This window comes from Paralichthys olivaceus, chromosome 23, assembly GCF_024713975.1.
Source record: "Paralichthys olivaceus isolate ysfri-2021 chromosome 23, ASM2471397v2, whole genome shotgun sequence".
NCBI lineage: Eukaryota > Metazoa > Chordata > Actinopteri > Pleuronectiformes > Paralichthyidae > Paralichthys > Paralichthys olivaceus.
Genome location: NC_091115.1, coordinates 5,280,678 through 5,422,178, shown reverse-complemented (window position 1 = coordinate 5,422,178; position 141,501 = coordinate 5,280,678). Strand labels below are relative to the sequence as shown.

Sequence of the window (141,501 nt, the reverse complement as noted above, 5' to 3'; positions counted from 1 at the left end):
AGAAAAACCTTTTGAGTGATACAAGTGCACTTTGGATGGAGATGGGTTCTGATATGGGGCTGAAATCCTCGTGTGGAAAGAAATTCTAATTTCATTAGATAAATTTGTCATTTAAACCCTTTCAAACTAAAACATGGCAACAATATGTATTTATTGTTTTTGATGTTGCACACATTTCCTTAACACGTTCATACGTTTGCTTACTGAGGAAAACTGTATTTCGCATCTGTGTACGATAAAGTGACATTCATCTTGATTGTTACTTTTTGAATTCTTATTCCTGCAAAACCATCAATCATGCATAGACACAGTAAAGATTTTGTTGGGCACCATTGTCAGCTTTTGTCTGAGCTTTTTCAGCTGTCTTCATAAAATCTATAAGCTTTTAGTACAGAATACAAGATTAAATATTGGGGATTTATTTATTGTGTTTTGCCTTTTTGGAAGCGGATCTTCTAATACTCAAACCTGATTGGTTTCACATAAGAGGTATTGGAATGGGTGATGTTCTGAGCAGCTGGTTCCTTGTTTGTCTTCAATTCCTTCATCTTGTAGACCCAAAACAGGTCAACAGTGTTTTGTTTGAAGAACAAAAAAATTAATTTCTCCAAAACAGCATTTCTCAACTTGTCTCTTTCAGCAAAAACACAATCCTGCAGGACTCAAAGCTGATGGCAGAGCGTAGTTTAACAGTGATGTTTGCACCCGCCCAATGCGATATACTGCCTGTGCAGAATTTTATGCTGATGTCTTTGACATTCAACCTATTTTCAGCCCGTTTTCATCATGCCATGATTCCTCTGGCTGTGGGGAGGTGCTGAAGTTCACAAATAGATCAGGAGAGGGAATTTAAATACTTTCTATACATAATCACAGAGCAGATTGGTGTGTGTTCACACTCCTTACCGGTTTGCTCTTTTCACACTGTGACAATGCCCCGGCAAGTAAGCAAAACACAAATCCTTTTAGCTTAGCGAAAATTAAATTCAGTGAGAGGAAGTAGAAAAGGCAGATAATGGAATATCATAAATACAGAGTGATTCTGTATTTCCTCTTAATAATAGATGCTGCTGAGGGGGGCAACTTTCCTTTTGGGTTGTCCCGTTGATTTCTGTTGTGGGGGTGGGTCAGTTTCTGTGCATGTGTGTTCATGAGTACACGCCTTGTGACCTTGTCTATCTGCTGGCATGCCTGTGTCCGCACCATACAGCCTTCACCGCCTATAGAGATATAAATCTTTCACGAGCACATCACCTCCGTTCACTGCACATCCCACCACAAGCTGCACACATGAACCGTAACATATTCACTTAATGGCACTTAGGATTAATGATGAGTGCATCCTTTAATTATTCTGCCCTCCTATAATTACTCTGTCAGTGGTTACAGTTATCAATCTCGTTTATCTCAAAGCATGTTTTCCATAATGTGAGGCGGCGGTGGAACAGAGGGAATACTCTCCAATTGGCATATGCGATTGGGAAAAAAGGGAGAAGAAGAAGCACTTGGCGTCGTGCACTAATTTACTGGAACTGCAGTCAAACATGTCTTGTGGGGTTAAACTGTAAAGCCAAACACAAAGTGCAAAAATATCATATTCCTTAATTCATTCTTGCCTCAACTTTTATATCACGATAAATTAGAATCCCCAAATGTGCATGTTTGAATATTTACACTTACGCAACAGAGACTCTATAAAAAGATGTGTCTCAACCTTCTGCCAGTGTACTGAGTTAAAGTTCAAATTAACATTACGGATACTGTTATCTTGCGCATTCGGAGCCGGTGATCGTGGTGCGCAGCCACAAGGTCTTGCAGATACATGTTCTTGACTCTGCTGTAAATCATGATATCACACCTCTACAAACATATGTTATAAAAACTACCAACAATGACAGAAACCAACATTGAGTTTACTTGAAGTACCTGCAGGTCATCCCCCTCTCACTAAGTTGTACAAGTCACGTGGACTTCTTTCTCAAAACATGTATTATCAGGCCTCACTACTTCTCATTGTGCTGTGAGAAAAGAAAACCCTTTTTCTTTCAGTGTATTCAAACCAGCCACTGCCCAGCAGGAGGAAACACGCTGTTAGAAACAATGCAATCCCTTATGGGTGTCACATGCTTCTCAACCATGCATTCATCTGATACCTGAATCGCCTCTGGAGTCTTGAATCCTGCGGTGTTAGCACATGAAAACCCCACCTGAGAGGGTGTGTCTCCTCTCTTTTTGTTCCATTGCTGTACCTTCAAAAGCGGCTTTTAGCCCAGAGCGCTCATCCTCTTCTGTTAAAGTGAACCACCAGGCCCTCCACCCACCATACAACTCCTTCTTAATAGTCGCATCTCCTCATACATGAGAACATGGTCATCTCAGGGTGAGGACAATTACATAATCACAGGCTGAGGGACAAAGACGAAGAGAGGGGGCGGGGGGGTAAAGGAGTGAAGGACGCAGGGAGAATACACAGAAACATGTTCTTTTTTTAAAGTGTTTGTCTTTTGTTGTGGGAGGATGAGACATGCTCCATACACTGAAAAACCAATTACGTGTGATGTCAGAAGACGTGGGGACTTTGTGTCCACGTGTGCTCGATGTGTTACGGTCACATAAGTGCAGACGCCACTGCAGTGATTGCAAGTTTGTGCGATAGCCATCTCAGGTCGTTTGCTGCAATCGTGACATAAGAACCCATGGAAGAACACACTGCCACCCACAAAGCACAGGTTTGAGCAGGAGTGAGTCAGTGGAAGAACAGCAGGAGAGCTGTTTACATAAGTCCGTCCAATGGTTGCCTCCTTTATAGTCTGAAATTACATAATGCTGAACACCCGCCTCAAACTGTAAACAACAGCGAAGCATCACGCAGAGAAAGACAAAAGGAAGGAAACACAGAAAAACTGAGCAGATTTACAGCAGCAATGTTTTCCTCGTCCAGTCTATAAAAACATCAACAAAACGTATATTATTCATCAGTACTCTTAATTAACAGTGAATGAAATGACTTGGACTTTTTTGCAAACTAGGTCTCGCTATTTTATGTTTTGTGTTTGATTCCAAAACTGTCATTTGATAAAAAAAAAACATCTTTATTCAAAGTTTTACATTTACAAAATTCACAAACAGCATCCATCTCTTGACCTGCTGCTGCGTTATGTCAGCAGCCATTTTGTAGATGAAGCTGCTGTTTGTCTGGTCACACGGGCCACAGATTACTGCCCCTGCTACAGACACACACACACACACACACACACACACACCGTCCTATACTGTAAACCCACGGCCTCTGATTAGTTCTGGTTCCTCCATAGAACTGAGCCCCACTGGATATCTTTAACTACCTAAAGTGTGAATCTGACAGTGCTGTGATTACAGCACATTGCATCACTCTGCTGTTTATGTCCCGCTCTACATTCATAGACATCCCCACTCTCTCTCTTGTCACCCTGATACTGAATCGCTTCACATTTTCCCCGACGCTCTCAGCCTGTCAGATGACATCCACTGTTAAGAGGCCTCTTCAGACTAAGAGAATAACGTACTGTATATGTTTAGTGGAAAAGCACCCTGGGGAATCAAAAGGGATTCAAACATATGTACATATATTCATCTTAAAGAGACGTCGAGTTTAAGTGAAGCAAAATGAAACAAAGAGATCCATCATTTGCATAGAACATAGCGACAGAAGAGTCATTATTCTGGACCATTTTATCTCCCTTTTATCAAATGTCTGGTGAAAGCAGAGTGACAGAACATTATTTTATATCAGGCATTTATTTAACATTGATTTACTATTTTATTTATACATTCCATTCGTTTTTATAAATGTAAGAGTGTGATAAGCTAATTTCAAGCTCCGAAACAATCAATCAAATAATCGTTTGCCCAAATATTCAGCTATCATGTCATATGCACAATTATATTTTGTGCATATGACATGATACAAATTTATCAAGATATATACAAATATTTTGTGGTGATATCAAAGCTGCTTTTAGATATGCACTGAATTTGAACGTGAGTTCCACAGTGGAATTTATGCATCATGTCCTGACGTCTCTTTGGTCTACCCACATATCACCTATCGCCTGGATGTTAAGAACATTTATCCTGTTGTTGTGATTGCGTCTGACCCGCACAAGCTCCTGCAACTTGCGACTGTACTCTGAACAATTTCCGGACCCAATGCTCACAACTTTTTCCACAATTCTTGTGTGAAAACAGCTAAAAAAATCAGCCTTCAGCAAGAAACTGAAAAAGTCTATACTGCTGATGATTAGCCTAACTGCTCGCTATGTTCTGAATTAATGACTTTAGCTGGGAGCCACCACAGTCGGAGGCTGAAACAGCTCTAATAGATAATATAATTGCGAGGCATTATAGTTCATGAAAGTATCTTAAAAACCAGAATATCCCTTTAAGCGTGGGCGAGCTTTGTATTGTCTACGCCTTCATTTTGTCCCGTACCCTGAAGTGGTGAGCAGACAGACGGAGAAAACTGAGTGAGAATGATCATTGCATTATTCATGCTGAATGCAATGGCCTCAAGCTCAGTCCGTATGGCGAGCTGGGCCACGCAGCGCTGTGATAGGTTAAGGTGGCCATCATCAGGAGGCAAGCAATGAGCACTCAACTCAAACGTTGAGTCTGAGATGAGCATCTTTACCCGTCTGCTCGCTGTGTTTTACGTGGCACATGCAGCCACTGACGCCTACCTGCACAAACAAGCAGACACAGAAAATGATATGCACTCTCCACTTTCACTGCCAGCCACGATTCGGCAACCTTTTCTTTCTTACATCACCGCATCCCGCTCATGTCCTCCCTCCTCCCCCTGTTTTTCCCTCCTTCAGTCCACCGAGCTTTTGAAGCACTTTCCCTTTTCATCCCTCCTTTTCTCCTCCTCCTCCTCGTCCAGCCCTGAAATGTTGATCTGTGACTGAGCTTGTTGCGTCTTTTATCGGCGTCTCGCAGCGGCCCGTGGACAAAGGGCAGCCGAAATGCCACAATGTCTTTATATTCCGCGCAGATGCAGAGCCGTGAAAAGAGAGTGGTGTTCAATCATCTGCACTCGGAAGGCTGAAATACAGTAGGGGATTGATGGAGGCAGACAAAGAGGAGGAGCGCGGAAGGATCGGAGGGGTGGGGGCTCATTTTGTAATTGATTATGCTAAATCCCAACCCAGGAGCTAAATGAGAGGCTAGACAGCGGATAACGAGGCAAAGAGTCTTTATTTATCATCCATTAGTTTTTTTTCTCATCGCCTCTCCGTCCACATGCAGAAAAAAAGCCTCATTTGAAATGTTAAGCTTCTTCCAGTAGATAACTTTATTCTTACCTTTAAGAGCTTCCAGTCTCAGCTTAAAGGGCAAAGGTCAGCTAGCCGCCACCTTTTAAATCCACTGTATGTATGAACTTGAGTAGGTGTATGTGACATTGTGTGTTAATCCTGTATCAGTATCTATTTAATCTGTCTCTGTCTGTCTGATCCCTGACTCCCCGCACATCTAATCTCCAAACCCTTCTGCCCTCACGACCCTCTGTATGTCTGTGTTGTGTGTTTATGGATTAAAATATCCAAATATTGTTCAGAGCAATCTGTGCTGCACTTAAATCTGTGCGTGTCAGCCAGTCGCCGTCAAAAGGAACTTCTGTTATTACCCCTCCGAGCACCACTGTCCCCTTCACAGGGTTGAACTAGGATCATTTCAAAGCACAAATCAATGCACCAATAAGCCTCTGAGGACACGTCTCCTTACTGTACCTCGCCATAACCGCCAACTCCTATCTCTTTGGGAAATGTTTTACTACACAATGTTTTATGCCAGGATGAAGGACACTAGAAATCGATAAACTTGTGCTGTCTCGACTCAAGGAAATCCTGACTTTGCAAGTAGTTTTTGTGAAACCTCACAAAGGGAGAGATTCTTGCTGCATGCATTAACAGCAGTATGCTAACGTGGTCACAATGGAGACGTGCAATGTGCTGCGATGGTGTAATGTTTACAACTTGAGTTGGGCCATAGACTGTATATAAACAAAATGACAGCTCGCCAAAAGTGAAGCCCAATCACGTGCTATTAAAGTGCTGGAAAAACAGATGAATATTTGGTCTTTCAGTGTTCCTTTGGGTTTCATTCTGAGAATTATGATTTGAAAACAAATCACTGTACACGTGTGAATGTTTCACCACCAGCTCAATTCATTTTCAATGCATATTTTAGTTATAATGAAAGCCATCGCCATGCTCGCTGCTATGGAAACTGAAGGGCATCTGAAGGTTGCCTCACTTCAAGAAAGCACTAATAGCATGCATGCAGTGGGCTGCAGTCGGCCCACCTGGAAATGAAAGGGGGCGAGCAGGGGAGGAGATAGAGATGGGGGGGATTGGAATGATGGGGCAGATGGATACAGTATGCACACTCGCACAATATCCCAAGAGGCTCACAGCTTTCCAGACAGTGTTGTTATGGATTCAGTGAGTGTGTCCTGAAAGACAATCCCATCTTTAGCCTGACTGCGCCCACACCTCCGCTCATCCTCCGTCTGGAGGAAAAGAAGATTTGAATATTCTAAACTTGGCATGCTGGGATTTTGTTTCTTAATCCCGCTCCTCTCTTGAGAAGCCAGAGACCCTGGATGAGCCTGTTTAGCACAATGAAATGCAAGTCTGCTCCAAGAATAGGATCATAGCAGAAAACTATTCAAAAAAATATGGGAGTATAATTATTAATTAAAGAAAGAGAAGAGGGAAACCCTGATGAAGACCACGGGAGTTCATACCCCCACCAAGGCTAACTAACATCCTTAACTAACAAAGTTATGTCCCGTCTTTCCACCAAGTTCTGTGCGTTTGCGTTATCCTGCTGACAAACAAAGAGACAGGGGTGGAATCATAAATGACATGCAGGTAATCAGGTGGAAACCCAGAGTCCATGTGAAATGTTTTGCCTCTAAAACACTTGATATATTGTGTGTGTGTGTGTGTGTGTGCGCGCGCTGTTTAACCCTTTTACCCCTTTCTATCTCCATCCCCATGAATATTGAACAGGGAGAGAGGCACTTTGCCCATTCAATACACTCCAGGAATTTACAGTGGCATGTTCACTTTATGAAGATGTATTGGTCGCCCTCAGTGCTCGTGTGCTCGTGTGTGTGCTTGTTTGTGTGTGTTTGTGTGTGTGTGTGTCTGTGTGTGTCTGTGAGTGTGTGTCTGTGTGTGTGTGTGTGTCTGTGTGTGCTGTTACGAGGCTCATAGGTGCTGTACATTTGCTGTTGTTTATGCATGTGTTGGAGCATCGAATCAATCCATCTGCGTTGTGTCGTGTGTAAATGTGAAGTAAAATGAAAATGGATCTGACCCTGAGGTCTATTGTCCCAGCACTGCCTTTACACGCCCTTGACTGAAATGGCTCAGTAAATCCCGAGCACAGACACGATAATGCACCCAGACAGCGAACGAGAGAGGAAGAGGGGAGGTAAACTTTAACTGTGTCTCCATACAACTGTCAAGCAGGTGTGAACATTTAGAGTAAAAAAAACAATTTTTGCCATATTTTTATCATGAGCCAGTTTCTTGAATGCATTTTTAAAAGCGCAGTATTTCAAATTTGATGTTACAAAGTCAAATGTTATCATCTCACCACACAATCGCAGTTGAGCCTTCTGCGTCCACAACTGCTTGTTCATTCACTAATTCCTACACAATAAACACAATTATTTAACTCTATAGTAAGCATAAAATGTAATCATATATATGGAGGAATTATTGTCATTGTTTTTATTATATTTTGATGAGACTGTTGTGGACCTGCTCTCAAGACTTTTGATTTATTTTTGTTGGTATTTTGATTTTCAGTTGTGTTGGTTTTATATCTGTTGTTTTGCTCTTGCTGTTTTACTTTGAAGCTTCTTCCCTTGTGTCTCTTTCTTAACTTCCTGTCTTTGTCTGGTTTCCCTCCTTCGAAATTGTCTGCACCTGTGTCCAGAGTTTCATTATCTCTCTCTTCTTCTGTATATAGTCTCTGTGCTCATCTCCTCTGTCAGTTCCTTGGTTAACATCCCTGGATTTTACAGTTTTTCAGTTTTACTGGTTTGTCCCTGTTGCTTCCTGTAGTTTCTTGAGTTTGGACTTTTGCTTGTTTGCCTGCTTTATAAAGTATTCTCTCTGCCTGCGCTTCACTTGACAAACTAATGTTAATGTGAGGTCGTGGCGTTTTAGAAAGTCAACAATCACAGGACAGAACTGTTTGATGAAGACAAGTCGTCCTCTTCACCCGCTATGTGCCTGTTCTCTCACAACACCCACAAGACCTATACATTTCTGTCATTGTCTTTAATTACTAAATAGTTTGTCTTTCCGTCTTATGTCTCAGGACACCTCTCCTCATCCTCCTGTCTCTGCCTCACCAGACAAGGACGGGCGAGGACGATGCGATTCTGCGGTCCGCACAGGGATTTCATTATGGCTTCCATCCAGAGGAACAAAACAGCAGTAAACAAGGTCTTGCACAAGGACAAACATACCAACGGGCCACGCTGGAGTTTTTCACGCTGCATTTTCTCGAGGTGAGAGCATCACACGTGCTGCTGTTCCTTGGTGGGGGTGCATGCTGTGCGCTGTGAAATAGCTTTTTGGAGCACAGTGTTTGTGCCATTATGTTGAAGATGTGGAACTCCATGCAGACCTAGCTCCATCACTAATGTATGTCTGTCTGCAGCCTCCCCCACCTCAGATACATACTTTCACACACGCGCACCGAAATGAGGTCAGATGGTGTCATGAATGTCTCGGCTGTGCGTCCTCCAGCTGTTCTTGCCGTACTGTGCGCGTGTGTGAGTCTGTGGACAGTCGTGATAAAATAATTGCCACCCATGGAAATAGTTTTGTTGTTTGTTGTTCTTTTTCACCGCCATCATAACACCAGTTTCTTTCCTTTTTTAATTTTTATGTCGACCATGAATAACATCCAATGGCTGCCACAGTTTTGAATAATCGTCCAGTCCTTGACGTCTTCATGCTGAAACAGCCCGTCGATGCAAAATTCCTCCTATTGCAAGATGTTTGAGGTTTTCTTTTGTACACTTGGTATCATTGACATGACATTCTCTTGACAGAATGTCTGGTGTGTGCCAATAACATCTCTACTGTTCCTATGGCCAAACTCTGTTTTTGATTTGTCTGCACATTATTCTAAAAGACCTGGTCTTTCCCTATATATATATTCATTTGCAAACTGTAGTCTGTCATTCCTTTTTAACAGTGAAGGCTTTTTCCTGGCACACACTCCCATACAGAAACCCTGCCTACAGATAAAAGTGATAAACTTGAACAAATAAGACATAAAATCCACATCCACAAACAGTATTGTGGATGTCAGAGTCTGGCAAGGAATTAAAAAAGATCTGTTTTATTTGAAATGAGTCCTTCCACTGTACATGTGCCCGGGACAGAACTGCAATCCAAAATTTCATCACAGAATCAGCAGGTAACTCTTGCAACTGTTTGGTGTCAAAGTGCATGCGTCTGCAATCTTAGAGAGATTGCACAAATTTGACCTGCATGGGAGCGTGCCAGGAAAAAGCTTTTGCCTTCCAAAAGGAACATCAGAGCGAGAGAACAGTTTGCCAATGACTATATAGGCAAACACCAGGCCTTTTGGAATGAAGTGCAGACAAAGCAAAAGTGGCAAAACCCCTCAAATATCATGCAACTGGAAGAATTTAGCACGGGCTAAATTTGCACATGGTTTGGTCGTGTGTGTGTGTGTAGGTGTTGGTGAGGTTACTGTCGGGGCATGGGTGGTCACCGTAGCGTGTTGTCTGATTGGCTGACTGGGGGGGGTTGTTTACATTGTATCTCTGTGCCCAGTGAAGAGGAACAGACCCCCTGCAGACTGTAGCCAGTGCACCAGACAATCATCGCGTGCGCACACACACACACACACACACACACACACACACACACACACACACACACACACACACACACAAAGAGCATTATTCCCCATGATTTGGCAGGTCTTGTTACTATGCAGACACACTCCTACTATCCTACTTTGGCAGCCTCACATCCTGGAGAGAAGTGTGGTGTTTTTAGCAGGTTGACAGATGTAGGGCAGAACTCTGGCGACTGACTAAACAGGCTGGAATTTCATTTTAATACTTTAACTGAGGTTTGACATCACTCTGATAAATCTAAAGGATGTCGGTGACCTGTATTTTTCCATTGATTACCTCTTGTTCAAGCTTCTCCACGCAACTTTTTCTTTCTATGTTCATTCATATCCATGAAAAACATGTTTAGTTCCTTTATTATTCACATGTGCATTTACAATTTCAACGCTACATGTGCACTGTGTCATCCAGAAACACTCAAAATGTGGTAGAAGGCAAATGTGAGCACAAGGGGCCATCTGACAAAACCACTCTTTAGCCTTTCAGGGAAACAAAAGGAAGACAGCGAACGAAAGATCCATGAAAAAGAAGGATGTGTGAATAATCTTGTTTGAGGACCAAAGTAGCATCATCGTAATTATACAGTATCTGGGCAGAATAGTATGTGTGTGATTGTGTAAACAATGGAGCATAGTGTGTATGTACGCATGTAGATAAGAGTTAGAGTGCCCTTGTGCATACAAGAGGAGGCTGCTGCGTGTGCACAAGTGTCACACCATGATGCTGATTGTATAATCATGCATGCATAACCTATATCTCTTGCTATGCATCACAGGATGTGGTCTTGGTGGAACATGTGAATAGCCTCGTGTTCTCAGTATGTGGTAATGAAGTGTGTCTGTATGTGTCATGTCTGAGGGTGAGTGTTGCCTCCCTCTGTGGCCAGGCTGATGTGATGATTACTGCTTTGTCTATGTGATGTGTATAGATGTGTTTAAAGGCACACAAGTAAATAAGTTACCAGGTGTGTCCCCAGGCAACAGTGCAAATTGCTACTTCACCTCTTTTGCCCAATAAATTGAAGAAAGTAACGGCCTCTTAGTGACATTTCCGCAAATTTGCATCTAGAGCTTCTCTCATTCGAGAGAAAATGTGTTTCAGGCTTTCCAGATCTGGAGTCTACATCCATCTTTATATACAGTCTATGGTTTCCAATTCATTTAAGTCTGAAATGAAAATGAGTCAGACTTTAGTTTGTGCTGGAGGCAAATATGACTTAATCTCTTACTTTCCTTTCATACAAAGTTCAGTGCAAACTGTACATACTGGTGTACACAGCAAGTAAGCAAATGAAATATAAAGCAGTAGCCTTCGCCCTTTGCTGCACATCACCCTCCACCCCCCCCCACCCCCTCACCCAAAAAAAATAAAGCAGAAAACTATTTGAAAGCTCATTTTTTACTGAAGTGTCATGAACACTGCCCTGAGCCATACATCGAGAAACCTTCTCCACCCACGAATACATGGAAACCTCTCGTTCCAACTTCATTCAGCTGGAGAGACAGAGACAATAAAACACTCATGAGGAGAAACTGTTAACGGTTGGAATGAAAGTTGAGGTGGAAGATAGATTCATAACATTGAAGACATTCCAGAAATGTTGGCCAGGTCAGCCCGTCCGGCTTCCTGTTTCCTCTCACCTCCGTAACCACTTTGCAGCTTTGACAGCGGCACTGAGAGCGTAAGCGCACGGAATCTTCAATTTCTGTCTCCAAGACTCGGAGAGTGGTCGCCGTGGTAACACCACCTAAAGTCTGCTGTTGCTATCTTGATTCAGCCCAGTGTGACGCAGGTGTCACAGTTGTCAACCACGTAACATGACAGAATAAATGTACTGAAGCGACTGAGAGACGGTTACAGGGATGAGAGGGAGCGCAACCACAGATTTAAGAGGTTTGGTTTTATGGAAGACTAATCTTTTATAAACAATGGCGTTCCTCGGTTTAAATATTTATATCACTTATCACGTCTTTGTTTCCTACCATTTACTTACTGGTACTGTTTCTCTCTCTTTCTGCAAGTCACTCTCTTGCTTAGACTCTCAGGGAAGCATGAACATACACACATTGAACATTTAAACAATTAAGCCTTGAGGGCCTTCAGAGAAACAGATTGTTTTCCAGTTCAAACAGGATATCCTTATTTGATCTCGCTGAGTCAGGCATTGACGTAAGAGCCATTCCAGCCCAAACAATTTAATGTTTCTATATTGACCCTCACCTTGGGCGAATGTTCCCCCCGATTTCAAATGTGATATAACAGCCTCAATTGTCCAATTGCTTCACCTTGTTGAAACGGCTTGCCATTTGGCAATCAGTCACTGGAACATTATTTAAGCTTCTTTCCTGGAGCTGCGGGCAAAGGGCCGTAAGATTTACTGCCCACAGGTTTTAGTCTTCTCAGTCGTAAACAGCTGTTCTGGAGTTGGATATGGAACATCAACAAGTGATTAGTCAAGAGCTACAGTAACGTCCATGAACCCTTTTCATACTTTGTATACTAATATGCAGTTATTGGTGATGACATGGTGTCCTTAGGAAGATAAACAAGCACATTTTCATTTCATTCATTATTAACCAAGGCTGCCATGGCTTATCTAGCAGCTTGTGTAAAAAGTGATCTTTTGTGGAATATACTAAGTAGCAGACTCTGCTTTTCTCTGCTGGGTCTTTGCAACTGTTGCTAATTGACTTTGTTAATAGTTTTAAACAAGAATCTACAGCCGCATACACTGAAAGCGCTGCAAGGTTGTCCTCAGGAACTGTGAAAATAGTAATGTTGGAATGCTAGATATAATATTTATCATGCTCACCATGTTAACATTTTCTAATTGGTACCCTCTGAAGTGTTTGTTGCAATTGATGAAACATTATAAATCAGCCAAACTATTAATTTAATCTCAAGGATTAAATGGTGTGTGCAACAAATTAAGTCAAACAAAACATTTTGTTGGGACTAAATGGAAAGTCAGGGGATCATCAGAGTCACTAAGTTCACCCTTTTATTATAACATAAGTTCAGATTTTTCAGGACAGGCCAACATTGCCATCCATAGAGCTGTCACTAAAATATTAATATGGAAAATGTAATGGTGCTGATGTATAGGGGGGAAATAGAAAATGACATAAATTGAGCCAGTGAAGGCTTGGGTGGTCCTAAGAGAAGAAGTTGTTAAGCCTATAAATACCTTAACCCTACACCACCACCACTACACTCCCAGCACTGCTAAAAGTGATTTCATTCTCTGGCCGGGGTGACGGAGCCATAACTGTAATGATTCACTTCTATTCATGGTGATGTACAAGCATCGGTGCCAACACAGTAACCACAAAATGCACTATATGGTTTCATGTCCATCAGCATGAAATCATATAGTTGGAGGTGGAGGTGGTACCTCAACATGGCTCCAACACTGTTACCATAGTAGCACTGTTCTCCCAAGGTGAACGCTCTGACCCACGAAATGGTTCAGTGGAGCCTGCTGCAAAGGTGCAAATGAACTTTAGGACCTCGCCAGTGTGAGTTTGTTCCTGGTACCACAGGAGAGAGAGGATCTGGGTAGAGAAAGAGGAGGATGAGAGGGAGAACACGAAAGGGGACGCGGGGCAGGGGATTGAAGGCACCACAGGGAGAGAGGAACAGAGGAAGAAGATAATGAGCGAGGAGGCAGGGGAAAAAGTTGAAGGCAGTGAGTGACATGCAAAATGAGGATAAACGGGCGCTAGCAATCTAACGGTTAGAAATAAAGGCGGACGGGAAATTGGTGAGCAGGAGCCAGTGAACAGATTAATGGAAGGAAGGTCACGGGTGACCACTGTGTGAGAACATAAATATCAAATGTGAAATGGAAAAAAAATCAGACGAGAGGAAATATTGGTGCAGCACGATGGACAAGGGAGATTGGGAAAGGAGTTTAGAGCAGTGGGAAGGTTAGGGAGGAAAGCAAATCCGAAGGATTAGTTCCACACGTTCTCGGCTGCCACAGTCACAGCAGCACCTGAGGCTGGTGCGAGGATGACATTTGCATTCACTGATTAGGTCTGACTCCTCCTGTCATGTTTCAGAACTTGGTATGTTTTGCTTCTCGCATGCCGTCCTCTTGTCTCGTTTCCTCAAGTAAAAGGGGATTACATTACGAAGGCCTGTGCAAAAGTGCTTTTCGTGACGGGATGAGTTTCTAAAATGAAACGTCTGATGGAAAAAAAGTGACTTGAGAAAACTGTGTAGTTTCTTATTATCAACTAGTGTCTCCATTCTGGGGGTTAGCTTGACATTGACATTGTTTTTGTATGCCAACCCGACCCAAGCCTGATGTTTTCCCAGATTACAAACGCGTGTACTGTGAAAAAATAACAAGTAGGTAGCTCAGGCAGCGTGGCCAAATCAAACCCCAGGGTCGGCCGGGTTTGTCATGCATCTGGGATCCACACTATAGTGTATGGGTTATGAGTAGTAAATAATTATTTTGGTAAATGGCCCAGCAGAAAAAAAATGGTGTTTGACACAGTGAAACTTCCAATTCCGTTGCAATGCCTTTACACAGGTCCAGGGAAAGATGCCTTGCTAATTACTGTGGAGCCACAGACAAGGCAATCAGAAGAATAGCTTAGATACGACTGTCAGTTTTTAAATATGCTGCCTGCAATTTTTGCTACGTAATTGTAGTGTCTCATTGAAAAGAGGGAATGATTGAACAGTAACCTCCCTGAATCTCTCTCCTGCATGCTGCAAGATTTCCCATCACCTCGGTGCTGCATGTTTAAAAATCTAGTCCTAGGTTCATATGCAGGACATGACAAGTTTGGTGACTTGACTTAGCTTGGCTTAATTTGTTGTTCAGATTTTGCTGATTATACCCCAAGCTAAAGCTTCCTGGTGCAACCAGCTCGACGGATAAGCGCTGTGCCAAGTTTGCCGACAGCAGCAGATTGTGTTTGGTTTGTTGAACAATCGACCAGTACCACAAGAACAAACCATGTATTTCTCATCAGACCTTCAGGACACAATGTTTACTTTGTGGGGAGTCAAAATATTGTTGACACTTCTTCTTAAAACCAACTAAACATTCATTTTTAACTGAGGAACGCCTCAATGAAATATAAATAGGGCACTGTTTTGTTTGAGAGTGCAGAACTAATGACAAAGAAATCACGTCAGAGGAGAAAACTGAGGGGGAACAAAGAGGTCAGCGAGGCTACGTCTTCACTAATCCTCCATCCATACAATATAAGATCACAAGATATGATCTCCCTCCGTATTAACACACCTGGAAACACATGTCGCATGATCATTCACAGATTGTTTACATGGCATGTGGTTGCTTAGTTGTAGAAAGTACCAGGAACAAGTGACAGCAATGGTGAAAAAGAGGGATTTGTTTTGGTCTTGGTGATTAGCAATGCTTGCAAATCATATTGCATTCACTGCTGGGAGTTAAGTCGTGTAAAGACCCAATCGGGAAGCAAATGTGGGTTCTGTTTTTGAACGTCCAAACCAAAAAGCTTCTCTGGAGTTTTTAAACTAAAAACACTCCACCATTGCCAGTGAACTGACCAGCCTGCATAGCAGAGTCACGCGGCTGGAAACTGAGGCAGGTCAGTGCCTCCTAAAGGTGACGGCTCTGCACAGATTGCCATGGCAACCACCTGATAGTGGTTGCATAACAGCTGATTAGACCCATAACATCACACTGAGCGTTATGCAATGTTGCCAATAACGGGTGTGGCACTGTTGTTGATTTTTCTGTGGAATTGTTCACAGGACTGTGGGCTGCGTTAACTCTGCTTTCCTGCTTTTCGTCTTTTACCCAAGTATTTTTAACCAGAATGCAGTTTTTCTCTTTGTACCCAGCTCTGTGAAAAACAAATGCATCATTGAGTATTTTATATAGGTCCTGTTCTTAGTATGGACTTTATAGAGCTCCAGTGGGACAGTGTGTGTGTTTAAAAATCCATGAAGTGGTGTCTCCACTCATTACACACCCTTCAGCATGAGATGTCTGCGTGCCTGGCTGCCAGATTAATAAAATATACGGTAGAACACAGATTACATTAAAATCTGTTGAAATGCTTGGGATGTTGTGTGTCATATCTGACCTGACTGAACATGAAAGCACCTGAAGTCGGCACATTTGCTTTTTTCCCTTTACTTAAAATATTATTTCTACCTCCAACATGTAGAGTTACATCAGCTCAGCTTCAATTCTTTCTTTTTTTCATTCTCACTTTAAGCTATAGCTCAGTTCCTCAGTTTTATATTCTGTTTCAAGGCACTGAAATATGTTTATGCAACTCTTTCCTCATCACAACTTTCCCATACCCCCACACATATGAAATATTCACTGACAGAATCCCAGAGATTTGTCAGGAGACATCTGAAAACTCCTTCAATGACAGACTGGGAATTAGTTTTGACTCAAACTTGCACTGAGAGGCCAGTCAGTCTGTCATCGGCTGCAGTGTGGATGAAATCAGATTGGCTTCCTGAGAGCAAGCTGTGTTGTAATGACCTCTAATCACTCAGTATGTTTTCATGAAGCCGCCACCGCGTTTATCATTCCTCCTTTTATCTAAGTAGATAAAAGTGCTCATGTGCCTGCATGTTTATTGTGTTGGCTTATGTATGTGTATGTGTGTCAACAGCACCCCCACCCCCACCCCATTTTGCACCGAGCACACCAGAATTTCTTTTGTGGATTCCAGATGTCATGGCAACAGCATGACAGTAGCCTCGAGCTGCGGCGGCAGTCGTCACTGATGAGGTGAATAAACTATGCTGCGCTAAGAGGTGACAACACACGCCATGCTCTTATAACACCACAGAAATATGTCATTCTCCTGATGGTAATGAATCGTTGACATGCAGAAGAGAGGATTGGGTGACAGGAAATGGTGCAAAAGCTGCACTCTGTCCATTTGGTCTGTGCAGAGGCAGGTGACACCAGTTGCCTTGACAGAAGTGGAGAGAAAACAGGCGAGCCTCACATATTCACCCATGCATTATTTAAAGTATTAAAACCTTCCGCTTGTGAAACATCAGGAATCAGCTTGCAGAGCTGCTCAGTTCATCACCTGAAGTGTGATCATAATGACGAGAGCGCTGGAACACATAATGTATTAAACAATCGGTAACAGAAAACGTTAAAGCAGTGAGCTCAGACAGACAGATAAGAGACAGCTGGTGAGATTTGCGAGGCGTCCTGAAGAGTAGCTCTCTGCCTGTGAGGCCGCGTCTCTGGTTGAATTCACAGCAAACCGCCGGGTCCCTGTAGACGCTCACATCCACAGTCACATATTGATGAACCCACAGTGGCAAAAGGTCATAAATTTGAAAATCAAATGTCACTTGTCAGCATGCAAAAAAACTTTGCCTGGATGGAATCCAGTTTGAGTTGTTTGGATTGGCGCACACACACACACACACACACACACAGAGAGAGAGAGACACACACATTGACACATGCACACTGAGGCACAGACAGCTGGTGTTAAGCTGTGCCTGTGGAACATGGTAACCTACTGCAGGGCTGGTTGTATAATCTGTGAATCTGGCAAAGGCCCAGGAGGGTGGAGCGGTTGTTTGTGCCTGCGGGTGTATGCATATGTATGTCAGAGAAGTTAAACGGGTCGATGATCAAGTATGCTCATTTATAAATACTGAGAAAGAATAAGACTTGAGGCTATAATCAATTTTATTTTAAAAATGTGATTGTTTTTTAGAGCACCAGATCTGCATGAAGACACTGGTCACAGGGATTTAAGCACCAAGAGAGCTCAGAATAGATATTTGAATCCAGCCATAACACGCAATTTCACTAAATTATCCCGATGTTTGAGTAAATGTGTAAAATAAACAGTTCTTGCATCGCAAATACATTTTACAGTCAAATTTTCATTCACTTTCTGTATTTACAATAAACAAACAAGACGTTTCTAGATTTTTTTAATTAAATAAATCTACACATTAAAATAATTCTCTGTAATGTTTTTATCTCGAGGTCAGTTTTTCTCTTGTCCAACCACTCACAGTGCACCTGGGAATATATTTAATGCCTTGTAGGGAGCATCAGACCTGTAGCTCCATCTGTATTCAGCTGTGTGGGAAGTCAGCAGCTATATACAAGATGAATGCTGTTACGAAATCGCAGCTGAGTGGGTTATGCAAACACATACGTGGACGTGCACACGACTGGGACAGTGTGAAGTGAGGAGAACTGACGTAGGTTTGTCCCCACAGTGATCGCACTGTCGGGCTCAGTGAGTCTGAACAAAACTGGTACATAGATAAGCTTTCCATTAGAGTCAGAGTTTCTCTGTGTGGTGTTACTCACTTATTACTGGTGTTTCTAACAGCCACCTGACTGCAGCATAGTTCATTCAGGTCAGTACAATCAGTCTCTGCCAACACAGATTATTTATGACCGTGAAGTATGAGGGAAGAGAGATGGATGCATGGGTTGTGCGTGACAACACACACACTCTTGTACTTTTCTCTTTGTGATGACATTTACATGGGATAATGCATTCCCTAACCCCTAACCTTAACCGTCACAACTAAATTGCTAACCCTAGCGTGTGTGTTTACATAAGTAAAAGTACATTCACACACACACACACACGCAGTCAGATCTATAATCAAGCACAAATAAATAACTGATCACTGCCTCCATTTGCACTGACTAAAACGCACATGATCAGCAACACATGCAGTAAATATGGCTTATAGAACAATCACACACACACACACACACACAGTTAACACAGATGTTTAGTTTATACACACGGCTGTATCGTGCCACATACACGTCACATGTGTTACAGAAAAACTTTATATGCAATGATATTATTTATGATTAATTAACCACTGTAGCACCTGAGCGATACAGCTTTGTGTGTCTGCTTGTGTTTGAAATAAGCCGCGTGTGTGATTTGGGTGTTTGTGTACTTACTTGTTCGAGACGTGAATTAATGACGCATTGCTATTCTACTTGATTTGTTAAGGGTTTATTTTTGTCTTTGCCTAGAATGCATCATTGACTTGTCACGTATCTGTTTAAATTCAACTACACCTGTGATTGTAGTCAGAGATCCTGACAGATGTTTACTTTGTGTAGCACCAGTGCTGTCTGCTAAAACATACAGCCCTGCTAAGAGCATTTACACAAACACACACACACACACACACACACACCTATAACACAAGCCTGTCTTTTTGTATCAGTGTAGTTGGACTCACTGCTAGCACGAGTTTTCACATGATCCTGGAAAATTCTTAAGATGGTCAATCACTCCCACATTTACTGCTGAAGAAGAGGCCACCTGTGTGTAATATGTTACGTGTGCACTTATCATCTTTGCATGCAAGGTCCGCTCTTCCTGTTGAACACTCGGACGTTACATGGGATATGAGACCCTTTAATAATAAAAGCCACAGCTCCGTATAATATTATCTATTATCCAGAGTGCAGTTCTGTTTGCTGTTTATGCAGCAGCCGAACGCTAATGTTCCAGCATTTAGTCAGTGAAGCCTGCCAGTGTTCATTTATCACTTCGCTCTTTGTTTTCCATTCATCACAAGATATGTGATTGCACTGATGCGAACACACACACACACACACAGGACTATGAGGACAGGATGTCCTGGCTCCCTCTGTATATAATACATGTTTTAATGAAGTGCTTCTGAGGCTGTACACACTGTGAAAGCCACAATCAGAGAAAACTAATTTGTTTTCTTTATTTATTTCGGTTTTTTTTTTTTTAGATGATTCAAGCATGTACGAGTCTGTGAATTGGGGTCAGACGCACCTGTTGAAGCCAGACGTAGTAAATTAATCATAAGAACAACAACAGTGTCCAAAGTTTACGAAAGGTAGACACACAGTATCGATAACAAAGATCAGATAATAAAGGAACCTCAAATGTGTGAGCTTGATCTACATGTAAATTGCAATAGATTTGACGAAGGTGACCAAAAGTTGTAGGAGTAAGTGAAGTTTAAATTAGTTCAGTGTCATATCTTTTTGCATCTTTTTGTTATTTTTTAGTTACAGTTGATTCACTGAAGTTCTATTTCTCACTTCTCTCATTTATTCTTCAAACAGGACAATTTTTAATTAGAAAGTAATTTGAGTTCCTCCATCTTTGTGTGTTCTACAAAACAAACACAAAGTCACACTCGAGCGATTCACTGCGAAACTTCATGCATCGGAAGTTGTGGCGAACTCACACTGTTATCTCCACACAGAGTCAGCTGAGTGTGGCCCCGCTGATGCACTCAGCTCCTCAGTATCCTGTGATCCATGTCAGTCCCGTTCACCTCCCCCAGTACCCTGAGATTGTTTATTCCCCTATCTCTGTACTTTGCATATGCAAATTGTCCCTAAAGGAGGCAGTCACCAATTTCCACAAATTACAAATCTCTCCCTCCATATGTTCAGATAATTCCACTTTAAGAGGATTTCCACAATTTGTCAACATATTTCTTCTCTTTATATATTTGCCACACATTTCCACTTGGTGTGTTACTGCATCAAATAATCCTTTGTTGGAAATTAATCCTCACCAAAGATTATTTTATTGTATTTCTGGTGGCATGATGTGATAGAAAGGGAATCATCTCCATGGTAAAGGTAACAAGGTACAGTTTGTACAGGGGTGGATAAACTTTTCCCTATCGAAGGGCAGTTAAAATTTGTATAAATCCTGATATCTGTATCAGAACATGTCAATTACAACAATAGAATGAGAATGAAATCCGAATATTTGAATGGACATAATGGAAAATAATGTAGAATAAATGTTTATAATCATCTGAGATGAACAGAACATTAACTTTTTCTGATGACTTTCATGAAGCTGGGTCAGACTGTACACGTACACACCGAGGTAAAGGGAAAACACTCACAGGTTATTGCTTTGTAATTCCAGGAAGCAGAGTGAGTTTGCTGCTCTCTGGATGCACCTGTGTGGCGTATGTGTACATCAATAACGTACAGTGCTCTGCTTTATTTGCCAGTGTTGCAGAGATCATACCAACATACCTTAATACCTTCTGTCAATATGTTTTCAGGATTGTACAGGGCTCAACCTAAATACCACTGTCCCGCTGGATCACTCAGGATTTGATGAGTCAAAACAAAGCATGTTTTCCTCGTATGTCCGAGGATTATGTTTCAAAAAAATATTGTTAATACTAAACTAGACTGAAAGCTGCTTAGTCTTCTGTCTGGAGCATATTTTATATTTTAAGACACAGCTGAATATCTGTAACAGAAACTTTGTGTCTGCTGTAAGCAACCAACACCTGCACTGAACCATAGAAACTTAGGCTACGTCCACACTACAACGTTTTTTATTTTAAAACTCATCAGCTGTGACACGGACACGCCTGACGTCCACACTACTGCAGCGTACTGCCACTACTCTGCTTCAAAGATCCAATACAACACTTTAATCTTTTTGAAGAAGCATCCATGTATGAACCTTGATCACAGCCAATTACACAAATCACACAAGATTTCTGTTTTGCACACCAGTTTTACCTCCGACAGTAATTGGGTGAGATTTACTTTAAAGCTACTCGGTACCCAAGAGCCCCTTCTCTGAGGATGAGGAGTCTGCTGCTCACCGGCTGAACATTTAAAACTGTACAAGCACTGCAACTGCAAAACATTCATTTTGAATTTCTGTTCATTAGGATCAGCATTGGCTCCCATCAAAGTGACCATTCGTCCTGCTGCAGCTCAAATACACAAGAGGATTGGGGGAATCCTAATTTACATACGTTCACATTTCCACACAAACTCCCCATTATTTTCAATGTGCCATAGCACTGTCTACTTATAGAAAGATGTTGTCCTTAAATGTATTGCCTGCAGTGGTTTGCAGGATCCTGCAGACAAAAGCGGAAACACATGATCTTCAAAACATTTTAGTCAGGCACCTTTCACACCTACTGGCAATCCAATCATGTATATTTTCCCTCCTACTTCTATTTGTCAAGGTTGTCGATGGTCAAACTCTCAGGGCGGTGGATGTTGTTTTTGCATTTTTTTAACAGCTTGGTCTAAAAACAGCTCAGAAAGTAAATATTCATGTTCATGTGCAACTTCAATAAGCGGTTTTCTCACATTGTTCAGTTCAGGTGCGTTCACAACTCCAGGAAAATGTCGGAGTACTCTGGCGAGCGTCGGTGCCACAGTTGGCATGTAGGAGGGAGGACATGATCTATAAATTCTGCTGTGTAAATTACTTGGCATCACACCAGCACTAGTTTTTATCAGCAAAAGCTCGTAAATCTTGTTCTCTTTCCCATTTGGACAACACTGGATAATTGGCCTCATGTATGCTCGCATGCTGCACGTGTCTCAAGTGTCACGTTTTGAACAGCAGCACCACCTGCATCTTCATTTCTTTAAGAAAGAAACCCACCCATCCATTCCCCTTTCTTCATTTCAAAGTCTGCGTGAGTTCATCCACAAGGTTTTCTATCAGCCACGAATGGGAAAAGAGTGGGTGGAAAATGAGAGATGCTCATGGAGGGAAACCACATCAGTGATTTAACGTGTTTTTGCAAAGTAGAGGAAAAAAAATAAGGTCATCGGAGAGATCACATGGCTAATGAGAGTTCTGCTGCAGAAACAGTCACTGAACCGTCTGCTAATGTGGCTTTCATCTACAGAAAAATCAGCCCATTCAGATCCATTAACAAATGAAAATACACACATCTACAGGGTCTTGTCTTCAGCTGTGGATGTATCCCTCTAATAATTCCAGATATCTGTCTTTCTTTTTGTATGTGGCTCACAAACCTCGAGAACTGTTCATCCTAGTACATCTTATTTACAATTGGCATGTGTATTGTTAAGGGCTCAATGAGGGGCAGTGTCGAATTTGGTGTGATTTGGAGCTGCATGATGTTCTGTAACAGCGGCTTGGACTCAACAACCTAAGTGAAGTTTTAAAACAAGACAACGCGTGTTCACATAAACAGCAACGACAACTGATTCTACAGATTGAGGTTCTGAAAATCCCTAATTTTCCTCCCTGCTTCTTATACATGAAGTTGATTTGGAAGTACTATTAAATTATCACTGTAAAATAAATATTTTACGTTACGTAAACATTTACATTTAGTTATTCCCACCATTACATTAATGCTACAGTTGCAGCATCTAACGGTGTGTTAGCGAAGTGTTTGTGGTCCTGTCATCCCTCAAGGACACACTCCACAGTTGTCGTCTATCTTGATGAGCGATCGTACTGTGAAATGACAGCCAATGTAGCCTGAGGTTGTAACAGGTTCTGTTAAGTCGCCACAGCTGCTGAAGAGCGAGACGAGCGCAGGCAAATGCCATGAAATAGTAGTAGTACAGGGGTTTAATCCGCTGTATGGTTAGCGTTGCTGTTTTGTCTTTGTCCTAATGTCTTGTGATGTTCCTGCACCATGTGGCACCTGAATTTACTGGGGCTCTTCTTTTTAGAACAAATCAATGACAGTTCTTCTGTGCACCTTTGGGGTTCTTTAAAGAACCTATTGCAGAAATAGTTCATGAAAGAACCTCATGCCAAAATGCTTGTTTTCTATTTACAGCACATTTGACTATTTTGTAGTATTCGGTGTATTTGCAGTGTTTTTAATTTAATGTTTGCTGATATTGCTTGTGTTTTGTCTCCGTGTGTGCTTGTGTGTGTGTGAGTTATTTAACTGCAGTATGTTGAGCTCTCAAAGCCACTGGATTTTTCTCTATTTATCTGGAATCATTCATTGATACCAGATTAAATGAGTAGTTGTCATATTTGAAGAGATATCACAGTTGCACTTTATGCTCGCCAGGTGTGAATATCTCCTCATGAGATGTTTTTTCATTGTTTTTATCTGTTTTCCATCATCCACAGGGAATCAACCCAAAATCACCTTCATTGTGTAATGTTGCACAAACCTCTGAGGGGCGTTGACCCAAACTGACCAATTGCTGTTCAAATAGGTACTGAGCCCATCTCTCTCCAGGACTACATGTGTGTGAAAACAGCTTCAATCTGCTCCCACCGTGTTTCCCAGACAATCCCAGCCTAATCCATAGAGTCCAGTTCTGGATTACCACGTCTGCTCCACCCACCATCTCCGCATTATGGACAGGATTATTTGAACGCTAAAAAAAAAGAAAAATACCACACACACACACAAGGACACACACTCCCAACTTAAAGCCTGTGCAGAACTCGCCAGACATCTTTCTGTTTTTCTGAAAATAGTGATTACACCTGTCATTCCTCAGTTCGCGTGGAGTAGATTTGAGAAGATCACCTCCTCTCCACACAAACAAAGCATTTAGGCAGATTTCCTCTCTTCTGGGTAGAGTGGGCAGAGAATATTGCTGCTACCTAAAGTAGATTTGTTTTGTTTGCTGCATGCGAACATGTTGCCATAGTGACCGTGATACCTATTTCTTGTCAGATGTGTTTCTGCTCCAGCAGATGGTTTCAATTCAGTGTCTTGGGAAGTGGGTGTTCTTGAATGGTTGAGTGCAAGTAAGTGAACAAACAGAGGAATGAGTTTTCTTTGTTGTCATGATCGAAAACGTCACTGTTGTGTTGAGGCTGCTTGTCGTCTGTTTATTCAAGGTTTATCGATATTGAAAGTATCAAATGTCCAAAATGCTAAAACTTTGAACTTGCATTAAGATATTTTATCCACATACAGAGATTTCTGGAATTATTGAATCATCAGACCTGATTAATTACACAAACACTGCTTCTGTTGTATAATTAAGTCGACTTATCAAATGTTCTGAATTTAATTTTTGGTGTGTGTGTTATATAAAGTCACACCATAAAATCTGGGTCGCTTGCAAAATATTTAACAGACCGTTATGAGATCTGTGTACACATGAGCCGTGAGAATCATGTCAGCTATATCATCAGCCTGTGAAGCTGCTGGCAGTTCATCACTGACTCAGTCACCCACCATTAGGCCATGTCAGCATATCACATTGTTTGTCTATGGTTGTGTATTTTAGGTTGTGACTTTTGCTGCATGCCAACCTTGTCAACATTTAAGTGCATGTGTGCCTGCACGTTTCTGCTCAGTGGATGTGTCTCTGCACGTGTGTGTGTCTGTAATTACACAACTTTAAAGCCTTCGTCTTTACCGCATCACAAATGACACCTCGCTCCTTCCTCGTGTGTGAGCTTCTTCACGTCGTCTCATCTTTTCCAAGTGAAACTGCGATTGCAATTTTGTAGGAAGTGTGACCTCCGGGGGAGAATAGAACTATGTGTCGTGTTCTACTATTCTCAGATAGATCTGATTGGTAATTACAGGATGTATCTAAGCACCGTGCCTATCTAATTTTCCACACACACACACACACACACACACACACATATATACACACACACAAACACACACACACACAGGCACACACTTGTTTATCACCCACAACAGTCCCAAACACTTTTCCCGTCTGCCGACCTCACATCTAGCAACCGCATGCGTCACAGCTACTGTAAAACAAACACCTATTATCCCCAAGAGATGTGACTCAAATCCCCCCAGTAAGCCCACTCAAAGCCCTGGAAACGCAGGTTCTGCACTGGCATGTCTCAGCCTGCCAAACACAAAGCCTGCAACACCAACGGACGAATCACCACTTTTCTTTTTGTCACACAAAAACAGGTCCAAGTCGACTCAAAGAATCCAGAGAAATCTGCACGTTTGGGTCCGATACACAACCTCATCCAGGGGTTAGAGCCGGTTTGTTGCAACTTGTCATGTCCTGCATCTCATTTTTCCTACTTGCTTATTTTCAAGTGAGATTTTCGTCAATCTTCATAAATAAAAGGTGTTATCAGAAATGTTTGATTGTAATATAAAGGGAAAGACGGGAAAAAGTTCAGAAAGTTGGGGCACGGATTTTTCCTCCATTGTGTTTTGAAAAAACTTAAAGAATTAATTCTGGAATAAACAGAAAACAGGATTTATTAATCATTATGAGTTTCCCATAAATCTGTTTGAAAAGAGATTGAAACTTTATCCCTTCTAATTACAATCAGTTCCTACGCTCAAATTCTGCTTTCTCAATCTTTTCTTTTTTTTTCCATGTCAAACTTTCTCTCAGTCATTTCTGTTCTCTTGCTCTCTGTTGTGTTTTTCTCCCCCATTCACTTCCTCATTGCATGGCCTGTGTGATTGGTCAGAGAGACATGGAAAGTTGGCCAATGGGAGGGCAGTTGCCAGGCAGCCCGTGCCGTCTTTGGAGGCGGCTGGAGACTCACACAGCTGTTCTATTGAAAAGCAGCAGAACATAATAACAGGGGCCCCTCGTCGTGCACGCACACAGAGAGACACACACACACACACACACACACACATTAACCCACACAAAGAGGGTAGGCTGATTTGGATTTATGGTAATAATAAAGTTATGTGAGCTAGTTTTGTTTGATTAATGTCAGGAAAGGGATTTAGGCGAGACGACTTTAAGTATCACTGGAATTTTGTGAAGGACTTTTTTTCAGCTTTTTAATTTTATTGTTAGAAAAGTCTATAGAACAAGTTATTGAATTCATTAGAAATCAGATATACTTAATTGATCCTGGGGGAAATTAGGTATGAAGTAATACTAAAAAATATACTATGATCATGCTGATAAAAGATTTCAAAACATAGCAACAGGGTTTTGAAAGAAAAGTGTTGTCATTTTGTTATACCAAGCTTTTCCTTCAAACTGGTCGGTGCTTGTTTCTTTATTTTGTGTGATTAAGAGCTTTCTCCAACTTTAACAGATTGTTTTGGCCCTTGAGGAGCAATGCACCCAGGCTGTAAACACATCAGGGAAGACTTTTTTCACTTAAGTTAATGTGGTGAACTGTTTGGTAAACAGCTTCTTATTACAGAACAACGTAAGCATTAAGTTGCAGTTGTGTTCCTGCACAGCTGGTCAATATAAAGCTGATATTCACTATACTTTTATGTCTGTTCTTTTGACTTTACACCAACTGCTGAGGGAGATATCGGCTCTTTAGCTGCTAAATTCTTGTAAAGTTGATGGGTTTGTCTTTAGTTACTAGTCAGGTTGCATTCAGTGGGTTTTTTGAGCATTTCTGCAGAAAACAACACTGGAACAACACCAGCAAATCAAAACAGTTAATAAAAAGACGCTTGGACAGTCTGTGATGCTGTGTGGATGTTTGTATTTCTCTATTGCCATCTGGTGGCTGGTTGGAGTAAAGGTCCCAAACTCGGCTTCCTCCATGTTAGTGGATGGGATATGAGCCAAATTAAAAAAAACTAATTTCATTTAAGGTAGTTTTTATCACGTTGTTCACGTCGTTGTATCAAGTGTTCATTTTAACAGTAAGTTTGGTTTTAATTAGTGCTATAAAAATGAGATGAAGCGTCATGATTGACAACTAAGACTGTCTCACAATCGTTTGAGCAAATCGGCAGGACCTTGTTACCTCAACTACATCCCCCCTATCGCTACCAAACAGACTCCAAATGCCCGAGATGGCGGTGTTCGTATCTGGGATATTTTGGCTTCATTTTTTTTTATAGTGGGACATGTTGTCAGTCTTAATTCACAGTCTATTGTTTGTTTGTTATGCAAGAACTACGCGATTGGGTGGATGAAATGTACAAAGTTAAGTTTTATGACAAATCATTTGAAGTATCAGACCACTTTTTTCTTTTATATGTTTACGATAAGAACTAAGTGATCATGTGTATAATTGTTCGGCCTTGGCAGAGGTTCAGCTGATTACACATTACACTTCTTTATAGGTTTGATCCAGGAAATCATCCACAAAACACTTATGTTTATGGTCTATTGTTAATTAAGATATTGACTATAGCAAATCGCTGGCAATAATACATGAGTGCTCAGCAGTGGATTTCTAATGTACTGACAGAGGAAATCACAAGTGAGAGAAAATAATATGAATCCGTGACCTTGCCTGTAGGTCCTTAGCCTTGTTTTGGACTGTGACAGATTGCCTTATAGCTTTGGAGAATTGTTAACCAGGCCCAATGACCCACATCATCCAGCAAAACACTGTTTGTCCATCTGTCCCTGTGTCCTGCTGAAACAATACAACCCCTATATACATCCTGTACATTCTTCCACCCTCTTACTTCACACTTGTTGCTTCTGCAGCGTTTTCAAATCCTGTTCAAAGTGCATCCGCGCTGCTGTGGGTCAAAAACAAGAAAACATGCAAGTGACATGTGTAACACCGTCGATCACTTAACTGACTGAAATATGTCGTGCTGACACATGCGTCATGTAGCATATGGTGGGCTTTTCTTGGCTGATGGAATCAATAATCGGTTAAGCATGCACATAGACACACACACACACACACTGTGTGATCATCATTAGGCTAAATGGAGATTTCAGCAACATATGAGTCAGTCTGGAGGAACAATGGTGTAATTTACAGGACAATAGGAGCCGCTCTGTCACTGTGCCTCAGTTTTTCTACTTCGACGTATTATGTGACGGCCAAATGTCAAAGCTGTGTCGCATTGATGCTTCTAGGCTTCTCCACTCCACATAGAGAGAAAAATAAATAAATGGATCCGCGATCTCTCAGAGGCTTGTACATTTGAATACTTAAGGCTCTATTATAATGATATAGGTGCATGATCTGAAGTGCATTTAGGGTGCGTCCAAATGTAATGTGTCCCTCATGCTGTGAGATATATTAATGGTAATTCTTTTTCTTTTTCAGGCTATGTGGTGTACCTATCCAACCAGCCATTCCATATCTGACCTTGTTATGATCAGCCTGACCTGACCCTGGATGCGATGTTTGAGGAGCTGACTGACCTGCAGGTTAGATAAGCTTCATTAATACCAGAGAGATAGGTTCTATCCAGTTTGTGTCTTTGATTCAAAGGAACAGTGCCCGAGTCCAACAAGAGCCTGAGTGCTGTTTTATTTCTGCCTGAAATTCCCATTTCTCCTCCTTTTCAAACCCCCCCTCCCTCCCTCACCCATCTTTTTTTCTTTCTTGTAATATTGTACTTACTGACACAAGAACTCCACTCTTAAACAAAAACACAAGTTTAATTTGGTAGAGCTATTCTAGGCAGGGTTAAGACAACAGCGTCCAAGCGGAGCCTCTGTTTATGATGACTCCCCCTCTCTCTGGGGGGAGGGAAAAAAAGCAGGAAAAATATTTGGACGCCCTTAGAATGAAAGGTATGAAAGAAAGAACATTTGAGGTGTTTATTAATCTCGGAAAATGCAATCATTCTGCAGCCAAAGGACTTTTGAACTGGGATGGTCAATGTTTGTTAATGTTTATTATTTATTTATCTTCACATCTGATACCGCAATCATTTATATATGTCGTCGAAACTATTAATGAAATTAACTTAGAAACTGAAGTGTCACAAAAAGTACATTTAACTCATCCTCAATAGGCACAAAACAGCTATAGCATATATGATATCATATTAGAATATAAGCCACTTTTTTAAAGTGTTATAGAAAATACTCACACACACAGTCTTATTTGATTCAACTGTGATTTATTTATTTGCGATGTTTCAGTGCTAGACCTTTGTCAGATCTAGCAAATGATACAAATAAATGTATCACTGCAAGACAGTGTTTTTAATAGTTTGGTCCACTTACTTTTCTCCAACGCACCTGCTCTGTTTTCAAAACCTTTAATTAACCAGGTGAGTTCTATTGAAGTAACTAGTTCTGAAGAATGGGCAGGAGTCCTGGCAGAGAAAGCAGGAGTACGACATTCAGGACAACAAAAAACAGACAGCATGTGATTAGGCTGATATTATAATGAGGGAAATTAGACTGAACATAAGATGATGATGCATCAAAGCATTTATTCCAGTCTTGACCCAGTTATTCAGAATATCGGGGCACTGGTTTTGTCCACGGTGTAAAAACTGTACAGAACCAAAAGTGTGGTAGATATGTTCAGTTCAGGACACGTGAACATGAGGAATCTGTTCTGACAGAAACACACAAGGATTTAAGTTCATTTCCATTTTGAGCTGCTGGGCCAGTAAGTCAAGCACATTTGTGTGTCCGACGCTATTAGCCAACAAATTGATCACAGTCTGTGACCTTTGCCCTTCGCCCTTGTTAACCCATCTCCCCACCGCCGCCACTACTGCCAGCACACAGGCTCTGAGCAGATGGGATAGTTTGGAGGGGGAGGGTTTATTTTTTTACACAGCCATGTGGTCACTCATGCTTTTTGTTTTCCTTCTCCTGCCTGTATTTAATTTGACAAATTTTTTTTCCTCTTTGTCACCCTCCTCCATGGATTTATGCCCTCTAGATACACAATATTGATGTTTGGTCTGTTTACTGTAAATTAGATTGTGTGTTCCTCCACAAAACCCCAGGGCAAGCGGTGTTAATGTTGTCATCAGTTATCTGTCCAATTACCATAACCTACATCAAGATACACCAGAAGCTCTGCAGTGCCCCTGCATGCACACACAACTTAAATCATACACCTTCACTCACATTACACACCAACAGACACACACATGTACTCATTCAGACACATGGAAATTCCTCACTGAGCTGCGAGGCCTCTTATGCATGATGCACGCTTGTTTTTATGTTTCTGCTCCACCACTGAGGTCAGTGTTTGTGCTGTGAGGTCAGGGCACACCTACAAATGGGTTTCTTTCTTCTGACCAAGCCACAATAACAGAGAAATATCAGAGTTTCATTTTAAAACAAAAATACTAAAATGTAACTTTCTCAAAAATATAACTTTTGCCTGAGAGACAGATAAAGCGGCATAAAAACGGGCTTATATAAGATGTGGGATATTTCTACAGCTGTGAAAATGACAGAAAATTGGGTATGGACAATCATAACGCAGCAGGAGATTGTCTGGTTCTGACACATTCACAACAACAGGAAAATGTCCAGTATATTCAGGCGAGGGATGACGCCACATTAATGGACATTATTCTCACTTGGACATTATAAAGACATTTGAAGCCTGGCAGGAAAAGTTCTGGGGAAAATTCTAAGCAACTGACCCAGTCATTTGTGTTCTTTCATACAGCTCCTCCGGATAATTTAAGGAAAATGTCCGCAGTTCAGTGCATGTCTGAAAGCATCAGGAGATGTGTGTCATTATTTGAGGTTAGAGAGGAGAAAATTTCACTTTAAATCCAAAATGACGACATCCAGCAGCCGTTGAAAGACACTGTTATTTTTTACTTAAAATAACAGTGTCTTTCAGGTGCAGGTGTAATAAGAAACCACCCCCACCTCTCAGCTTCTTCCATTATTGCTGCCTTTCACACCTCCTCTCCTACACATGACGTCACCTTCGACAGAAAATGAGATGCCTCGGCTCATGTTGTTCGAAAAGACCCCTCTAGTTCTTCTTACAGGCTTTGGCTTCAATCAGCCTCCTTTTCCTGTCGCTCACTATTCATGTGCATTTGCTTTCTTTGTCATGGTCCAGACGGACGGAGAATCGATTTGGCCACAGACACAAACACAACATGGAAACCTCCGCTGTGTGTTTCCCATGCAATGTGCAAAACAAGACAATCAGGGCAACTCAAAGGCAATATGTATGTGGGTATATGCTGCCTCTCTGTGGCTTTTTGAGGGTACTACTCCAACAAATAACCCACTGAGAACCACCTCAACTTTGACAACACAATAAATGTCAATACCTCAGGGAAGAAAATGGAAAATTGCTCCGAAAGAGTGCAAGCCCTTGTCTATATCCACAGCAGTTTTTTTTGTAAATATATATGTAAATACACTTTAAGCACTTGCCTTGGCCTCCATGAAACTAGGATGGACAGTTGACTAAATATTTTATCCTAAAAAAAGCATATTTTAAATCATCACTTTGAACCCTGTCTGTACTAGTTCCTGTAGACCTTCTGCAAGTATCCTCACATTTTAACTTTAGAAAAAGAATCCACATCATCGGGAGCCCCCAGACTTCCTGAAGTACAGCAGGTTATTAGCAAAGGGTCAAAGGCCATGTTTCCAGAAGCTACTTGTCACCCCCATATAACCACTGGGATGCTAATGTCTCCACCGAGCGGAGCAAACAGCAACCACTCTAAAAATCAGCCGTCACCTCTGACCCCTCTTCCTAAAGATGCCCCTCTTTCCCGCTATTGATCATTCAGATTCCTCTGACGTCGAGGGTAGGTGTGAGAATTCTCTTCCAGATAAAGGCATTCGAGGAGTGTTAACTATGGCTCATCCAGAGTGTGTGTGTGAAAATTCACCAATGCAGAGAGGGCCGCTGAGAATGATCATTAAAGACGTCTGTTGCTGGCGGTGCTCGGTGCGTGCGGTTCAGAGGTTGGCCCCGTTACTTCTGGACCCTCTCAGTCTACACAGAGAGGCAGGTGTAGGGTCAAGAGGATAACTGACTGACAAATGCAAGAACCCTGCTTTGACACATAAGGAGGCCAAGCTCATGGGAGGTAAGCATCACTCATCGGTCAAACTCAATGAATGAAGCTGTTTTATTAACCAGGAAGTCTCTCAGATCTTTAGGCTGTGTTATCATAATGTATTTTAATTATTATTATTCTTAAAGGTCTAAGACGTACAGTCGTACATGTAGATATTTTTATCTAATTTCAATTTATTTTAAAGTTTGTAACCCTATTTGTAGAAAACTATTGGAACAGTAACCCCTAACTTTAAGGTAAAGTTACTTAATCAAGGAAGGATATATTTTGTGATTGAGTTTGATCCATATGTGACAGATATATTTTCCTTTTGTTTCCAGAATAGCCCATTCTTCTAAAATAAGTAAAAAATCATCAAGGTGATTGTCAGATTATTCAGCAGGAACCAGGATTTCCATAAAGGCAAAAATGTCAGTGTTAAAACCATTAAAACATTTCTATCTTGAAAGTGCTGCTCTTCATGAGTTTATTTTTTCTCTCTTCTGATGCCTTTTCCCGTTTTTTCCTCAGATAAAATGGAAGCAATTTTGCTGCTGCTCATGTGCTTCACATTACCTGGATATTCATACGTATTGCAGCCAAGTAAGTCCCACATCAGGGCTTTTTATTCTGGTAATATTTCAAATTTAGGGACTTTAATTGCCCCAATAATGACAATCCTACAATAAACAGGCCATAAACGCCTCCATGCTAATTATTTCATGGGCCTTTCAAAGAGAATGCTGATCTAGATGCTAAGATGACAGTCCCTGTTTTATTTGTTTGCGATATGTTTTATAATTTTGGATTAAATTGCATCTTCTAAGGAATGTTTTTGTTTTATTGGTTTGTAGAATCAGCCATGACACAGACCACTGGGGTGGACAGAGACCACCAGTCTGAGTTGAGGGGTATTTTTATATCGGCAGTGGAGAGGGGAAAGAGGGAAGAGAGGAGTGAAGGAGTGAGTCTAGAGACGAGCCCCGTGAGGACGCCTGTCAGGAGGGAAATGACTGTGGTGGAGAGAGGTGGAGATGGGCTGAAAACGGACAGAAATCAAGGATATGAGAACGGAATCAACGAGAGGCAGACTGCCTCAAACACAGAAAACTGGTTAAAAGTCAAAAGTCATTACACGGGGACACAAGAAGAAGAAAAATCTGATGAAACAGATGTGAAATTTAAGCAAATGGAGAAGCTGAGACAAGAAATAGTGGAAGAGGAGAGAGCAAGCAAGCTGGTTGCAGGAATAAGTGTTTATGATGTGGCAAGAGGAGACGCTCGTAAGGATGAAAAGATAATTACAGCAGAGACAAGAGGAAACAAGGAAAGAGAGGAACAGGGGAAGGACGTTAAAAATGCAAAGAATAATGAATTGAAGGAAAGAAAAAGGGAAGATTACATACTAGTTCCTCTGTTAAGAACAGCCCCTGCACAAGTGGAATCAGTGTTTGCAGCAATTAACACTATGACTCAAATTCCTCCTCATCGTAATCATCATAATCTCTCTCCACTAATTCCAGTTATACAAGCTCCTCCACTCTCTTCTCTTCCTCCCACCCCTTACGCAAAAGTTAGTCCTCCTGTAGACTTTATTCACAACCCTTCAGTCCCAACAGTGTTTCCTGGTGAGGTGAGGTCTGTCTCGCCGGTGGAAGAGCTGAGAACTCCTGGATATCATCTTAAGCAGAATCTTGAAGTGAAGGCTGGTCCAGATGTAGAGGATGAAACGGACCGGTGGCTGGAACCTGCACAGAAGGAAGCACAAGAAATAAACACTGTGGTTCAACCAGAGAGTGAAATTACCCCCAGTGTGCAAGAAGCAACACTGAAACCGAAAGAAGCAGAGTTTATAACCAAAGATTTAAGCACAAAAGAACAGAATCATCCACCAAATTCACATGAAAACATATCCACAGCTAAACTGGTCAATTTTACACACAGACCAAACATGACACAGCCCACAGGCAAACCAGGATCAGATAAACTGATGGAAAATGACACCAAACTTGCAGTGAAGCAAAATAAATCGTCTCTTTCCAGACCGCGAGTGACCGAACCTTCTGCCAGACCACGGCTGGCAACGGCCAAGACACCTTCAACGAGGCCAACGAAAATCAACAGAAGCAGCAAAAATAAAACGAGTAGAAAGTCCAAGGACAAGAAAAGAAAAAAGGACAATAAAACCAATAAAAAACCATCTGAGAGGAAGAAGGAGGTCACAGCACCAACACACTTTCCTTACTTTTTAGATAACTACTGTCCTCCTGAGTGTGCCTGCTATGGAAGGTAAGATGATAAGGATTCTGAAGGATATCATTTACACCTAATAATACTTGATCAGACTATTAATCAAACTAAGTTTCTGACATTTAATGAATGAAGCAAACTATGAAATTATGATTTATTAAAAGGAATAAAAGTTGGACATTTTAGGAAATATTATTGTTTACATTCTTGCAAGACTACCACTCATGTCTGTACGGTTGATATGAAGCCACAGCCAACAACAGGCTATGTTAGCTTAGCACAAGTTTTAGACTGTATTTAGAGATGGATGACATAACGCTTCCCCAAAGGTTAAGCCAAATCATGCAACCTGGTGGTTGGTGAGTCCATACAAATGTCATATTGTTATCACATACAGACATATGAAATTAATTGTCTTGTCTGTGTCTCATATTGTTGTTCCAGAGTGGTTCAGTGCTCAGACAAAGGTGTGGACAAAGTTCCTTATGGCATTCCCTATAATGCCCGCTACATCCTCCTCATGAATAACCACATCGACAGCATCCAGTTGGACCTGCTCAACGAATACGTCTCGATGGAGTTTCTTGTGTTGAGCAACAATCGGCTCACGGATGGCTCCATAGAAGGAGCCTTCGAGGGTATCCCAGCTCTGAAACGCCTCTATCTGGATAGGAACCTCCTAGAAAGCGTTCCAACTGACCTTCCATTTTCTCTTGAGGAGCTCCGTCTGGACAATAACCATATTGGTGTGATGTCTGAGGCCGCCTGGGCCCGGTGCCCTGGCCTCTTGGTTCTGAGCCTCAGCAACAACAGCCTGGGGAATGGATCTGAATCTCTTCCTAATGCAGTGCTCTCTCCTCTGTGCAACCTGCGCACTCTCAACCTGAATCACAACCAGCTAACATTAGTCCCACTGGGTTTACCGCTGTCCATCAAGGAGCTGCATCTCAAAGGGAATCTCATTGCGCAGTTTCGCAGAGGTGCCTTCGATGGAATATCAGAGCTGGTGGTGTTAGATCTGAGTGCAAACAGATTGACAAACAAAGGTTTTCTCAGGGAGTCCCTCCTAAACACAACTCACTTGGAAAGCCTCAACCTGGAAGGGAACAGACTCAAGCAAGTGCCACGACATCTTCCCCGCTCACTAAAAACTCTCAACCTGGAGGGAAACCTCATATCTTCCATAAAGAAAGCAGCTTTCAGCACCGTGAGAAACTTGGAACACCTTGGCTTGGCTCGGAACAAGATCTTCAAAGTCGCATTAGGTGCTTTCAGGATGTTAGCTGTCCTGCACCAGTTAGACCTGTGCCACAACACCTTGCGCCAAGTGCCCAGACAGCTGCCGCAAGGTTTGCACTCAGTCTCACTGACACACAACAAGATTCAGTCTGTGCCCCGTGACGCTTTCTGCTGGGGTAATACAAGTCTCAGTCTCAGCAGGCTTGTTCAAGTGCAGTTGGAACACAATTTAATGGACATGGGCAAGTTGGATGCACAGGCTTTTAGATGTTTACGGGGATTCCAGGTGGTGCACTTCTACTGAGCAGCTGACAGATATAAGATACAAGAGGGGATTATTAAAAAACTTTGATTGACAATAGCCTTTTTGGTTTCCATTTGTTGCATTCATTAAAAAAATACTTGAAACTTAAATTAAATGGTTAGTAATAAACACACTTAAATTTGACAGTCCGCATAAACATTCATGTCTAAACAAGCTTTGTTAGTTGATGCTTTCTAAAGCTGAAAAATAAAGACACCTCTCTGAGTGAAATTTTCTGTGTTTAAGCTTTTATCCTGAAAACAAAATGATTTTGAGAATGAGCCTCCAAAAAAATGGCCGTTTATTTACAATTTATTGTCAGTAAAGTGCACCTGGCCTGTGAATTGAAGTGTTTCAAAGCTCCTGTTTCAGGATCAAGAGAGGCTTCTGGTGTGGGAACCTCGGATTTCACTGGGCCTCAAGCTGGAATTATATGTTTTAATATTCCCCCATATAATGTCTGATTTCTGTGAAAAGTTTCTGAGTTATATATATTATGAATATAGCACAGGTTATACTCATCAGTGAGCAATCAGCATGAGAGATGATAGAATCCTTTTGTGTTCATATGTTTACAATGTAGGAACTATATCAAATACAGGCGTAAAATAGAAAAACAGATGGATGCATACTGTTGATTAGTTTGTTTGAAATTCATCCCAGTCCCATATATTCTTGAGTTTTTATGCTCTAAAACATTTAAGATAGATTTAAACGTTCATCACAAGATAATCTGTGAGCAAAAGATGCAGAATGTGAATGTGTTGTTAACAAAAGTATCCACTAGATGGCAGTAATGTATAGGGACATAATCATGAGACCTTTGTAAAATGAGAACTTGAGTTTGACTCATTTCCAGTCAGCAAATATAAAGTTCTATCAAATAAAATACATATGCTTCAGGAAGTTTCTCTTGTGTATAAAGGTATATTTCAGGCTCACGCCAGCACCACACACTCATTGATGCATACTGGCAGAAGTCAGAGAGTTCCACAAATGGGGTGTTTGTGGAGCTCCCTTCCATAAAATGTGACTGTATTTGATTTGTAAGCAAGGAATCAAATACATCAGAGACAATGAGTGAAGGTTTTTCCAATGAGAGAAAAGAAGGAATAAAAGAGGAGAGAAAGCTTTAGCCCACGTGGAGGTGCTTAGCACTTTTCTCTTTTTCCCTCTTTCCTTCAGTCTAATAAGTTCACTCAGCGACGTGGCACTGCACCCATATGGCCTGGGAAAGAAGAGCAGGAGGAGGGGGACGAGAGGGAGTGCCAGGAGGAGGGAAGGAGGGGGGAGAGAGAGGAGGGAGGGAAGGGGTGTGAAAAGAAGAAGGGAGAGTGAAGGAGAGGAGGGAGGGAGGGCTTGAAGGATGGATCCAGGCTTCACTGGCTCGGTGCGTGTCCAGAAGGGAAGAGCTTCGGCTGGGCAAGCAAGCTCACCAGCACCTCCCTACGGTCCAGCAGGACCCTGACCCCATATCACAACACCACATGTCTACCTGGATCCCCCCCGAACCACTCCTCCCTTCTTTTTTGTCTCCTTTTTCTTCCTCTCCCTCTTTCTTCTCTTGGACTTTTTCTTTCTTGCACTCTATCATCTTAAAGTTGGATCGTTGCATACCTACAGTATGCACGTACCTGTGTGCACACTTGTCTCCACAGTAGTCTGGTGCCTGTGTGCGTGGGACTCGCATACATAATGATCATGTGAACTGCTCCCTAGATAGAACCTGAACTCATGTGCTCATTTAAGCCGTCGGGCAGATGGTTGAATTTATTTGTGCTCCTCTGTATCCTGTGCTGGATACAGTCTGATACTGAGGCTTATCATAGCAAGATTAGTTGTAGTAGTTCTTGTTTACTTGCCTGTTTTTGTGTTTATATCACTAGTCTGCTGTTTGAATAAGTTGACTTTTAACCTATAGGCCTTATATTTCCTGCCTAAAATAGGAAACCTTTGTCTTTTACTACTTATTTTCACTCAGACATAACTTTGAATCCAGTGTAAACAGATACTGTCTTTCCAGTCGTTTATCTTCGATTACAGTGTCTTGACAAAGAGCCTTTCAGTCTTCTCATACTTTCCAAACTAACATTTCAAAGTGGCATTTTATTTTGGAATTCCTTCGAAAATTTACTCAAACTCGTAGAGGTGTAGCTGAAAATATAAAAATCAGATTCTTGTGATTCACGTCTCTTACTGGAATCTGACCACACAAAAAGAGAAACTAGGAAGAGACGAAAAAACGAAAAAGAACAGGATATTAAACCACACCCTGCATGTGAGCCAGCCAGACGAACAGACACACATCAGAGTTGTGGTACTATTCAGCTGTCGTTCCAATCCTCATATTTATGAATCTTGCAGGCTTCTTTCCAGTGATGCATCTGGAGCTGGAAAATATCAGGGGGAACGTCTAAAAATCTCTATAAAGCTGCTGACCTGTATTGGCAGCTTGTAAACTCAAATGCCACAATTTCGAGCAAATTTTAAGTTGAATATTAAAAGTTTCATGAGCTGAAGCAAGAATTTTATAGATAGCATTTAGATTGTGTTTCAGCCATGGTTGTAAATGACAGCGTATAATTTGTGGTTGTTATTTTTCACATTGATAACTAAATGCAGCTGCAAGAAACACACACAGATGTAGTTTTGCTCTCTTTCTCTCTAACACACACACACACACAATCGGTTTCTCTCACTGTACTGAACCATGAAAACCTCCCATTTACTGCATTCATCCCCTAAATCCATCCCAAACCCCAAACCCACCCATCTCAGCGAACTTAACCTTTAAACCTCAAACCAAAGCAAGCGCGATTTTAACAGTAACCTTAGGCCCAAAGTCATAAGTTAGGATTGACCACAATGACCTCACTCGCCTGTGTAACTCTAAGTTAATCTCACAGGGATATAAAAGTACGTGCAAAGGGTTAAATGGCCCCGGGAGAGGAGCAGAGTGCTATTGCATGCGCGAGAGGGAGGTGGCGCTTGAGTTGAGCCGAGAGACGGGGGTGACACTGCGGAGGGAGGGGAGAATGAGGGAGGAGGGGATAGAGAGAGAAAACCATGGGAGCCAGAGGGACCTCTAGACACACACACACTCTCACACACATGCATACAGTCCATCATCTGCTGCTGGTCTGGACACACATACACAGGAGCATACAAATCTGTCTTTTGCACCAGGGTCATGCACATGTGCAGAAAGAAAAGCTGTGCATTGTCAAATTGTCATGTTTTTCATATACAACTCTTCTCACTCACTTTTAAAGAGGACTTCTGGTGCAGCCTGTCCCCTGATAACACACACATTCACACTGCACAGATATCCACTCTGTTATACCGAGGCTCCACAAGGGGGCCGGTGAGTGATCTACTTATGCACAGATATGGCAAAACAGAGAAGCAGAGTATCTTAAGCTTTTAGTTACAGTCTTGAATACACTTCAATCAGTTATATAAAGATACAACATCTACTTAAGATAACAGTTGGTACTGTTAGAAAGAGATTTGCAGTATGGTCAGCAGTATGGAGCAAAGGAGATTCTACAGATGTCTCATTTTAACTAATTTCAGATATGCACTGATCTCCGGACATTCTCCTGAAACTAACAGGAGGGGCTATATGTGAGAATGCAAAATCAGAGTTTTTCCTGCTAGCCCCCTAGAAAAATGGCCAGCAAATGTCTGAGTGAGCCCATGTGAGAATACAACAGGTAAATGTGCGAAGAAAAAGAAAACACAAATCTCAGAATGAAAATGAGCAGCAATACGTGCAAGCATTTGGAAAGAATGGCCAATGCCAGTGTTGATGCTGTAAACATATCTTCCACCCCCCGCCTGGATGTTTTGGACATTTTCTCATTGTAGTTTCTGACCAAAACAACTGCTGCATTCTTCAAATGTAGAAGGCAAACTTTGGAAAATGTAATAAATGGACACAATTTTCTGGACATTATTCTACTTGCCAGAACTGTAAGGATTGAATTAAATTGTCTTTGCTGTTAAAATAGGTTGGATTAATTTAAATATTAGAGTGCCTGCCTGAACTTTGTATATTCAATCAAAAAGACCCTAATGTTGGATTATAAGTTTTTGGGAGTAATTAATTACATAATTGTGATATTAACTTTAAACCTGTTTGCATTTAGGGTCTTAAATATACAACATTTAAATCAGCCAAGTGAGGAATACTAGTTGGACGTCTCCCAGGTTCCACCTCAACGTGGCTAAACCTCGCGAGCCAGTCCCATTTACATAAAATAAAGCTGCCAACTCTCAGCTGCCAAGTATAAAATGTGATGGTTGTTTACCATTAAGCCAATATCTGTTTAGTTTTCAACATACTTTCCTGCCGCTGGCCATTTGTTTCAGACTGTTTGCACAGGGGCTCCTGCAAATAGCAATTACTGTAGGTGCCTGGAGCCAACCTCAGGTCTTTGTTCTCTAGTCAGGGGAGAGGATCTTACATGAATATTGCTCTATTCTAAAACATTACAGATTTACATGATTTGATTAATGGTTTAGACAAAAAGAAACATTGTGTCTCCAGATCTGTGTCTTTTGCCAAAGGATAATTCTTTGCCTCCTTTCAGACGGACTGTTTGTAGAGTCATTTATTAGACAGACTTATTGTCCAAAGGTTAAACAAACCTATCAAATGGCTGCTGCTCAGGTTAGTGCCACAGGAATGCATTTTAGTCCCTGTGGTGTTTAGCATTTGTAGTATATAAATGGTCTTTCCCATGCATGATTTATGGATAATATTTCACTTTAAATAAAATCCATCTGAATTTATTTGGACTAAATTCCACTCAGCTTCCATTACAGTAATTTATTCATGCATGTAATTTACACACATATTTGCTGCTGCTTCGTTAAAACCACGTCACAGCTGATTCAGGGTGGGACTGCTTTTTTTCTGATGGAATAAGAAACGCTTATAAATCTGTATAACCTCAGTGAGGTCTAACTTACCTGCCAGTATACATGCTGTAAGTGTTACATTATTCATTGTTCTGTTCAAGATAAGTGGAGAAAGTAAAGTTGCAGTATTAACATAAGGGAATATAACTAATAGAAAACAATATATACCATGTAAACAAAATTCAATTTGACAAAATTGCACAGTTATGAATCTGAAATTCCACATATTGAAAATGATTATTGGACAGCTAGATAAAGAGCAATAACAGCAATCTGCATTTTTATAATGTGTTGTATTTATAATTACAACTTTTAGGATGGTACGACTTTAAAAGAGTATTTTTCTAAATAAGATAGATTACCTAGGTATTTAGGATCTATTTGTTACTTATTGTTAACCATTCCCAATCCCCTGTATTTCAGAGTTTTTGTTAAGATTTAAAGAAAAACTTTTAATTTGTCCATCCATTTAAAAATCCACATGAATACACTTCCATCATCTCCTACTTTGATTCGATAATTTCATCTCGTCTGAAAGTCAAAGGTTAGTCTTTCCTGTTGACGTCCTGAAAATTCCTGGCTCTATACTGGGCAGGCCAGTGAAAGTTAAAACAAAAACCCTTAGGCCTTCAGGTGTCCCCCCGAACATAATTGAAAACAAACAAGTCAAAACCACAGATGGCCTTTAATTGCATTCCACTCAACGCTTGTAACACATTTTACAGGTTTCATTAATGGATCAACTTTTTAGTAACTCCTTTTGAGAAGAGTTTGTGTTTTTAATCATTTAATACAATATCGGGATCTCAGCTAGTTTGTTCCTTTTTGAAAAGAATCAGGTGGTTTGTCCTCAACCATCTGTCTGCCCCAGGCACAGGACACTCACACTATAAACCACCGTAGGATGCACTTCCTCTGTTTTTCTCCGCTTCCTGTGTTGGCTATTACCATGGTACCATACTTAATCAAAGTCTAGACAGGTTAGCATGAGGCAAAGTGGGTCACTAATAACAAGACACTGTTCAAAGGGCCTAAAATAGTGGAGACTAAAGAGACAGACAGTGAAAGTAACACGCTGAGCAATTAAAATAAATAATTAAGGTTTTTGGTTTTGCATTTCCCCAAGGATGACAACTGGAACACTGGGTTTTCCATGCTAAGCAGCAGACATTACCTAAGCAATCATTTCCCCCGCTGCCTTTTTTACTGATGTCTGTTCTGAATGTCAATGAGCAGACAAAACCAGCTGAGTCATGTAAGGGGATGTAAGGAAAGAACTAACTTTTTCTGGACCTGACCTGCAGCAGCAACACATAACATGACCCAAATTTATTAAAAATGCAGTTGTCAACTAGAATGGCACTCGGTAGAGTGCATACAACAACCAACTCACTAACTGGCCAACCAACAAACATACCAACTAAACAGCCAACCAACCAAGATACCAATCAACCAACTAACTTACCACATTAGTATTGATGGTGGTAACAAATTATCTGATACCAAACATTATTTTCTGTCATCACCTAGCACTCAAACATCTGACACAGGGTTTGGCTCCACTTCCTGTTCCTCCTTTAATTTGACAGCCATAAAACAAATTAGTAGCACTGGCCATAAGATGGCAAATTAGAGGTAGTTTCTGTCTCTGATCGCAGAAGGTATTTCAGAGCTTAAATGTGAGCTGTACTAGGGAGTTGACAAAGGAGGGAAATCAAAAGGGAAAGTTGAGAAGCTATGGCACAGGTGACTGGGTGCTTTGCTAAAAGGCAGGCAAGTCTAAACACAAGAAGATACCGTAGAACTGTGGAAAGAAGTGCACTCTGGGAGTTTGTCCAAAAGATTATCAAGGCTAATTTTATTTCCTTCAACAACTTGAGAATGACACATTCCTCTCTGTAAAAAAAAAAACAACTGATGAACTAGATAATCTGGATGTTAATGTAACAGTAAGATTATTCGGTTGGCTAATGATAATAATACGTTTATCAATCATGAAAGATATTAAAGTAAAAACAGTGAAAATGATGCAAATCTGTCTCTTATCTGTAAGAGAAGTTCAAGGTTACTTCACCAGTGCTGTTTATGTTATTCGATGTAGCCTCTCTTGCTGTGTTTATCTTGTTTTGTTTGTTTTAACCCTGTTTCATGGTTTACAATTACACTGACTGCTCATCCTCACACAGTATCATGGCGATTTGAACACATTTCAAAGGTTCACAGCTCTTGCTGAATCAGCAGAGTGTTAAGCAACACTTGGCAACCACTTAATACACTTAACTCTTAGAGGGGAAATGCTTCCAGAAAGGAGGAGTTGGGATACAGAAAACAGATGTGTCAAAGTTGTGATCGCAAACTATCATAGACGCCAAGCCAGAGCACTAAGTGATCCCACACTGAAGTGGGTTTCCATGTAGAGAAGTCATCTTTAACTTGATTGCAATTATTTTCGTCAAAAAGCAAACATTCAGTTTGGTTTCATGAGTTTTAAAACAATTAAATGTGTTATCCTTAATAATAAATGTTTCATGCCCTAATATCAGTCTCTTCTAAAGGTATAGAAACTCCTTTAATCCATCATCATATTTGTATATTAATTCACAGTGGTTATTAGAGCTGAGATACATAGTTATTATAGAACAGGGAGCAGTCAATGCTTTGATTCAACTTTGGGAACACAGAATATAAAAACCAACTTACCATAAAACTTGTACTTGTTAGTCTGCATTTTCAAAAAGGATTTATGGACAGGCCTTAAGTTTTTGCCCAGTATTATGAAACTGTGACCTGGCACCAAACACTGCAGTTGCAGTCAGTGTTATTTAACTCAGATATTTAATCCACTTTTTACTTCCTTTGTCTTATCAAAGTCTAAAAACACAAAGGAATGTAGAAGGATGATGGGAAATCACCTCATTGAGGGACCTGGAAGTTTTCCATCCCGCTCAGTGGATCATTGAGATTTCTGGACTGTGACTCAGGTCCCAACATTTACTGGTAATTGAGAATGTTTTTCTCTCTTCACATCTGTACAAACAGATGTCCCCTGGTTGTCTCCTCCATTAGAGACTTTTATACTGTTTCCATCAGCTCAGTCGAACCTCCAGTGAAACATTTATTAATATTCATTTGTGTATTTTACACAACTGTGGTGAAGGGGTTCTGATCATTTAGCGTCCCAGACTAAGAGTAAGTGAGTTTATTTTACTCTCAATGCTCCCACCATCACAGCATCTGAATCTAGTTTTGATCAAACCTCTTATCGCACCTTTTCTAATTTCCTTGAATTTTAATCAAAACCGGTGGATCTCAGCTCAGCTCTACTGCCATCCATTACCTCATTTATACCCAATTTCAAAATGGTAGAATGAGAGAAACATTTGATCTGTTATCAAATACTTTTGCATAAGCGGATTTATTTTATTGCAGACAAGTGTTTCACAGCCGAGTAGAGAAAGTCTTAACACCTGCATCTTGCACCTGATGTTCCTCCTCTCCAGGTCACTGATACAGACATCTTTTAAGGTGGAAACATTTTGACCACAGCTCTGTTTTCGTGTGGTCATCTTTCCCATCTCTTGCAAACATTAGACAGCACCGACCGTGCAAAGCCACGTAAACTTGGATGTGAAAATGTGAAGTATGTGGAAAGAATGGGGGCAGACTCAAGAGTAAACGCAGACTGATCCAAGAGCAACTAAATGATCCTCTTGCCTGCTGGTCTTTTTAGAACTAAAATATCATGCAGACGTCTCTGGATGAGAAACACTGGACCCAATAAGTAAAGTCTTAGAGTTAGTCATTGGCTTCTGACTCTCTGATTTCCTGCCATATGCTGGCTGCTACGCCACCAGTGAGTTGGTCAGAGATGGCCAGTACAAAAATATTTAATTTCATCTTACACTGGAATACACATGGACTGTTTAAAGCTTTGGAGCGTTCCAGGCGTTTTGGAAAGCGCCATGAGAACACTGGAGAAAAGTCTGACCACATCTCATCCGTTCCATGCAATGCTGGTCTGCCATTGACCACAGATAAATTAGAAAGAGTCGGGGAGAGAACAGATGTGGCCAACACCTAATTGGCTCCACCAACACTTTCTGTCTACTGATTCGTTCCCTCTCTTGTTCTGCCTTGTCCTGCTACTCCCTTCCTCCAAAATATGCCTCAATTTCTCCTTTGCACCAGAAAATTGGTGCAGCATCCATCACTGTTTTGAAACTGGCCTTAACATGCGTCTTGCACATTACAAGCACTCGAAAGCACTTTCCATCGTCTGGTGAGTGCTCCCTTGTGTCGCTGTGCAAACTAGTCCTGCCACCTGAAATGCAATCGCATGGAATATCCAGCATTCCCACTAATCCCATTTCTACCTCCTGTGAGTTGTGGAATTTGTGGAGGCATGTATAGCAGTAAATAAGATATGGCCTCATACTTGCGCTATGATGTCACTGAGGAATTGGGAGTGAAGCGTTAGCGTGCCCTTTAGAATAAAAACAGGGAAAATGAAGAATGCTTGCTGCTCAACCAAAATACTTGCATCAATTCATTCTGTAATTTGCACTCTGAAGAAGAAACCATAGAATATTTATTTTATTCATTCAAGTAGCAAAAAACAAAGGAAGTCCTTCCCCAAGTCACATAATGTTCTGTAACAAACCTGCAAGTTCCTACCACACATTCTGAAGAAATAAACTTAAAAGCTAAAAGGGGAAGTTGGCCTGCTTCTCCTCTGGCACGTAAAATGATAAATGAGGATGGAACAGGAGAATACTTCTTGGGAAACAAATAGTGCCTCCTGTCTGTCTCCTGTCTCCTGGCTGGAAAACAGGCCTCCTACATATACAAAGGAAGTGTTTTGTCTGGTGAGGAGGGTTATCTGGCACTCTCTGTTCAATTAGGATCAATGCCGACTCTTAAGTTTCATTTCTTCCCAACTTAGTGGTGACGAGAGACGGTTGACCTATTAAACCAAAAGTCCTGACACATGCATCTCCTGCCAGCACAGGCTGTAGACAGGACACTTTGGTGGCTTAAGGATGATGTAGGCCGGATTCCACATAGAAGTAGTTTTTTGTTTTATGGGTATGTCTGAACAAGAGTAATAATTCAAAAAGCAGGAGTCAAACATTATGCCTGATGAATAGGTTAAGACAGCGTCCATGTTGTTGTGTAATGGTTCAAGTTGTTTGGTGAGAATTTTCCAAGAGATCTGCTGAAATTTTAGCCAAAAACTAAGTCAGCAATAAAAACTAATTGGAGTGTAGTGGTCTGCTTTCAATAACCATGCAAGAACACTCAGAAACCCAAAGTCAAGTATCCCACTGAAACTGAAAGGCTAAGGCCAAATAAACTGAAGGCATGAATAACACTTTAAACTGCGTCCCTGATTCTGAACCTACCTGGAGCAAGAACAGGACGGAAAAAAACAAGGATCCAAAACTTGATTAAAGAGTTAATGTGAACAAGCTAAAAGCAATTGCGGTTGACTAATTTCCGCCATGGCTCTCTAACTTTGTCATAAAACCTATTCACTGTGAAGGAGGTAAAACCAATGAAGGGAACTGTTCGAGCAGAATTTTATAAGAGCAGTTGGACATACATTTTGTAAAGCAAATACAAAGCTAGCCAGCAGCTAGTTAGCTTAGTCAGATTTAGAGGCAAGGGGAAACAGTTTTTGTTGGTTTTACCCAGAACACTGTAGCAGAATCTACCAGGAGTTAGAGCCAATCCCAGTTAACGTTGAGGGAGAAGCAGGGAACCTTGGACAACTTAGAGTTTACAACCCCAATGGAGAAAGCTGCAGTACCGGGATGAAGCCCCTGCTGACACAGGGAACATATGTAAACTGTACACAGAAGGACCCCCAGCCGAAACATAGCTCAAACCAATTTTTGCCGTGAGGAAACTGCACCAATGTGCCGCCAAACTCCGTCAGTACTATATGCAAATACAATTTTTTTATATCTTCAAACATCAGTGACTTAAAATGGATGTTATGACAAGGGCAAATCAAGATTGTTGACTTGAGGGAAATAATGTGTTATTTTCCATTTATATTATAATCATATAATGATATTTATATTCCACTTCTCTGTTTACAGCCATTAATTTGTTTCTACAAACAATATGTTTTCCTCCAGCAGCCTCCTGCTGCGTTTGGATTGTACAAAGATGGCAGCTACACTGCTGTCATCATGTTTGCAGCTTGTCTATAATCTATCCGTTGCTCTCCAGCCAGGTGCTGCTGGGCATATACATATATATATATGTGTATTTTTAAGTAATGCTGTGTTTGTGCTTTGCTGAAAAAAAACATCTGCCCCTTTATCAGAACATCTGCCCCAACCAGACAGGACATTATCTCCTCTGGAATGATGTGTTAAACGTTGCCTAATACTGTGTATTAGTGTGATGACAACATCTGTTTATCCAGTTATTTGGCAGTTGTGTGCCAAAGTGAAAGAGCGTCCTTGCTAGAATCCAAATGGTATCCTCATGATATTTTATTGTGATTTCATATTCAGTGTTATTAGCAGAGGGATGTTAAAAAAATCCTGAGTGACTTTATTAACTCTCTCTTCCCATTGACCAGTCTAAAATACTCTCTGTCTCTCTTTCCTTATTATCATCACCACATTAGTGTCCATAAACACTCTCTTTGACTTACTCAGACAGACGTGGTAATCAGACACAATCCAGCCCTTGTTAGGGATGATTGTCTCCGACACGCTGAGCTGACGATGCCATGGCAGCGGTTGGCTCGTAATGTCTTTCCCATTCAGTCGCTTTCTGCTTTTCTGGCGAGTCAAATGGCGCCCGAGAGCTTTAGATCACCTGGTGAAGACATCACCCATTTTACAGCTCCTGTGAATGCTTCCACTAAAGCGCTGTTAAATTCTCACCATATTCAAGGTTAAAAGCGCAGTGAAGTGAAAATGAATACTGTATTCACACAAAATACGTTTATTATACACATTATACAATACTTAATAAATCATATTTAATTCATCTGCAAAGTCACATGTCAGATTTTCTTTCTTTTGATAACCCTGACCCAAGCCAAGCTTTGCCTAATAAATGCCATTTAAAAATTTACAGCATCAACAGTCCTTTGACTCGCATTATTTCTTTGCACAGCTCTCACACGATCGACCTGGTACTGAAAACTTGCCTGTTTATAAAAATATTGCAGGTGGTGCAGAGGGTCTGGATGCTTTATTTTTAATTGATTAATTATTAAATTCAAACAAGATTTTTAGGGAAAGCTCTTTATTTACAGAGAAGTTTTAAAAGTTCACAGGTTGAAAGAATTCACATGATTTAGTCTCATCATAAATCTTATATTATAAAATGTATTATTGACAATCATCCCCCAATTCTTCTAATCACCGCTGATAATACATGAATTCCTTTTGGCAGGACGCTTCAACACTAAAATCTCACTACACCTATTTGGTGGCTCGTTTTAAAGCCTTCACACTCCACATCCCATAGGGGATGTTTTTCCCCCAATGTTTCAGCGAGTCCAAAAGCATTGACGTCTTTATTTGTCATCAATCGTGAGTGTTTGTGATTTTCCATCCTTGCAAAATGCTGACGTGTTGCTTTCTTTGTTTGCCGCAAACGATCCGCGAAGATGCAATAATGTGATCTTCTGCTGAAATTCCATTGTTTGTTTCAGAGATTTTTGAGGATTCTCTGACACTTTGCTGCCATGGTGAACAATTACAATTTAACAAGTTGAAGAAATCAATGCACACTTCAGTCCTACCTCTATTACAGCCTTTAATAATAGAGTGCTTTAATGTCAGAGATAAAGGAACGGGAAACCACCTCCTTATTTGTAATATTTTATGGAGAGAAACAGCCTTGATATTAGACACTTTGATGGTTTGTAATCTCAACAGCGTCACAGAAAGCACAGCTTCAAAACATGCATGTCATGTTAGGTCATAGAAGAGGAGCACAAATCAAACTTTATCCCAGCCTGCTTGATATCAAATGATGCTGTTTCCCTTCAGCCTCCTCACAAACCATAAATATTACTTGACCCATGTTTGAAGTTGTTGGACTTACTTTTGTCAGCGAGTTTCCACCACAAAGATCTTTATCCCCTGAGTTGTTTTCCCTCATGAATATCCAACGTAAAACTTTTCCAAAGGCTTGAAGCCTATAGATTTTCCACTCTTGAGTGATATAAAAAATGATGCATCAGTAAAGCTTTCTGTAGTGACAGAGTGTACTATTTGGCAGAGTAAAGAGTTTTGGCATCATCAGCATCTGTATATGCATCACAGTGTTAATACTACAATTTGTTTCCATGACACACAGTTATAAGATGGAGGGAAAATGTAGATATATAGATCTCAAAGCTCTTTTCATTGAAAAGCTTGGAAGCTAACATATCATACTTTTCTGTTTAAACGCAAACAGCTCTGGGAGGGTCGGCCTCGCTTTGTTGGCAGACGAGAGAACTGCTTGGCTGCTCACCTCAGCCCAGTAAAACAGAAACAGACCGGAGTGGAAAGAAAGAAGTGCCCACCAAAAAACATGTCCAAACCAATGCAGGAGAATAATGAAGTCAATCAAAAGGCCCAGTTTGTACGTGCAGCAACTTCTGGCCCAGGACGATGAACTCTGCACTGCAGATATGTGAACATGAGTAATAGGGAAAAAAACTGCACCCCTCCAGTGTGAAAGGATTATTGGATTTAAGGATTATTTGGAGAAAACAGATTTTCTCCAAATATTTACAGGTTAATCACATGAAAAGAAAATCTGGAAGTTAAGATCATGAGGGAAATAAAATAGTTTTGGTTGAGATTACAGTTAGTTAGTGAAGTCCAACCACACTGGTTAAAATAAAGTTAACCACGTGATTAAATAAGAAAAATAAGTTTAGCTTCCATACCAGCACTTTCACAATATCTGAAGCTGCTTTCAGACATGCAATGATGTCCAGACATTTGCCCGAAATTTTCCAGAGGGGCTATGTGTGAAAAGGCAAATGTCTGAGTCAGTTGCTCAGACGTTTTCTGGAACTTTTCTTGCCTAATAGTCTCCTGTAGTTTAAAGTTCAATGTGCTTCTTTTGATTTTTTGTGGATGTTGTTCCACAGCTGTGTATTTCCTTCTAATATTCTTATATTTTGTTGAATCGCAGCTGCAATCGTGCATTTAAACTTCTGCATTTCTTCACAGTAACAGGGCTGCAAGCTGAGCTCCCTCCTTAAGTGACTTTTGACATTTTCCAACATATCCTGCAAATGTTAGATGCCATGTGTACTCACGTTCATCACAGCTATTCGGGCAGAGCTGACCTCCATTTCCAGTAACTGTCAACAGACAAAGCTGCATATTCAAAACGGTTTCCAAAAATCCAGAAAATAAAAAAACCTGAAAAAAACTTGCACTTGAAGTGAAAAATTGCCTTCACTACTGTGCACTTACTGAACTGTAGAAAATGCAGACTGGATTATTCCAGGTCCACGTTTTTACAGGAAGGTTGCCTGTAAAAAAAAGAAGAAGTTGTGATTACAAAAGCTCTTTGTTTCAAAACACCCCAGTATATCTATAGTATTTACAGTCATTCTGATGAAAAGATCAAAAATTAATCAAGAATTTTTTTTTTCCAAAAAGAGTCAAATCCTATCACATAAAACTTAAATAAACATTTACAAGGTTTTTACCATTAATGGACATCGTCCAGCTATTGAGTCCCTATATCAAATGAATAAGATGTGATTAGGTTAATTACTTGATGCAAAAGAGGAATGCATTCCATTCTGGTTGTGAGGAGAAGACTGGGTGTGTGAATCAGAGTTTAAGCCCAGCCCTGCAGCACATTCGACAGTATGAACTGTACACCCACTAACTCCCGAAGACTCAAATTCTAAAGGCAAAGTTTTGAAAGTGGTACAAAAGCAGATCAACTGAGTGCTGAGGTAGTTAAAATACAAAATACTCTTATAAGTGATCCACTTTGTACAATCAAATATAACACTTCACATTGTAAACTGCTCTTGTTCTTCATAACCCTAATCCCACTTCCGCACTTTAAAACCATGCAATCACATTAAATCAGCTCTCTAATGCCATAATATTCAGGTGCCAGGCAGCTGTGTTTGACTAGGTATTTACAATGAGACTCCGTGAATGATTCCATTATGTGAGGTTCTGTATGGAAGACACCACCGCCTTAGGACCGGGCATTAACACACATTTTTCATTGTTGTTAACTCGTTGTGCCACAGATGGAGTTTTTAAATGCTCGATCTCAAATCACACAGATCCTTCCCTTCTTCTTAAAACCATCCGATCACAATTAATCAATGTTTTAATGCTGCAGCTCACCCACCAGGCAGCTGTGTTTGCAGACTTCACCGTATCCCTCTTGCTTATTACAGGGTGCGATGTAAACTTGGCCTGTTGTGAAGTGTTCCCTCTTTTTACTTTGCTTTCCGCCGAGCAGGAGTCTGTCGCCATGGAGACAAAAACTCCCGCTGGCCTTGAATGGCCACATTTAAACCAAAACACTGCTTGAGCGTTTCTGTCACCCCCTTTATTTTTCTCCCGACAGCCATGTGTGGCCGAGGCAGAATAGTGAATGAGTCGCCTCCCTAAAAAGGCCTTCGTGACACTTCAGTGTTCTCATCATCCTCTTTCTCTCACATTCACTAGAGGTGATTTGGTGTAAAATTGTAAATGTGGCATCGGATCATCATTAAAGCAGCAGATTCACCGAATTATTATTTTTACTACGGCGTCTGTTTATCCACTGTGTTCAGCCTCCGCAGTGTCCGTTTTACTGCACAATCTGATACTCAAGGTCAAGTTTTGGATGATAAGTGGTTGTAAATGGGAACAACATGGCCTTCAGTGCATTGAGTCTCTAGTTAAAAATTTCACTAGGCCACTAATGGCAGAGTTACTGGTTTTTATTTCGCTATAATGGTCTATCAGAGTGGCAGTATGGTGCTCATCTCACCCCAAACATGAAAAATACCATTAAAGCTGGCCAAGCTTTGTGTGTGTGTGTGTGTGTGTGTGGGTGTGGGGCCTCTCGTAACTTCAAGCAGTGTGTAAACAGTGAACCAAACTGACAGGATTCCTCCAGAGCCATTATCATATGAATACGTATCAACACAGTCTCACATTGATTGGTCCAAACAAGGTCATTTCCCACAGTACCACTGGCCCAGAACCTGATTGTCGGCCTGTCACTGCCATCTCTGGTCCCTTTGCTCTGCGCTTGTGTGTGTCTGTGTGTTTGTGTGTGTCTGCGTGTCTTTGTGTAGAGGGTCTGTTTTGTCCATCACGGCTGAGATACCCCAGTCACAGACGGGAATGACAGAGCTCCTCCGCCTCTCTGCTGCCAAATCACTTTAGAGTCTGGGATTGAGATCTGTGTGGACGGTCCTGCTGTCAGGCTTCCGTTGGTTTGTCACTGGGACTGTCGAGCACACGAGAGACAAACAAAAATCTCTCTGTAGAGGAATGTGGATGTTTACTATAAAGATTTATTATGTGAGATATTTAAGAATGGGAACAATTAATAAAACATGCTGAATGCTAATTTGTGACATTATTTAGAAAATGGAAACTGGATGAGTGGGGTCTCCATCATGTGCCATCTGGCTTCACAGCTTTACATCACATCCCCCTCCGCTGGTAACTCAGCCCACATCAAGGCTTCTCTTGCTCTGACTGTAAATGAAACATCATTTTTAGCTCGTTATGGCGAAGCAGAGTTAGCTGTGTCGCTGACCACAAACAATTCTCGGCACATGAGAACATGACAAGGAATTTTCTCTGCGGGGTTGGTAACTCCGTGGTTTGCATGTTGCAGTGCAGCTTGTTTTTCTTTTCTTTTTTGATGTGAACACCACTTCACAAGCAGCTGATATGATCTAAGAGCAACACATGTAAGACTAACCTTCCTTTCACCCAGCAGCTGCCATCAAAGTGCTCGTGAGCAAGGCATTGAGGTTGCACACAGGCCAGCACTTTGGATGTATTGCATTCTTTGAATTGAATGTTCAAGAGTCAACTCCTCTCAAAAGCCACTGCAGTCGGATTATACTCGATAAACTTTAATCAAAATGGAATTAGAACTGCTGTCAGATTTGTTCTATATTGGGAAGATGACACGTGCAAAAATGAAAAACTAGAAAAAAAGGCCAAGGTGTTTCATCAAGTCGTTCATCTAGACATCCCCAGAGGGTACATCTCTTATCGGAGCCACGCCCGCCATCTTGCTTCAATCTGTCAAACCTGCCCAGACTTAAGGATGTTACCCACAATATCCTTTTTAACTTGTTTGCTTGGAAACATTCAGATAAATCATTTCACTTTAGGGCATCATTAACTGATTTAATGAGCTTAAAAGGTTTTTCGCCCCAAATCCTTTGCATTACAGCAGAGATAGTGTGTGTGTGTGTGTGTGTGTGTGTGTGTGTGTGTGTGTGTGTGTGTGTGTGTGTGTGTGAGCGTAGTAGTACGAGGTGTTTGGAATGGCCCTGAAGTGAAGTTTCGTTCTGGAAAATGTGAGATTTAATAGAGAGCCATAGAGGGAAAATATTCTTAACAGACTTTCCAGAGAAAATGGTAGGCACAGTGCCAAGTAATAGGAGCGACCAAAGATTTGAAACAGAATGTACAGAACATATATTCTACAGCTGTCTCCAGAAAGCTGTGAGTTTACATGTGGAGCGATGGGGCAATGAGGTGCAGGTTAGTCCTGCTACTGAACATGTCCACACAGGCAAACCCACCTACAGGAGTACCAATATGTATAAGTAAAGAAGTACTTGTTTTGTTTTTATAAATACCTGTAAAACTACATTTCAACTATAATCCTTCTTTATGTGGAGTGCACACACTGAGGCATTAGCTTCCTCAAGGCAAGTTTAAAGATTAAGAACCTTTTACTGCACCAAGATACACAACTGTCGACAGCTCCATCACTGAATTGCTCTTTTTTTTCTCCGCTTTGGGCAAATCCTCGGTAGTTTGCGGCAATAAGAGAAGTCGCTGGGGTCACAACTTGATATCAAACCTTTGACTGCTCTTTGAGACAACAAGGTACAGGTAATCATTCCTGCAAACGTCTGCTCATCCTTCCCCAATTTGTCATCCGCTCTCTTGGAAACACATATAAAACTTAAAGCTACCTGAAATCCAAATTTCTCTTGTTCTCTTTTGTATTGTCTCTGCAGTGGGGTGTGAACACCTGAGCACCAAGGTGGCAGGGTATAGTTTTGATTGATATGTTTCTAACGTGGCACTTTTTGATCCACCAGAAACATATTCTGCTTTGTTTTGCCTGAGGGAGGTCAGACAACAATTCCAGCTCCAGGATTTATGTGTTCTCTTAGCCTCTTCTGCTGCGGCCACCCAGTAACCAGAAGTTCAGAGGTTAAATCCCCACAGTTCGTCCACATCTCCACAACAGCCATGTGTCTGCTCCCTCCCTCTAATATCAAGGGCCCACTTTCCATCATCTGTCACAGATTGAAGGACGCACACAGGATTTTCTACACTCTTGAGACCCTTATTGACAAATTTTCCTGGTATGATCTCAGCATTTGCATTGGACACCTGGCTTTATGCAATACTACACGTCATGCTATAATCCTCTTGGCCTTTGACCTTTTTCCATGCTGGTCTTTTCCTCTTTCTCTTCCTTCTGTGGACTCAATTTGAGCTTCTTTGGGTCTGCTGAGGATTACAGCTTGGACCTCAGGCAACAAAATTCATGGCAGCTTAGGTCATTATTTTCTACAAAATGACTTCTACTAAAAAGCCGTCTTCTTGAGACTAAGATGCACTACTTCATCTGGGGTCTATTCAACTTTGGTCTGCCCTTTGCCTCCTGCAGAGAAAGACAGTGGAGTTGAGAGAGACTAGGCCAGACAGGATGAGACCTGCTCTTCTGCTATCTGATCCTTTTTAGCCTTGAAGATAAAGAGCAAAAGAGGAAGCAAAGATAGAGGCAGAGAACAGTGTGAGGTAGACAGTATTCTTTCTGAGACATAAATAATAGATTTGAGTGTAAATTATCTAAGAGGAAACGAGATCTTCAGCAACTACAGGTGTGACAGGTGTCTTTGTTTAATCTCCCGTCGCTTGCGCACTTAAAAAGAACTCTGAACTACATCAAACAAAAAGTATCACGCACACAAAACTTTCTCTAACAGGTTTTCTGTCAGCAGGTTTTTCAAAGAGATGTGTTTGATTGCATATGATTCCAAAAGATGTCAACTAAATGCATAATTTTAACTTTAGAGCGCAAGTCTGAATTTTCACTGGAATAGTGTTCACTAAGTTAAAGTCTTTATTCATGGATCGTCATTTCCAGTCAAGGGTCATTAGCTGGTTTTATGAACCAGAGTAAATTACATCAATGGAGCAGGTAGAGGCAGAGAGCCTTGGTCGCTGGTGGAGACATTAACTAAAGCACAAGTTAAACTTCAAACATTCGTGCACCAGCATGACACAGTAGCCCCCTGACGCCATCCAGTCACGATGATAAAGTGAGGTCTGGTTCACTCGGGGTTAAAAAACAGTCCGCTGCACCCCCACTCCCCCACTGCTGACCTGATTAGATCCAGCTTTGGCAGGATCAGTTCAACATGCACAAGGTCAAGATTTACGTCCAATGACAATACAGGAAGTTGTGCCTTAATCGCTTTGGGGATCGTATGACATTCCCTGTAGCACCACCATACGAAATGTCACAGATAGGGAAGTCAAGATTAGTGAGTATGAATTTTCAGAACAACAGAGATGCAATTTCATAACGCTTTGGAGATGTTGCAAGGGCCTAATATTTCTTTTTGTTGCATAAAATGGATCTAAGTGTCACTGTAATGCTGTGGTTATTTTAACTGAATGGCAAATGCACCTCATGCATCAGCTACAAAATCATATTGAAAAATAAAGTAAATCTTAAAAGGATCTTAATGTAGCAGGTCATGTATCTTGAACTCTAGTTGGATGATGTAAAATAAGTTTTCCTCGGCCACAGCATGGTGTGTGTGCACCTAAGTCCCCACTCACTTTGTGGGGACTTGTCTTCCTCATGAGGACCTTAAGACATGAAGACATGGTTCAGGGAAGGGAAGGTGTCCATCAGGATGAGAGTAAGTGTATGGGATGATGGGGAACTGATTGTTATAGTGTTCCTGTGAGGATAGTGGAACTAGTGGGTGTGTGTTTGTGGTGCTTTGTGTAGTGTCTGAAAGAGGATGAATGGCACAGTGAGTGTGAAAGAGGGAGAAAGGGTTTGTGTGCAGAGTTCTCAGCAAAGCTCCACACAGGACCTATCATTACCAGATGTCACAGTGAGCGTGGCTGCCAGTCCAATCACTGCTTTCTGCTTTAAACTCCAACTCTCTGCCTCTCTTCTCTCTCCTTGTTTCTTCTCTCTCTCTCTCTTTGCTCCCTCTCCCTGTCTTCCTTTTTCTGCACTCTCACTCACTCTCTCTCTCTCACTCTTTTTTTCTTCCACCCTTCTCCATTTCCAGCTGTTTTCGGAGCACGCAGCGAGAACGGGGGAAGTCCTCCACCAATTGTTTCGGTCCTGAGAGGAGCTCGACGGCTGGACCCCTCCCTCCTTCTGTCTCTCTCCTCTCTCTCCCCTCTGTCTCCCTTCCTCACTCGCCCACTCTCTCTCCTCCCCTAGTTGTGACAGAGCACACCTGCTTGATCTTGGCTGCACGCGCTCCGAGTCCAATTACCCCATAGGCCCTCGCAGCCACTTCACAGTCTCATCCCCCCACTCGACTGGATTTTTGGGAGTCAGGCTCATCTCGCCCACTTCTGCTCTCTTTGCCTCACTTTTACTGAGAACAGGTAGGTGAATCCTTTAGCTCCGCCAGAGCAAAAGTCGTGGTGTTAATGAGGTTCAAAATCAGGACTTAGGTTTCACTTTGGACTAATTTTAAAAGAGGGAGAGAAACATTTGCTAATTTTTTTTCTTTCTGCATAAATGCAAACATGACAGGATCTATTATTCATCATTTAAAAGTCACATTGCTTGCAGATGATTTATTTTATTTCTTATATATAAGATGCATTTGAGGATGTTTGATTCTTCATACATTATGTTGCTTTTACCTCTGTGCTAAGCTTTTCCTGTGTGCAATTGTTTGTGTGTCTCTGTGTGTGTTTGTTGTGTTGTGAATATTCCAAATATGTTGCCAGGTCTTGTTCCCACAACGCTCTTGGCTTTGTGATGAGAGACCTTAATCATTTCCAGTCCAATCTGCATGCAGCTCAGTGAAAAGACCAGCGGCTAGCGAAGGGGGTGTGGTGGGGCTGTTGATGCTGGTACCTCACCCCTCTGCCAAAAAAAACCTTATTCTTCTGGCCTAGAGGCAAAGTATCTCTAAAGTGTCCACCACTGAGTGCCATGTGATATTTTCAGTTTACAGTTTGCAGCTTTTTAATTTGTTGCTTTTTGTGGCAATTGACCAAATGAAGTGTTTGGACAATTGTTTGTTGATTGTTTGGATGTAACCCATATGGAGCTGCCTTCCTCAAGTGTGTTAGTTTTGTGCATGCACAAGTGAATTTGAATTGTTTTGCTTTCATAATGACAAGTGGTTGACACCCTGCCAGGCTGAAAAGTTAGATTTTCTATCTGCAAATCTTGCTTGCTTCCACGTTTATCTTTTCTTTTTGTTTTGCCCCTTTTCTCTTTTCTTTCTTACCCTGTGGCATTTGGATAGTCTCACAGAAATGAGGGGAAAGAAAAGCTGAAACAACCATGAGGATTTCTTTGTGTTGGTTCAACCCATTACTGCGTGACAAGACTTCTACTGGAGTAGCTGTTAGTTCTAGTGCCCCTGACACTTTCCACCTCAGTAGTTCATTTTAGATTGCATCCAGACCATTCTAACCCCAATCTCTTATCTGTCTGTTCTGGAGCTCTGTTCGTCTCAATATGAACCCTCTCTGCCCACTGTGGCGGTTGCTGCTGTGTTTTCACAGGAGCAGAACAGGACCCAAATTGCTAGGGGCAACTTAAAGTGTGGGTCTTTGAAGAGGAGATGAAAAAAAGCTGTACCTGGCAACACACAGTGCCATTAATCCCTTAATGGTACAGCTTCTTCTATCAAAGAGAGGTCTGAAGACTTCCCGGCAAAGCCACCACACAACTCTCAGCTAACTCATTACATCCTTACTGCCAGCAGGGAGAAAAACCTAATAAGGCTCAGCTGCAGCGAATTGCTCTGAGTGAAACTGAACAAGGGAAAAACTTGAGACAAACAAAATAGATTGAACTCAGAATAGAATAAAGGCTAAAAGGAGCAAAAACACTGTACAAACTTATACTCAAAGCAATGAAAGTACCTCACTGGTTCATATTTTTGAGTCAAGCTGAGCAGATGTTTAGCATTTGAACCAGGAATGAGTGAACGGAAGCATTGGACGAGACAAGGCCCAGATTTGCACTCAGGGGCTGCATTTTTTCCATCTGGACATCAACTCTTTGGGTCAAAAAGAGCAATAGAACAATGGAATTGAATGGACATCAGCCATGAAGGCTTTTTTTCTCCTCCTTTTAGCTCACTGGAATACAGGAAAGTTCCACATGTCAGTCTTTCTAGCCAACGTTTTAAGGGTCAGACAGTGAAAGAGAAATACCATAAGCTATGGGAGGGAAGGAAAGAGCTTTAATTGGGAGGAGGAGATGGAAAGAGAAGAAAGGGAGAGAGGGTTGGGCAGTTTGTCCACGTCTGTGCAGCGCAGACTGTTGATAATGGGACTGAGGTTGATGGCATGCCGACAGCTCTCCTCATGGAACGGCTAAACTGTGGCTTAACCACTTGCTCGCTTTCTCATGCTATGGCTCCAAACAACAGACGTGTTTTAATATTTTCTGATAAAGAAAAGATATTGATCAAAGGGAGTGTCTTTAGCATTCTTGAAGTCAGAAAATCCCATGCAGGCATTAATAAGAGCATGGATAGCTCTTTTCCAGCCACAACTGTGTCGGCCTCACCCCTATAACAAGAATGTTTTGGCTCTGAAATTGTTTGTTGGCCACGTCTTTGCATATTTTCAGATGCACATTCTCACTTACAAAATCCCCCAATATATCAGACATTTGCTGAGAATAATGACCACTGGCTCCTCAGACCACGGCCAAAGAGAAAACTCATAAAACCACGTTTCCTAAGAAAAACTTCAGCATTGTTATCAATCAGCCGTATGTGTCTGAGCATGTGTTTATGCAACCATGTGGGAGGGGAGCTCACATTCATTTGCTGATGGGTTAAAAGGGCCACACGTGTTTTAAATGTCCTGTGGCCTTGTAAATACCTTTCAGTGATTCATGGCTGACAGACGTGCAGCAGAGGTAGATGGAGGCTTGTGGATGGGTGGGGAGTGGGATGATAGCTGGTGTCTGCTTTATTTTTTCATCACAACATGGTTTCTTTCACTAAAACCAAAACCTGGTGCATAATCTGCAGATATTTGTAAAGTTTCACTAACGTGGTGGTCGTTCCAGCGTCTCGTTGATTTTCTAAGCTCGGTGATTTCAGTGAAAGGCCGTGACAAAGAGGAGAGAGTGACAAAGCAAAGGAGGGAAAATTACTTTACTCCCTCATGCGAGCTCTGCTTCCTGTCTGGGAATCATTAGTAATGCTGGGGCCAGACTTTGGGGGGAGGAAAGCGGAGGAAGGGAAGAGGGAGAGAGATGAGACAAAAGGAGACCAGAGAGTTGACAAGGATGCCGCCGTCGCCGCAGGAAATGTCACCCTCCGCCCCTTTTTTTCTCTGTCAGACACGGGATGATAAGTCGCAGGTTTCGGAGACCCGAGAGATGAAATACAAACCATTTACCACGTACATTTTTCTGGGATATGGTAGACTGCAAATCTTTTGGGAATTCAGACAAAAATTTATAACATCTGTGCTTATTGCTTTTTGATGAAATGTTCAATACCTCCCATCGTCCTATGTGCAGAACTTTCTGTACTTTCCTTTCACTTTCTTTAGAATGCTTTGAAACCAGCATTCACCTCAACATTCACCTCAACATTCACCTCAACATTCACCTCAACATTCACCTCAACATTCACAGTGCAGTTGAAGATGCTAAGTGAATCTTTTCACCAGTGATTGAAGTTCAGAGGAACATGGCACATTGCATTTCCAAGTAAATCCTGTTTCACAAAACATTACTTTTTCAGAATCAGGTCCAAAATAAAATGACCAAATTCATTGGATGCATCCTCCTCCAACAGTTACTGCTGCTCAAGCAGATTTTCCAATTTGTGCATGTTTGAGGGTTTTTACTGTGACATTTGTCCATTAGTAGGAAACTTGAACCAGTTATTGCCACATTTGCACTGATTAGTGTCAGTCTACTTCTTGTGAATAAAGCCTGTCCCATTTTCATCTTGTAAACTGGCTCAGAGCTGTGTTATGATGTGAAACTGGACGAATGAAGCAACACTGAGCTGACGCATTATGAAAAAAAACTTTATTTCAAAATAAACAGGTCAATGCAATTACTCTTGACATTGTAAATAAAACTGCTGTTTGATTTGTGCATATGTTTGATAATTGATACATTACAGTTGGTAAACCCATTTTAAAAAAAATAATATATATCAAAATCAAGTAATTACCATTACTTGATTATTAATTATTTCAAGAAATAACTCAAAAAATAACTTTCATCTGAGATGTGCACGAGTTTGAATAAAAGATCAGTTGTCAGCTCATTTTTTTTGAGCTACAGGATTTAAAACTGAAACCTTTTGTAATATTGAGGTTTAATTTTTTTTGATTTGATCACCAGGATTCTTCTGTACACTTCAAAATGATGAAGAAAAGAAGGACTTTTATCTCAGAACAGAGAGTTGAATCTTCTTTGAAATGCTGATACTGGCAAGATGTGGAGCCCACATGTTCAAGTCATGCCCCAGCATGCTGTGTTGACAGCCCTCTGGGTTTAGCATGTACACACACACACACACACACACTATGTTCTGTAGATTCTTCAGGGTGCGTGTGTGTGTGTCTGCATGTGTGCAGCCTTCCTGCAGGGCCTGTTGACACATTAGAGCAGATTGGTACTGAAGAAGTGTTGCCTGGGGCGCAGCAGGTTGTCTCATGCATCGTCTTCACAGGTGCATCCCTGCTGGGAAAACCTTTGGATTTAAATGTTTATTCAAAAGTTGCATTAGAATAAAAATGCTTTTTATGTATTTTGAATGTAGAGTAGCCTTTATCCTTGCATGTTACATTACTTCGCAACTTTAATGATTATAAAATGCCATTAAAGCCCTCCAGCCCCATACAAAACCCACAGACGCAATAATATTTATGCCACAGTTTATTCTGCAGCTGCATTTAAACATAGTTAATTAATGTCCCAAATAATAATCCCTGAAAATCTCTCCCATTCCTTTCTCCTGGTTTTGTTTCAAAATGTTGTTTATTGTCATGATCAACAACTCCTGCATCTAATGACAAAGTAATAACTCTTCTATTTGGATTAATGATGCAGCCATTAAATGTTCCCAGAGCTTAGTTTGAGACTTCTTCTTCGTGCCTGTCTGGCTGACATTAAAAGCTGCTGAATCATTTATAGACAAAGACTGATGGATTGATGGCAGGACACATGGACCCTCTGAGATCCTATATATCAGGGCTCATGTGCTTGTATATCTGTTTATGTGCTCGTGGTCGTGGGTCAGAGCAGGGAGATGCGGTTCAGCAATGAGCAGCGAAACCTTCTGTTATTTTCTGTGCATCGCTGCTTCTTCAAGCAGAGCTGACGCTACACAGGCTTTGTAGATAATCCTGAATGTTTTACCCTGCAACATGTGCCAGATGTGAGGAGTTCACGACACCGGCAACACAATGAAAGCTTGATAAACTGACTCCCAAATACTTTTATTGGCAATGAACATATCGTACTACAAGACGAGCCCAACCCATCTGGCATCTTTTCAGGATAAAATGAACCATCAAAAGCATCTACAAGCACTGATGGACCCAAGAGCGCTTGAAGTCGCTGAATCCAAAAGAACGGCAAAACATTCCTGCCAAGTCTGCAGACAGGGTTTTGGTTGGATTGAGCTTTCAGCTGAGATACGAGAGTCCAACAGAGCCAAGATTACTGAGTGTGTTGAAGGCTGGAACAGTGTGTCCTCTGGATCTACTGTACGTACAGACCAGGGATCTGTCTTTCAGCGCCTCCCACTATAGAACATTCTCCATGTTTCCAAGTGGAAAAACTGCTTCTAGACATTAAACATTGTTGTGACACAATTCTAGGCTCAGAGTTCCGACGCATGAAATCACCCTATTCTGTGTTTTCCAAGTTTTTCTACTTCATAGCAACAGAACAAGAGCAACAAAATAGAAATATTAAAAGGCGAAGATATCCCATCCAACACAGGTCTCCTCTGAGTTGAAGTGATTTCAAGTTCTGTCATACTGTATGCGAGCACTGTAACCACTGGCCTGAAGCTGTACAGTGTGTCAAAGCGGTGGCTGTTTTGTGGACGAGGACTATAATTACAGTTTGTGTTGAGAGAGTCATTCTCAGCCGTGATCCTTGTGACCTGATGTAACCCGAACTTGTATAATTCTACATCAGCACTTCTCCGTCTCTTGCTTTCTCGCTTATTCTCCGAGAAACGGACCACGAAAAACACGTACATTACGTAAACGTAGAAAGAACTATGTACAACCTGCTGTAGACTTAAAACATGAGCTTAATTCTTTATCCCCAGTTCTTAAAATACACAAATAACACACAGTAAATGAAGATGTACATCATATGAAACGGTACAGAATGACTTTTGACTACCATGGTTTTGGGTCAGTTTCATCATCCTAGTCATAATGTTCAGGTTAAGGGCTGCTGCAGACCAACTGCTCCCAAATCATTTGTTAGCAGCCGCGGCTAAAATCCGCCCTTCAATTATTGTGGCACCGAGAGGGAAGCAGCAGCTTTTGGCTTCACGCTTGACAAGCAGATTGCTAGGTCTTTGAGACTTGAGTGTGTATTTGTGTATTTGTGTGTGTGTGTATATGTTAAAAGGTCAGGGAGTTTTGCGTGGATGTACAATCTGGATTTGAATTTGTGTTTGGTTCAAAAGGGTTGTGGTTGGGTTTAGAAATAGATGACTAAATGAAGAAGCAGGATTCTCCCACTCACTCTGGACGCTTGCCTCTTCCTTACTGTATCTTCTGACACACAATGACACCATGGAGTTCTTGGCAAACACATTTTACAGACATTTCACAGATGCAGGCGACACCTTCTTGCTCTTTCGACCTCATTTGGAGCCAGAGTCTGTGCAGTAGCCATCGTGGTGTGGAGCTGCTGTATCAAGGACCCGGCGCTACATGTGCTTGACCAATCACGAGTCGGTCTCAGCTGTCGATCATGAAGTTTAACCTCATTTTTAATAAACGATTAACACACAGTGTGATAAGAAAAGAAAAAAAAAATTCAGCTTTGAGAAAAATGTATACATTATTTTATTTTTTAGCTAAAAATGATTGATGATAAGTTAAGTAAGTTGTGAACCACTTATTGGAGACAAACCAGAAGTACACCAGGAGTGGCATCACTACTTTTGGAAAAGCAGTCTTGAGTTTCTGTTTGTTTTGTCTTATAAAAAAAAAATCCCTAAACTTCTCACAGAGTTCTGTTTTGGCTTCGCACCAACCTCTGCTCTGTCACCTTTGACCTTCTGCTGAAAAACAGCACTGTTAAATAGCTTATTAAGCCGACCTCACTAAATTGTTTCACCCAAGTGTTTATCTCTCCAGCCCCCAACCCTTCACCTTTGACCTTTGCCTCTCTGGACTTCATGTCAGTGTCTCTTGTTCTGTCTTTGAGTCGCTGCCACGCTGAAAATCTATTTTTCCCTCTTTTCTTTTCCTTTGGATTATGACAGTAAATCAGAAACACATAGTTACTCAAAGTAGTTTACAAACTAATCACAGACAGACTGTCTCCACGCAAACCTTTGAACTGTGTCCTCTCGTCCTCAGGCTCCCTGCTAGCAGCACCATGAGGTCGGCCTGTCTCTCTCTGCTCCTCGTCACCGCCTGCTGGGCTCTGCCCTTCCGCCAGTCTGGCTTCCTAGACTTCATGATGGAGGATGAGGCGGGATCGGGTGATATAACTCCAGTTTTGAGCTTCCCTCCCATGCCTGATGGACCCAAGTGCCCCTTCAGATGCCAGTGTCACCTCCGTGTGATCCAGTGCTCTGACCTCGGTAAGAAAAGACAACTGTATGGTCCCATTTATTTCATTTGGTAAACATGCAAATTCCATTTAAGTGTACAATTGTAGATGATTAATATTATTCAAAATTTAATATTCAAAACATTAAATCAAAGATTAAGGAGCTCCAGTCTGTCCTGGAGAAATCATCAGGGTGACATAAAGACAGAACAGATCCCACACACTATGTCATAGACTTTCATTTCATCATTTATACCAATAACTACAATTTTAATGTTCCACATTTTTTAGTGGTTCATTAAAAACACTGAGTCTGCGTCCAATGTGAAAGTCTCTGGCTTTACAAGCCTGCCTGTCTCCGCCACCCACCCTAACTCACGGGGTCATTCCAGGGGTGTATTATGTTTTGCATTAGACTCACGTCCCCCAGAGTACATGACACCAGTGTTGATAAGTTAAATGCTCCCAGATGTGAGTCTTATTCCACTTCCTGTAACAATTACAGTATTTCCTCTCTCTTGGCAAAATGTTTTTCGAAAACAACGATGAAGATTAAAGGTTAGCCCGGAGAGTCTTGAAACAAATCTTCAAATGTTCCAAAACCTGTCTCTGAATGTAACGCTTATCCGCACGTCAGCTTTTTGTTCCAGGAACAGTCACAACAGTTTACTCAGTTGTGATTGTCGAAGTTTGGAGTTGATCAGTTCTGTTTGTTTAACCTGATGTATAGCGAATACAAGAAGAGCTTGAGTCATCCCATAAACTTGGCCACAGAAACGTCCCTGACCTCATTTATTCTTGTAGGTTACGTACAGCCACTTCTCAACACAGTAGGGTTTGGCAGTTTTTTTGCTCAGCCTTTGTTTGCAAAGGGAGGGGCACAAGCTGCGAGGAGACAGATGAAGATGAGGGGGCTGACACAGATGGACAAACTGGGAGGATAAGATAAAAAGAGAAGACATGCACCAAACTTTTCTCTGAAAGTCTGTATGTGGGATCGCAAATGACTGAGTCAGTTGTTCTAGAAATTTCCTGGAACTTTTCCTGCCAACATCATCATAAAATGTCAGAGTGAGCCCATGTAAGAATACAAAGTGGGTGTTGATGTTTCTGACACGCGATCTCAGGAGAAAGATGCTACAGATTCAGGACACAGATGAGGCGAGGATCATAGAGGATGTAGACAGACAGGTGGCGGAGGAGTCAGAGCGACAGACAGTTGGAGTTAGTGATGTGCAGGAAAAGATTGGTTCCATTACATCAGCGCTGCTGCCGGGGCCCCAGCCATCAGCAGCAGCAGCAGCAGCAGCTCTCCCCCAGAGATGCAGCTCATTGGCCAGATTCTCAACTTCTGCATAGGCGATGTCGGCCCCACTCCTCCATCTGTTCCCCAGACCTGCTGGCATCCACGCAAACACACACTCGAGACACACACAGGAACAAACATGTGCATTTATTTGGACACACACACCCAGACCTGTGCAAGGCAGAGTCTGCTCACCATCACACACGGATACGTGTAGCTCGGTTTTTCCCAGTGCATCTGCTTCTGGCAGGATGATTGAAGAGAAAACTTAGCCCAAGTTCAAATGAGTTGTGATTACATTTCCTGTTGCGTGACTCAAACAACAGCTTTTTGTTCTTTCTTAGAAATGTAAAGTTTACTCATGTGCCATTAGACGGATTGAAAAATCCCGATTTTATGTGATTGTGTAAGATGTGCAGTCACATCCACCCACACTTCTGGATGACCCACCAAAAACTCCAAACTCACTCTAACCTATGAGGCAATCAGGCCTTAACGTGACGTCTTCACTGGGCCAGAGCACCGGACCAGAGCAGGATGTTACATAAACACAGAAAGAGCTGAAATCAGTCCTGTCTAGTCCAAAGCAATCATTCGCCCTCTATCCCAATTACTCTCTTTTAGAATAGAACCAATCAGGGTAATATTTAAGTAAAATCCATTCACCAAAAGCATTTACATATCTTTAATTTCACTGATTCCACACACACGTTTTTACAGACCCATTTAAAAGCTGCACAATGGCAAGAATACATCTGCAGAAAATAATTCTAGCTAATTGGTTTAACTGAGACAAAATGGAGAACAGATTATACAAGAATATTCAAAAGTGCAAAGGCTGAGAGAGTCTGACCGAGAGAACAATGAGAAATGTCAGTGATAGCATAGAGGTACGTAGTGCGGTGCTGTAATGATGGTGGTGACCACAAACAGCTGTGATGGTTTATGGGTCATCCACTGCCGAGTTGGACGAGCTGACAGAAAAACAAACCTTGCTGAAAGCAATGTTTGGGTGAGCTTTAACAGAAGTCCTCACGAGCTCTTTGGACAAAACGTTAAACAGTTTATTCTATCCTCTTCCTCTGAAATGTAAACTGCACATCATGAATCTCAGTGTATTTTTTTTGTGTTACCACGGATGCCTTAAAGCACACACAGTAACTCCCAGCTGCCTTCACTCCGTTTTTAAAAACAGTCCCGTCAGCCAAACAGACTTTCACTACAGATGCTATTTTCTGTGTCACATCAGCCATGACTACCACAATTCAAGTCCAAGCTAAACGAGCGAGTGTTCGCTCAGTGTCCAGGTATGCAGGCGCTTATGCTCACTCTGAAGGAAATTTGTTTTAAGGTCCATTTTGACCATTTCTGCCTCAGAGCACATCAAAATGTTATTAGGTCGCTGAAGGACTTCACCATAAAACCCACCATGCATAAGACCCTGTCATTGAGACTTTGTGTAGCGTGCTACACTGACAAAGCAGACCTTGTTATTTCTGAGTGTTTCTACTGTAAATGCCATTTAACTCAGTTTTCTGATTCTGTCCATATGAGTTTGGGTTCACGAGAGTTTAAAAGAGCTGAAAGTCTCAGAAAACCTTTTTAAAAATCTGAAGTACTTCTCTACAGAATTTATTTTTATGCTTTAATAAACAACATATTTAGTTTAAGTTTAGACTTTACCGCACAAACAGTGGCCCACATTTAACCAAACAATATGCCTCATCACCAGGTCTGAAGGCCGTTCCTGAAGACATACCTTCCGACACCACCCTGCTGGACCTGCAGAACAACAAGATCACTGAGATCAAGGAGAACGACTTCAAGAACCTGAAAGGGCTGCACGTAAGAGACGTTTTACTTTCCGTCTGCAGAGCTGCATGTGTGTTCACTGTGTTACTGCCAAGGAGGATATGGTTTCACCCCTGTCAGTTTGTTTGTGAGCAAGATTTCACGAAAAACAGCTGATCGGATTTCCACGAAACTTGGTGGAAGGATGCAGCACGGCTCAGTGGAGAACTCAGTGAATTTTGGTGCAGATTCTTTAACACTGCTATAGATGGTGCGTCGTTCCCAAAGAATAAATCATGGTTCTTAAAAGAAAATCAGAAACATTCACAGAACAGATTTCTATGCATGTTTGATATTTGGTGCAGCTTGATTGAATTCAAGGAGACTGTTGGCAGAGGTTTGCACTCCACTGAGTGCCATTCTAGTCACTAATGTTATGTAATGTGGTCTTATGTAACCATTACACTCACTGCAGCCTCTCTTCATTATGAAAACCGGATGATCACCATGAGAATAAAACAGATGCAACAAGAGAAACCGAGAAATATACATGTGTGTTTGTGTGTGTGTGTGTGGACAGATTGTAAGCAGCTGAGATAAGTGTGTTGCCTAAACACTGTCAAACAATTCACAGCTCGGAGAGTAAATCCAATCGATAACCATCAATCATCTTCCCCCCGAGTTCTCTCCTCCTCTTCCTGCCCAACACTCCTGTCCTCCCAGCTTTACCAGAAGCATAGAATCCCCCAGTCACCAGGTGCATGGAAACTATTCACCCATACGCCGTACAGTCTCGCAGCCCCACACCTCCAAACTACTGCAGCTTTCGTGCTCGCAATAAATACCTCTGTCTGACAGCTGCGGCTGTTTCCACTGTAATGCAACTGGCCTCTCAAGGGGAATGGACCACATACCTTACGTTGGCTTGCTTACACAAGAGTGGAACAGCAGGATTGGGATTCCTCTGAAAATGCATTAACTTAAAGTAGCCTCAAACCTGGCCGTCCATTTTAACAAAGCAGACACCAGGTTCGGGTATCATTGAGCCGCTGAGCTCCAGATGTTTTGTTTAATCTAATTCGGAAAGTGCATATTTTCTACAGTCTTGTGGTGCTTTTTGCAGCAATGATTGTTTCTGAGGGGAAGAAGTGGTTCAGATTCCATAAAATTGGGTTATAAACGGTGATGTTAACAAAAAACAGACTGGATTTGGAAAAAAATCTGTAAACTAATACCCAGAGTTTTGACTCCGCCACATTAATCCATTAAATGTTTAATGCCGGACTTGAATTTATCTTTTGAGTAGAGATGTTCGGATACGATTGTCCCCCCCCCGAAGTAGGTTCGAATACCTGGATGTTGTGTGTCGGCCGATACCGAGTAACAATCTAAAACTATATGGCATATTGCTAGTGCTTTCATCTCTATCCCTCGCCATTTTACTTGTGGGACTTTAGTTAACGCTATGGTACTGGAGATCACGATCACGTTAAACACCGATATCTCGTCTCTCTTGTATTCCTCTAATATAGGCTCTGATTCTGGTGAACAACAAAATCACAGTCATCCACGCCAAGGCCCTGAGCCCTCTGACCAAGCTGCAGCGTCTGTACCTGTCCAAGAACATGCTGAAGGACGTGCCCGCCAACATGCCCAAGAGCCTGCAGGAACTCCGCATCCACGAGAACGCCATCACCAAGATCAAGAAGGCCTCCTTCCAGGGCATGTCCCATATCATCGTCATGGGTACGGGATTAAAAACACTTCCTGATGTGCTTAAGAATATTTGTTTGGATAGTGGAAAGGGTTGACAGAGAGGGGGATATTTTCCAGTAGTACATCACATCCTCTGAGGAACTGTATGTCCAGGATCTCTGGATGGAAGCTCAGCAGGAATGATACAAATATTTACTCAGGGTGAAACCAGTGTTTTTCTCTGAGGTTGGTTCAGACAAGGACATCTGAATGAATCGTGTGACCTGTTTCCACCACAATAAATTTACTGGGAACGTTTTTTGTTTGTTTTTTTTAACTCTACCTGTGTTTTAACCAGAGGAACCAGGGTCTAGATTTATTTTTAGGGCCTCAGGACAGACGTGTCTGGGGACTGCTCAGATATTTTCAGTCTCTCTCCATCTCAACAAATCGTCTCGGGTCTTCAGATGTGACTAATGGGAATTCATTGTCATAGCTGGTTCTGTCTTTGGGCCTCATATATCCTGGACTCTTTGGTGAAAGGAGTCCTCCGCCGAGTTTACAGATCAGGCTTCACAAAGAACTTGCTGCTCGTCAATGAGGAAATCTTTTACAACACTCCATTATCAGCCTTCGTTCAGTGTTGATCAGAGCTGCTCTACAAAGACAAACTCCCAATCAGGTGTTGAAATAAAGGTTTATCAATGAATATCAATTCTCAATGGTTAATGAGACTCATCCACAAACACAAGTAGAAGAAAGGTTTGATTCTGAGCGTTTCACTGCTGAGGCCAGATTTCCACAGCGTACTGTACCTCTGACTTTTCAAACTTACAGTTCTACAAATTAAAGTGGTAAAGTCAAAACAGCAGGGAGTGAAGAAAGTGTGGATTTGGTCACTTAGAATACAATAATGTGAGAATCATGATCCCACCGTGACAACTCTGGGAATCTGCTCTGGAATCTGTGTTTCAAACACAAGCTTTTCTCTTGCACAAGACTTTGTTTACTCGTGACTCAGCTTCCCGTAACACACCAGGAAGGGAATTAACTCCATAGATGTGATCCATTACTGCTGTTTTCTTCTTTCTTTCTGTGGTCTCAAGCGCTTCTTTTCTTTTTTCAGAGCTCGGGTCCAACCCTCTGAAGAGCGCTGGAATCGAAGCCAGTGCTTTCTCTGACCTGAAAAGAGTCTCTTACATTCGCATCGCAGACACGAACATCTCAGAGATCCCCAAAGGTACGCGGCTGATATCTTTTTCCACAAAGAATTTGGCTTTATCAAGTTAAACTCGGCCAAAAACAACAATCTCCTTTCAAAAGAATGCCCGCATGGATTTCAGTCTGCAGTAAAACAAAGGGCTTAAAGTGGAAAGAAATTGCTGCGTAATGATTCGAAACAATCCCCTCTCACACCACATGTGTTTAATAAAATGATTCATGTAATGAGAAGTATTTTTAAAGTAATTTGATTTGAACTTCAACGTCTCAAAAACAAATTGCGATAACAATAATTTTCTATGTAAACATGCTTCCATCCCTTTTTTTAAGCGACAATGATAAAGAGGAATATTTCCTGAGTCATCTCTCAGTGTTTGACTGTGATCTTTGTCTCGGGGGTTGTCAGGTCTTCCCAGCTCTCTCTCTGAGCTCCACCTGGACGGAAACAAAATCACCAAGGTGACAGCCGACAGCTTCAAGGGCCTGAAGAACCTGGCTAAGTACTGAAACTTATCACCCTCTTCTCAAAACGTTAATCCACGTCAACCTTACGATTTCCTTTTGACTTTGACTTTCAGCGTCTGACCTTCCTGAACTGTGGCAGAATAATTCCACATTAAATTTACCTTTGTTACCGTTAAGTGATGTCTACCGGTCTCGATTGTCATCATGTATTACATTGACTGAAGAATTGTGTGAAAAAGTGTAACTGTCATTACCACTGTGTGCCCTGAATGTTCTTGCACAACGTAACTAGTACAAGCAGATCGAGCCCAGCAGGTGAGAGAGTAATGCTGAAGTGTAGATCAGTTGAAAATAAATTATAAATCATCGAAAACCAGTTTGACTCCAACATTCAACAAGACAACGTCTAAAACATCAAGAATTCAAAATGGAGATTGGTGTTCTGTCACAGCAGTCACTGCTCTGGTTGGGGAAACTGGAAATCATGAGGAAAATGAAGCTGAGCTATATTTCAGTTCAGTGAGTGAGACGACGCCAGTTAATCACTCACTTTGTTTTCTGTCCATTAAAAACCGTTTAAACTGCTCAGACTCGGAGCCAAACAGAGTTAATTACTTGAGGCTGCAGACGCTGCTGTTGTTCAGCAAAGTTTCTGTGGTGTTGCTTTTGATTCCTAATGAAATCTCAAAGGTAATTTTTCATATGTTAGTGTTTTGCATTATGTATTTCTTGTGCTGTTTATATCATCTGACAGTTTTCCACTTTGTGTGAGATGTTTCAGTCTCACTCAGGAGCCGGCTCTGCCATCAGCTTTCGTCTGATTTACTCTACAACAAAACCTAAACAGTAGTTTTTGGATAATCAAAATAACTGGTTTGCTCATTAAACTGGTTTAAGTGTGTTTGTAAGATCATGAACATGAACTACCAGAACAAAGATGTGTCTCTGTTGCAGCTTGAATACGTTGATTTGTCAGAAATTGATGTGACAATCTCGTCTTCTTCTTCTTCTTCGCACACGTCTGATCTTCTGACTTCTCCTGCAGACTGGGTCTGAGCTACAACGAGATCAGCTCTGTGGAAAACAGCACGCTGGCTAACGTCCCCCACCTGCGCGAGCTGCACCTCGACAACAACATTCTGACCAGCGTCCCCCCCGGCCTGCCCGACCACAAGTACATCCAGGTGCGGCGCCCGCTCCTTTGAATACACAACATGATCACAGGACGATTGTTGCAACCATTTCGTTTCTGCAAATCACAGTCATGTTGCTCATTTCATTTCCTGAAGTCTGATCACACACAGCTCATCCTCCCTTTGCTGCTTTTGCTTTGTTTAGCTTCTCACTGCCCGATCACCAGTCATCAAATACGTCAGTAACAAACCTCACCTGGATTGATTTACTTTGTTTACTGAGGAGAGTGTCGGGAGCTTCTCGTACGATGTATCACAGTGTTTGGCAGAAGAGAAAACAAACCTGATTCCAGATCTTTTAACTTAAGCTTCGAGTAAACATTTATTAACTGGTGTACCAGTGTGGACGAGGAAATAGCTCCCAGCAAAGTGTTGGAATATAACAATGGAAACAGAATAAAACAAATCTAAAGCTGATTTAAAAAATAACCTAAAACATCATTTAAACAGTAGAAGGTTGAATCTCCTCTAACCAAGCTGCATATCTTTGTCACGTTGTTGTTTCGGTTAGTTTTTATTTCACGTTGTAATTTATGGAGCGGATTAAAGAGTTCAGTTTGACGAACGTGTCCTGTTGTCTCACCCACGTGGTAGACGGCCGTGCGTTTGATCTTCCTAAGAGACTCCAGCTTCTTATTTTAACTACAAATCTACAAAAGTTTTGAATGTTCATGTGATCTTCTTACACTCTCAGCCTGTTTTGTGTCTTTGGTATTGTTCCATTGGATATGATGCCAAATGTAATTCATTATGACCTTTCTTTGTGTATAATTTTGGATCTGGTGGCGTTGCACTCGACTTTTATTGTCTGTGTCGTTGAGTTTGTGGCGCTTTCCGTCTTTTGTTCTTATTTCTAGGAGCTTTCTCTTCCCCCTCACTGCTGCGTGTTCTCCCTGCTCAGCTGCAGGATGTGTTTCAGACGCTCTCATGTTCATTTACGTTTTTTTAGATGCTCCTGTTTTTTGTACGTGAAGCTTCAACTCTTTGGTATCTCAGAGTCTCCTCACACAGGAAGTCCTTTTTTCTTTTAATCAATGTTTTCAGTGAAACATCCTCCGTCATTATTTATTTCCTGACATATTATTATCTTCTTTATCTGCCATCCAAGTTCTCGTCAGTGATGGAAGATTGTCATTATTTAAATCCTTCCTCTAGGTGGTCTACCTCCATGTCAACAAGATTGCCGCTGTGGGAACAGAGGACTTCTGTCCCCCTGGCTTCAACACCAAGAAGGCCATGTACTCCGGCATCAGCCTGTTCAGCAACCCCGTGCCTTACTGGGAAGTCCAGCCGATCACCTTCCGCTGTGTCTTCGACCGCTCCGCCATCCAGCTCGGCAACTACAGGAAGAAGTAGAGCGTCCCGCGCGACCTCTGCAAGGAAGTGTGTGTTTGTAAATGAGTGTGTGAAAGTTTTGTAAGCGTGCGTGTTTGACCGCAGCCCCACAACACTGACCCCTTACCGACACTGCCTCCCCCACAAAACGATGATGTCAATAACTCACGCACTCGTTTCAAAACTTTAGTGGACATGGACCTCAAACACAACATATCATTTTTATTATTTGCAACAGTAGTACGTACACGGCTTACAGCAAACACCAGCATACGACGGTGACGCTCTCACTCACAGCACGTTCACAGTAGAACCAGTTTAGCAAACGTTAACGAAATATGTTCTCACATTCGCGCCACAGCATATTTATGTGCTTAATATGTTGAAATTCAGAGATGAACCCAAACCAAAAAGATTTGAAATCTGTCTCAGTGGAATATAACATATTGCTGTTGTATGTCCCAGTTTTTTGACTATTCTCCATTCTGACTTGTGAGAGCGCTGACCTGTAGAGCAGGCAGCAGGGGGTCAACTTGTGTTTTACCTTTAACAGCTGGTGTACTAGAATGTACTAGATATCACCTGTGTACTAGGAACAGCATCCAGAGTGTAAGATCACCACGCTGCACTCCAGGAAAGAAACAACTCAACGTTTCTATTTGTATTGTGCTCAATTCAAGTAGAGATAAAAGCAACCGTGACTTCTATCACATTGTGATTTCTTGTGTTTACTTCAGTGTTGATTTAGTTCTGGGTGTCCCCCTCCCCCCCACCTACTACCACCCCCCCCCTTACCCGTTCTTCTCCCTCTGTGTGTCGTTCCATTTAAAAAAAAAATTAAAAAAAGGTGAAAATAGCTTCTATAAATGTAGAATAAACCATGTATGTTTTAAACAGAAGCCATTCCCAAAGATTTATATGCATGCTCTTATTTTTTTTTTCCTTTCAACTTGAACCTGGTGCTTTCTGAAATCTCTTGTTATCGCGTGTATGTACGTCTTAATGTTTTCCTGCCTTTTATTTCTTTTTTTTTTAAGAGTTTGGAGGGTGTACGTGGACTGGCATGCCCACAGCACTCATACTGGTATGAATGTTGTATGTATAGACGCTGTATATAAATGCTGTATAAAAAAAAAAAAAACAACCTCTCATCACTTAAAGGCACAAGCACTTACCATAGCGCAGACTTAATATATCAGCAAATATTTTTTTTCTTTCTCCGGAGCAGGGGCTCCAGCTAAGGTGTCCTGAACAAAATAAAAGTACTAATGGAAAAAGTAGCAGTTTTTGATGGATGGAATGAGCAGACGTTGCATAGTATGGATGATGTGAATGGATATTTGTGCCCGCAGTCACAGGGTGGCGACGCGGGAGCTACAGCACAAATTAGCACAGCGGCCTCCTGGGAAACAAGGTCAAGAGGAGGCACAGGTAAAACGCACACAGGTGAGAAACCGTGACACACAAGAAACACAAAAGAGCTTCATTCAAACAGGGGGCGTATCAGTGAAGGCTGTGGTGATTGGCTGATTTGAACGTGCGTGTGCAGTTTGGTGCTTATCCAAATATAAATCAGGATCTAGAGAATTCACACCCAAACAACAGATATTCACTTTAGATGTTTCACAAAGTCGGAACACCTTTCAGCTGCACGTTGAATTCACGCTGGCAAAAGAAATCTGGCTTTTTATACATATTTCAGCTTCCAGCCGAGCCATCCATCACGTCCTCTCCTGTCAGACGCTTTGAACAAAGCGCTGGGTTCTTGTCATCTGGTAACAATAACGGCACAGATGTTACGACACACCAGCGAGACCGAACTCCTCCATCCGGTCAAAGATACAGCTCCGGTTCTTCTTCTGCGTTCGGCACATTACAGGTGTTCGTTTCACAGGAATCGTGTGTGTGTGTGTGATTAACCTTTTTGAATTTGATCAAAACAGCATTGTAAATGAAATCAGTGACAGCCTCCTGTGACAGAATCCCAAACTAGAATCTGGTGGCTGGTGCTATTCCCAGCATGCATTGGCCAAGAGTCAGGGTCCATCACAGGATGTACTGTATATACATTAACAGGGCTTATATGCGTCTGTGTAAACAAATAGACAGCCGACGCATTCAGTTTAGAGCCTGCAGTCCCTCGTGTCTATGGTTTGTTGGAGGAAACCGGAGCTCCCTGAGGAAACCACACTGACACACAGACAACACACAAACTCAACACACTCCGGCAGGTTCAACAATAGGACTTGTTGCTGCACGGCAACAGTGTCGGTCACTGAGCCGTCCCACCACCACATTAATCAAGACCACTCACTTGAAGGGTTCACTTCTACTTAGCTCTAATTCATATCGATGGGATTTGTGGACCGAAGTGAACAAAAATATTTGCACAAGGAACATTTCTGGCCCGTGAGCCACCAGTGATTTATCGCCCTTCAGTCATTTACGTGACTGTAATGGGAAACGTTTTGGTTAAAGAAAAAAGACGGAGCTCCCCGGAGACGTGTGGTGCTGGAGACTTCTGAAATATGTTGTATAGAAACGATGATCGTAAAAATGTCGATTTTTCTTTATTCTCATACTTCACTGTACGGTACATTTATCTATAATTACTTATTATTATTACTATTATATTCATGTATTTATTTATTAATATGGTTGTCTATATAATAGGAACAACAACAAAAACAAAACAATTGACCAAGAGGGTGTAGGCTAAATCTGAACTTATAATAATGATCAAAAATATAATAATCTTTATAGCACTTCTGAAAACAGCAGCAAAAAGTGCTTCACAAATAAATAAAACACACAAGTACACATGCATAAAAATAACTAATGAATGAAAACTCAGATATAAAAAGATGAAAACACTGAAATACAATAAAATAATAAAAACTAGAATTAGGTCAAATCAGGAAATGCTGCACAATGAAAGCACATTTAAGTTTTGATTTAAAAGAATCGGATTTAAATTGATTTAAAGGAAGGATACACATGACTGCACATAACTTACTTATTAACATCTCCAACACAAATACATAAGAGCCCAGTATCACAGTAAATCCTAAATGATGTATCAGTGATATAATCATTCATCAGCGTTCATATTTATCTACAACTATTTTTAAACAATATTTGAAAACTGAATTTCATTAGATTCTTTAAATTCACACTCAGAACTGTTCATATGACAAGAGATTGGAAATGTTGGAGGAAAACAAATAGATTAATCATATTCATTCTTTTATAAATAGCCCAGGAGGTACATGTGTCACGTATGGCACTCCACACAAAAACTGCCCCCTTCACTTAAAACTATGACTCTGAATCAAATTACAATTAATGCAAAAATAAAAATAGAGCAGCTGGTGTGACTGAGGTCTTTAGACTGAAAAGAAACGAATACATGAAAAAACCTTCTTCATTCTATAACTTACTATATTATTATTATTTTACCTTTAAATCATCACCCTGTAGTGAAACGTGTCACTTGAATGTGAGAATGAATTAAGAAACAATTGAAAATAAAGAGTCTCTTTAGAATCGGGAACATTTGAAAGTCAGACTCTTCAGCCTCTGATGTGACTCAGGTCTTGTGTGTTGTTTTTCAGACTGAAAAGCTTCAGTGTTTAAACTCTGGACCTCATCCCATCTGTTGCCCCCTGGTGGTGTTCATCAGTACTCCTTCTTTATATGCTATCTCTCTCTCTCTCTCTCAATGCAACTTGACCCCCTGGTCTGATCTGCTGCACCATCAGCACTTGGAGTTCTAGCTTTAGGCTCTGTGCCACTGTCTGTGTGTGTTGTGATTTAAGTGTTTAACGTGCCGATGCCGGTGTGTCCCTGCGTTAAGTTGTTGCCTTGTGGCGCTTATGCAACCAACGTAACCTGAGCTGCTTCCCCAAGTCTGAGTGCTGAGATCTCTCTGGAAAGCAAATGTGCAGCAGATTCAGGCAGGAGGTTATTTTCAATCTGTGAATCCTGACATTCACCAAACAGTCTGCGCATTTTATTGCTGTGTATGTAACATTTTATATCCAGTAGACCCGTAATTAGAAACTATATCAAATTAAACTTTATTTATATAGAACCTTTCATGCATGTTAGTGCTGCACATATGATTGACAATGTGATAATAAGACAGACGTGGAAAAAAGAAACAAGCAAGAAAAGAAACAATTCAAAATAACTATTTGAGATTAATGCATGCAGTAAATAAATAAATAAATAAAAATAAATTCAAAAATTTAATGCGTATAATAATAATGGCCAGTAAAAGTGTGGAATAAAAATCTAAAATAGAAAAAATAAAGAAGTTGAGATAAAAGAGATACAGTGAGAATAAATAAAGTAGTTAATGATGAGAAATCAAAATGTGTAAAAGGCTGTTGTTCGTCAGAAGCCAGACTGAAGGGGAAGCTTTGTCGACAGACTCCGCTCCTCTGGCAGATACATGGGAGCCTGTGACTCAGGTGGCAGTGAAGGCTTGAGCTGATCTTCTTGGTGCCGGTCGACTCTTGTGGCACATGGGAGTCAATGCGACCGGGTGAGAGAATCACCCGGCCTGCCGGGGGATGAGAGCTTTAAGCGCTTACCACCCGACCGCATGGTGGGAACAGAAGGTGGTGTCTGGGCAACGTCTGAGATTTTATTAGAAGCTTCTGTGTGTCCGTGCCAGGACGTCTAAGAATATCCCTGTTTGCTAATATGCTTGCCTGGGTCTCCATCTGTGCACCTCTGTCGGAGCGCGTGCATGAGTATCTCAGTTGTAAAGTTTTTTCTCTGTGTGATGTTGACACGGATGATGGTTTGTGCAATTTCCCACGTGCCAGATCGTCTCGTGTGCCAGTTCTTACCTTTCATGTTCTGATTTACAGCGTTTGCAGTGTTGCTACTTGTGCCGTAAATCACACACGGACAGTTCAAGTTATTCACTTGAAGGAAAAAAGATCAGATGTTGTTTTTAAAGAACCTCCACTGTTCAACTGTGACATTTCACCCCCTTTTTATAGTGTCAACAACAGAAACTTGAACATAAATCATTGTGATAAGAACCTCAAATGTCCCATCTGCTAACATGGAGAGAGCTTAACACAAGTCCTGCCTGTCTCGTGTTTCAAAATAAGAGCCTTGAAAAGGGATCGTTTCTAATCTCTTCCAAACATCGGTGTTGAGCGTCGCATCCCTGCACTGGTCCCCTTCGATAATTTTCTTTAAAATAAGATAAATTAAAGCTTCTGTTATGATCCACGACTTTAAAATCCAAACTATACAAATAATAAATGCTCTTACTGTGCGAAAACTTCTAAAAAATGAGTTCAGAGCATTTCCTGCTTTGTTGATCAATCCAGCTTTAAAGTCAAAAGCTTTGAGGACAAAAAAAAAACTACATGGAGCCATTAAAGCCGACTGTCCGAGGCGTTTCCACGTTTCTTCACCAGATACTGATCAAGTGATTTGTGACATTGCATCATGTGGGCATGGAGGGGGGCTGGGGGCCCCTCCCCCTGCAGCAGAGGGTCAATCAGCGCAGGTGAGAGCTGTCAGCTGATTGATCCTGAAGACAGACATGAAGACAGACCCACGGGGACAGTCTGGAAGAGGCTGACACGAGAAGCCTGAAGCGGTTGTGTGGGATAATTTGTGTTTGTTTCATTTATGTTTGCTCACGTGAGTGTTCACAATTAAAATGCTGAAAAGCAACATGTCCGTCTCTGGCTGTGTGTGTGTGTGTGTGTGTGTGGGAGACCCCGGGGGCATCGGACATCACCACACGTTATTATAACCCCTCACAATTAGAGGAGAATCAAACAAACTGCAGTCAAGTTCAAACAAAGTATAAAGAGAGTCCACGTCTACCATCTGGTCGGATGGAAAGGACATAAGAGCATGAGACATCAACACAAAGCACAGTGACTAAGCTAAATGACAGAATGTTTGTTTTCCACAGCCGTCTGGAACAGCTTGAGTCAGGGTTCACGTGAAAACTTTAACAGAGATGGAAACACACCAACTTCAGCAAAATAAATGTTTTGGGCTGTTTGCTGACGAAGGGCTTGTGTCTGGAACAAAGGAGCAGATGCTTCTGAGGGGTTCGTCCATTCTTTACCCGTAGAAAGACGAAGGTAATGCAAGCAAATGATACATTCCCGTCTTTAAATTATATTACAATCAGTAAATCGATGCCTTGAATTAAAACCATGAATCAGTGCAGTCGCAGGCCACATTGGTTGAATGGCACATTGAGGCTTGTCCAGTTCAGGGGCTGCATCCTAAGTAGGCTGCAACCTGAAACTTTCAAAAACCAGATGAACCGCAGGTAAAGATTGTTTCAGTTTCGGCTCAGGGTTGAGTTCCACAAATTCAGTAAAGATGGAGATGATCTGGGCACAGACAGATAATAGATGTTTGAGCTCTGTGACTTGGGTGGAGTGGTTTCTCAGTGAAAAGAGGTGAGATGACCTATCAGATGCTAGAATGGACGTAACAATCCTGCAAAGGGAGTTGAACGTCTCGAATTACTGTTACGATTATCTGGAGTGGGAGACCGAGAAAAATATGCAGAAATCAAGACATTTCCCCTCTGACATTTGTTGGGAAATCAGATATTTTCGAGTAAGAATGTGAAGAATGAAGCTTTTCCACAAGATGGTCTCTTAGTGTGCTTTTCGAGTAGAGTAACAGACCGCGACCAATTAAATCCAGGTGTCAATTCCCAGCATGCTCTGACGGCTTGATGGATGTCCACCAGCAAATGGGAGAAACATTTGGCCATTTTCTCCCCCTACTCGGTTCTTCCTCAACTCCATCTTACAGATAAGTGGAACCCTACCCATGTTAATTCTATGACTACTTGCTCACTGTAGAACTGGAAGATTGCAGGGCTTTTAAGTGCATGGGCAAGAAAATGTGTGGGTGCAACACTGAAGAGAGGAATAATTCATAGTAAAGACACATGGGATCGATTGGATCTGCTTTCACCACCCACCTTTCATGCCCTCGTCAAAAACAGGAGAGATGTTTGCTTCCAGTGTTACGTAAGTCCTCTCTGGCCGTCTCATAACCTTTTTCTGTCAGATTTTCCAAAGCCTCATTCACAGCCCAGGAGGTACGATTGAATTTAGTCTTCTCCATAACCGGCGTCTGGGTTAAATGGCTGCCAGAGATCATTTTCACAATTTTTCCACACATGGCTTCTCCTGCCTTTTAAGACTTTTCCATGCGCCATCTACCCAGCGCCAAGGTGAACTTGCAAACACTTTGTTGGGAGGACAATAAAAAGAGGAGGTTGATTTGTGACGGTGGAGGAGTCATCAGTCTCTACAGATATTAAGCTTTTGAGGTGGAGTCCTGTTGCACCTGCTCCAGGTTAGTTAACAGTCTTTAGATGATGCTCCCCAGACATTTACACTGATGTCATCTTCGATTCATATGACGACTTGACCAACTCCAGGAAGCAGAAACCTCCTCTCCTCCCCCCTCCTCAGATTTTCCCTCTCTGTCTCTCCATCTACCTCTTTCTCTCTCTCTCTCGCTCTCTCTCTCTCTCTCCTCCCCCTCTCTCCCTCTGTGTTTTTCTCCAGAGACCTCCAGTTTTTGAACACCACAGTGTTCTTACCTACTGGCCCTCCACCCCACACACACGAACAGAGAGAAGCGCAGGTAAGCTTACATATGGAGGCAAGGCTTTGTGATTTCCTGTTTGATTATTCCTCTTTATTTCTGTTGTCTGGATGGGATTATCAGATGGGCATGGGCTAGAGCTACAACAGAGGAGGCTAGAATACTAATGCATGGAACAAAAAACAAGTTTTAGAGTTTGTATATTGAATCAAGAACATCGACGATGATGTATTTGCCTAAATCGTTACATGTTTATATGGATCTAAAGGGGCTTTTAATGACTCTTTCATAGATTTGGGAAACTTTAGTCATGGAAAAAAATCTGTTGCACTTGGATCCAGGGTCTGTCTGCATTTTTCATGGATCTGGAATTCATTATTCTGGTTATGCATTGTTTGCATGGTGGATTTTCTACAACAATGACCCTAAACTAGGTCTGGGTTTAGTTCTTCATGCACCAAAACACATCTTTAAGATTTCTAATACATTTATTATGTATGTATTTTGTTTATCATTGAAACATCTGCTTTGCTCCCATTGGTGGTTTATGTAGAAATCACTCAAGATGATAGTGTTGGAGCAGCACAGTTTGGTTTAAGCTACAATGATGTGGCTTGACACAAATAACTGAAGCAAGAAATCAGCTGACATGAACTCTTTATTGATTATATACACTAACACTCAGGAGAGTGGGTGTGGTTTGTGTCAGGGGGTAGGACTGTCATACGTTTTGTCATCTAAGTTTAAAAATGAGTTTTTCTTTCTTTTATTTACTTTATTATGTATATTTCTGATTCATTTTGTGTTTAATCACGACTGATGTGAATCACACCTGCAGGGGTTTCAGTTAATCAACTGCATTTGTCCTTTCTTGTTGAAGATTCAGAGTTTATTGAGTTTTGTTACTCCAACCTCTAACTGTTCCATCTTTTTTCCCTGCCTCCCCTTCCACTCTGTTTGTTGGATCCCCAGGAGCCATGTCTCTTCTACGTGTTCCCCTGTTGGCTGTACTGGTCACTGTGGCCCTGTGCCAGTATTCTGATTACGACTACGAGCCTGTTTCCATGCTGGGACCATCAGGGCCCAACTGTAATCGTGAATGCGAGTGCCCCATCCTCTTCCCCTCTGCCATGTATTGTGACAGCCGCAAGCTCAAGTCTGTTCCCGTAGTCCCAACAGGGATCAAGTACCTGTACCTCCAGAACAACCAGATTGAAGAGATCACTGCAGGAGTGTTTGATAACGTTACTGCTGAACTTCGCTGGCTTGTTCTTGACAACAACCAGATCACCAATGCTAAAATAGCAAAGGGAACAATCGACAAACTCACTGCCCTGGAGAAGCTATTCTTCAGCTACAACAACCTCACAGAGCCAGTCATCCCTCCCTCAAAGTCCCTCGATGAGCTGAAGATAATGGACAACAAGTTGTCCAAGTTCCCCTCTGGACTTCTGAACGACAAAGAAAATTTGACTTCCATCAACCTTCAGCACAATCAGCTCACCTCTGATTCTCTCAGTGGGGCATTCAAAGGGCTGAAGAAGCTGCTGTCCCTGGATGTGAGCCACAACAAGCTGAAGAAGCTGCCGGCCGGTGTCCCCAGTTCACTGGAAATCCTCTATGCTGACTACAACGACATTGACAGTGTTGGAGCCGGATACCTGAACAAGCTGCCCGCGCTGCAGTACCTAAGGATCTCCCACAACAAGCTGGCGGACGGTGGGATCCCTGCTGGAGTTTTCAATGTATCATCACTGGTGGAGCTGGACCTGTCGTTCAACAGGCTGCAGTCCATCCCTGAGATCAACCTGCATCTGGAGCAACTCTACCTTCAGGCCAACGAGATCAACAGTGAGTGGCTATAAACTGCATTTTCAAATATTTCCTCAAAATGTCTTTTCTCGAAGGAGCGTCTTAAGCTTCATCAGTGACAGAAACAGAACAGAATATGTGGGCACACTACCTCTGTGTGTGATTTGGCAAAAAGTGTAAAATGCAGTAATACACATTTTGCTAACGTTACTGAGCTACACATTAGCTCCAGTGTGGTTTTGTCTGATGGTCAGGTTTAGCCTAAATCACATTTGATTGGATAAACTTATATTTGCCCAAGTTCAAGGTAAGTTTACCAAAAAAACAAGGACCCTCTTGTGAAAACATTGCTCTTCATTTCGTTTTTTTCTACCAACTTCCATAACTTTCTCTCCTTTTTTATTCTCTGCAGAGATCGACATGTCAAGTTTCTGCAAGTTCACTGATATAAACACCTTTTCCCATCTGAAGCATCTGCGTCTGGACGCCAACAACATCACACACAGCAACATGCCCCTTGAGTCTGTCATGTGCCTGCGCCAAGCTCAAGATATCATGTTTGAATAAGGACCTCCCTCCAATCTATGGCCTTTCCCTGACCCCTCTGTACGATCATGACAGCTCATCCCCTGTGGATTTAAATGTCATAATATCCCAACTTTTGAATTACGGACGTAGATGTGATTAAAATCCAGGGTATCATATGATATCTTTATCAATTAAATACAAACAAATCTTCAACAAATCTAAAGTTGGGTAAATTGGAAACATTTTGAAAAGGTTTTGGTAACATATCTTGCAAAAAGTCAACTTCAGTCAGCATCAAGCAAGTAAATACAAATGAATATTCATGTTGAAATAAAAATAAATAAAATTACAATAAACAATATAAAAAGTAAATTAAAAAAAGTTCTATAAAAAGAAATCAATGTGTATGCTTTGATATAAAAAAGAACACACACTTTAAACATTCCTAACTTGTGATTGAATACAGATATAACGGAGTAAGCAGCAGCTTAAGTTCTCCAAAGTCTCGTTTCAGATGTTGCGTCACTTTGTTGTCTGTCTTGTATGTTCCAGTGTTTAGCATGTAGAATATAATATGGGTACAATGATGAATCCATTGCTGTGCAAAGGACCAGCTATAATAAGGATTGCATACTCAGTGTTTAATGCCTTTGTGAGAAAAGATGATCAAATTGTAAAATAGTTGCAGTTGAATTTTCAGTATCTTACATGATTTTTTGATTCCAGCGTTAATTCCTTGTCTGTCAATATTTACCCACTTGAAACTCCATACCTATATTCTAATGAGTCCCAGTGATTGACTCCAATGATAATCATTCCTGTAGTGAAATGAAAATGTCCATTGTCTTTAGGGAATCACTTCAAGCCCTAAACTACAGCAGGATTTACATGTTCCTGGTGTTAGGAAATAGAATGAATGACACAAGTAACACTGGTGTTATCCTCAAAAATACTTCCTCTGACTGAATGTCTCTTTGTTTTTCAGAACTCATGAGTCAAATTTTTTCTTTATGTGACTTTAATTCCTCTCTGTCCCCTGTCATGCACATCGCTGCTTTGTATACTACATTTGCATTACTTGCATGCATCCCATGGTACCATTCTTTGATAATAAACTACAGCTTTTGCAGTTAAGGTGTTTTGAAGTTGATAAATGCTTTTTTTAAAGAAGAACAATACAAAGTCAACTTGGCAGCGCGGTCATGTTGATTGAATTCATGTTCTGAGAAAATGACATTTTGTTCAGGTTTGTCTTTTCACCGTGATTTCTCATGTGGCCTTTGACTCGGTTACTGCTCTTGGATTTTCTGTGAGGAAACCAAACACAGTTGAATAAACTATGTTTCCAAAATATTTGTATGATATCGCTTTTTAAATTTCCTGTAGTTAATGTAGAGCATGTATGGAAACAAAATGTTAAAAACATAGATGCTCTGGCTTGATTACATTATATTATATTATAATATATTACATTATATTATATTATATTATATTTTAAGTAGAGAAATGTTTGGGGTCAGATAATAAGCAATGGCTGGTGTAGTAAAACTTTTAATTACACCATAGTGGTAGTGTAGTAAAAGTGTTTAAAACATATAAAATAAAGTGACCATATTTGGTTTGTATAAATGCCCAGATTTGGGCATATATATATATATATATATATATATATATATATATATATACTGTATAATATATATATATATATACTGTATATGGAAGGCCTATGTATATATATGTATATGATTGGTCAACATCAGAAACTCTACTCTTCTAGTTTTAGAAGCAAGTAAACAACAAGTTTAATACAATATTGTTGTGTATTGTATTGTCCACAGAGATAATTCAGTATCAAGCAGATATGTGTAGCAGCAGATATCAGCTGAGTAGTAGAACAGAGCAGGATTGGTTGCAGAAAGCTTCTGTCTTCCTTTCTGTTCTGTATCTTTGTGATGAGGTCGTTGTGTTAGCCATGGTTCACAAAGGGAAAAATAAGCTTTTGAGATGGATGGAAAGTCCTTCCAGGTATTATTCAGAGCCCGTACTTGTCTTTATTCACTGTTAACGTTCATGGCCTAGTTGTTTTTAAATCTCCCTACATTGTGGTTTTAATTTCATCCCCCTGTTTTCACTCTGTGTCGCTGAAGCCGTTCGTTTACATACAATCATCTTTGTTCAGTTTATAGCTGAAGTCAAACAAAGGCTGCTGGTCCTGGAGGGATGCAGGGTTTGCAGGGTTTCACTCTATTCCTGCAGCTTTAAGATATGTTCTGGGTAAATCTACCGTTCACTGTCTCAGACAGAAACCACAAATTATCTACGGCTGCTTGAAAACTATTTTATTTGGTCTGTAAAGCTTCGACACAGAAAGGTTCATATTAGTATCCCTGAGGGAGGACTTTAGCTTTACTGTTTCTAATAAGACACATCATAGTTTGCATATTTGATTGTTTGAAGATCTGCCTGCTGAACCATTTTAGGAACAATGCATGAAGATTAACAAGGCTATATCCTGCAGAGAGAAACAACATTAATTAATCTATTTTCTCTCACAGGTCATTTGAAAACGATACTTAGCAATGAGAATTTTAGGTTTTCTGTTCAGGTTTTTGAAGGTGGAATGTTTTTTTGTCGTGTGGTGATTGGAAACGTGTGAGAAATGTGTGTTGAACGTTGAGCCAAAAGGAACGAAAACCATAAAAACCAGAACATTCCTTTTAGTTTCTGCATCATGTTTCAAAAGCTTCCAAGAATCAATCTTATTTTGTTCTTTTTTCATAAGATTCACCGCTACCCCACATTTCTTACAGTACTCTGGATATTGTGTTTGTGAGCTTCTTATTATCAGGTTAAACTATAGTTCAAAACCAGAAGTTGTGCATGTGTTATTGTATCACTTCCTCATAATAATGGCGAACTGAAACTGGACCAAGAAGATGAGTCTGGATTCAATCAGACCTGGAAAAGTCTGTTTTTCATTTGTGTTTTTTTCAAAAGACACTTTGCTCGATTTGAGATCATTTAATTCTTTGTCTTTTCGGTCTCTCGTCCTTTCCTCCACTGTAGATGGTTAATTATGATAAAGACATTTAAGTGCTGGGAATGACAGAAATATAGGTTCACTTGATACGACATCAAACGACAGCCCCTTGTGATATATGAACGCACTGACACTGTGTGTGATAAATCAGGGGCACAGTGTAACACACACTGTCTCTGGGTGTGTGCTTGACAATCACATGTCACTTTGGTTTTTACAATATCAACGGTGCCTTTGCTGAGACGTGCACTAACAGTAACAGCTCCACTAATCCTGGCTGATGTAGACCACATGTGCTGGATCCGTTTGCTTCTTTTTCTTCTTAGTGCATTAGTCAAGAGTTCCTTATTCAAACAGACGCTACTCAAAGCCAGTAGGTTAGTAGACTAGATTCGTGGCAAATAGTTGTTGTGTAAATAGTTTCCAGATGTCCCATTTGATTCCTGCTAGGTGTCTGTAATGTAATCCAGCTGCTGTACGTACAATTCGACCCACTTATGTAAATGAAAGTCAGTAGTTGTGTGTGCGTCGGACTGTCATGAAGTGATGGGGGGTGATTTCATAAACCCACAGCTTCTCTATGCTGTCAGAACACTGGAATCATCTAAAGGCCTATTTCATCCATTATTGCCTGAGTGAACCTGATACAAGTCTGGGGGTAAAAATATTAGCAATCTTCTCACTGCCACCACTATTACAACATGATACATGTTTATTCTAATCCCTTTTTCACATTTCACATGTTTTTATATGGTCACTCATACCTGTTCCAAATCTGGGACAATTTCCTCCTCTTCCTCCTGAGTGACCCTTATTTAAATCCTGAGCAAAGCTTCTGCTGCCCCAGTCTAGACAATAAAGTCTTTTATAAGGCCTTAAGCTTCACATCCTTCTGCTCGGGACGTTGAGTGAAAGTATAATCAGCTGTTGCGGCCTCGCAGCTCAACTCCAAAGGTCCATCTTTCAGTCCAGACTGTTTCTAATGATTCTTGGACATTTCCTTCCTTCAGGTCATCCTTCCATCTTTTTGTCCTGTTCATTTCCCTTTTCTCAACGTTGTCACCAAATGTTTGGACTTTGGCCTCCAGATGTCCCATATGTGGCCTTTGCAGGAATAGAGCAATGAAATGTGGAGGAGTGACGGAGGGGACACCAGTCTGCAGCAAGTTTCCTTCGTGGTTGCAGAAAGTAAATGTGTTTTGTCACTACATCTTGTGTCACAGCATGACATCAATTTAAACGACTTTTATCTATAACAGTGTAGAACTTTATTGTTCAGCTGCCGTAATGAATTACTTGTGTAGTCCCATGTTCATAAAGTCTACTGGGATTAAAAGGGTCCGCGATAGCTCATGGGTGAGTCACTAGAAAAAGAATACAGTTTGACTTAATTGTGGTCTCAGGCTCCTGTTCCACCACAACAGACAGTGTTGTATTGTGAAGCCGACAATGACCTCAAGTTTAAATCCTCTTAAGTGATGTCAGTGAGTAATTTATCATCACTCACAGACATTAACAACAAAAAGAAGACTTGGGTTGTTAAAAAAGGGGAAGGGGTTGGGGGGGTTCTCCTGTAAATAGTTGGGTGTGAGCGTCTGAGCTCTAACTCCTCTACGCTCCTCTCTGACCTCACCTGACAACCCAGTTAACACACACAAGGCCTATGAACTGAAATGAGCCATAAATATGGGTAAAGAGCGAACACACCCTCAGTTGGAGACCAAATGGTTAAGTTGGGAGGGGTGACAGCACTTTAACCGTCAGGAGGACGACTTCAATCTCTACACTCAAGAGGGGACAGAATGAAAGAAGCAGAAAAAAAGCTGGGCTGGCAGGAGGGTAGGCAACCCAAACTCTGAAAGGACATCCCAACTGACACACCATCGCTCTCCCACCCACAACAACACAGGCTCCGTCCTCTTAGTTCCACCAGTGCATGTCTAACGTGCAGCCCTGGTGGGAATCGGACCAACAACAATACAAGACTAGTCAGGTTAGCTCTGTCTCGACCACATCAGAGCCACCGAAGCTGTGGACAATCATCATCACACCTAATCGCTGGAAGAGCAAGCAATCGTCACCTGGCTGCATGCAGACAACTCAAACCAGCAGGAGCAGGTAAAGATGATCTTATCTTTCTTTTGTCATAAATCAGTTTAAATGAGGAGGAGTTAAACGCTTAAAGAAAATAAACAGCTCATGGTTACGATCACTGTGTTTATCATCACCATTGATGTGAACCTTTTCAGCCTTTCAAAGCCTAGAGGTTGAGACAAAAATGATGTTAGCGTTGTCTTTTTTGTTTCAGTCACCTTTTAGTTTATAACATCAATATCTGGATGCCCACATTTGTAATCAATCAATTCACAATCTTTTCACCCGGCACTATGTAAAAAACAGCTGAGGTTGTTGGACACGCATCTTGGAAAGTCACTGTCACTGCCAGACATGTTTTTTCTTTTCCATACTTTCTCATTACTGGATGCAGTGTAAGCCACGCTAACTCTTCCAAATGATTCAATGTCATGAGGTGGATTTCAGCAAAGCCATCAACTGGAGTCCATCCTGCAAAAGCCCATGCAGCCCAAATTCAACCAGCGGTGTAATTAACATAGCTGGCTCAGACACAAAGCCCCTGGCAGGAAATTAGCATTATCATATTCTTCTGCATGTGTTTCTCTTTAGTCGGTCAGAGTGATTGTACCCGAAATTTGTTTTTCTGTTATGAATGTTCTGTTTTTCAGAGATCTGTAAAGTCTGACTCATCATTTTTAGCAGCTGCAGTATTTAATTGTGAATGCACACATCGTTAATGGCTGTTGTTTTGTAAATAGGATGGAAGGGTGTCCGGTCTGTGTGGGAAACCACAACCAAGTTCAGTTGAATCACACTTCCTTAATTGTATTTTTTTTTTTTTTACTTTATTCACATTTCTGACAAATTGGATAAGTGTTATTCTCACTCTGTAAAAAGACTCTTAAGATTCTTATCACATTGACATTTCCATTGATTCTCAATTTACTCCACACAGCTTTTATGAGGCTGTTGGGCCTGTAGCAGTCATAGCCAGATGGAGTGGAGGTGTATTTTCAGTGTAGAGGTTACAAGCCAGCTGTCCTGTTACTCAACATGGTGCATGCTAAGTAATTGTAAGGTCAAAAGCCTCTGCAGTCTGTCAGCAAACGGTGTCATCCTCAGAGAGCTTATCAATCATATACCTGTACTTCAACAGGAAGAATTCGCCATCTGTAAACAAATAGAGATTTTATCATGATACGATAAATGTGTGGAGAGTGGTACTGTCACTTTAGGCTAACCAGCTACATTTGCTTGGACATCACAGGGACTGATGCAAACATGTCTATTCATCTAAACGGCAATTTGTCTTTGACTTAAAGTTCCTTAAATTGTCCCACGCATTATGTCTGTGTGTGTGAGTTACCATGTGCAGAGGAATGACCACGGTTCACAAATGCCCTTTGGCTAATACAGGAGGAACTCTAATGGGCTTGCATGGCTGATGGCAAGTGTTGCTCCTATCCTCACACAAGTCAGCAAGGATTATCCTGTTGCATTCAAGCCTTTGCCGTCATTGCTAGAAATTAGCGCGATCTCATGCTGGCATGTGTAGAGGTCACCAATCCTGACGCTAGCTATCTTCTGTAAAAACAATTTGCTTGGCCAGCGTGCAGTAAAATCCCTTTAGATTAAGTCTGACCTCCCTCCTACAACACCATTACCTCTCATGTCTGCTGACAATGTTTTGTGCCTAAGAACAGTGCGTCTTATTAGTGCTTTGTGCTTTTCCTGTAGTTCCTTCCCTGGTGTGAACATAAACTCACCACAATCCTAAAAGCTAACCATTAAACAAAGAGTCTAACATTCAATTAAACTAACTGTACTCACTTTATTCACAGATTTCCCTCAAGCACTACTTTGAGAACTCTTCTGCTCTATGCATATCCCTTCATCCTCCAGTTCCGGCAAATCTTTCAGCAGAATATTAATGATGCTCCACCTCGTCCCACTACCCAGTACAATGAAGCCATTGCAGTGTCTTTCAGAGCGGCCTTCCACCTGCTTCAAGGTGACACTGGTGGAAAGGAGGTCAACTGTGGCCATGAAAAGACACACACGCCCTAAAATAATACTTATTATACTGTGTGTGTAGATATATCTATATACATATCCAGTGTCAGCCAAATTATGTTCTCTTTTGTGTTGTACTGCATTATCTATAGGTTCTTATTTGTTCATAATTCCACTTTCTCTACTAGTTTGACATGAGACATGATAGTTAATGTGTGCATTTGGTGATCCCATGCTTACAGTCTTGGCTAGATGGCCTCTTGCTGGATCCACTCGTGTGAGTTGTACATTTGAAGACAATATTGTGCACATTACAATATACTGAACTGTATTTTTGTTTTTCTTCTTCTTTATCCCACGTCCTCTGTTGACTGCATTCACTGTAAGACATTAATTTGCTCAATCAACCAGATTAATTAATCCTGATCACACTGTGGACAGAAACAGCACACATTTAGCGCAAAGGTGCAAAGGCCAGCAAGGACTCAGGGATTTGTGAGTGGAGTTAAAAAGAGATCAAGCAGGCACCCAGGGGAGGAAGGGTTGTACATGTGGAAGTCAGCAAACAAAGAACGGGAAGGCTTGCATCAGCCTGTTTCTAAGTGGGCCAAGTCTCATGCACTGAAAAGGCTTAAGTACGCTATACCATTGGATTATGACCTTTGGTCCGTGCAGCGTCTGATTGGCCGAAAAGAGGCTTTAGTGTTATCATGAGTGACAGGCTGGCACACGTTGAATGAAAAAGCTGGAGGTACAAATACAGGGAAGTAAGAGGGATAGCCTCATCATTTGCGACATCACTTGCTGACTTGCTGAAGGAGGACAGGAAAGAGGGAACTTGCAAAGTTTAAGGTAAGCTTGATATCTGGATGGCGCTGGTAGGCTGTGTGAGTTGGTTTGATAGAAATGCAAGAATGAAACACAGTTTTAGCATTTGTGCACCTCGTACTCCAAAGGTAGTTTGAGAAGCTTTGATCCCTGCACAATGAGATAACAGGGGCACGTCTCTCAGAGCAGATGTGTCGGGTTCACTTTGAAGTGTACCGATCGATGGCCGACCCAAAACAAATTCCAGCGGAATGTGGAGTGCATCAGAAATTTAAACAAGCAACAGATGGCAGCTGAGAGGAATCAGGTTGAGGCTGAAGAGATGGATGGATGGAAGATGGTAGAGCTGCACTTGGATTTTGTTACTTTCTCCTTTCTTTTTTTTTAATTGTACTTGACATTGTCTCAGGCAATAATGTATCTATCCTCAATGTTTGGCTGAAACGTGTGTGTGATTGTCAGCAATTCTCACTAAATCAGCTCTACAAACCAAAGTAATAGAGCTAAGAGTTGCATGGCATGGTTCATACACTTTGCAATCAAAGCATGACTCATGAAGTTCAGTGTGCATCTTGTAACTGCAAAATTCAAAGGTTTTCCAAATGCAATTAAACCTGACCTGGTTCTGCATCCTGTCTTTGGAGCTTTACTTGTCACTCGCAGACAAAGTGATGACCCTGTAAGAGCGGGCTGCCTTGACCTGCTGGCAGCTGCCACTGGAATTTAAAGATAATGATATTAGCGGTAGAGTAAGTGACACACGCTGGGTTTGGCCTATTTTGGGCAACTGTTTGTATTAGTGAATACTCTGTCAGTTGTTTCAATTGCAAATGAATCCAGCCACATGATTGATAGATTGGTGGAGATTGATAGGCCTTGTTAACCAAGAATTACAAAATAGTGTTCTCACGCGCAAATGGTTGCATGGGTCATCACAGTATTGTCCTAATTCCTCAAAGACCCCAATCCTTTCTAAATGATATCATCTTGTCTGATCCCCTTTACCTTGGATATGGTGCATTCACATGTCTCTTTGTCTTAAGGCCTCTGTAAGAATGATCAGCACCTTTCACAGCTGTTTGTCTCTAATATTGCTTTATCTCCCTTTCTATCATAGATTGGATTTTAAAAATGGCACATCTCACGAGCCTTCTCTGCATCTTGTGCCTGGTTGGGTCCGTCATCAACCAGGACATGCCTTACGAGGAATACATGGCCCAGATCCAAGCCTGCCCTAAAGAGTGTCACTGCCCCCCAAACTTTCCGCGCGCTGTCTATTGTGACAATAGGAGCCTGAAGACCCTCCCCACAATCCCTAGAAACACATGGTATCTCTACTTGCAGAACAATCTAATAGAAGTGCTGTCAGCTGATGCCCTGCGTAATGCCACACAACTGCGCTGGCTGAACCTAAACCACAACAAAATCACAAGTGAAGGAGTGGAAGAAGGTGTCCTGAATGCAATGTCTCACCTGGTGCACCTGTACATGGATGACAACCTCTTGTCTTCAGTGCCATCACCCCTGCCAGCCAGTCTGGAGCATCTACGTCTCTCTCGCAACCGCATCTCCAAGATCCCTGCTGGTGCCTTCATTGGTCTGGATAAGCTGAGCCTCCTGGACCTCCAGGGGAATAAGTTAATGGATGATGCTGTGACTGAGGTGAGCCTGAAGGGTCTAAACAACTTGGTACAGATCAACCTAGCCAAGAACCAGCTGACAAGCATGCCTCTCGGCCTACCACCCACCACCACTCAGCTTTTTCTTGATGGCAACAACATTGAGAAGATCCCAGTCGGCTACTTTAAAGGATTGCCCAAAGTGGCATTTCTGAGGCTCAACCACAACAAACTTGGCAGCAGTGGAGTTCCCAAACATGTGTTTAATATCTCCAGCATCTTAGATTTGCAACTGTCCCACAACCAGCTGACTGAGGTGCCCGTCATTTCCTCAGGCCTTGAACACCTTCTCCTCGACCACAACAAGATCAAAAGTAAGTCTATGATTAATTTCAGTTGTAGATTCATAAAGAAGAGTTATTTTTATGCATCTGTTGCATGTAATGGTAAAGGTGGAATAAGTCTTGTAACCTTGATTTTCTTTCTTGTTTTTACAGGTGTAAGCGGATCTAATATCTGCCCTGTCTCTATTGACACTGTTGATGACTCTATCAATGAAAGTGTTCCTCGATTGCGCTACCTCCGACTGGATGGCAATGAGATTAAGCCACCAATTTCGAGGGATGTCATCCTCTGCTTCCGTCTCCTGAGGTCCATTGTCATTTAAGAAAAGGAAACTCATCTTCATGTCATTGACTAATTCTTATTTCCCACAATCAATGACGTGGCAATTTGGGTGCTGGTCTAAAAAAAAATTTACTTGTGAAACCTTGAATCAAAATTGGTGACATGAGTCCAACTATTTTACACTAGTTGGCATCAACCCATATTCATTGTTGTGTATCCAGAAAACATGACGATTTCAATTCAGATAAGTAACAACAACGTCTTGAAGGAACTGATGAGTTAGACGCTGACCTGAGGTTCTGGTGCCTTATGTTGTAAACATCCGCATTTAGAATTATGAACCAACATTTCTTACAACACAGCATGACAGTGATTTAGGGGGAAATATGTACTTATGTATGTGAATATCTTAATGATAGTGATTTACTGTCATTATCATTTTATTTAGGCAGAACTTGAATTAATGCATAAGGAAATATACCTTTGTTTTTTTTTATCTGTTGTTTCAGGAAATCTTTTGCTTTGTATCTGTAGACTTGACACCAAACACATATTCTTGTGTTCTTTAACTCTAGAAAATGATTCTGTTCTACAATTATGCATATATAATGTAGGTAATTTATTTTTATTTAATATTAAGAAGAAAAATTGTCCTTGCAAACATTTTAGAGTCCTGTCTATATCTACGGCCAATATTCCTTAATGTTTTGTATGCAAAAGAATGCCAACACTATTTTTTAATTCTGATCATTATTGAAGAACCAGAATTACATGAGCAAGAGATTCAATTTTAATTATCTTCAGTTTGAATAAAATTTCCAAAAATGAAAATGTGATTTTGTCCTTTTTGTTTTACATCTCCAACACTTTCACTTAACTGTAAATTATTTGGTGGAAATAATATTGCTGATTATTTTAAGATTAAAATTACATAGGTGAACATAGAGTAAATTGTCATCCATACAACATTGCCTATGAATAACTGTACTCCCATTACATAAGTAAAGTATTTTGTGTGTCTTTCTTGACTCACTCACATCTCTTTGGCCTATAAAACAACATTAACATGAAATAACCTGCACAGATCACCTTCACACATTCTACTCCCAGTCATTTCTTCCTCTTCTCAAATATTTGAAGGCTCTAGATAAGGCTGAGTGATAGGGTACATAATGTTTCTAGTGGCACCAACACGGCGTCCCAGCTCTCTGTCAATTATCACATGAGTTCCCAGGCTCTGTACAATGCACTCTGTCTTGTACTGTGGGCATCAGTCACTGGGATAAGACATTTGAGGCCAAATTTCATTTAATTCTTTGCCTTTTTGAGAATGTTTGGCAGATGAAAAGCTCTGAATATAAACCCCAGCTTATGTAGCAGGTGCAGACCAATTTCTGGCAGTCCCACTATGTCCTATTCCCCTCACTCGTCAAAAGGTCTCGGGTTACCATCGGAGTGAGAGGAAGAGGTGGGCAGGTTGAAAGTTGTGGCCAAATAAAGCAGACAGGGTGAAATCTCGCCAGCAGCTTCCTGTGTGTCCATTTTTTTTCTTTTGTCAATCGTCACTAATGACAGACTGACTATATGTACATCTCTTTGAATTCATCTGTACAGAGTTGAAAATGCCTTGCTCTGTCCCCAGATCAGCTCATTCTCCATGAAGTCAAACTGCAGCTACCACAGAACATTTAGCAAGTGACGGCGCAAAGAGAAACCAGCTTCAACCAAAAAGGGAGGGCAGAGGCCTTCCTCCAAGCGGGGACTTCCTCTCAGCTCCATGCTAACACGGGCTCCTGACAGAGATCCCATTGTGTACAAGGGCCCCCCCCCCCATACATGAAAGCAACACATGCCAAAGTTTCACCCCAGGAAAAGTCGGACAAATATTTCAATCTGATTGAGCCGCACTCTTATAAAAATAAAGGAAACTCTTGTAAGGGACAAAAAGGTATTTCGTCACTGGGGGGCCTTCGCTCTCTCTTTCTCTGTACGCCTGGTGTGTGTGTTGTGTGTATGTTTGAGAGGGTCGTGCATGCTGGTGTTCAGTGTGGGGTGGGTGCACTCGGAGTGACCAAAAGCAATCTGCTCTGGTCCAATCAGTCTCAGTGCCTACCTTCACACATAAGCGGCAGGGCACTCAGGTCTGCCAGAGCACACAGACCTACACACCAACACACTCGTCACATTCACACACACACACCTTTCACACACTTTGCACACACACACCCTCCCTCTTCAAGGCACCCTGCGCGACCTCTCACCATTGGCCAAGTCCCGGAGCCCTCAGCATCTCCATCACGGCTGAAGGGACCATTCGGGAAAGCAGGAGACAGAGGTAAGTGTTCTTGGTGCTATCTTCACGCTGGCTCAATGGCTCTGTGGTGCAGGGGATTAGAGGGGCAGGCAGGCTCAACTAGCCCCTTCATAACATGCTGCTAGTCGGGGTCTGCACTGGAGCTTCTGGTCCATTGGTTGGTGATGCAGCTGTTGATTTTCACTCAGGGGTTTGCTTTGGACCCAGGTGTCTGCAATGTGGATGTTTTTCTTATCCTAAAGCAATGATGGTGATTGTGAAATGTTGGCGGGTGGCTTCATCAGCTTCAGTAGATTCAGGTGTCCAACAGGTGGTTTTGGATTTGTGACAACTAACGACTTATTTTTAATTTTTGCTCTTTCTTTGACCAATTTTGCTCAAAATATCTTCGTCCAATTTAGGGAAAAAGTGATTAAAAAGTATTGCTTTGTTGTTAACATTTTTTATAGATCCCCTCTGAAAACAGAATCTATTTTTCTCTAACCACTTTAAATTCTTTGTCACCTGCTTTTTGAAAATAACTTTTAACTTTTTATATAAGACAAATGTACCAGTTTCCTCTGCAACAAGCAGTAAAGGGACGTCTGTCATGTTTGCTTGTGGCTTTTGAGGGAAAAAGGTAGAATCGGTGGATATCAGGAATGCCTAACGTGGAGCCAAACATAACACAGAGGTAGTCCGGACGCTACACTCACTCACACACACACACAGTTTTCCACACACTGCACACTGTGATGGCCTGTATAAAAGCACACCTCTGTCTCCAGCATAGTCCTTCTTTCAGTGTAGACATGCTGGATTTCTCAGGCTCGTGATAGAAAGTCAGTTCACTGGAGATGCTGGACTCGTCTTTTTTCAGTCGGGTGCACAATATTCATGTTAATGTAACAATAAAGAAATTGATTTGCATCGTTTGAGTCCATCGCTCTCATATCCACAAAGATCAGATTGACGACTTAAATAACTCAGGGATGGTGTGTTTTTTTTGTTTTTTTAAAATCTGTCCTCATCCTAAAATAGCAGAGGTTTCTCCCCCTCTGAGAAGATAAGTGTGTATAGATACAGTGTGTGTCTGTGAGGGGATGTGTCTTTCCAAGTGTGTTTGTGAATGTGTACATGTGTGTGTGTGTGTGTTTGACTGCTGAATGAAGCTTTTCCTTGCAGCCGTAATTCACTGCCATCCTGTCCACAAACCTCGGTGGAATTTGGAGTTTGAGTGCTGAGACATGCAGCGAGCGGGCCTCATAAAGCCCCTCTGTAAAGGGCGAGGGGTCGAGTTAGCTTAGAAACCTGTCTCTCTCTCTCTCTCTCTCTCTCTTGCGCTCTCTCCCTCAGTCTTTTTTCCTCACTCTCTCCATCTAACCCTGAGGGCCAGCATCTTGTCCACCTCTCTCTCCATCTTGCTCTTTTCTCCTCTTCCTCCCTTCCCTCGCTCTCCATTTCTCTGCCCAGGCCTGGAGGACTTTCTTGACACTGTTTCAGGCTTGCAGCAATGTGGCTACACCTGCCGTCAGTGTGCTGTGAAATAACCCCCACTCACAGATCATTAATGTCTAATATCTGGGATGCAGCTAATTAAGTGGTAATTAAATATACTAATCCTAATACAGCTTCACAGTTGTTATTCACATTTTTGAAGTTAATCAACCTCGCTAAGATTAGCAGATCTGAGGGAAATGAGTTACTATCTAGGTCAGAGCAGCACGTAGTAGATCTACACTCAGTGAAAGTCATACCGGCTAATTCTATATTCCTGTAGAGAACGAACATCTTGTGTGTGCCCTCACTTGAAATGTATTGGCCTAGAATCTGGATGCATGATTCTGCCAAAGCCTTTTTTAGTATGATTGGAAGAAACGATCGAAGCCTCGGCCAAAGACACAGGAATTCAAACAGAGCTTTGTCAGGGTTTTACTGCAGAAGGAGCGACGCAAAAACTCTGCTCCTCTGAATGCATTTAGTGAAAATCCTAAAAGGCAGACAGTAGATTTTCGGTAGATGTTCAGCTCTGCAGAATCCAGAAAACGTCCCCATGGTTCCTCATCACATCAGCCATGACTTCTGACTTTTGTCATGCCACTGGAAAGCAGCGATTTAAGCCAAGATGGCTGCTCCCTGGAACAGTGATCGTCCGGCTCAGTGAGGCGTGAGGCCCTCGTACTCTGATCTCTTGAGCTGTCTGCACCTCAGTAATGAATTCACCAACCTTAGTGATGTGACACAAAGCCAAGCCCTGATCTGTAGCAATATAGAGATGCTATACTGGTAATGGAGCCAATATGAGTAAGACCCGTCCTGCTGCAGTGCACCGATGTGGAACTAATATCCTCAGCAGCCAAGTTTAAAGCTGATTATCTGAAATTGTTTGTGAAAGTTTGCCACGTTTGTTTTTAATTTTAAATTATTTTGCCAGTAACGTGGGTGAAAGTGATGTTCCCTCCTCGATCTTACCTCTGTCTGTCTGTGTCCAGGTGGACTATGAGGATGCTCGTGCGGCTCGTGTTGGGACTCTTCGTCCTCAAAGCGGTGGTGGCCAGCCCCAGATTTTCCCGACAAGTGGACTTGGACTCATACGATGGTACCAACTACGATGTGGATCTAGACAATTTAAATTTGGTGAACCAGGATATCTATGACTACGAAGATGGGCTGACAATTGATGATCCTCAGGTAAGAAACTGTACAGGTTCAAGACCATTTCAGTGATTCACTCTGGATTTATTTCTGTTTTCCTGGGGTCATGCTATGTTGCCATTTATTCTACTGAGTAGAAAGACAGAAAAACTATATGTGTTACCTTCTCACCACCAAAAGGTCGACCAGGATGTCTATGATTCAGCTGCTTAGGAGACAGATATAATCTTTGAAAGACGGTGGAGACCAACACCGGAGCTAAAAGAGAGGAAATAGTGTGCTAACAGTCACCAGGTGGCTTAAAACATGATTCCAAATGAATGCTAATATGAATGATTTAATTGGCAACTGTTTGCTAACAACTTTGCTTTATCTTACAGGTGATGTAATATGTCAGAGTTATGCTGATAGAAAATTTGACATGTGGGGCTGACGGATCTGTCAGTTTAGTTGTTTGACTTTAAACATAAATATGCTCAATATCTTGAGCTATTTCTGGAAACCGTGGGGTGACAGACAGATACAAGCTGCTCAAATTCCTCCGAAATCCAGATTTTCTTCAGATTTCACAAATCACAGCTGTGTTGGTGGAATAACTTGCTGGTTTTGATCTGAGGTCACCAGGTTCAGGGAGCAGACAGGCACCCTGCTGATACCAACAGGAGCCATTTGGAAAAAGGACAAACCGCTTTACAGCTTTACCCAAAATACTTCACATTCATACTTTGGGCAGGCTCCACTTTAACTTACATTCCCCGGAGTCCATCTGTGTGTGGAGAAGTTTTATTCCTGGAATCAAACAATATTTGTGAACATGTTTTTATCTTCTTTTTGTTAATCTTTTAATCACTTTGCATTCAAACATTTTTGCTTATTCGTTAATTTATTTAGGTGTGATTGACCGGCTGCTACTAGTTTGTCATGTACTGTAAAAAGTATTTCACAGAGTCAACAACCTGCTTCAAACTGAGCAAAACCCAAACACTGCCGTGTTCTCTGCGTCTCATTTCATTCTGTCAGTCTGTTCAGATTGTGCTCCGTGTGGCAGGACGGGTTACTAACAAGAAAAAAAATGGATTCAGGAAGTTCACTCTCTTCAGATCTCATTGAGTGTTATGTGGCACGCCTGCAGGGCATGCTGGGACGGCAAGATGTAATCAAGTTTCATGTTCCCATTTGTATTTTTATGCAACAAGGAAATGTCAAGATGGCACAAGGCAAGTGGCTCCATCCACAAAGCATTTCCATGCTTCCTTTGAGTTTTATGTGATGTGGATTGCACTTACACAACTCCTGTTATCTAAGAGCTATCCCACAATGCATTGCAGATTTAGCAGAGTTGACGAGATGTGGTTCTAAGAACATAAAGCATAAAGCCGTAAATCACAATCTTTCGTCCAGATTGAAATGTTTGACTTCTGGTGTGCAAATCTTTTCGGTTGAGACATGACAGAGCTCAGAGTGGGAGAGTTGTCATGTGTCGTCGGGGGAACGGTTTTGATAATGTCTCTCTGTTTAACACGCCTGGATATGACACAGCACGTTGCATAACATTTTGTGGGAGTCTGTGGGAACAGAGGAGTAGAAACGTTCTCATCTGACTGCGCACAATGAATAAACACACATTTATAATCACAGTTTTGAGCAAAGATCTGTCATTTCGTTTTGCAGACATCGTAGTTAAAGTTGAGGCGACAGAAGGTTGTTCGAGATTGAAACGGTTTCATTCACATGTCAGATGTCAGGGTAGAAACGAAGCGATGATGAGCTCCCTGCCTCTGGAATGCTGAGTCTTTACTTTCCATCTCCAGCTCTTTGTCAGTGCGTCTCCTCTTTCTCCTCGAGGAATGAGGAGTTAAGGCTCATCTGCGATGTTATGTAAGCAAGTGTCCTCAGATCTGTAGCGTTCAAAAGTCTCTGCAATTGCTTTAATCGCCGACTTTAGATTTATTTATTCATCCTCTTCTTTTGACTTTCTGTCTGTCTTTGAAATTTTTCCTTGCGTCAGATAAAACCTTTAGAACTTGGTGGTTTTGTTCATTGCTGCTGGTACCTTGAATTTTGAATTTATGTTGTAATCCTGCAATCGCTAACTTCTGACATTATTTATTTGTAGCTGCTTTTGTATTGAATTTTGTACTTCCTATAGTAAGTAGTTATTTTGTGAGCCTTCTGTGGTTCTTCATTTAAAAAAACACATGATAACTTTATTTATATAGCATCTTTCAAAACAGTCTTTTCACAGCCTTTCAGTCTGAGTTCCTCAGGTAGAGTTTAACCTTATCTGAAAAGTTCATAATCTTTATCACATCTAATCTCGTCCGTCGATGTTGTATTTGTCTTGTTGAGAGACGGATGAGAAAACTGATACCACTGTCATGAATGTGCATTACACATGAAGCTACACCGCCTGCAGCCAGTTAGCTTAGCTTAGCAAAAAGAATAAAAACAGGGGGAAACAGCTAGCCGTGCCATCTCCACTCATAATCTGCCCACCAGCATCTCTAAAGCTCAATGTTCAACTCTCCACATTTACCAGAGGACCAGAATCCTTCATCCAGGCTTATGCTACTTTGAGGTGTCGTCAGTGTTTAATCAAATCCTTCTGTCGTTCAGTCAGTTGTAAAAGATGCAGCTGGTGAAGCAATTGAATTTATCGACTGACTGACATATTACATATTACATAGTACATACTACATATTACATACAACATACACAGCAACAAGGAGTTGATGCATTGGCCTGATGCTCAGATGCAGCGTCTCTCCCTGTGCTCTCTGTGTTTCCATGCTGTGTCCAGATTTTCTGTATTTTTGGTGGCCAGCCTCTCGCCTCTTCTTTTCCCTCGGGTGTAAATGTTTGCTTTTGGGAAAGGGGGAAATGAAGGGGAGCGCTGCAGTGAGCTAACTCTGTGCAGGACATTTCAAAGGCCCACCTTGTTGTATCTCAAACTGTGCCTCTGCCAAGCTTCAACTCTGCTGAATAATCTCTCACTGCAGGATCGAATGTGTCTACGCTGCTTTTTTATTTTTGTAATCACTTCTATTTGTCTGGCTTCATTCATCTGGACGTTAATTTGCTTTGATTTCTCTGGGCTTATTGGCATCTGATCACTTTGGTTTAAAGTGGCTGAAAAGACTCAAATATGGATTCTTGCAGCTACCATGTGTGTCTTGGTTCCACAAGGACCATTCCCTTTTCTGAGGGTTGAGTCAGACTCATTGGACGCGAGTGTCAGGTATTACCTGTGCTGGTGTGTGGGGGTTCAGTGCCCTCGTCTGGGCGACTGTGGAACTGCACGTTTCGTCAAAAACCAAAACATTAGAGACAAAACGACTGTACATGTAATAATAATAGGAGATAATTGTAACTGTAATTCATATACAATGGTTGAGTTGTGTTTTAATTTATTCTCCATCATTAAGTCTATTGGATGAACAATAGTGCCACGCCTTTATTTACAAAGTAATTTGATATTTATGAAATGAAGGAAAAGTTGGCACAGGTTACAGTAAAAGGCACAAAATAATGTCTGATCTATGATGCATACAGAAAAAACTTAAAATAGTAATAATTTTGAGAAGTTATACTGGAATATATCCGTTAAAGAATTGTATTTTTCCCTATGACATGTCAGTTTGATGAGACGTTTGTTCTTATCTCAAATATTTGCAAGTTTGCTTTTCAGTAGTCATTTCTGTCTGTACTATATGTGCTGCAAACACTTTGCTGCCATCCATTAGTGGAGGTTATACTGTTCGTCCTGAAGGGATGGATCGGTGTTGATCTCCTTCCGAAAGATGATTCAATCAGTTAAACTGTGAGAATTTTTACTTTTTCAGTTAAACATATTAAAGGAGCAATAGAAAGGTGAATGTATATACATTGTGAGAGATTTGGATCTTAAACATTAATTTTTTTTGTTTCCTGTTTAATTTTCCTGTTTACTTACTGACTGTCAACGCCATGCACACATAGACACACATACACATACATGATTCATGACATTCAGCTGTCCTGAGCTGAAATTGATCTTTAGGCTTTTGTGGGTTTTATATATTTCAGTGTAAATGTCGTTTAATCTAATTGTATTTCTGTTGAGATGGATATCTACATGAATGATGGAGATTTAGTTTTCTGAATATACTTTTAAAAACAACTGACAGACTCAGTATGTAGGTCCAGTATGTATACTTTGCTTATAAATTGATACTAAATCAGAAACTTTACCAACTTGCCCACCTTCAAAACATTATCATGACCCATCTCTGCAGATAATGTATAATTATCTATGTGTATTTTATATTTCTAGTTATTTGCTTTTATTTGTTTTCTCTGTTTTTAACTTTAAAACTGTTAAATAAATAAAATGATATCATTATTATTATTCATACATTGTAGACCTGTCACTGAACTTTCACTATTTTATTTTGGAATAAAGCTAAATGTCTTCTTCTATATTTCCCCTGTGCGCAATAACAACGTTTATTATTTCTTACTTCTAGGAAAATTAGCGATCCGGATGAATAAATTAGACCGAATATAATTTTTCTGGTGCTCATTTCTGAAATCTTACACTTTTGACTCACTGCTGCCGTCTTTCCCTCAGATAGAGATTGGAACGCTGGCCCCACCTGACTACAACTACCCCGTACCCGAGGCCTCGCTGGAGGAACAGACAGAAGAGGAGGAGGAAGAGTTGCCGCTGACACCCCAGCTCATCCCTCAGGGTTCAGGGGGGTCCGGGGTCCTCATGGGCCCAGACACACAGAAAGGTCTGAAAAAGCACAAGCGTTCAGGTTCTGCACACCCACAAAATCAAGTCTTTTGGTACAAGCGAGTTCGGGAGGTTTGAGAAGACTCGCTCTTCTTCGGGGGTTATATTTGTGAAAGCAGCCCATAATTAACGAAAAATCAAAACACTAATCTGTCCTCACATCTAATATTCTGCATCTTCATCAATCATTCTCTCCATGTGCATGTCTTCCATTTAACTGTCCGTTCACGTTTAAATGTGTTCAATCATTGTGTCTCCTACCACCGAACCTGATTCATGATCCATGTCTGTCTCATGTTTCTGTTTATTAATACCTAATCTTGTCTCTAACAAGAGGTGGAGCTGCGTCTGACGCCCATTGACATCCTTCATGTCCCCGGGGATTTTGGGGGTTCCGTAGGGTCTGGGGCCTCAGGAGCTTCTGGAGCCTCTGGGTCTGGAGGCTCAGGAGATCCACTGGTCTCTGGGGCCTCTGGGGGTTCAGGTGACATTGTCTTAATCTCCGGAGCCTCTGAGGAGCTGCTGAGCTCTGGGGGATCTGGAGAGTTTTTGGTATCTGGGGACATCTTGATATCTGGGGATCTCTCAGGGTCTGGAATGGGATCCGCAACTTCTGGAGCCTCTGGAGACATTGGCTCTGGAGGTTCTGGGATTTCCATTGAACTCCCCCTGGGCTCTGGAGGGTCTGGGGACCAGTCTGGTTCTGGGTTCTCTGGGGATCTCTTGATCTCAGGGGCCTCCGGAAGCTCTGGGGTTTCTGGGGACTCTGGAGTAACTTTATTATCTGGAGGTTAGTACCTTTACAGAGCAGATGTTGATCTGTGTATAAATAATCTGTTTAACTCTGTGATTTATGTTGATTTATTGTCTTAAATTCCATTTAACTGCTTCTTTTTTAAATGTAGTTAAATGTTGATCGTACTTATTTGCTCATATTCAATCTTTCTAACAGTGTGCGTGTGATGGATTGGTTAATTGGTTGATTGATTGTCTATCTTCCTAACTGCGTGTCTCCTAACCCCAACCTTTGGCTCTAACAAGAGGAAGAGCTGCCCCTCATTCCCGACACTATCCCCCAAGAGGCATCGAGTGCTTCTGGGGATTTCTCAGGAGCTTCAGGAATCTCAGGGGCCTCAGGGGATATTGGTGTTTCCGGAGACTTAGGCATCTCCGGAGCCTCTGGGGCCTCTGGTGTCTCTGGCTCTGGAGACGCCGAGGTCCCCGAGGTTGTTCTGCTCCCTGACATTGACAAAGGTCAGTATCTTCTCTAGCTCTATGTGAGAGATGTTAAAGGAAGTGTAGAAAAATCTAAAACTATATCTCACATGTCTGGAAATGGAAAGTCTGAGGAAAGATGTGTTTTCTGAACAGTAGTGCATGTGAACATCATCAAGTAATAACACAAAATAAAATGATCAACCTGAATATAAGTAAATAAAACTCCACAGAGTACCTTTAAAGTACAAGACTCAAGCCGATGTAGCATTTTTGAGTTTTTTGGAAATTACAATTTTTAGAACTAGATTTATTGTAAAAGCTTTATTTGAGCAGTAATCTGTTTTATTAACTTCAAGAACTACTTCCACATCAATGTTTATACCAAGTCCACCGTTTTTATCTACCCACTTATCGAGCCAAATTATACTACAAACAGATTTGGAATAACTTCCCTTCAAAGTGTTGTTTGTTCTTTTCTAACAATCATGTTTTTCACACCCACTCAGCAAATCACATTTTATGTCTTTAACACCGAAAGACAATTTCATTTAACCCCCGTTCATCCACTAAATGCTAAAAACTCAGTATATTAGCAGCGATGACCTGACGATATACTGGATGAAACGTAACCACAGCGGCAAACAGTGAGCTGCTGATTGCCAGACTCCCTGTTCCATGCTCATCTAACCTGTTTCTTTAACACCTGATCTTGTCTCTAACAAGAGGAGGGGCTGCTTCCGACTACACCAGAAACCCCTCAGGAGGGTACTGGCGGTGTAGAAGGGTCAGTGAGCTCTGGATTGCCAGAGCCTGGCGAACCCGACGAGCCCGATGAGCCTGTGGTTGACAGAGAAGGTCAGTACTGAACTAGACCGGGACAGAATTCAGAGAGGAATCAAATGAAATCTCCTCTTAACTCTGTTTGACTTTGGGGATCAGAAGCTCTTTGAGCTTTGAGGGAGGTCAAGTCCCTGAACTATCCTCCACTTTACCTCCCTCACTTCTTTTCTTCTACTCCTTCTTCTCATCCATGCACTCCAGGTATGCCCACTTGCTTGCTGTGCACGTGCCTTGGTGGTTCGGTCTACTGTGATGACTTGAAGCTGGATAGCGTTCCACCTCTGCCCAAAGACACCACTCACTTCTATGCGCGCTACAACAGAATCACCAAGATCAACAAGTCCGACTTCGCCTTCATGAGTATGTTTTCCCGCTTAAATGAAATCATGTGAATGCTAGACCAGGGATCGGCCCTCAGTGAACGCCGAGTGTCATTTCTCACCTTCCTTCAGACAAGCTGAAGAAGATCGACTTAACCGCCAACGAGATAACGAGCATCGACGAGACGGCATTTATGGGTCTGCCCAACCTGGAGGAGCTGGTGATTCGGGAAAATCACATCTCGCAGCTGCCTGGGCTCCCAGAGACCATGACCCTGATCGATGCCAGCCACAACAACATCGGCACCAAGGGTCTGCACAAAGAGGCGTTCAAAGTACGTGCACGTTACTGTCCCACACCCAAGCCATATATCATTTATATTTAATATATCAGCTATCACTCAGACTCCCTCAGACTCATCATAGTAGTGTTTTAGTGCATTTAACACTGGTAACATTGGTATAACGTCAGTGACCGAGCTGTTAAAGAAATAGTAAAGTTACATATGTAGAGAACAAAGTCGTCTGGAGGCAGATCTTACAGCACATTCCTCTGTTTTATATTCTTAACATTACTTTAAAGGTTTCTGTCATAAACGGTGACATCTAAAGATCCGGGATGATAAAGATCTGTGTCTTTGTTTTCCTTGTCTCTAGGATATGACCGGCCTGCTGTACCTGTACCTCACAGACAACCACATCGACTACGTTCCTGTGCCTCTGCCAGACAGCCTGCGATCTCTACACCTACAGGTACAGTATGTCGGCTTTGGCCTCACATTTCATCGCTGTCCGAAAGGTCGACACTGAAGATGAAACGTTCAAAGCATTTAGGGTTAATCCTCTTTCTATTTCCTAATAGATATAAAAATAAATTGTATAAATCGGGAGAATATTGACCTGAAGTCCTAGAAATCAGTTCAGTACTTTTTGCATAGTCCTCTTAACTAAAACAATTTCCTTGGTGGAGGTTTAAAAGAAAGTTACATGATCAGCCGTCGCTCCCTCTGTGCTCCACTCTCATCTATAATCATCAAACTATCACAAATAAAGTTTGAGCTATGAGTTATGTATCACGCTGTGTCCTCCTCTTTAATGCAGCGCAACAATATTCAAATGATGCACGAGGACACGTTCTGCAACCTGAAAGATTTCAACTACATCAGGAATGCGCTGGAGGACATCCGCCTGGATGGCAACCCCATCAACCTCAGCAGGACCCCGCAGGCTTACGTCTGCCTGCCCCGCATACCCATCGGGGATCTCATTTAAACCACACAGACACATACTCTTGCACGAATGCAACAACATGCACACATCCTTTGTACATATTGACACACAAGACCAAACACACACACAAACACACACACAGAAACCATTGTTTGACTCTTCAGATAATAACAAATTAACTTTGTGTTGAGATTTAATTTCATCAGCGACCACAAACACGTAAATTATGAGTCAGACTCTGGTGATCAAGCACATACACACTCTACTGCTCCTTGTTGCTCCTGTTGTTCTGACTTCTATGTCCCGTACAACACACACACACACACACACACACACACTGATTACCATCTGAAAACGTAATTCTAACCAAAATACATGTACACACACACACATACAAATACACACACATTTACAAACAAGAACTTTGTCAAAAGCCAAATTGTTCCGCAACTTGATGAAGTGAAAACATTCAGCGAAATCAGTTTATTAAAAAAAAAAACAACCCTCTACAACATGTACGTTTCTGTTTATTCTCTGTACAAGACTGGCAAAAGAAACAACCAGTAATATTGTTTAAAGATGTTTGTTTTGTAAAAATAAAAATTATATTAATATTAATAACAAATTGAACACTTTTGGAAATGTATACTAGCATAAACTTATTGAAGCTGGAGCTTAACGAAAGGTGAATTGAATATCTAATGCAATAAAAGAAGCATTTAAATAAATCATAATTTGTTGTAAAGTCTGTACTGTAATATAAAAATATATATTCTGAAAAAAACACGATTTTTTACATGAACTGCAATATTTGGTATATTACATTTCAAAAAATGATGTTTCAACCATGCACAATAGCTTCTACCAACGGCTCTAATGTCTAGAGTCAAACAACTAAAGACTATTGTCTGATTTGGGAGGGGGGGTGTTGATTTTGATTGTGGATGGGGTTGAGAATAATGCTAATAGCTTGCTATTGTGTGCTCTGTATGGAATAACCACAAGTGAATAAAGTTGTTTTGAAGACCTCTCTGAACCAGGAGTGGCTCAACGTTTTCATTGAGAAGTTGCAGGTTTAAGAAAAAGTGAGGATTTTAAAGAAACAGCCATTTTCATACATGACCTCTGGACGATGTGCAGACGTTTGGGTCCAGACTTTCAGGAACGGAACGGAACTCTGCATGTTTTTTACAGCACATTGGTTTTTTTATTAAATTGTTGCATCTGTGATGTGTTGAAAAAGTCATCAACGCCCCCCCACCATCCTCCTGCGGTGTTCTCACAGAGGCTCCTCCGAACTTTCTGCCGACTTTATGCTAGGGCACAGGCCAGAAAAAGTCAGCAGAAAGTCTGGAGGCCCTCGCTCGGACATTTGCGCTCACACATGCAGCCCCTGTGGAGAATGTTCAGAGCAGATCTGAGAGCAGCTAAAGTGGAAAAACCTCAGAAATGTTGAATAAAACAGATTTTTTCAGTCAAAAACTTTCAATAAGTTTTTCAAACAAATAAAGAAACCGCTCCTTCCTGTCCATGTCCACAGCATGAGAGTCTTTCACCTCACTGCTGTTTCCCGTAGCCTCCTCTGTGGTTTCTCTTGGTGCAAAGAGTCTCTCCAGCCTGGCTCTCTCCCGCTGCAGAGCCAGCCGCTCCCTGCACACAGCATCTTTGTCCTTCTCCACCATCGCCTTCTCCCTCTCCAGCACCACCTTCTCTCGCTCTATCGTCACCCTCTCTCTCTCCAGCGTGGCCCGGTCTCGCTCCAGAGTGGCGACCTCCCGATCCAGCACCGCCCTCTCCCTCTGCAGTACCAGCCGCTCCCTTTCCATCAGCCGTATCTCCTTGTCCATCACCTGTCTTTCGGTGTCCATCACGTTCCTCTCATTGTCCACCTCCTGCATGATGAGATTCACGTCCAGGCTTCCTTCTTCCTCCTCCTCCTCTTCCTCATCATCTCCGTTCAGTGAAACCTCAATCTCGGGCCTGTCTGCTACCAAGGTCATAGGGGGCGATATCCCCATGGATACCCTCCTCCTCTTCTTGGGCTTGGAGATGGGTAAGAAATCACAATTGTCTTTATCACCGGAGAAAACCTTAAGTGTTGGGGCGCTGCCTTCCAGCCGACCCTCTATGGCGTCGTCCATCAGGTGAAAGTGAGCCCACATTTCAGGGAACACTTTCATCCCATCTGCGGGGTTCTTCAGGGCCTGTGGAGAAACAGATGATGACATCAAGTCAAGATGAAAACTAGTCCGAATGTTTCATCAATCCAAAGAAATCTAAAACAAGGACTACCTTGTACTTCTTCTTCATGTTCTCCCATTTTTTAGATGCTTGACTAAAGGTCATCTTGTGTTGTAAACCCATATGCTTGAGAATGGCCCTGAAAATATCACGAGTGAGCTATTAGTTATAAAATGCCAATAAATATTCTACAACTTCAAATCTGCAGAAGGACATTGGTGAAAATATAAAAACAAAGAGGATGGAAATAGAGAAAATCTATCAGGAAGTGGTTACAGTAATATAAACAGTTTCAACAATGGAAGAAGTGTAAAATTTAAAGTGTATTAAAATACGTATAGGAGGTAAAAATGGGTCGTGCCTTTGTATAGAACCTCCTCAAAAACATAGACATATATGCAGAATATCCCATTGTAGTACTTTGTATTGCTGCTACATCACCGTCACCTTTTCTATTTTCACTCTCTAATACATTTGACTCCATGACGTACTTCCATGCCAGCCTGGACGTGTTTCTTTTTCCAGAGAAGAGGGAGGAGTTACAAACCCTCAGCTTCACAAACTCTTCAACTTCTTGTGGACTCACTGGGAGAGAAGAAAGGAGGAAAAAAACGAAATTAAATTTATACTTGGAGAGTTGAAAAAATATGAATAAAAATAATAACTGACGGTCCACTCTTCTTGAGCTCAGTGAAAGATAAAAGATAGACAAAGACCCTGACGGAAATTAAACTGCACTCGGAGCTGGTTATTACACAGTGCATGTGTTTATTAGATAGATAGATGGATGGATGGATGATAGATGATAGATAGATGGATAGATAATAGATGATAGATAGATGGATAGATGGATGATAGATAGATGGATAGATGGATAGATAATAGATGGATAGATAATAGATGATAGATGGATAGATGGATAGATAGATGGATAGATGGATGGATGATGGATGAGAGATGATATATAGATGGATGGATAGATGATAGATGGATAGATGGATGGATGGATGATAGATGGATGGATGATAGATGATAGACAGATGGATAGATGATAGATAGATGATGGATAGATGATAGATGATGGATAGATGATGGATAGATGATAGATGGATAGATGATGGACAGATGGATGGATAGATGATGGATAGATGATGGATGGATAGATGATGGACAGATGGATGGATAGATGGATGGATAGATGATAGACAGATGGATAGATGATGGATAGATGATAGATGGATAGATGATGGATAGATGATAGATGATGGATAGATGATGGATAGATGATAGATGGATAGATGATGGACAGATGGATGGATGATAGATAATCTTTATTCTTCGAACAGAACATGTGTAGCATCTGCCTGATGACGGCGGTAACCTGAGGGAGTGATTATCTCTTTCAGATGAACATGTGCACTTCAGTCTAAATGTGGTTATAGATTCTGTGACTAGCTTGAGTTCGCTTATACTTACTTTTATATATAAAGTCCACGTGGGCGCCACTGGGAGAAGTGGTGCTGATGTAATCGTGATCATGGAACTCCATCTTCCCCGTCTGACGTTCTTTGTTGTGGCCTTTTTTTTTTTATCAAGTGTCCTTCGTGGCTCGTTCCTCCTTCCGAGGGACCCTACGTTCTTCTTCGCTGCTTCACGAACGTCCGTAAAACAGGACGTGCCGGAGGCAGAGTCTGCTCACTGTCGCCACCCAGCGCTGTGGAGGGTTTATCACACTGCGAAATAAATAATCACTTATAACTTTTTTTATTTTTGTAACTTTTGACAAAAAACACATTTAAAAGTATACATATTTAAAGATATAGTAAGAAAATGAAACATGAAGATGCACTAATATGAGACACTTATATATTTTATTTTAGTATTTCAATTTTTTGAGCGAAAACATATTTAATAGGGAAATATTTTATCTTTCAATAATTATTCATCACAATAAATCTGTATATATATATTTTTTTCTTGACATGGAGGTAAAGTAACATTTACATTTACTCATGCACAACTTTGAGACACTTTCATTTTCCATTTCATGTTCTCATGAAATCGAAAATGAATCAAATGTTATTCATAAATATATTTTTTCATATCTGAGTAATGTTAAATATTTTTGGCTTGTGTTGTGACCTTTTTTAAAGCTCAGTCTCTCGTTGGGGTCCGTTTTCCATTTCAGATATTAATAGATGAGTCGTCAGCAACTTGGCTAACAAGTGTGTGGGTCTGGTTTCCTAGAAGGACTCAAAATGAAAGTGAAAGCTTTATTATAAACTGCTGGGATTCTTTTCGTTTTCATTTTAAGTATCATTGCAGTGAACAAGTTCAGGATGGCGACAGCTCACGGTGAGTAGCTTCTCCACATTAGTCTTTTTATTGCTCACTGTTTTTCCTGCAGAGTTGACTGTGTGTGATCTGATTAATATTTGATGTGCGAGTTTATTTGCTTCTTGCAGCTTCTTTTGATCACTATAGTTTTTTCTCTGCCTCATGACAAGAGCAGTGTGTGGAGACGGTGTTTGTTGCCACTGGATCAAATTAAAGCAAAATCAACAGAATAACTCATATTCTAATATTTTATTTTCTAATATAATGTATAATATAATATATGACAGCTTTAGTCCTTTAAATTGATTAAGTTTCACTTTCAGTTTTCAGAAAGCTCCATATGTGTTCATAGGTTGCAACTATATATACTAGACTGATTATTATTCAACTTTTACCTATGACCATGTACAGCTTGTAATATATTTAGCCAGCTATATTAGTCATAGATAGATGGATAGATAGAGAGAGACAGAGAGAAAGAGACAGATGAGATTATAGCCACGACCAGCACTCCCTCTTTCTTTCACTCATACTTTCACTTTACTCTTTAACTTGTCTTCTCTAAATGTACAAGATAAAATGATTGTAATGTCGTCTGTTTTATCTCATATAAAAGTTGACTTAAACCCAGAGGATGATTGTGTCATAGCTGGAGCTACACTTTCATTAAAATATAATTTGACCATGTAGTGTGTGTTCACGTTGAAAGCAGGCTAAAGATCATATTGACTCATGTGTACATTAAAACACTGGGTATCATGAATAAAAGCACCTATTTAACATAAACACATAATGTGTTTTTTTTTTTACAGCATCTGACAATGAAGATCCCACTGAGGCCAGTGATGAGTCGGCCAGAGACAAAGATTCAGATGCAGACACCGGTACTCAGGTTTGTTTACTGACACAGAGGATGTTGGAAACTGTATCAGTGTCATTATCACTTATTATCATTTACAGTGATGAAAAAACCCATATATTTTTAATTTAAGGTTATAGTGAAGGAGCCCTGCAGGTTTTACAACAAGGGCCACTGTCGGGACGGTGACGCGTGCCCTTACTGGCACGTCTGCAAGTTTGCCCTGAGCGGAAACTGTCGATATGGGTCCGGATGTAAGCTGAAACACCCCAGAGAAGGAAGAAAGTCCACTCAGGCTGGCGGCGGCACCAAACAGCGTTCTACATCCAGAGGTGAGGAGGAGGACGAGAGAAAAGTTGACTGGATAAGAACTTAGTTTAGTTTAAATTATGTCTTAGGTATTTATATTGTTAGTCTGGTTATTCAAAGAGTTATACTGTTAGTCACACATACATATTGTACATGTTTCTGTTGATCATTAAAGAGGGAGCCCAAGCTTTCCTATCTATCTATCTATCTATCTTTCTGTCTGTCTACTCTATCTATCTGTTTATCTATCTATCTATCTATCTATCTATCTATCTATCTATCTATCTGTATATCTATATATCTATCTATCTATCTATGTAGTGTAATTAGAAGAAAAGTGTGATAATTAAGTTGTTTCTCGCCCCCCTTAAAATAAAAATGAAACAATAATCACTGCATATGTTGTCAGTCTGTTCTGTTTATTTTATAATCTTTATATTTATTATATCTTCCCCAGATCGAAAGATTACTGATGGCCGACTCTATCAGTGGCAGTTGCATGACGGCACCGGCTGGAAGGATGTTGATAATGATCACGTGATCGAGGCCCAGTACTGCCTGCCCCACACCCAAAGCATTAAAATCTACAACACAAAGTTTGGGTAAGAGCTCACTGTAAATTATTTTTATTTTTTTTATATGCAGAAAAATAAGAGAGCATTGAGAACTATACTTTCTACTGTTGGTGCCGGCATTTACTGTAATGGCAATAAATAGAATTTTACTGACCTCATCCTCTGGGTAGTTGGGAGGGGAGCCAGTGGAAGATTTATTTCTTCGTCTCTGTGCAGGGCTGTGAACATCGACTTCAACAAGATGACAGTGTGTGGGAAAAAGCTGAGAGTGAGACGTCTGGATGATGGAAACACTGAGTGGGTCTGGTTCTGCACTTTGTATAGTAAGTGGGTCAAGTACGGAGACAAGGTAAAGGGCCACAAAGCTTTGTTTACATGTGCACAAATACATTTATAGAACAGTTTTGAACACAAAGTCTGAATATGTTTCGATTTGTTTGTTTTCTATTCCAGGATCCAGGCGGAAATCCCACTACGGCGAACAGCTCGGACATAGAGCAGAAGTTCCAGAGTAACCCATTGAGCTCTTTTACTTTCAACATTGGTGCTAGAACTTTTGAAATTAAATTCAGAGGTGAGGTTTTCTCACATGTCCATCACAGAGTGTCAATTTGGATATTATTGAATACTGCATACAACATTGTTGGTTTCTTCTCATTGTTCCTTTTTGTCTTTTATCAGAAATGCAACAGGTGAGTTCAGACAGAGAGAGGAAAGTCACTCGCCGTCCACTTTACCGACAGCGCCAAGCAGGGGCAGGGTGAGTTTTGTGGTTTCTTAATTTGTTAAACAAACCGATCAAATGTCAGTCCAGTTAAAATAGATATTAAAAGCCAATTTTAGAAAAAGTGTGAGGTAAGGTATAATAGTTATTACAGAGTAGCTCTCTGCCCAGGGGCAGTTGTCAGGTGACCCCTGTTGTGTTTGTGCTTCCTGTGCCTTAACCTTATTCACTTATGCAAATTCATATATAAGATAATTTACACAATGTTGTTGTAACAGGGTTTCTCAAGGCAAATCGGTTTCTCAGAATACTGCTGTGGGCACCAAACCACAGTGGCAGTTTGAGGGAGACAGAGGAACTTGGCACAACTTCAAAAACACGGTGGGTTCCCTGCAGAGTGGTGTTTACAAAATATTATATATGTATAAAATATGAATAATAGTGCTAAGCTACTCAATGCTAAACTTGTTTCTACAGAGAAGTGCAAATGAACCCTCAGGTACCAGCGATGACATTGAGAAAATGTTCCAGCAAGACCCCAACGGCACCATGATCTTCAAAGTGAACGCAAACTCCTACACTCTGGACTTCGGAGGTTAGATCATGTTTAAAAGAAAAGAGAAAAAACTGACATTTTATTTTAATTGCTCTTTTATTTGTAATTTGTGATTATTTACACGCATTTGTCGATTCACAGGCGCATTTCAAATAATTGTTTCATACAATCATCAGAAACTATTCCTCGTAATTAAGTTATATGCAGTTGAGTACACGGGTCACATTGTTGTATGCTGACTTAATGTACACTGACATTCTTGGTGAGAGTTAGATGCAAAGCTCAACACAACTGTTCATTAAATATGAAGGTGCAACCACCAGCTGTTAGCTTAGCAGAGTTTGAAACAGAGCTGCACACACACACACACACACACACTGCAAAAGGTCAAAATATTTTTTATACAAATTAAACATATGTGTTGATTAATGAGAGTGCTATGTTTACGACAGGGTTTTTTTTGTTATAGGGTGCCTATTATTAGCATCACATTGTTGTTACAAGATGAGTCTCAGCTGCATTGCTCTGTTATTTTCTTAAAAAGGGAATCCTGAAACACCACATGGAGAATCTATAATCTATTTTTACTTTTTTTAATTTATTTCCTATAGCATTGATCCAAACCAACCTCAAGACCAAGTTTACGCGCAACATCAGACGTGTGCTGGTGTGAGCATCGAAGAGGAGTGTGACCTCCAGAGGACAGTCTGGAAGAAATGAATGTGGAGACCGTTTTTTGTCACTGACTTTCAATAGAATATTATCTGGAGTATATTGGTATTATAATGGTTGATTTACTATTGTGTTTAGAATGAAATTCAGGATCAGATTACATTTTTCTGAAAAACGTTAAGGAAACGTTAACTGCCAATTTGCCTTATCTTACGAACTTTTTCTTTCTTATGAACGATTTGTTTTCTTTGATTTATCACATTCACATTGCAGCATTACTACCAGCACACTGCCATAACAAAGTAATGCAAGTATTGTATGTTGATAAATCTGAAAAAGAAAATAAGCGGTGCGACAATCACCCCACAAGTTAATATTATATGTTGCAGCACATCACACACGGCTTCTCTTGTAACAGAAGTGACTGACTCTTTTTCAAATGTAATGCAAATCAATTGAAGACCATTTTGTTTGTACCTTTTCAGGTGTTTTTAATGACTTTTAAAATCATATCACAGGTTTACACAATCCATGCTATGCAATCAAATCTATATGATGTTATAATTGTTCAAATTTCTTTACAGTAAATTAATTTTGATCAGTACTATAAATCCAGTCTTTGCTCTTATATATGCTGCTGAATAAAATATAGCATTATGAATTAAACTAAATATCCTGTTTATTTTGCTGTTTTTTCTTTAATTGTGTGATTCTGATATTTACCAAAAGACTGTGAGCAATCCTGCACCTCATGACTCATCCACAGACTGAACCCCGGCTGTACAGAGCAGAGCTGCAGTGTGTGACCTGTACACAGAGACAGAACCCAACACATTCAGCATTTACAACATGTGGTGACTGTAAAAATATTGTGATTGATTTTATGACGATCACCGAACATTAAGAAAGTATCAGGGGTTGCTGATCTACATGGAATATTCAGGAAGTATCTGAATCTTTGTATCTTTAAATAGATTCTCTGGTAAAAATGTCTTTATATGTCTCTATATAAATTCATCTACAGGTGAGTGATTATGCTGTAGATATATGAAAATAACTGGCAATTATTATGCTAATGTATGTGTGGCAGCACACACTTGAAGAGTTACTTTAGATCAAGAAAACAATCTCTATTGTGTGTCCCTGCATATACTTGAGAATTCAGAATTAACAAGATAGGTTGTTATTTCTAACGAGGCTAACTTTATTTATTAATGCAATAGTTTTTTCTGTTTCTTTGCATTCTCCGTCTGAACAATCTCAAAGTCCTGAGCTGACAAGGTGAAGCAGAGTGTGGTGTAATGCGTGGTGCTGCCTGTGGGGGGCGGCGGTGCGCGCTCAGAGGAAGAAGAAGAAGAAGAAGAAGCAGCGCAGGAGCGTGCCGACGTCACGCGCAGAGCTCATGATGGCGGTGGATTTGACGCCTCGCTTCAGGAGGTTGAACAGCAGAACGAGAAGTTTGCGTGAAAACATACATCACGGTGAGTTCTGAACGTTAACGCTCGATGCGTTTCGCGTAACGTAGTTTCACTCGACGTCGAAACAGGTGAACGATGGAAGCTCGCGTGCGGTATTTTAAATGAGAATCGATTCCACACGTCAGACACGTATGTGGTATCTGCTGTATACCATTGGGTGTGAATTCACTCTAGTAAACTACATAGTACACTATATATACTGTATATCTAATACACGGTAATACAGTGTGTGTGTGTGTGTGTGTGTAGGGTTAGGGTTTGAAACTCTTTGCGTTTTGAATCAGTCACATCAGATAGTTTTAATGTGTGATCACTTATCAAGGCCCATTATTTTTATAAGATCATTTGTTTATGACTCATTTATGACTCAAATCTATAATAACTATCTATCTATTTATTTATGTATGTCTCCATTATTTTACTTTTATCCTTTAAACTTTCTTTGTTTACCTGCCTTTGTGTTTTTATTTAATTACATTAATTAAAATTGTATGTATTTATTTATATTAGTTTCACAATATCTTTAGGTTCAGTCCGCCCGAACATTTTTACCTATTTACCTATTTTGACCCGTTTTCCTCTAACCCTGTGTCTTCTAATAGTTTTCTCAGGGCCCTTTGGTGCCACTCAGCTGTGGCACAACATCATCCAGGCCCTACAAACCCAGGTGGAGGTGCGTCGCTGCAGGAGGCACCTACGAGTCCATGCCGAATGTTTCACAGGCTCAGATGCTGTGGACACCGTCCTCAGCTATCTGATGCAGAATGTGGTGTTTTGCACGAGTGAAGTGTCTCGTCTCAAAGCTGCTCGGCTCTGCCAGGCTTTGATGGAGGCGAAGGTGTTTGAGCCAGTGGGCACAAAGCTGTTTCGCAGAGACAAGGAAGTGACGTTTGAGGACAGCAGCTGCAGCCTTTACCGTTTTCTGGAATATAAAGTGTTACCCAGCTCTTCCATGAAGGGATGCACTAGTGTCACAGAAAACATGTCACCAGAGGAGCTGGAGACTAAGAGGAAGAAGAGCTCCAGGTTTCTTTCACATTTCATTTATTATATTGAAGCTTCACTAATTATACTCAGTTTGGAGGACTTGTTTTTGAATTTATATGAATATGAACATATTTATATTGTTATGTGAGACTAGATAATGTCTGCTTTGAAAATCATTAATACTGCCTTCATGGGTTTTAAAGGAGTCATTGAATCAATTAAAAGTAAAAACACAGTAAAATATACTATGACCGTCTCTGTATGTGTGAATGTGGCCATATTCTTAACGTTTTATTCCAGAGGGTCGTGAACCTCCTAAAACTGATCTTAATATATATAAGCACTAAGTCTACAAGACTTCAAAAAGTCACTTTTTATATATTTTGAATCACCAGAGTTATTCTCTCCGCAGAAGTGAATTGAGAACAATCTCCAATCCTCTTGCTGTCGGACCATCAGATAAGAGGGTTGAGAGGCTGCTGAGGAACATCAACCTGCGGCCAACCATGTCACCAGGTTTAAATACATCTGCAGCATCTTCTGTTTTTCTGTCCAAGGCTGGTAAGGCTGGTCTGTTAGTATTTGACACCACAACTAATATCCTGTACAAGATTGATCAAAAAGCACATTGAAAAGATATTGCACCAATGGTTTCTATTTCTTTCACAGTGGTGGATGAGGTTTGGAAGCAGCAGACGCTGCTGCAACTGCTGCAGATAGTGGAGTTGCCCATGCTGGACTGCATTCTCACCTCCAGTGTTGAGCCTCAGGCCTGCAGAGCTCTTCTGACCACCCAGGACCTGGTTATCTCCAACACATGCCTGGAGAGAGAGCTGCCCGACGCCCTGAACCTGCCCCAGTTAGTGCTCTGATTAATACTTTTTTTGCACACTAGAATGAAATAATGCTCTGGTTGTCCACATATTTTTTCTCCCGGGACAGTAAAATTGTATTTTGCTCTGTTTCGTCCTTTTATCTCAGGTTGGATGGGTGGCTGTCGGCTGCAGCAGACTGTTTGGAGCTCTTCCCCGACCAGCTGATTGTGTTTGCAGGGGAGCAGCTCCGCCAAGGCAGCGATGGAACTGCAGAGGATGGAAATGCAGAGCAGATGTCAACCCAGAAGAGACTGCTCTTTGACACCATTGCCAAGTACTACAGTGGACAGGAAAAAGCTCCACTTCTCTCAGGACGCTACCTGGATATACATGTTGCAATTCTGAATCTCCTGGGTGAGAGTTGAAATGTTTAATGGTGGTTTTTATGATTTATGTGTAGATTTGTGAACCAATTTCTGACTTGATTTCAAATGATGAGTGATTGCACATATGAAGCATTACTCTTCATTCTCTTCGGGTGAGAATCCTGTCTGTTTGCTCCGTCTCATGACCATGTCTTCTTTCTTTCTAGATGGGGGGAAGGTGCAGGATTCCATCAAAGCATCTCAGTTGTGTTTGCGACTTCTGGAGAGAAGTGTGAGAGATGAGCTGCGGAGATTACTGGCCTTCATGGCCACGGCAGCTCACCCAGATGCCTGTCGTCTACAGAAACAAGTAGGACACTCGTCTCCTTCTAAATTTCACCATCAGCTCCAGCTTTGTTGCACACATTTATAGAATATTAAAAAAGACAATAAATGATTAAGCACATAACTTATTTTTAGATTTGTTCACAGCTCTTTTTAGTAGTGTTATTACCACGATGGGGAGGCAGTTAATATGTCGTAGTCTAACAATCACTGGTATTCTGTTATGTTTCCTTTCAGACTGATAACAGGGCCTTGGTATGCCGCACTTTTCAGAGAGCAGTTGTCCAGAATCACGAACTGACTCGATCCCAGAGTGAAACCCTGGTTCTGTTTCTCATGGACAGTCACACTGAGCTCTTCAAGGTGCACTTCTCTTCTCTCAGTCTTGTTTGTGAACATTGATAGGTAGAGAAGTTAAACAAAAGTAAAATTAAATATAAATAAATATATAGAAATACATTTTTCAGAATGACATAAAACAGTACTTCACTTTATGTTGATCTCTTAATGTATGTAGACTGTAAACATACAGACACAAACGGTGAAAGTTTTTATAAGTGCTTTAGGTTCAGACGACATTTTGGCTCATTTCTATTAACAGCTATCTGCTTATGTAAATATGCAAATAAATTAAACCGACGTTACCAGATGCATTTCAGTCAATATGTTCCGCCTCATGTGTTTGTTAACCTGCGAGCAACCAAAGCCTGCTCTTACAAACCAAAAGGCTTCCATCACCAATTCCTTTTTCTTCTTTTTTCTCTTTTGTCCTCTAATAATTACAGACCCCTACATCCCTTATTGAAGCTGTGCGGAGAACACTGAGGACTATGCAGCTGGGGAAAGACCCTGATTCAATTGCCAGTAAGTCAAACACGACTGTGACTAAATATGCACAACTTACACCACCACAAAAAACTTGTGTATATAAAACCCTTCAGAACTTGTATGTGTTACTCTCCATGAAACACGACACTATCCTTTGAGACAATGTTTGAAGTCTCTAATCACACTTAGTGACACATACAGTTAATTATTTATTGATTATTTTTTCATCAAGGCCTTCTCCTATGTGCTTTGCAGCATTCACCTTCTGCCAGCAGGTGACACCGCAGGAGTACGAGGACCAGCGTGAGGCTACCACCCTGGAGAGCCTCAAGCAGCTTCTATGTGATATTTCCTCAAGTGAGAGCATGTCTGCCAAGGACAAGAGGAGGCTACTCAAAGAGTTCGAAAAGCACCACCCTGTGGTTTTCCTCCAACATTTCTCCGGCACCTTCTGAAACGTAAAGCTGGAGGGTTTGATTGTCAAGGTGCACTTGACAAAGCCAGTGTGCGATGGTACAGCTCTTACACGGAGGAATGATACAATTGTAGCTAGGTCTGTTAAAACATGCTGGCCTTATAATACTGGATGCTTTAAAAACTGCCATACTTTTAAATCTAGTGTGTATAGATTGATTGATGCCTTATGTAAATGTTTCCGCAACATAGATGTGTGGCTGCAGCCTCCCTAATTTCCTTTAAATCACAGTGAGCGGCAATAGTTGAGGCTTTATTTGCAGCTACGCTTCAAGTCTCACAATGGGTGTTTTGGTTTTTTGAGCAATACAGAAACTGTAGTGGAGACACAAGGGTCTGGGGGTTAGCACTTTTGCCTCACACAGCAAGAAGGTTCCCGGTTTGAATCCAAGCTTTGCCAGGCACCTTTCTGTGAGGAGTTTGCATGTTTTCCCCATGACTGTGTGGGATTTCTGTGGGTATTCCAGCTTCCTCCCCCAGTCCAACAACGTGCAGACATGGGGACTAGTTGAGTACATCAGTAATACTAATTTTAGGTTGTAGAAATTCAAGATTTTTAAAGAGCGAATTTGTCATAAGCACCGTGGATTCTTCTGAAATGACCATGAAATATAATTAAGTTATGAAACATAACAAAAGGGATCACTGGAATAAGTTTTATCAGCCATTTAGCCGGCTGGGAAACAGCTAATGTCCTAACTTCATTGTGCAAGTTAGGAAAAGCGATTGTGCACTTTGATCAGGAAGTAATATTCATACATATCAAGTGAAGAATATCATAAAGCAGCCATTTTGTTTTGGTTTTGAAGTTTTACTGAAGCATGCTATTGTGCATTTGGAAAAAACACTAATCTAGCTGAAGTTTAACACAGGATGTAAATTGTTTTTGTTAGAGGTGAAGCACAATGTTTCCTTTCTGTGAAAATGAATATGAAATGTGTGAGTGTCAAGCTAACAGTAGCTCAGGTTAATATGCAGTATAATATTTGAATGGGGATTTTAGTGACAGTAACTCGGTTGGATTTGTTTTGATGAAGTCTTGTTCATAAAAACAAAAGTTGCTCTCAAATCTTCAGTCAGCATCTTTTGTTCTGTGTGCCAACACTAAAATCATGTTAGAATGCACTTTAAAATGCTGAAACATGCTTTATTTTCTGTTTGAATAAAATGTGTAATTAATCTCAAATAAAAATGTTTCCATTCAATTATTTAGTGAATCAATATCCTCCTTCTCAGATTCTGTTTCCACTGCAAATGGTTTGGTCACACTTCACACCTGTACTTTAAAATCTATATGTCTGCTGGTTATTCCCAGATCTCAGCTGCTGACTAAGGGCGCCCAGGCTTTCGGCGTTAGAGCCCTGAAACTGGAACAGTTGACTTATTGAGATTTTTTAAATCTCTTCCTAAAATATTTTCTACCACAGAGCTTCTATGAATGTCTAATTGAACTGACTTTTGATTTGACAGCAGTCCTTTTAATCTCCAATTTTTCTTTTTGTGAAGCACTTTTTTGAAACATATAAAAATTATTATTATATTATAATGATGGTGCACAGTATGTAGCTATAGGGTCACGAATTACCTCATAGAAGTATAAATATGAGGCTTTAACAGGCTTGGGCAATACACAACTGTAGCCGATGCTAAAGTTTGGCCACCACCGGGCAAAATAAATATTTTTAGATATAGATATGAGATATTAAAAAAGGAAATTACAAACAGTAAAATGAGTTAAATCCTCTTTATATACAGTCTATGGTTAAATCTGACATCGATAGTTGATGACTCCATTGTAATGATATGACATGAAGATATAAATACACATCCTTATAATACAAGTGAAAGAGTAACAATCGTAAATAATTGATATTACACATGAAGAATTTGGCACTTTATTGACGCGCACTGGAAAATAAAAGTCAGATGACGTCGATGCACCTGACGCCATCAAAAAAAACAAACAAACCCGGAAGTCTGGTTGTTAGCTCCTCAGCGCGCTAAGCTAAGTCCTGTCGTATGCGGCTGGAAGACATGGGGTCTGTGGTTATCTGTCTGTACTGACAGCGCTACTGCCGAGAGGCCACAGGTTTCAAGAAAACAACCCGAGAGACATTTTCATACGAAGGCAAGTGGCCGGAGGGGGTGGGGGGTCGGGATATTGTTGTTGATGACAATAACGCAACTGTCTTACTTGCGCGTTGTGGGCTAGTTAGCTTGGCTACGTGACCACCGTGATCTACTCGTGTGAAAAAGCCTTTAGCTGTTAACCACGGCGATGTCAGCTTCCTGGGCCGCACGGGAGAGATGGGGGTTTGGAGAGATTGCCCCTGAACCACGGTGTCACAGCGCTGCGACAGTTCTGTCTTTTGATGTGTGCGTATACGGGCTCAACAGGACGGCTAACGTGGCTAACGTGGCTAACGTCGAGGTTTTTTCTTGTCAACCGGACGTGACAGTCTGTCGTAGCGACACAATACAAGTTTAAAAACGCGCCTGCACCAAGCTGAGATGTGGTTTAAGTGACCTGTCAAAACACAACACAGTCCTGGCACCGATACTCTGCCTGCTATCCTGGCGGCTAACGTTTTAGCCACTGTGCTAGGCTAAGGTAGGCTGTGTGGTGAGATGACTAACTGTATTAGTTGGTTTGTTAATGTTTAGTCAATTGTAAGACAACGATACAATGATTTATTAAAAAACTTGAAACTGCATTAACTCTGAATTTACTTTGCATACACTTCACACCTGCATCCTCTACTGTACATAGCATTGAATGTTTTTACATTCGCTCACATTCACTTTCTTACTTTCTCTAAATAATAGTAATACACTTAATTTACGTAGCAGCTTTCAAAACGCAGTTACGAGGTGCTTCACAAGTTAAGAATGACAAAATGCAAACAATAAGAAACAAATATCAATAATGCATAAGTGTTACTGATGTGTAAAGAATAAAATGAGATGAAACAAAACATTAGAAAATGATTAAAATAGAAAATAAGATCAGAACTAGGAGAAAGTGCACCTATAAAAATGTGTCTTTAAAAGAGGAGAGGGAGTTTGCCAGAAGGATCTGCTTGTTGAGGACCTCTGGTCCTCAGCTGGGAATGTGGCGAGGCGAGTAGGGTCTTGGGTTACGACCGGGCAGATATGGCGTTAAAAGATCCGAAATGTACTTTGGTGCAAGTCCAGAACTGTACTGGACTATTTTTTTCCCCATCAGCATGCTAGGGGAAGTATTCTGTATAAAGAAAATACAAAATTTAATTGAGAAAGACAAAACTTAAAACCAGAACCAAACATATTGTGCATAGGTAAAAGAGTGTATGAATAAGCTGTTGCCATTATTTGGCCATGTTTCTGTCTGTCATGTTCTTTTGTGTGACTTCCTGTTCCCTAAAATTTTATCAAGTAGCCCTGTAAGATTTTGAAAGAGATACTTCACTGTGGTGTGCATGAGTTTGCTCTGAATCATTTTTTCGGGGGACAGATTGTCCTATTATGGTGCATATTCTCCTCAGCTCAAGCTGGATGCTGACTGGAGCTTTGATGCGCAAATTTTAAAGCAGGTTCCTTGGATTGCATGTCGAATGGATTGTTTTGCTTATGTTAGGCTATTAAAAAGAGTTCAGCTATAGCTGCCTCTGTCAGTGACTGCAAAAACTGGTTTACAACTCTTTCGATAAAAACTGTATTTTTCTCTCCCTCTCTCCTCAGCTGCCAGGTCAGGCCTCAACATGGAATCTATGCTTAACAAGCTTAAAAGCACTGTTACTAAGGTAACAGCAGATGTCACCAGCGCTGTCATGGGCAACCCGGTGACACGAGAGTTTGAGGTTGGACGACATATTGCCAGCGGTGGGCCTGGAATGTGCTGGAGAATCTACAATGGCACCAAGAAGTCCACCAAACAGGTGAGTGTTAATATCTGCACCTTGATCAGATCAACTCCAACTCAATCCTGCTATTGATACGCTGGGGCCCATATATTTCAGAGCCGCTCAAACAGAGAAGTCTAGAAATGCTGCTGGCCCTGTTTTAATTTGAAAACTCTATAGCTGCATTTTAGTAAAAACGGCCGAAATTGAGATGTTTGGAAACCATGATGTAGATACTCCCAGCTGTTTGCTGATTGAGTCATTTTCCGTCATGACGCAACCTTCCCTGATTTGTCAGGTTCCTATCACATGACCCTGTTTTGGAGGAAACTACCAGCATTTGCCTCGGGTACCAGTGTAGAACGTAATACAGTTATTCAATTACAGGCTGGGCCGAGCCGGTTTTCTTTGCTAAAAGCTGTTTCGCAGTTACAATGATGCAAGTGCTCACATGTGTAGGAGACAAGTTATTTTTCAAACAACAACTTTCCATACCAGAAATAACTGTGGTACTTGTTTCTTCTCCTTATTGTTTGTCTTTGACCATAAAGGAAGTGGCAGTGTTTGTGTTCGATAAGAAGGTGGTTGATAAGTATCAGAAATTTGAGAAGGACCAAATCGTTGATTCACTGAAAAGAGGAGTGCAACAGCTGACCAGGCTGCGTCATCCCCGTCTCCTGACTGTGCAGCATCCTCTGGAGGAGTCACGGTGAATAACACACTCACACAAACACATGTATCAAGGATGAACTGAATGAGTCACAAGTCAAAGAGGGCCTTGACATTTATGACAAACAAAAATTGGAGCGACCACATTTGTCTGCTTCTGTGTGATTTAGTGTGTGAACAGATGCTTGTCATGACCTAAACAGTCAATAGACTAGTTCCTTTATAATGTTTATCCCCTGACAACAAAATAAGGTAGATATATTCCTGTGCTTGCTTTTTCTGCCACTGTCTTTCTTTAAGTTTCGCGTCAGCCCTTCACGGTTCTTGCCTTTGGCTGTTTTGTTAATTTTTTCTACATGTTCAATACATCAACCTTCAAAGTGATGTTATTTCTTGTGTGTGGCCATCAGGGACTGCCTGGCGTTCTGTACAGAGCCGGTGTTTGCAAGTCTGTCCAATGTGCTGGGCCACTGGGACAACCTGCCGAGCCCTGTGCCCAACGACATCAAGGAGTACAAGCTCTATGATGTAGAGACCAAGTATGGCTTGCTACAGGTGAGAGTGCTCAGAGGTTAACATGTAATCTATAATTATAATGTTACACCATGGGTCCTTACTTTGTTGTGACATGGGTGTGGGTTTATCATTTCTGTTGGGCTCTGATCTTTATCCATGTGAGTGTAGAACCAAACAATGTGCTTGTACTTTATCTATCATACCCTGACATTTTAATGTATCTGTCTCTTCAGATCTCAGAAGGTATGTCCTTCCTCCACAGTGGGGTGAAAATGGTTCATGGCAACTTGTGTCCAGAGAACATAATCCTCAACAAGAGTGGAGCCTGGAAAATCATGGGCTTTGACTTCAGCATCTCCTCGACAAACCCCTCAGATGCTGAGGTATGCTGAGGATTTCTGTATCTTAGTATGAGGGCCTACACCCAAGCTTACTGCCTGCAAGAAGCTCCACCAAATCCATGTCTCATAGTGTTGTAACATCTTTACGTTCTCATATCCTCTCTTCCCTTTCAGCCCAAGTACACATGTAAAGAGTGGGAGCCCATCCTTCCTCCACTCTGCCTCCCCAACCCTGAGTACCTGGCCCCTGAGTACATCCTGTCTGTCAGCTGTGACTCTGCCTCCGACATGTACTCACTGGGTGTGGTCATGCATGCCATCTTCAATGAGGGCAAGCCCGTTTTCCAGGTCAACAAGCATGACATTTTCAAGAGCTTCAGCCGACAGCTTGACCAGGTAAAGTAGACGTGTGCGGAGTGTGAAGCTGTGACAACGGATCATCAATTTTCACAACATTATGAGAGTTGCGCTCTGTAAGCACAAAAATGAAAACAAAACGTAACTAGACACTGTGCTAATGTGTGTTTTACTGTTCTTTTCAATCATTTTTTCATTGTAGCTGAGCAGCATGAGTCCAGCACTGCTAAACAAGATCCCAGAGGAGGTGCGGGAGCACGTCAAAATGCTGCTCAGTGTCACGCCCAATGTCCGGCCTGATGCTGACCAGTTGACCAAGGTTTGTAATATAATGTACAGTCACAAATCACATAGTATATTGTTTAAACTTGTGTTGGAACACGCTTCTTATTTTTTCCACATTTTCTGGATGTCAACTTTTCAGATTCCATTTTTTGACGACGTGGGTGCTGTCACTCTTCAGTATTTTGACTCCCTTTTCCAAAGGGACAACCTACAGAAGTCTCAGTTCTATAAAGGCCTCCCCAAAGTCCTTCCCAAACTGCCCAAGGTACATGCTTTTATATTTTCCAAAAGGAAATGTATAGCATATTGGGTGGAAAGGCTTTCCAATGCCCTCCAATGAAAACGCAGAATTTCAGTCTGAAGTCGTTGCTTCTTTAACCTTTTGCAGAGAGTGGTGGTGTATCGAATCTTGCCATCATTGACCTCTGAGTTCATCAACCCCGACATGGTTCCCTTCGTGCTGCCCAATGTGCTGCTGATCGCAGAGGAGTGCACAAAAGAGGAGTACATTCGTCTCATCCTGCCTGACCTCACACCTGTTTTCAAACAGCAAGAGCCTATTCAGGTACAAAGGCATAAAACACTTACATGAGGCTACAAACCCCAACTGGTTGCTATAGACACTGTACAGTTTAAATAAAGCTTTATGAGATTATATGTTCTAATATTGTTTCTGTTTTAAAATCACTGTAAACAGTCTCTGGCAGTTGTTTGTTTGAGGTTGTGAAAGTGAGATTGAGTGAGTGAAGAACGTTCTCTGTTTGGGCTCAGTCTATAACTTCATCAAGACTTGTCTCTCTGTATTTTTCTTTCCATGCCTCCTTAGGCTAGTAACATGGTGAGTGGTCTCTGTTGTGAATATATTCCAGTAACATCAGCTAGTGTATTTGTTGTGTTGTCGATGTTGTAGCACTAAAAAAGCCCTATTAAAGCCACTGTAATCCCAGACTCTACCTACGTCCACTTAACCACCATACTTATGAGTAGAAGGTATGACAGTGTCCTCTTGCTTTTGACTGTTCCTAACTGTCCCTGTGCTTTGCAGATCCTGCTGATCTTCCTGCAGAAGATGGACCTGCTGCTGACCAAAACACCGCCAGAAGAAATCAAGAACAGCGTGTTGCCTATGGTCTACAGAGCTCTTGGAGCCCCGTCTGTACAGATCCAGGTACAGGGCCGGAATTTAGTATTGAAATCAGTATTAACTCAATAAAGCACAAACAAGAAAGGTGATTCTTTTTTTGTCACCTGCTGATACCCTTTGTCTCTTTTAGTGTTAATCTTGAGAGAACAGTGAGGATAGATGCTGTCCTAAGCATCATAAAAATGTCATATTTCATGTCTTATCTGCACCCGAGCAGGAGCTGTGTCTGAACATCATCCCCACATTTGCCAACCTGATTGACTACCCGTCCATGAAGAACTCCCTCATTCCTCGGATCAAAACAGCCTGCCTGCAGACCTCCTCACTAGCTGTGAGTCTTGATTAGATATTTTCCTCCTCTCAATATATACTGTATGTATTTTAACTTTGTCTTAATTTGTATTTTCCCTTGTTACTGTACAGGTACGAGTGAACTCTCTGGTGTGTCTAGGGAAGATCTTGGAGTATCTAGACAAGTGGTTTGTCATTGATGAGATCCTGCCCTTCTTACAACAGATTCCCTCCAGAGAACCAGCAGTGCTCATGGGCATCCTAGGTAAAGAGCATGAACTCTCCCCGTTCCACTTTCAACTCATGTGCTTGAAAGAATTGAGCAACCTCTTCCTTTTCTTGATTATTGGTTATTTAAATTACTTTCTCCTGGTTTTAGGAATTTATAAATGCACATTCAGCCACAAGAAGCTGGGCATTCCAAAAGAGCACCTCGCTACCAAGAGCCTGCCCCACCTCGTCTCTCTTAGTATAGACAACAACCTCAATCTGAATCAGGTACTATACAGCATTAACATTTTAAATTCAAATGTAATTTTCAAAGAATCCAGTACACTCTTAAGCTGCTTTCACACATGCACTGAGCTCCAGAGACCCACTTGACCTTCTCTGGAAAGGCTGTATGTGTGACTGCAAATATCCGTGTGAGAGCCTCCAGACTTTCTGCGCAGTTTCTCCAGCTAAAAATCTGCAGAATATCCGAATGAGCCCATGTGAGAACACAACAGGAGATCCACTGCAGGATTCACAGCAAGCGAGCGTCACCTTGGTGATATTTTTAACATGTGAAAGCTTCAAAAATGAAAAAGCAGTTCCAGAGACATAGAAGACACCAACAAAGATGTCAAGAGAGCTTTTGGCCGACGCCTGTGTCTGAAGTGATCCCCATAAAAGAATTAATACATTTCGTCCAGCCTCTGCCTGCTGCACCACCACGCTCCGGAGAAATCGTGAAAAGGGCTCTTCCAGTTAAAGCCTATGTAGTCGTGGCATTTACCTGCAAATCTGAAAGAGACGCATCATATTATCTTAATTTGTAATTTGTATCATCTGCACAGTTCATTTTTATGCAAGTTGCATCTTATTTGATCCACTCAGTTTAACTCGTTTATGGCGGTTATACGCGAAATGCTGAGTCGCATGGAGACTGAACACAAGACCAAGTTGGAGCAGCTGCACATCATGCAGGAGCAGCAGAGGTGTGTGTGTGCATTCATTTATATCACGCTACACTGATTAATTCACTTTGATTATTAATCAAATAGTCATAAAAAATGTTTAGATAAATTTGCTAAGACATCTAAGGTAATTGGATCTCGAATTGAAAGCATCAAGTTCCCTCGGTTTTCTGATTTCTGTTGTCTCTTCCAACAGGAGTCTAAACATTTCAAACCCAGGGAACCAATCAGAGGAGACAAAGAGTCCACCAAGCTCCAGCAACCAGGTGAGAGGCCGATTACATGTTCAAAGATCAGAGAACATGAATATACCGACTGACGTTTGCAAATTTCATGTTTTTGAATATCTGTAATGCGATGATTCAAATGTTTTCTTTCAGATTGATGTTATCTTTGGCAGCACAGGGGTTAATGGAAAAGAGAATGGGTCTGCACCAGCTGCAGCAGCCTCACAGCCTAATAGGGTATGGAAATAATTCCACACCTCATTTATACAAAATGTCCCCTTTGCTTTCCTGTTATTTCATAGTCTCTTTCCCCTTGAACCCCCTCTAGATGTCTCTGACTCTTGAGGAGAAACAGCGATTGGCTAAGGAGCAGGAACAAGCAGCCAAACTGAGGAACCAGCAGCCGTTGGCACCACAGACTATCAAACCAGCCGCCACCACCAACTCACAGGTACAAACAGCACGCTTCAAACACACCATCAAGCTCCAACACTGCTGATTTGTGAAGATCAATCTCACCTTATTTAATGTTGCATTGCAGACTAAGGATCTGACCAGCAGCCTTCTCAACAACATGACGTCGCTAAACAGCCTGTCTTTGGCCAACACAGCACGACCAGCCCCAGTGCAGGGCAACACCATGTCTGCCTTTCCCTCCTCCAGCCCCATGGTTGGCTCCATGGGCACCCCAGTCTCTAATGGCTTCAATGCACCTATGGGCTTCCAGACAGGGGGCATGGGGATGGGCATTCGTCCCACGGGCCCTGGCCTCTATGGCGGCATGGCCACCACCACCAGCACCCCAAACTTCGGCGCTCTCACACAGAATCATACATCCATTGGGCAGACAAACAAAGCCCCCGACATGTCAGCCTTGGACAGTCTTTTTACACCCAGCAAACCCAAAGTCAGCCTCAACCAAATGGGTCCCATAGTCGCACCTGGAACCAATACACCCTGGCTCAATCAGTTCGGTTCAGCCCAGAACGCTCAATCTCAGATGCAGGGTGTCCCAGTAGGTTCTGGAGGGGTGCCCACTGGGTTTGGGATGCAGGCAAACCCTTTTTTCAGCCCGCAGAACTTTTCTCAATCTGCTGCTGCCCCTAATATGAACCAAAGTGGAGTTAAACATTGTGCATCTGTCAATAATGACCTGAAAGACTTATTCGGGTGAATATATGTGAAAAGATGGCAGGTGAAGTATCTTATTTTAATAACTATGGACGGAACAGCCTTGAATTCTCACAGAAACAGACTGATTGAATGTGAAGCTTTGAAATCCCTTCAAGGATGTTGCTGTCTGTATTTTTAAATTCGACCTGGTTTCAAATTCTGAATCTTGCTCACATTCTGCTGGCGAATTAACCTGCACCTGAATTCAATATCTACCTGACCAGAAGGACTAAAAGGTTATGGTGGGAACTACTTCTTCTATACTGTGTTCTTTAAATGCTTGGGTTTTCTTACTGTTTTGTACTCAACATTCTTGGGAATCCAAATGGCAATGGGTTGAGATGAATCCCAACTCAATTTATTCAGGAAGGTGTTAGTGTGCATATCATGAATGAGTGTTTTTCTCCTCTCGAAACAGCTGCAGAATTAGAATCACCCCCAAGGTGGCGCACATCTGCTCACTTTCAGGCTACTGTACCTTTATCGTGTCTCCAGGCTTTTTTAGGATTCGCAGCATGTCGAAACTGATCAGACTGTTGTCTTGAAAAACAAGTATACCGCATACACCTAAATGAGCCCAGTGGGAGATGGCTTCAAGTGTAGCACTGCAGTTACTGATCTGCAGCCAGTAAGCTCCTCTGAAGAGACGGAGACGAGAGCAACCCAAACGCAGTCCGTCTCCATGGCAACTGTTTCTCTGCAGCACCTTCATTTCGAGAGCACAGGTTGGATTTATGGTCCAGGCTGCTCTTTTTTTCCCCATCACTTAATTAGATATCTAAAAAAGGGAAAGATTAGTTTTGTCAGGTCAGTGTTTGTTTAAAACCACTTCACGTCCTTTTGTTAAAGCAACACTGTGCAACTTTTTTACTTTAAAACAGCAGCTTCAGAATCAGTTTGATGGTTGAAAAACTTGGAATAAGGAGAATGTTAACTTTTATTCCCTCTCCTCACTCTGAGCATTCGTTCTTGCTCTATGTAAGTTTGGTGAGTGGGTACGATCTCCTGTGAGACGCGATTGCATCATGTTTGACATCACAAACATCCAAGACGGAGGCGCTCTCTCCCCGCGCTGTCTCGCCAAACTAGCATGTTCACCTGGGTGACATATTTACAGCTTGTCAGAATTGGGTCCAGCTAGTTCAAGAGTAATGCTGAACTGTAGATCAGTTAAATAGACCTCGGAGTCATTAAAAACCTGCGTTTCTCTCCAATATTCAGTGAGGAAACTTTGAAAATATGAAGAATTCTAAACAGCTTGTATTTGTTACAGTGGCAGCTCTTCTGGTTCAGGAAGCTGGGGATCATGGGTATTATCCACCATTCAACAAGAAATTTATGTTTTTTTTGTTTTTTTTTTACTTTATGAAAAAACCTATTAATCTCTTGAATTTGAAGCCCAGCAGAAGGAATCACCACATGTGGCTGCAGGGGGCGCTGTTGATCAGAAAATTACTAAGTGTTGCTTGAACAAAAAACATTGAATGTGTGTCTATAAATGCAGTATGAGTGGAGTGTGTCTGATTTTGGGTTACGGTGTGTTGAGTAATTATCATACCAGTGTCTTTTTAGGGAGATGCTAATGTTAAAAGCGATTAAAAATAAATAAATAAAGATCACATGCGATGCTTAGGCTGTTGTGCCTTACATGGGTACATATGTGGAACTAGACGAACAGCACTCATCTGTTACTTGAGAATTCTTTTTTTTCCCTGTTAATCAGTTGTCTGCTTTTCAAACTACTTGATTTATCGCATGTTACTGAACTCGACCACTAATCATTCCTGATTATCTCCGACCAATAACTTATTACTTTCCACAGCTGGATTCCACTGTACCATTTCTGTTGATTTTGTACAGGTGAAGATATCATTCTATATTTTGATTTCAGCACTTTTCAGCTTTCAGAAGACATGTCCCGGCGACAATATGAAGTGTAAATATATAGATATTTTAAAAAGCGATCGCTCTGTCAGGGCCCCTGGCTTTTTTATGTTCTGTTGATAGTGGTGAAGAGGCCTTAGATGAGTCGTGTGCAATAATCCTTCTTGGTTGTTGAGGGTGGAAATTGATTGGCTCAAGCAGCTTTATCTCCACTAACCTACAGGAACGTCATAATCTTTCTGATTACCAAAACTACTTACTGTTGGTCTGTGCGCATTCTAAATTGTAAACTTTTGAAATGGCACCCTTTTCAGTTTTTTAAATGCACCTTGGACACAGTTTCAGCCAACAGTTAGCATGAACACGCTGAAGCGTTACATCTTATCGGATTAACTTTTTCTTTTGCCACCCATTCAGGGTGAGCCGTCTCTCCGGCAGCATGGCATCCACATACTCTTGAATTTGACTCTTCAGGTTCTGTTAATTCCCCCATTTTTGTCATACGTCACAAAAAAGACATCTGTGGTTGAAATCTTCTCTCATCACTAGAATCAACATGCACTGTGTTAGTTTTGATTTGATCTTTGCAGCGTGTCTCTCACTGGCAGAAACCCCCCTGCCTAGAAGCAGAAAACTAAAATCTTATTCTTCTACGAGATTGTTTGTATACTACTGCTGTCATATATGTGTTGTGTGGCCTGTGTTATGTGTTGAGGTGCTGGTCTCTGAGGTGGCTCAATGAAAATCTGTACATATAAAGGACAAGTACACAATCTATGCTCTCAGAGCATTGTCTTTATTTGCACATCATTTCAGATACTCTTACAAAGGGTAACATGCACCAAATACATATAAGGTCACATTGAATTGATAGTGAAAAAGTGATAGTTCCCGTCAAATGCATTAAAACGAAGGTAACGATTTCAAACGGTTTTGAAATGAGTAGAGAACGTACATATATTTATATATATATATGTATATATATATTTACATACATGTACGTACTCATTTCAAAACCATTTCAAATCGTTAAGGTGTTTCGGAGGACACATAGCGCATATGTCTGACAATTTTGGTCTTTTGTCTTTTATGTGACAAGGTGTTTATTTATGGTTTTATTATTCTGTAGACTCAGTCAATAAGTTCTCTCCAGCGGAAGATCCGAAATGCTAAATCAATTCTAAAATGTACTGAAAGCTAAAATCACAGTAGAGTCCTCTCTTTTAGCAGATTTTGTGGAAAGTGTCAGTCTGTCTGTAAATTGCGTAGTCTCTTTCGGCTCAGGCATGTTAATGGAGGTGAAGAGAGAAGTTTGTCTATGACTGCAGCCTAAACCTGTTAAACAGAAGTTTGACTATAGCTGCAGCCTAAACCTGTTAAACAGAAGTTTGTCTATGACTGCAGCCTAAACCTGTTAAACAGAAGTTTGTCTATGACTGCAGCCTAAACCTGTTAAACAGAAGTTTGTCTATGACTGCAGCCTAAACCTGTTAAACAGAAGTTTGTCTATGACTGCAGCCTAAAAGTGTTAAACAGAAGTTTGTCTATAGCTGCAGCCTAAACCTGTTAAACAGAAATTTGATATCGCTTTCTCTGGTGACACAGTTGGGAAAAACACCTTGCGGTCAATAGATAGGGGGAGGTTGGTGAGATACAACTGCTGCCACAGACCTACCTGAGACTCAACCAGAGAGGAACATCACATTCACTGTTATGTACCTGTCCTTTTCTCCATCTAGGTGAGACTGTCATGTTTATGGCTTTACCTTAATGGAGTCTCTGTACAATTGTCATACGTTTTATTACAAATAACATTTTTAATTTTAAAAGTACTGAGCAGTTTGTATTATGTCTAGGAGAAATGTGGTGGATAGTTATTGGTTTCTCTATTTATAGTTTGGTCATTAGAGTTTGATGTTCATGAAAACACACAGTATCGTCGTCCTTTATTATTGCCTCTGCTGTTCATTTAGACGCGAGCCCAGATTTGAGTGTTATACAGTGTTATTTGGCAGGGCTGTAAAAAATATCTGGAAGGTGCTTCATCTTACTCATGAAGCTGCACATCTTTCATTTTCCTCAATCATTTTTAGTTGGATTTTGTGCTTTTATTATTTGTGCAATGCATTCTGGCCAAAATTTGTTGGAAATCTGGAGTTAGTGCGGGTTAGGGTTAGACGTTGAGGCTTAAAAATGCCAGCAGTCAAAATCTATTATTATAAATGTGAAATTGTAAATGTGACAATTAGTGATTCGGTACCTTAAGGAATTTCGACTTTCTTGTCACTTTAGTAAAAAAGACACGGAAAAGACTGTGATACACAGCAGAGAATGCGCCGAAACATATGGAATGGTACTTGGGTTTCAACAAAAACAAGTCATTCCAGTTGCCTACTTAGCCATTGACAGTATATAAGAAATGCAACTCCTGAATTTTTGACTGAGAAAAACGTCACAGGTATTATGATATGGATTTTTTGTAGAGAAAATCTCCAATAACATCACCAAGTGACGTTACGATTACTAAGGGTCACTTTCACAGTTTCAGAAAGAAAAGCTGCACCCAGTTTCACCACAGGCAAAACAAACAGCCCATTCCAAACAGACAAGTTTAGAACAAGTTCTAGTCAAAATTCCTACATTCATGTATTAGCTGTTAAAAGCAAATTTAGAAATTGACATAAAATACACTTATTGTATTAAGTGAAGTGTGGGCTCAAAGTTACAACCTGTGTACAGAAATATTCAAATCAAACACAACCTTTTTTCTCTCCAGAGGTGAACCATGTCCTTCTCAAGCTGCCAGATGACTCGTCCGCGCCAAATTGCCTTTGGCTGCGTACTGTTGGTGTGTTTCCTGGTCATTTTTTTAACATACTACAAGTTTGAAATCAAGTTCCCTGATTTCAGTGTTTATCTGAAGAGAGGAAATCATTCTTGTGTGTGTCCTGTGGAGGCACAGACCCAGGGCTCAAACCAAAACCGTTCCTCGGAGCAGCACGAGGAAGCACCTACCGATGGTCCCCAGAAGATCCAGGATGTGGAGGTGGAGGCTGAGCCCGACACTCTCCTGTTGATTTGGATGTGGCCATTTAACGAAAAATACGATCTCACCTGCGATACGGTAAATTATAAAGGATGCCGCTTGACTGATGATAAGTCTCTTTACCACGAAGCCCACGGGGTTCTCTTCCACCACGTGAACATTGACGAAAATCTGGAAAACATGCCAAGTGAGCCACGTCCCTGGTTTCAGAAATGGGTGTGGTTAAACATGGAGCCACCTCCAAACTGCAAAAAATTACCTGGACTTGATAACTTGTTCAACGTGACATCCTGTTATCGCTTAGATTCACATATCCCAGTGCATTATGGGCATTTAGAGCCACATACATCTGAGGTGGAGAGTTTCCAGCTGCCAACCAAGGACAAGTTGGTTTGTTGGATTGTGAGCAACTGGCATGAGGGGCTCAAAAGAGTTCAGTACTACAACGAACTGAAAGAACACATCCACATAGAAACTTATGGGAAGGCTTTTGGCAAACATGTAGATGCTGAAAGCTATACTAGCATTGTCTCAAGTTGTAAATTCTATCTCGCCTTTGAAAACTCTCAACACACAGATTATATCACAGAGAAGTTATTCAATCCCATGAAACTGGGAACTGTACCCGTAGTTCTGGGCACAACGAGAAGAAACTACGAAGACCAAGTCCCAGGCGACGCTTTCATTCATGTCGATGACTTTCCCACTCCAAAGGAGCTGGCAGAGAGACTCCTTCACCTTGAACAGAATACTGCTGAATATATGACATTCTTTGATTGGAAAAAGAGGTATAGAATTCAACACTTTTATTATGGAACGGAACATGCCTGCAAAACTTGTCGTTACTTACAAAAAAACAGAGGACACCATGCTTGTCATTCTCTTACTCATTGGTTCTGGGATACATAGTACAAAAAAGAGCATTGATCCAATTATGTTTTAGTTTAGTTCACTGATGAGAATGGCCTGAAGGGAACTTTTTGGGTGAAGGAATCGTAATATCAACCGGTGTTTTTTATGGAGGTTAGGTTTCCATTGCTGTTTGTTTGTCTGTTTGAATGGTTATGCAAAAACTACTGAAACAGTTGTATTGAAACTTGGTAGAAGGGTGAGGTCTGGGCCATGGAGGAACTCTACATCGCCAACAGACTCCTTTAAATAGATTCTCTCATTGTTGTATGTAAACTTCTTTCCTTAACTCTTGTAAGGCCTAACAAGAACAACAATAAATCCTGGAAAATGTGCAATTGTGTGTCTCTCTTGAATTTTTGTTATTAACTATAATCTTTTATAGGAGAACTAAATTTGTTAAAACTCCAAACAAGAACCATAATTGTCTGGCAGAAATACGTGTTAAGTGCTCTTTTTAAAACAGCATTAAACTTCAACTTCCTAAGACGTACACTTTTAGAACTGTGCAGTATGATATTTCAGATACATGAACAACCAATTGAATACAGATAGATTGTGAGATATTGAGCTCAGTGAGTCTTTGCCAATACAGTAGTAAAGACTCTGGGGCTGTCTAGTGGCCATTTGAATATTTGAATATGCCACAGTAGGAAAGATCCATTCACATACAGTATAACAAAAATAATGATGACTGGATTAAATTTGGCGACCTCATTTTTAAGGCCCTGGTGTTGTGGAGGCTGGCTAACTGGGAAATAAGAAGTAGTAGTGGTAGTATTAAAAGTAGGCCAGTAGTTGGATGGATCCTCCAATTGTGCCATATAGAGCACCTTTAGTAGTGCAACATATATTGCTAATAGTAGAGACTGTGCAATGGTCTCCCTATGACACCACATTTAAATTCACTAGATCCTCTTTTTTATTTGGAGCCACACCAACTTGCCCACAAATATATCAGTCTCCTAAATATGCCGGAATTGTTTTCATCATGTCTACGCATTATCCCTGGGAAATCTGTGGAAGTGTCCGAAGACATCCTGAAAATGTTAAAGAAAGGGATAAAAGAAACATTCCTGATCTGCCACTTTCTTCAGCTCCATGCCAAAATTGAATGGGTTCTTCTTGGCCCATGTCCCATTCTTCCATTAAGTGTCGTAGGAATCCATCCAGTAGTTTTTGTGTTATTCTACAAACCAACCACCAAACAAAAATAATTGCATCTTGTTGTGACACAGGAAAAATCACTGAAAGTCAGTAGTGAGATATGATTGACTGAGGGAGAGGCTGGGAACCTGTTTAACCTGTCGACCTAAGTCAGTCACAACAATTTCCCCACTGGGATCAATAAAGTTCATCTATCTATCATCTACTTAGTGAAGCGCACAAACCCTCATCATACGCTGGTTCTGCCCCTTAAGATTGAAGTAATTTTCTGAATCACTTGAAGTAGATCTTGTCCTTTGTTGTCAATACATTATGTAGTGGCCATGTTCAGGTGGGAAAACACTTACCTGACGTGCTCTGAGTCGAGCTGGTCTCTGGTTTCAAATGTGGGCTCTGCCGTCAAACCCTGTGATAGTGATCAAACAGCATTACTGAAATTCCTATTAGACTGACAAACCAGATCTCCAGACAAAAGCACAACCTAGACTTGTAACCAGAGAGAGAGACATCGGTCATTTGGATCTACCTGTGCTTTTCTACATCAAGGTGAGACTGTTGCTTCAAGTTTATGGCTTTACCTTATAGGTCCAGTGTGTAAGATTTCGGTGAAAGGGATCTATTGGCAGAAATTTAATGTAGAATAATCCTCATGATGTTTTCACTAGTTCGTTTCATCTAAATTGTATAAATTGTTGTTTTCTTTACCCTAGAAAAGCCCCTTTATATTTAAATATTCTATATTTTAATCAAGGGGTCCTCTCTACAGGGGCCGCCATGTTTTTTATATTAGTCCAGACTGAACAGACTAAACACCTTTTGAGTTTTTATGACAACTGAAGCTACCACAGGTTCTCTTTCATGTTTGGGAGGGGAGGGTAACGTGAGGGGTGTTCAGCTGCAACATGCAACTTCAACTCTAGATATCACTAAATTCTAAACACTGGACCTTTAATGGAGTCTCTGTACAATTTCCATATGTTTTATGAAACAAATTAATCCATTTTAATAGTACAGAGCAGTTTGTATGATTTTTCTTTTGTCTGCTTGTGCGACCCTCTCATTGAGAACACACAGAGCATCAAACAAATCTGTTCATACTCTATGATCATCGCGTTTTATTAAATTGAAAGAAAGAAAAAAGCTTTTTTCCATTTTTCTTTAGATTTAAAGTCAATTTGTATTTTAATAGAAGACTTATAAAGCCCTTCTTACTTTTTAAAAAATGTCTGACGCTAGTATAAATTGTTAGGTTCAATAACGCATTTCTCTAGTTATTGGTTTCTTCCATTATAGTTTGGTCATTAGTGTTTGATGTTCATGAAAACACACAGTATCTTTGTCCTTTATTCTCACCTCTGCTGTTCCCATAGACGCGAGCTTAGATCTGAATGATATTCATGGCAGGGCTGTAAAAAATATCTGTAAGGTTCTTCATCTTACTCATGAAGCCACACATCTTTTGATCAACAAAATGTCCATTAACATCACCAAGTGGCCTTACAATTACCGCAGGTCATGTTTACAGTTTCAGAAGGAAAAGCTGAAACTGTTAAAGGCAGTTTTAGAAATGGAAATAAAATGTTATTATATCAACTGATTTGTGGGCTCCAAATCAAGCTGTAGTAACAACATGTGTGTACAGATAAAAACATAGAAAACAACTTCTTTCAAATCAAATGTTCTGTCTTCAATAACCAGATCTTTTGTCTCTCCAGACGTGAACCATGTCCTTGGCGAGCTGCCAGATGACTCGTCCGCGCCATATTGCCTTCAGCTGCGTACTGTTGTTGTGTTTCCTGGTCATTTTTTTAACATACTACTACACACTTGAAAACAAGTTCCCTGGCGATGATTTCAGTGTTTATCTGAAGAGAGGAAATCATTCTTGTGTGTATCCTGTGGAGGCACAGACCCAGGGCTCAAACCAAAACCGTTCCTCGGAGCAGCACGAGGAAGCACCTACCGATGGTCCCCAGAAGATCCAGGATGTGAAGGTGGAGGCTGAGCCCAACACTCTCCTGTTGATTTGGATGTGGCCATTTAACGAAAAATACGATCTCACCTGCGATACGGTAAATTATAAAGGATGCCGCTTGACTGATGACAAGTCTCTTTACCACGAAGCCCACGGGGTTCTCTTCCACCACGTGAACATTGATGAAAATCTGGAAAACATGCCAAGTGAGCCACGTCCCTGGTTTCAGAAATGGGTGTGGTTAAACTTGGAGCCACCTCCAAACTGCAGAAAATTACCTGGACTTGATAACTTGTTCAACGTGACATCCTGTTATCGCTTAGATTCACATATCCCAGTGCATTATGGGTTTTTGGAGCCACATACATCTGAGGTGGAGAGTTTCCAGCTGCCAACCAAGGACAAGTTGGTTTGTTGGATTGTGAGCAACTGGCATGAGGGGCTCAAAAGAGTTCAGTACTACAACGAACTGAAAGAACACATCCACATAGAAACTTATGGGAAGGCTTTTGGCAAACATGTAGATGATGAAAGCTATGCTAGCATTGTCTCAAGTTGTAAATTCTATCTCTCCTTTGAAAACTCTCAACACACAGATTATATCACAGAGAAGTTATTCACTCCCATGAAACTGGGAGCTGTACCCGTAGCTCTGGGCACAACGAGAAGAAACTACGAAGACCAAGTCCCAGGCGACGCTTTCATTCATGTCGATGACTTTCCCACTCCAAAGGAGCTGGCGGAGAGACTCCTTCACCTTGATCAGAATACTGCTGAATATATGACATTCTTTGATTGGAAAAAGAGGTATAGAATTCAACACTTTTATCATGGAACGGAACATGCCTGCAAAACTTGTCGTTACTTACAAAAAAACAGAAGACACCATGCTTGTCATTCTCTTACTCATTGGTTCTGGGATACATAGTACAAAAAAGAGCATTGATCCAATTATGTTTTAGTTTAGTTCACTGATGACAATGGCCTGAAGGGAACTTTTTGGGTGAAGGAATCGTAATATCAACCGGTGTTTTTTATGGAGGTTAGGTTTTCATTGCTGTTTGTTTGTCTGTTTGAATGGTTATGCAAAAACTACTGAAACAGTTTTATTGAAACTTGGTAGAAGGGTGAGGTCTGGGCCATGGAGGAACTCTACATCGCCAACAGTCTCCTTTAAATAGATTCTCTCATTGTTGTATGTAAACTTCTTTCCTTAACTCTTGTAAGGCCTAACAAGAACAACAATAAATCCTGGAAAATGTGCAATTGTGTGTCTTTCTTGAATTTTTGTTATTAACTATAATCTTTTATAGGAAAACTAAATTTGTTAAAGCTCTAAACAAGAACCATAATTGTCTGGCAGAAATACGTGTTAAGTGCTCTTTTTAAAACAGCATTAAACTTCAACTTCCTAAGACGTACACTTTTAGAACTGTGCAGTATGATATTTCAGACACATGAACAACCAATTGAATACAGATAGATTGTGAGATATTGAGCTCAGTGAGTCTTTGCCAATACAGTAGTAAAGACTCTGGGGCTGTCTAGTGGCCATTTGAATATTTTAATATGCCACAGTAGGAAAGATCCATTCACATACAGTATAACAAAAATAATGATGACTGGATTAAAATTTGCGACCTCATTTTTAAGGCCCTGGTGTTGTGGAGGCTGGCTAACTGGGAAATAAGAAGTAGTAGTGGTAGTATTAAAAGTAGGCCAGTAGTTGGATGGATCCTCCAATTGTGCCATATAGAGCACCTTTAGTAGTGCAACATATATTGCTAATAGTAGAGACTGTGCAATGGTCTCCCTATGACACCACATTTAAATTCACTAGATCCTCTTTTTTATTTGGAGCCACACCAACTTGCACACAAATATATCAGTCTCCTAAATATGCCGGAATTGTTTTCATCATGTCTACGCATTATCCCTGGGAAATCTGTGGAAGTGTCCGAAGACATCCTGAAAATGTTAAAGAAAGGGATAAAAGAAACATTCCTGATCTGCCACTTTCTTCAGCTCCATGCCAA

At 41.2% G+C, this 141,501-nt stretch overlaps 11 protein-coding genes and 1 long non-coding RNA gene across 18 annotated transcripts; 10 read left to right on the top strand and 2 right to left on the bottom strand.

Annotated features, from left to right (window-relative positions):
- The first annotated feature begins 28,805 nt into the window (after positions 1–28,805).
- On the top strand, positions 28,806–37,094 carry LOC109632776 (uncharacterized). 3 transcript variants are annotated; one of them, XM_020092209.2, is made up of 4 exons: positions 28,806–32,425; positions 32,927–32,998; positions 33,250–34,684; positions 35,090–37,094. In XM_020092209.2, exons 1-4 carry the CDS (start codon positions 32,419–32,421, stop codon positions 36,186–36,188), a joined length of 2,613 nt encoding a protein of 870 aa, XP_019947768.2. In that variant the 5' UTR covers positions 28,806–32,418; the 3' UTR covers positions 36,189–37,094. The 3 variants fall into 3 exon arrangements, with proteins under 3 accessions (XP_019947768.2, XP_019947769.2, XP_069375585.1); XM_020092210.2 differs by having other exon boundaries at positions 28,806–32,826; XM_069519484.1 differs by having other exon boundaries at positions 28,806–32,998.
- On the bottom strand, positions 34,005–50,869 carry LOC138406741 (uncharacterized). Its single transcript, XR_011240096.1, has 3 exons — positions 50,567–50,869; positions 50,407–50,451; positions 34,005–34,143 (listed from the first exon to the last, which is right to left on the bottom strand). It is a non-coding gene; the product is annotated as an uncharacterized lncRNA (long non-coding RNA).
- Positions 50,870–56,566: 5,697 nt separating this feature from the next.
- Positions 56,567–74,499, top strand: dcn (decorin). Its single transcript, XM_020092215.2, has 8 exons — positions 56,567–56,971; positions 64,154–64,380; positions 67,388–67,500; positions 68,979–69,192; positions 70,268–70,381; positions 70,769–70,862; positions 71,873–72,011; positions 73,176–74,499. Exons 2-8 carry the CDS (start codon positions 64,173–64,175, stop codon positions 73,374–73,376), a joined length of 1,083 nt encoding a protein of 360 aa, XP_019947774.1. The 5' UTR covers positions 56,567–56,971; positions 64,154–64,172; the 3' UTR covers positions 73,377–74,499.
- Positions 74,500–80,941: 6,442 nt separating this feature from the next.
- lum (lumican) lies at positions 80,942–84,674 on the top strand. The gene is made up of 3 exons (XM_020092219.2): positions 80,942–81,020; positions 81,954–82,832; positions 83,206–84,674. The coding sequence occupies exons 2-3, from the start codon at positions 81,959–81,961 to the stop codon at positions 83,358–83,360; spliced, it is 1,029 nt and encodes a 342-aa protein (XP_019947778.1). The 5' UTR covers positions 80,942–81,020; positions 81,954–81,958; the 3' UTR covers positions 83,361–84,674.
- Positions 84,675–88,145: 3,471 nt separating this feature from the next.
- Positions 88,146–94,355, top strand: kera (keratocan). 2 transcript variants are annotated; one of them, XM_069520185.1, is made up of 3 exons: positions 88,146–88,479; positions 92,396–93,271; positions 93,395–94,355. In XM_069520185.1, the coding sequence occupies exons 2-3, from the start codon at positions 92,410–92,412 to the stop codon at positions 93,562–93,564; spliced, it is 1,032 nt and encodes a 343-aa protein (XP_069376286.1). In that variant the 5' UTR covers positions 88,146–88,479; positions 92,396–92,409; the 3' UTR covers positions 93,565–94,355. The 2 variants fall into 2 exon arrangements, with proteins under 2 accessions (XP_069376286.1, XP_019947777.1); XM_020092218.2 differs by lacking the exon at positions 88,146–88,479 and adding an exon at positions 91,146–91,302.
- A 1,252-nt stretch (positions 94,356–95,607) lies between these two features.
- epyc (epiphycan) lies at positions 95,608–107,213 on the top strand. Of its 2 annotated transcripts, XM_020092214.2 has the most exons (10): positions 95,608–95,859; positions 98,310–98,508; positions 103,082–103,247; positions 103,584–104,039; positions 104,291–104,503; positions 105,191–105,322; positions 105,509–105,667; positions 105,760–105,962; positions 106,285–106,380; positions 106,729–107,213. In XM_020092214.2, the coding sequence occupies exons 2-10, from the start codon at positions 98,317–98,319 to the stop codon at positions 106,897–106,899; spliced, it is 1,788 nt and encodes a 595-aa protein (XP_019947773.2). In that variant the 5' UTR covers positions 95,608–95,859; positions 98,310–98,316; the 3' UTR covers positions 106,900–107,213. The 2 variants fall into 2 exon arrangements, with proteins under 2 accessions (XP_019947773.2, XP_069375582.1); XM_069519481.1 differs by lacking the exons at positions 103,584–104,039; positions 104,291–104,503; positions 105,191–105,322.
- Positions 107,214–108,041: 828 nt separating this feature from the next.
- Positions 108,042–111,306, bottom strand: LOC109632782 (microfibrillar-associated protein 1). Of its 2 annotated transcripts, none has more exons than XM_020092220.2 (4): positions 110,575–111,306; positions 109,590–109,683; positions 109,150–109,237; positions 108,042–109,061 (listed from the first exon to the last, which is right to left on the bottom strand). In XM_020092220.2, the coding sequence occupies exons 1-4, from the start codon at positions 110,645–110,647 to the stop codon at positions 108,333–108,335; spliced, it is 984 nt and encodes a 327-aa protein (XP_019947779.1). In that variant the 5' UTR covers positions 110,648–111,306; the 3' UTR covers positions 108,042–108,332. The 2 variants fall into 2 exon arrangements, with proteins under 2 accessions (XP_019947779.1, XP_069375583.1); XM_069519482.1 differs by having other exon boundaries at positions 109,546–109,683; positions 110,575–110,757.
- An 86-nt stretch (positions 111,307–111,392) lies between these two features.
- Positions 111,393–115,801, top strand: LOC109632779 (protein mono-ADP-ribosyltransferase PARP12-like). Its single transcript, XM_020092217.2, has 10 exons — positions 111,393–111,453; positions 112,248–112,327; positions 112,428–112,626; positions 113,061–113,205; positions 113,395–113,527; positions 113,632–113,752; positions 113,860–113,938; positions 114,181–114,283; positions 114,380–114,497; positions 115,070–115,801. The coding sequence occupies exons 1-10, from the start codon at positions 111,438–111,440 to the stop codon at positions 115,129–115,131; spliced, it is 1,056 nt and encodes a 351-aa protein (XP_019947776.2). The 5' UTR covers positions 111,393–111,437; the 3' UTR covers positions 115,132–115,801.
- Positions 115,802–116,454: 653 nt separating this feature from the next.
- depdc4 (DEP domain containing 4) lies at positions 116,455–121,614 on the top strand. Its single transcript, XM_069520161.1, has 9 exons — positions 116,455–116,611; positions 117,211–117,634; positions 118,008–118,156; positions 118,265–118,454; positions 118,577–118,824; positions 119,003–119,145; positions 119,358–119,483; positions 119,906–119,984; positions 120,204–121,614. Exons 1-9 carry the CDS (start codon positions 116,533–116,535, stop codon positions 120,401–120,403), a joined length of 1,638 nt encoding a protein of 545 aa, XP_069376262.1. The 5' UTR covers positions 116,455–116,532; the 3' UTR covers positions 120,404–121,614.
- Positions 121,615–122,371: 757 nt separating this feature from the next.
- Positions 122,372–133,145, top strand: scyl2 (SCY1 like pseudokinase 2). 2 transcript variants are annotated; one of them, XM_069519566.1, is made up of 19 exons: positions 122,375–122,550; positions 124,143–124,339; positions 124,855–125,012; positions 125,383–125,527; positions 125,722–125,871; positions 126,004–126,225; positions 126,389–126,505; positions 126,611–126,736; positions 126,860–127,036; positions 127,298–127,309; positions 127,517–127,639; positions 127,833–127,946; positions 128,039–128,171; positions 128,286–128,404; positions 129,005–129,105; positions 129,281–129,350; positions 129,465–129,548; positions 129,640–129,762; positions 129,853–133,145. In XM_069519566.1, the coding sequence occupies exons 2-19, from the start codon at positions 124,163–124,165 to the stop codon at positions 130,483–130,485; spliced, it is 2,784 nt and encodes a 927-aa protein (XP_069375667.1). In that variant the 5' UTR covers positions 122,375–122,550; positions 124,143–124,162; the 3' UTR covers positions 130,486–133,145. The 2 variants fall into 2 exon arrangements, with proteins under 2 accessions (XP_019947964.1, XP_069375667.1); XM_020092405.2 differs by lacking the exon at positions 127,298–127,309 and having other exon boundaries at positions 122,372–122,550.
- An 830-nt stretch (positions 133,146–133,975) lies between these two features.
- Positions 133,976–136,661, top strand: LOC109632754 (4-galactosyl-N-acetylglucosaminide 3-alpha-L-fucosyltransferase 9-like). Its single transcript, XM_069519568.1, has 2 exons — positions 133,976–134,107; positions 135,145–136,661. The coding sequence occupies exon 2, from the start codon at positions 135,154–135,156 to the stop codon at positions 136,321–136,323; it is 1,170 nt and encodes a 389-aa protein (XP_069375669.1). The 5' UTR covers positions 133,976–134,107; positions 135,145–135,153; the 3' UTR covers positions 136,324–136,661.
- A 1,262-nt stretch (positions 136,662–137,923) lies between these two features.
- LOC138406749 (4-galactosyl-N-acetylglucosaminide 3-alpha-L-fucosyltransferase 9-like) lies at positions 137,924–140,731 on the top strand. The gene is made up of 2 exons (XM_069519567.1): positions 137,924–138,036; positions 139,206–140,731. The coding sequence occupies exon 2, from the start codon at positions 139,215–139,217 to the stop codon at positions 140,391–140,393; it is 1,179 nt and encodes a 392-aa protein (XP_069375668.1). The 5' UTR covers positions 137,924–138,036; positions 139,206–139,214; the 3' UTR covers positions 140,394–140,731.
- The last annotated feature ends 770 nt before the right edge of the window (positions 140,732–141,501 follow it).

Bases quoted from the DNA above. Each gene is read 5' to 3' on its own strand.
- LOC109632776 (XM_069519484.1), top strand. From the start codon at position 32,902: ATGCCTTTTCCCGTTTTTTCCTCAGATAAAATGGAAGCAATTTTGCTG. The intron at 32,999-33,249 runs GTAAGTCCCACA...ATTGGTTTGTAG, and splicing joins TTCATACGTATTGCAGCCAA to AATCAGCCATGACACAGACC. The intron at 34,685-35,089 runs GTAAGATGATAA...TTGTTGTTCCAG, and splicing joins GAGTGTGCCTGCTATGGAAG to AGTGGTTCAGTGCTCAGACA.
- dcn (XM_020092215.2), top strand. From the start codon at position 64,173: ATGAGGTCGGCCTGTCTCTCTCTGCTCCTCGTCACCGCCTGCTGGGCT. The intron at 69,193-70,267 runs GTACGGGATTAA...TTCTTTTTTCAG, and splicing joins GTCCCATATCATCGTCATGG to AGCTCGGGTCCAACCCTCTG. The intron at 72,012-73,175 runs GTGCGGCGCCCG...TCCTTCCTCTAG, and splicing joins CCGACCACAAGTACATCCAG to GTGGTCTACCTCCATGTCAA.
- lum (XM_020092219.2), top strand. From the start codon at position 81,959: ATGTCTCTTCTACGTGTTCCCCTGTTGGCTGTACTGGTCACTGTGGCC. The intron at 82,833-83,205 runs GTGAGTGGCTAT...TATTCTCTGCAG, and splicing joins TCAGGCCAACGAGATCAACA to AGATCGACATGTCAAGTTTC.
- kera (XM_069520185.1), top strand. From the start codon at position 92,410: ATGGCACATCTCACGAGCCTTCTCTGCATCTTGTGCCTGGTTGGGTCC. The intron at 93,272-93,394 runs GTAAGTCTATGA...TTGTTTTTACAG, and splicing joins CGACCACAACAAGATCAAAA to GTGTAAGCGGATCTAATATC.
- epyc (XM_020092214.2), top strand. From the start codon at position 98,317: ATGAGGATGCTCGTGCGGCTCGTGTTGGGACTCTTCGTCCTCAAAGCG. The intron at 103,248-103,583 runs GTCTGAAAAAGC...GTCTCTAACAAG, and splicing joins GGGCCCAGACACACAGAAAG to AGGTGGAGCTGCGTCTGACG. The intron at 105,323-105,508 runs GTCAGTACTGAA...CATGCACTCCAG, and splicing joins GCCTGTGGTTGACAGAGAAG to GTATGCCCACTTGCTTGCTG.
- LOC109632782 (XM_020092220.2), bottom strand. From the start codon at position 110,647: ATGGAGTTCCATGATCACGATTACATCAGCACCACTTCTCCCAGTGGC. The intron at 109,684-110,574 runs GTAAGTATAAGC...CTTCTCTCCCAG, and splicing joins CGTGGACTTTATATATAAAA to TGAGTCCACAAGAAGTTGAA. The intron at 109,238-109,589 runs GTACGTCATGGA...TGATATTTTCAG, and splicing joins ACGTCCAGGCTGGCATGGAA to GGCCATTCTCAAGCATATGG.
- LOC109632779 (XM_020092217.2), top strand. The intron at 113,206-113,394 runs GTAAGAGCTCAC...GTCTCTGTGCAG, and splicing joins ATCTACAACACAAAGTTTGG to GGCTGTGAACATCGACTTCA. The intron at 113,528-113,631 runs GTAAAGGGCCAC...TTTCTATTCCAG, and splicing joins GGGTCAAGTACGGAGACAAG to GATCCAGGCGGAAATCCCAC.
- depdc4 (XM_069520161.1), top strand. From the start codon at position 116,533: ATGATGGCGGTGGATTTGACGCCTCGCTTCAGGAGGTTGAACAGCAGA. The intron at 116,612-117,210 runs GTGAGTTCTGAA...GTCTTCTAATAG, and splicing joins GCGTGAAAACATACATCACG to TTTTCTCAGGGCCCTTTGGT. The intron at 117,635-118,007 runs GTTTCTTTCACA...TTCTCTCCGCAG, and splicing joins AAGAGGAAGAAGAGCTCCAG to AAGTGAATTGAGAACAATCT.
- scyl2 (XM_069519566.1), top strand. From the start codon at position 124,163: ATGGAATCTATGCTTAACAAGCTTAAAAGCACTGTTACTAAGGTAACA. The intron at 127,947-128,038 runs GTGAGTCTTGAT...GTTACTGTACAG, and splicing joins TGCAGACCTCCTCACTAGCT to GTACGAGTGAACTCTCTGGT. The intron at 129,763-129,852 runs GTACAAACAGCA...GTTGCATTGCAG, and splicing joins CCGCCACCACCAACTCACAG to ACTAAGGATCTGACCAGCAG.
- LOC109632754 (XM_069519568.1), top strand. From the start codon at position 135,154: ATGTCCTTCTCAAGCTGCCAGATGACTCGTCCGCGCCAAATTGCCTTT.
- LOC138406749 (XM_069519567.1), top strand. From the start codon at position 139,215: ATGTCCTTGGCGAGCTGCCAGATGACTCGTCCGCGCCATATTGCCTTC.